The sequence below is a fragment of the Dreissena polymorpha genome, chromosome 10, assembly GCF_020536995.1.
Source record: "Dreissena polymorpha isolate Duluth1 chromosome 10, UMN_Dpol_1.0, whole genome shotgun sequence".
Lineage (NCBI taxonomy): Eukaryota > Metazoa > Mollusca > Bivalvia > Myida > Dreissenidae > Dreissena > Dreissena polymorpha.
This window is the reverse complement of record NC_068364.1, coordinates 49,634,265-49,749,526: the sequence shown is the minus strand read 5'-3', so window position 1 is coordinate 49,749,526 and position 115,262 is coordinate 49,634,265. Positions and strand designations below refer to the sequence as shown.

The following is a 115,262-nucleotide window of genomic DNA, read 5'->3' as shown; positions in this document are numbered from 1 at the left end:
GATAACCCTGGAAAATATTTCCAGATAGCATGGAAAGTGGAACATAGAATTTTTTAAGCATGGAAAAGACTCTAACATTTTCAGCTAACCCTGGAAAAAACTTAGACTTTATAAGAGGAGAAAATAACTTATAAAACTGCAACACATTTTATTCAAAGTAAATCAGAGTTCAACAATTTACACAACATATGAATAAAACATAAAACAATGTGCATAGTTTGGGCAGAAATAGTAGTAGTTATAGTAGTAGTAGTAGTAGTAGTAGTAGTAGAAGTAGTAATGCTGGTGCTGGCAGTAGAATATGTTGTAGGAGTAGAAGTAAAAGTGGTTGTTGTATAAGTTGTACAAGCAGTTAAACTACTGATAATTATACTATTGGTGCAAATTTAAGTGACAGTAGCAGTTACTATTGTGTTGTTGTTTTAGCATTTACAGGAATAGTAGCAGTAATGGTAGCAATAGTAGTATAAATAATAATAACAATACTAGTAGCAGCAGTAGTAGTAGTAGTTAAGGAAGTAGCATTAGCAGCAGCAGCAGTAGTAGTAGTAGAAGTAGCAGCAGCAGCAGTAGTAGCAGTAGCAGCATCAGCAGCATCAGTAGTAGTAGCAGTAGTAGTAGCAGTAGTAGTTGAAGTACTAGTAGTAGTAGTAGTAGTAGTAGTAGTAGTAGTAGTAGTAGTAGTAGTAGTAGTAGTAGTAGTAGTAGAAGTAGAAGTAGCAGCAGTAGTAGTGGTAGAAGTAGTAGTAGTAGTAACAGCAGCAGCAGCAGTAGTAGTAGTAGTCGCTGCAGCAGGAGTTGTAATAGTAGCAGCAGCAGCAGTAGCAGTAGTAGTAGTAGCAGCAGCAGCAGGAGTAGTAGCAGCAGCAGCAGTAGCAGCAGCAGTAGCAGTAGTAGTAGTAGTTGAAGCAGTAGTAGTAGTTGAAGTAGTAGTAGTAGTAGTAGTAGTAGCAGTAGTAGCAGCAGTAGTAGTAGTAGTAGTAGTAGTAGTAGTAGTAGATGTAGTAGTAGTAGTAGTAGTAGAAGTAGAAGTAGTAGTAGTAGTAGTAGTAGTAGTAGCAGTAGTAGTAGTAGAAGTAGTAGTAGTAGTAGGTAGTTGTTGTTGTTGTTGTGGCTGTTGTAATAGTAGTAGTAGTTTTGCAGAAGTAGTAGTAGTAGTAGTAGTACTAGTAGTAGAAGTAAAAGTAGTAACTTTCAAAGCAATGTCTACAAGTTTAAATTCCTTAACCCTGTTCAAGGTGTATACACACTCAATATTTAACTACAGTCCAGGTTTGCAATTAACAAACTATCTGAAAAGCCTGTGTGTGAGTCAGATGTGTCTGCGGCTAATCTATTGGTTATAAAATATCACAGCCTTTTCTGATTGGCTGAGTTCAAATACAGAAAGTTTACCTGTTAGATTGAAATTATGGAGAAGGCGTATTGAAGAAAAAATGCAGGTTAAACTTGTTGTTAAAATGAAGTTAATGTAATTTCACAAACAGTAGAGTTTAACTTAATGAGTTTTTCCATTAACAAGAATTTCTTAAAATAATAATGTATGGATATCATTTGGAAAGTGACATGAAATGTTGTTAAAAAGTGATGCATACAAGTGTTTCAGAAGTCTGTCTAGGAATAGAACAACAACTGAAGGTTTGTGCTTTTCATTATTTCTAAATATTCCTTTAAATTTATTCTTCTTATGTCATCATTGTAGACCTTTTTTATGTGACATTTTAGGTAAAAGTATGGCAAATATAGAAGTTTAAAAGCAGCTGTCACACACATTTTCACTAAGTGCAGTTTGCAGCTTGATAAAGGAAGTCCTATGTGGAGATATTAATAAGCTTGAATGTAGTATCGGAAGTTTATAATGCATGGCTAGGGAACTGAGGCTAAGGGAGTTATGTGCTGTGCATGATGAGAACTCAATGCTCATTAATGCTGTTAATGTTTATAAATAAATTAATTAAACCAATAGCATTGTTTTTTAGGTTTCACTGTACATTTTCATACCAATAGAATTACACATCATTCTAATTATAGCAATAATAAATTTGTACTAATCATACCTACAAATTTTGTTATGCTATGCTTTGTGATGTATTAACTTCATTGTAAGTTATTATTTAAAGACAATTTTACTAAATATTTAAAACAATACTTGAATTATTTTCTATATACATTTTCATTATGTGCTTTAACTGTAGCTGACCAGTTGATGGAAGATACTGCAGAGTTTGGCAGGGAAATAACCCAAGACAGCAAAGCGGCTCTTTTGGCGCATTTACCAAGAGGACTAACATCAGGCCACAAATTCATGGTAAATATTGTTATGCCCCGGGCTCATATAAGTAATTTAGTGTTAACCACCTGAAAGTATTTTGTCTTTTTGGTATCCAATATTTTGGTCTAGTTTCAATTACAGGTTATTTTTATATGAATTAGCAAATTAGCATATCTTTCATATAGCAATATCTGAATATAAAATTCCTATATATGTTTGAGTTTCCAGATACATGCTAGTGTACCCCGTTTTGGGGCATTTAAGAAAACAACAATATAAATTTCAAAATAAAAGAGAGTCATATAAAAATATAAGTTAAATCAACAATTTATTCACTTGAAAGTCTCAGTTTTCCTGTGTGGTTGCCTGTTTGCAAGTAGATTAAAGCCCGCTTGCAAACTTTAAGAGAATAAATTTCACTAAATGGAAAAGAAATAATTGCTAACTACTTAGGATCGTAAATGTTCGCTCAAATACAAAAAAGCCAGATGTACCGAATTGAGCAGTGATATGAAATATCTAAAATAGATTAAAATGTGAATGAGCATTGAAGTATAGATATTCAATCATATGATTGCTGCACATTTACTTTTACAGATGAATGTAAAAAACTTATGACTTTCTTGTAATATTGTTTGCTTTGTTTTTCTTTCAGAGATCATGCAGGAGCCGTACAGTATAACAGCAGTACAAGTTCTATAAAAGATCCACGACCTACTGAAGCCCAGCTAATTAACAAAAAAGTTTTTAAAAACTGTAATTTTATCCCACCTGGGTACTTATAATTTACTAACTGTCACTTGGAAAGTAATACATGTACATGCATTCATGTTCTGAATTTCTTTGAACAATAAAATTATATTAAAGTATTTTAATGAAATTGAGCACCTAAATTGCATTAAAGTGAAAGTAGCTGAGAAAAATAGTATCCTTAATTGTTCTCATGGGCAGCTACATATATTGTGACAAACATGAAGTAGCTAAAATAACTTAAATTTTTCATTTTGTTTCTTGTATATCGTTTGTACAGGGTTCGTGAATTGTTACTGTATATTACTTGACTTGCTTGTATTTTGTTACTTTGAATACATGTTGTTAAGGATGCATTATACTTTTTAACTTTTAAAGTAGCGCCTGTTCTGTTATGTAAGGGCCTGATTTATGATAATGGACCTAGAGGCTTTGTAAGCATGTATTAAACAACACTTGTTTGATCTGAATAATTTGTTAAATAAATGTAACACAATTTGTAATCTGATGTTATATTTTGATGAATTGTGAACAAAATAATACATCGAAGAAACTAAGGCATTATGTTGATTTTTTGTTTTGTTTTAATCTAACCTTAAATTATGATTTATTTAAGCTGTGAGTATTGTATTCATTTAATACATGAATATTGTTTTTAGACCAGAAATTTCTTTTTCTATTCAGTGACCATGGTAAACGCTGGACAATTTTCCATGTTATACCAGGCATCCATGGAATATTAAACAAAGAAAAAACCTGGAACATTTTCCAGGGTTTTCCAGCCAGCATGGAAAAAATACCGTCCGAATACTCCATGTAATCTGGAAAACCCTGGAAAAAAATCCATGGTTTTCCATGGTTTTCCAGATTACATGGAGTATTCGGACGGTATTTATTCCATGCTGGCTGGAAAACCCTGGAAATTGTTCCATGGTAATTATTCCAGGGAGCCTGGAAAACCATGGAAACTATTCCAGGCTATTTCCACATACCATGGACAATTTTCCACCCTTTTTTTTTAAATATTGACGCTGGAAAAGGCTGGAAACTTAGTCCGAATACTCCAGCCTCATATTTTCCATGGATTTCCATGGAAAACCCTGGACAAAGTACACCCGGGCTGATTTTCAAATTAAACTGCGATAGCTTTATTTAATAATTCACTTATAATTTTACTCAGTATAAAACTATTCACATTTACTTAAATGAGCCATGCTCTGTGAAAAGGGGTTTTAATGCATGTGCGTAAAGTGTAACCCTGATAAGCCTTTGCAGTCTGCACAGGCTAATCAGAGATGAAACTTGTCATGTTATGGTATGTTTCGTTTACAGAGAGCATCTTCTTTGCAAAAATCTAGTTTAGGCGGAAAGTTTCGTCCCTGATTAGCCTCTGGGGACTGCACAGGCTAATCTGGAACGACACTTTACGCACATGCATTAAACCCGCTTTTCACATAGCGGAGCTCATTTAAATTAATTAACAACAATCTGAGTAAAATATATCAAGCGGTTAATTCCATTAAAAGCAATACTTGTTTCTGCAAATGCATACCTATCTCACAGCATTGTCCCAGCCACCCGTCCGTAAAAATACTTATCTTTGCCGCGGAACCAGTACACTCTCCTCTGTTCTGACATGTGCTATTGTAACATGGATCTTTAACTGAAAGACTTATATAGAAATAATCCCCTAAAATTTGGTGATCTTCAAACAAAAATGCCAATCAAAGAAACTGTTTATGCCGCTGATCGAATGATCGGGGATATATTGTTTTTGACCTGTCTGTCTGTCTGTCATTGTATGCGTCTGTCTATAATAGTATATGTCTGCCGGTCATTGTATGTGTGTGTCTATCCTAAAACTTTAATCTTGGCCATAACTTTTGCGATTTTGATGATGGCAACTTGATATTAGGCATGCACGTGTATCTCACGGAGCTGCACATTTTGTGTGGTGAAAGGTCAACGTCATCCTTTAAGGTCAAATGTCAAATATATGGCTTCAAAGCCGCGCAATAGGGGCATTGTGTTTCACAAACACAGCTCTTGTTAAGGCTATATCTCATATAGGCTATAAGATTTGAATATGAAACGTTATGGGTGTGTAGATATCAATGAGGAGAATTGCACTTATTACTACCTTTTAATTATTCCCCTACACTTATTTATTATACTGTATATCAAGGTTTTGCACTGATCCATGAACAAAGTTTATCAAATCAACAACTGTGGTTGTTTTGGAAAGATTCCGAGTGAATGTGTCAGTGTTTTTTTTAATTCAAAATCGAGTCCTGTAATCTGACTTATTCAACATGGAAAAACGTATAATCAAAGGTTTCCAAAAAAAAAAGAATATTTTTTAGATTTCAATTAAATCAACATGCAGGTAAATATAATAATGGACACACTTGTATCCTCGATGTTGAAGCATTTTATAGCAAAACAACATCAACACTATTTTCCCAACTTTAGTCTAAATGCCGCTAATTTTCCCAATCCAAAAGAACCTGCCCATTCCCAAAACGGTGAAAAAGCACTGTGCGAATCAATCCCCACAAAATGCTATGCAAAGTAATTTATGTTGACTAAATGTATATTCAAGCCACATGCTTCATGGCTGTGCTGTGTTTCCTTCCCCACCTTCATGCCAAAAAGTACTTGTATATACCTGCATACAAATTTGTGAGCATCATGATGTCAATATATGTGATATCTCGATATAAGAGTGAATTTTCTCTTTTTCTTATTGAACTGGCTTAAACATTATGTTTGGTCCAAATTATAGCAGCATTTTAGTTGCTATAAAAGGTGCAGCATTGTCCTGCATATTGCTATTTTATTCAAAGACATGCATTTAGCAGTTATAAGCATAGTAAATAATTTGCACAGCTCTGGTTCAATCAAATAACAAGAGCTACTGATAAAAGTTTTCACTATTCAGACGGTGACGCCCTACACCATTTGTATAAGCAGCTGAAATGTGGTCAGTTAAGGATAAATATTTGTATATGGCGTTTGTAAACAGGGCATACTTTCAGACTGGTATATGGCATTTGGAAACAGGGCATAGTATCAGGCTGGTATATGGCGTTTGGAAACAGAGCATAGTATCAGGCTGGTATATGGTGTTTGGAAACAGGGCATAGTATCGGGCTGGTATATGGTGTTTGGAAACAGGTCATAGTATCAGGCTGGTATATGGTGTTTGGAAACAGGGCATAGTATCAGGCTGGTATATGGCGTTTGAAAACAGGGCATAGTATCAGGCTGGTATATGGTGTTTGGAAACAGGGCATAGTATCGGGCTGGTATATGGCGTTTGGAAACAGGGCATAGTATCAGGCTGGTATATGGTGTTAGGAAACAGGGCATAGTATCAGGCTGGTATATGGCGTTTGGAAACAGGGCATAGTATCAGGCTGGTATATGGTGTTCAATGGAAACAGGGCATCATAAGTATCAGGCTGGTATATGGCGTTTGGAAACAGGGCATAGTATCAGGCTGGTATATGGCGTTTGGAAACAGGGCATAGTATCAGGCTGGTATATGGCGTTTGGAAACAGGGCATAGTATCAGGCTGGTATATGGTGTTTGGAAACAGGGCATAGAATCGAGCTGGTTTATGGTGTTTGAAAACAGGGCATAGTATCAGGCTGGTATATGGTGTTTGGAAACAGGGCATAGTATCGGGCTGGTATATGGCGTTTGGAAACAGGGCATAGTATCAGGCTGGTATATGGTGTTTGGAAACAGGGCATAGTATCAGGCTGGTATATGGTGTTTGGAAACAGGGCATAGTATCGGGCTACTCTGGCTAAAATATTATGAATGGGCGCGTGGACTGTTGGATAAGTGTTTGTTATATTTTATCAAGCATGAATGTATCTAAAAATATCTGTGTGACTTGCAAATAACAGGTCCCTATGTCCAAGACCAAAGTTCAAGGTCAAAGGTCAAATGCATTTAATCTACACATATCACTTTGTTTGCAGCAACAGTTTATGCAGCCTTAATACATGTATATTCTCAAATTAGTTTGCATGATTTACCAGTGTTGTTAGACAGAGTGACTTGCACATAAACCAATGCCCTTTGAAAGGTTGAAGTCAATGTATTGTCTGGATTATAACCTTGTTATTGAAGCATGGATGCATTTAAAAATGACAGAAATAAGACTTATACAGAGTGGAAAACCAAAGAACAATGTCCATCAATAAAGTCAAGTTTTTTTTAATGAGAGGTCAATAAGTGTTCAAAATTATTAAAAGCAATATGCTTCTCTGCATATGAAGGTCACTAAAGCGTAGTATTGAAATAAATAGCAAAAACATTTAATACATCTCCCTTTACAAATGCAAGGGTTAAGATTTAATATGTTTATGTTTCCTGATAAAAATGAAGTTAAATAAATAAAGAATAAGACTAAACTACATATCTTTTGCAGAATTTTCAGAACACCAACCAACATTGTTATCTTCACAAACCCAGTCACTATCAAACATCATTGTATGGGAATCTGAAGGGCTCCCCCAGAATAAAATAATTAATAGCCAGCCATCTTTGGATGGAGGGGCATAGAGCCCTATTTGGAGAGGTACATTTTGTTGATTTCGCTTGTGAAAAGCTCTGTACATAGCTGTTACAACGGTGGCTTTCATTTTTCTGCACGTGTTACAACCAAGTCGTTTGAACTGTATGAAGATAAGATTGGGTACCACTTCAAACCACTTCTATTATAGCTATAATTATAACTACATATCAAAACAAAAGCATATCAAATTTAACACACGGCAGTGAGTATATAGTAACCTAACATATCAAACACACGGCAGTGTGCATATAGTAACCTAACATATCAAACGTACAGCAGTGTGTATATAGTAACCTAACTTATCAAACGCACGGCAGTGTTTATATAGTAACTTAACATATCAAATGCACGGCAGTGTGTATATAGTAACCTAACATATCAAACAAACTGCAGTGTGTATATAGTAACCTAACATATGAAATGCGCGGCAGTGTGTATATAGTAATCTAACATATCAAACGCACGGCAGTGTGTATATAGTGACCTAACATATGAAACGCACGGCAGTGTGTATATAGTAATCTAACATATCAAACGCACTGCAGTGTGTATATAGTAACCTAACATATGAAACGCGCGGCAGTGTGTATATAGTAATCTAACATATCAAACGCACGGCAGTGTGTATATAGTGACCTAACATATCAAACGCGCGGCAGTGTGTATATAGTAACCTTACATATCAAACGCGCGGCAGTGTGTATATAGTAACCTAATATATCAAACACACGGCAGTGTGTATATAGTAACCTAACATATCAAACGCACGGCAGTGTGTATATAGTAACCTAACATATCAAACGCACGGAAGTGTGTGTATTGTAATCAAACATATCAAACGCATGGAAGTGTGTATATAGTAATCAAACATATCAAACTCGCGGCAGTGTGTATATAGTAACCTAACATATCAAACACACGGCAGTGTGTATACCTAAGTTTTGGTCAAAATCTGGTTTACACCAAAGTGAGATCTTAGGGTTACAACACACCGAAATGTTAATCAACATAGCCGTCTGTATGGCTAATTAATTAATGAGTTCAATATTTCCCTGCTATTTATGCCCCCCTTCGATGAACGGAGGTTATATTGTTTTGCACATGTTGGTCGGTCGGTTGGCCTGTCCGTCCGTCCACCAAATGATTTCCGGATGATAACTCAAGAACGCTTAGGCCTAGGATCATGAAACTTCATAGGTACATTGATCATCACTGGCAGATGACCCCTTTTGATTTTCAGGTGACTAGGTCAAACATCAAACTCACAGTGACTTGAAACAGTAAAATGGTTTCCGGATGATAATTCAAGAATGCTTAGGCCTAGGATCATGAAACTTTATAGGTACATTGATCATGACTCAGGGTTTTTTTTTACTAAGAAAGTGACGCCAATATTCGGCATCTTCCCCTACCAGAATTTTTCCCCTAAAACTACCATTTCCCCTTCAAAAATATAATTTTCACCAAAATATAATATTTTACCCTCAAAGAAATGTTTTTTTTCTTTTGGGAAGTCAACACTTATCCAATTTGTACCATGTACAACGATCTCGCTCTCTCTCTTTCTCTCTCCCGACAAACACTCAAATCTGGGAATCCCAGTGATTCTATATATAGCTCTTAAATTACGTCATGGAAACCGGGCAACTAATCGTATTAATCATGTGACTATTTTACTGGATTCCGGTCTTGCGCGAGAAGGGTGTTTCGTCAATTAATTACCGGAAACCAGTCGAATTTTCATCCGGTTATGTGAAAGCCAAGATATAAACGTTAAAACAGAAAAAAGTCTCACAATTGGCGTTCATACACAAACAAAATAATACGTTCGGACTCGGAAAATATTAATTGCGTTGACGCATTTTTTAAGAATGAATCATCAAAAACCATTTAAACCCAGCAGGATTTGGAGGTACGTGTAATCAACATCGATTAATACTGACGGATTATTTTGAAAGTGAAAGTAGACAATCGGCAGCTGCCGCACCTTTCCCTTCCAATACTGTAGCAGATCTAGATCGTCAACCCATTCATCATGAAATTGAAATCGCAATATTGACATCTTTCCCCGGCCCCAGTTGAAAACATTTCCCATTATTAGATCTACCCCTGCAACTTTATTTAGGACTTTGACTTTAATATCATACTTGTTCATGTGTATAAGAACAAAAAGGTCAGAGACATGCCTCTTTTTAAAAAAAAAACCTGAAGTCTGTAGACGAGTTATAGACATTAAAATGAACAGTTTTTATTTTTTCCCCAAATATGTCTCTTTCGTGCTCGATTTTCCCCTTTTACCCAGCGTCCAGCGTCTTCCCCTTTTTCTAAAAAAAAACCTGTGACTGGCAGATGACCCCTTTTGATTTTCAGGTGACTAGGTCAAAGGTCAAGGTCACTGATCTGAAGCATTTAATTGTTTCTAAAGTATTCACACAATGGCTGCCACTACAACTGACAGCCCATTTGGGGGGCATGCTTGTTTTACAAACAGCCCTTGTTATTTTTTTAGATCTATTAATCAATTATCAAACTGTGTATTTTAGAATGTTAATATGATATTAATATTTAATTGTTTTGTAAATTAAATTTGTATCAGGATATTGTATTCCTTGCCTAATAAGAATTTGATAGACTGACGGCATATTCATGTGTTGATGATTGCATATAATTTAAATTTATTTTTAATGGTTCAAATAAAGCAATTGTCATCATACTTGCTATACTTTCAACAAGTCTAAAAAGAGAGCAGACCTGTTTACTTCTACGGATTCGCCGTAGTTACTACGGATTATTTGGCTAAGCTACGCACTACGGATTTGTACTGAAAAACTACGGACCCATCGATCAAAATGTTCAAATTTCAGTTTTTAATCGTACTTTCGCTTATTTTCGGTCTTAACGGGTAATTTATCAATCATAATTATTTTGGCCCTTGCGTAGTAAAAAACGTTGGAATTCAAGCCTCCCGGGGAACGAGTGCTGAAAGAGCTTGTCGAGTCGTCAACGAACGACAACTGACTTGCGTATTGGTTCGCAAATTTAGCCGAATATATACGACTTTACGTTGCTATCCAGTATACACATCTCTCTCTATTGCGGAGAATACCGACGATAGTCGATGTATTGGGATTGAGCACGCCTTTTTTTACACACGTCCAAGATGGCGGCAAGCAGACGAGAAATTGCGATTAACGGCGAAAATAATAAATACCATTCAAATTAACAACGGATATCATATGGTCATTATGGAATAATGTAATGCTTGTGTCAATTAACGCAACATACTACGTTTGAGATTTAACAAAACATAAACAAATATTTATCGGAAATCTGCACAGTGAATGTGCGTCACGGAAACGAGTGTTGGAAAATTGGAGTTTAGTCTACTCACAAAGTTAAAGCATTTATTATAATAAGATGAGTATCGTTCGAAAATGGAAAGAGACAAACATGATTTGATTTATATGTTAGTGGATCTGTGAATAATCAGATGCATATGCATTTTCTGCTTTATTATGTTTGTTACGCTGTACAGTTTAATGAAATAGCATTGAACTGAGGTCAAGTGCAAGATATTGAAAGGTAAACAAATAAAATATATTATTTTAACTCAATTTGATACATCATTAACACAACAAGAACACTAAAGGACGTTTGTCAATATTTGTTTATGTTTTCCCCTTATGGTATTTAATTTTTTTAAATACTGAATTAAATTAATAGCTACTCTTTAAGAGCTTATGATCAAATGGTGTATTTAAGAATCTATAGATTATTGCAAGTTTAATATGCATGCGGATGGATATAAACTAAATATTGTCTTCATTTAAAGAAGACATTGAAACAGCACTTTATAATATAAAATTCTGTCAAACATGCACTTAAAAACACTATTATTTTGTTACTTATAATCATATGTATAATGATTAATGTTTCCCAATTTATTGGTTTATCGCGCTATTTTTTCCAATTTCATGGTTTATTTTCCCAATCCAAATGGCACAGGCTGTAACAAATCAAAGCAAAAAATATCACTTTACAGATTTTATTACTAGCAAGTAAATTCATCTAATGCTTTATGTACCGATAACTGATATGTGACCCAGTTATGGTGTTTTAATGCTCAAAATGATTGAAAAGTTAAAAACTACTGACAACAGCCCAAAACTACTGAGAGATGCCCTCCATACTACTGAGAAGCAATCGGTAGGGAAAACAGGTCTGAGAGAGATGTTGATGTTATTTGTACTAACTTTTTAAGCACACGGTAGGGTGGCATAAGCAGTTAATTGCCCGTTAGTCAGTATGTCTGTCTGTCAGTCTGTCCGAAAACTTTAACATTGCCGACAACTTTTGCAATATTGAAGATAGCAACTTGATATTTGGTATGTATGTGTATCTCATAGAGCTGCACATTTTGATTGGTGAAAGTCAAGGTCAAGGTCATCTTAAAGGCCAAATTAAATATTTTGCTATAAAGTGGTGCCGTAGGGGGCATTGTGTTTCTGACAAACACATCTTTTGTTATCTCTAAAACATTCATAGACAGTGCTCAGACATCTCGACATTTGCTTGGGATCCCCATTTTTGCAGACAACATCCCTGAAAATCGTTGACCCCAGTCATGGGTACACCAACATTTCATATGAACTCTGCCCTAGGTCAAAAGTCAAGGTCATTGTACTAGACAAAATGAAAACACTTTCTCCACAGCAATTAGATTTTCTTATAATTGGGTAGAATAAACAAGCATGGTTTGAAAGAGTATAAAAAGCAAGAACCAGGCCCCTAGGTCAGAGGTTAACAGGGTTTTTTTTTAGAAAAAGGGGAAGACGCTGGGTAAAAGGGGAAAATCGAGCGCGAAAGAGACATATTTGGGGAAAAAATAAAAACTGTTCATTTCAATGTCTATAACTCACCTACAGACTTCAGGTTGTTTTTTTTAGAAAAAGAGGCATGTCTCTGACCTTTTTGTTCTTAAACACATGAACAAGTATGATATTAAAGTCAAAGTCCTAAATAAAGTTGCAGGTGTAGATCTAATAATGGGAAATGTTTTCCACTGGGGCCGGGGAACGATGTCAATATTATGATTTCAATTTCATGATGAATGGGTTGACGATCTAGATCTGCTACAGTATTGGAAGGGAAAGGTGCGGCAGCTGCCGATTGTCTACTTTCACGTTCACAATAATCCGACAGTATTAATCGATGTTGATTACATGTACCTCCGAATCCTGCTGGGTTTCAACAGTTTTTGTTGATTCATTCTTAAAAAATGTGTCAACGCAATTAATATTTTCCGAGTCCGAACGTTTTATTTTGTTCGCGTATGAACGTCAATTGTGAGACTTTTTTCTGTTTTAACGTTTTTATCTTGGCTTTCACATAACCCGGATGAAAATTCGACTGGTTTCCGGTAATTAATTGACGAAACACCCTTCTCGCGCAAGACTGGAGTCCAGTAAAATAGTCACATGATTAATACGATTAGTTGCCCGGTTTCCATGACGTAATTTAAGAGCTATATATAGAATCACTGGGATTCCTAGACTTAAGTGTTCGTCGGGAGAGAGAGAGCGAGATCGTTGTACATGGTACAAATTGGATAAGTGTCGACTTCCCAAAAGAAAAAAACATTTCTTTGAGTGTTTTATTATTTTTTGGTGAAAAATTATATTTTTGGAGGGGAAATGGTATTTTTAGGGGAAAAATTCTGGTAGGGGAAGACGCCGAATATCGGCGTCACTTTCTTAGTAAAAAAAACCCCTGGGTTAAGGTCACTGTTCAAGTTCATATGTAAAATATATGAAACCAGTCCATAAAACGCTGTTTTTTAAAGAGACCTTCTCAAGGATGTGTGCATGTATTGAAATTTGTCATTAAACGCTTTATATTGATAAATGTAAACATTGGATCTAAAAAGCTCTAGTAAAAAAACTAGAAAAAAATTAAAGAAATAAAAAAGTAACGCTCAACTCCAGGGCTCGAATCACTGACCCCTGGAGTAAAAGTTTATCGCTTAGCCCTCTCTGCCATCCATGCTCATTCTATGGTTGTTATATTTTAAACTTTATATAAGCAATCCTTGTAGTTTCACAAAATATAACGACAGCAGCAGAACTCTGCAAATTATTCAATTGTTTTGCGTTGCAACGCTTGATAATGTTGACATTTTTAAATTGTCAAAAGATGCATATAATGGATATTTTAGAGCACGGTAAATGTTCAGTATTACTGTTTCCTCATACATATCATAACTACAACGAAAATTTGCAAAACTGAAACATTTTTGTTTAATTTTGTCTATTTACCGAAGGTGAAAATGTCCCTTTAAGTAAGTTTGGCTAGCATATGAGGCAGAATTTTACATTCTGTATAAGTAGTGACTATATTGTATTGTTTAACAAGTATTCTTTACAAAGACCCATGTCAAAGTCACAATTCAAGTACAAATGTCATAACATAGCCAATCTGGAACTAGTTTTAAATAAAATGTACCATTCTTATTAACCTGGCAGTAGTTTGTACTTTATGTTTCCAAACTATCTTCATTGTAGACTTCTATGCTTTAAGGCATTTTACATAAGCAGTTTATGCAATGCACTTCTTACAATTTCATTCCAGTAGGTTTAAAGTAAACTGACACTGTACATGTTCTCACGTGACAGTTTACATTGTGACGTAGTGAGGCTGGTCACTAGTCCCACAAAACTGTGCCGCAAAGAGCTTTTCAGATTAAACGTTTAACGATGTTTTACAAGTTCACATCCAATTTTCTAAAAGTTAAAAGTGTTAAATGTTGATCAAATGTAAATAATATATAATATATGTGTATGTATATTATGTTTCTATACTGATGCAGGCTTGTTTGTAATTATAGTGTCAGAAATTGACTTTGTTAAAACCAGTTAATTTATAAAATGGCAACAAGTTCTCAGTCTTCAGTTGAGCTGGGTTCGCATGAAGTGAAGGACTATATTTGTAATGCCTGTGAAGACAAGACTAATGTTGAGAAAAGTGCTGATTTCTATTGTAAACAGTGTGAACGGTTTTATTGTGGAAACTGTATTGATCCACATGGTAATGCCTTGGCTAAGCATACTACATTTGGAAGGGTCGAAATAGATAAATGGCCAGTTTCAAAAAAGGTGGTTGATTTTCTACAAACTTGTGATGTTCATAAGGCCCATACAATTGACAAGTTCTGCAACTTGCACGAACAGCTGTGCTGCCCTAAGTGTGTATCTGATCAACACAGGTATGTAACTCTTCAGTTGTTTAGTTATTAGTACAATATGATTGCAAAATATATTATATAGAAAGTTAGGCTTTTAAATCCATATTCATCATGATGTAAACCCCAAAAAAGAGTCTTTTATGCCAAGTCCATGTTCATTTTCAAATCCACTAACTGGTCTAACATATTTGTATCAATATATTACAATTTAACACATATACAAATCATATAGTCTCGCTTTAAATAAAAAAAATAATGCACTCAAATTAACTGCATGTGTTTTCATTGATTACCTAGTTAAAGTGACTGGCGGGTTTACGTGCTCTATGGATTGTTATTAAAAGTAGGGCAGGTGATTTACCCAACACCCAGTATGCATATATTTCATAGCCTTCAAGAAAATTTCAACAAAACCAGGTCTTTTTCTGACAACCTCATTAATATGCTTTAGGTAAGAAGCACTTTCTGGGTATATAACTTTAAGGCAACCAGAAAAGACACAGTTTTCAATATTTATAAATAACAAAAATTGTCTTCTTATTTTAAGCTCGCCTGAGTTCATGGTTAAATTTTGTGATCTCCTTAGTCTGTCTTCATGCATAGTCTATTTTCATCATTTTCCTAGTTTACAATCTAGAGGCTACATTTATTTTCCAATCTTCATAACCTAGTCAGAACATTAAGTTTTCTCCCAATAATTTCATGTCCAAGTTCGAAACTGGAATATGTGAGGTAAAAAACTAGGTTGATAGGTCGAACAAAAGAAAAAGCATGCTAACACTCAAGAAGTCATATTAACCGTCAAATGTTCATGAAACTTTGTCAGAACATTGTCTCCATTATATCATGGCCAAATCAAAACTGGCTTGTGTGAGGTCAAAAACACAGTAGAAATATCAAATTAAAATTAAAGATTGTTAACACTCTAAAAGTGATATTAACTGTTGAATCTTAATAAAATTTTGTCAGAACATTTGCTTCTTGATTTCTTACTTGATTTGAAAATGGTTCTGCTTGGTTGAAAGACATGTCCGCCAGGGGGTGAGGCTATTTCCCTTATATGGCTATAGTAAAACCTAGCAAACACTTTACGAATCACATGTTTATGCCCCCGAAGGAGGCATAAAGTGATCGGATTGTCTGCTGTCTGTCTGTCTGTCTGTCCGTCACACTTTTGCGTTAAGGTTTCAAAAAATCCTCATAACTACTATGCATGTCGCTTCAGATGTAACCTTCATATTTGGTATGCATGTGTATATGGACTTTTCATACGCACACAATTTGACCTATTTGACCTTGACCTTGAACTTAGGGTCCGCGTTTAGGTTTCAAAATCTGCGTTTAGGTTTCGAAAAATGCTCATAACTACTATCAAGGCGTTCATAGGGGGACATATGTCATCATATGGTTACAGCTCTTGTAATAAATAATTATTATCTGTGAAAGAACATACCGTAAATCAATGAATATAATACGCCCTCGTGCATAATACGCACTCCCGAGTTTGGTCAAAATTTATCGGTAAAAATTGAAAATCCGAGTAAAATACGCACTAAAAAAATCTATTTCCGAAAAAAAATGTCAATATATTTTTGTGTTGTGAAAATAGCAAATCAATTTGGTGTTGTCAACTATCTGTTTCACAGTAATACCCCGGTATATTGATCGGGATGTGTTATAATGCTGTTGTTATGACAGTTGCATAATAAATATCTCTGTCTGTTGTTTATATTACCATTGATTGTTACCGATAACACACGGGGCCCTTGCTGACATCCGGGTCAAGCAGTCATAATTACAAAAGAAAGAAGCAGAGACGCTGTTTTTTGTTTTCACATTTAATTCAGTTTGACAATATTCAGGACGATAATAATTATAATAATAATAAAGTAATAAGAAGACAAAATGGTTACTTCCGTGTTTATAGTTGTCTAGATGAATTACTTTTCCGAAGTGTTACAAACTCGATTTATTAATATAACTTTAAATGCAATTAAACCGCTCTTGTTTTTCATGATCTCTTTAATTAAAATATGCTGCTGTCATTAAGGTTAGTTTGGGAGTAAAAAACAAATTAATTAAATATCACCTTTCAATTTAATTCGGCAATCTGCAGACAGGTGTAATGGACTCTATTAGCATCGTAAAACTAATTATTTAATTACCACTCTTTACTTTTGATATTTTAAATATGCGGTAGAAAGATAAATAGTGGTCAGCTAAGAAATATTTATTTAAGGGTATTGTCAGGTTTTTTTTCATTTGCTAATCTCTTTATACGATTTATCGTCCAGTCGCTATTTTGTAGGCAGGCGATGATTTTAACTGTGTATTCCAAGTATACAGCAGTGGCTACGCATGAATGACCCAATATTATTCGATAGCTCCTCCTGTTCTCACGTTTCATTCGACAACGTCATTTCATGTGTAAGCGAGCTCAATGTTGATTGGCCAGCTACCATGCGCACTTCAACAACAATAAGGTCAAGCGATGTCTCATAATCGGGTACAGACAGGGTTTTGTTTACTGTTCGAATTGCGAACACTTTCATTAAAACAAAGAGACAAATATAGAAAACCAGTCCAATATAAATGGCAGATGTTTTCAATGAAATTTTACTAGATTTTGGCATTTTCACAAATAAGATTTTTATTGAGCCAAATTCTCAATATTTTCACAAATGGCTCAAATGGCGAACGACAGCGCAAGCCATGTTGCACCCCTTTGATGTAATGGTGTAGTTCAAAATGGCTGCCACAAAGCTTTTAACAGCGATTAAGTTGAAAATTTGCACAGGAAAAATTTTGTTCTGCTCTAAACTCATATATTATATGCACCCCCTATTTGAAGAAAAAATCGGCAGGTAAAAAAGTGTGTATTATATTCGTAGATTTACGGTATATTATTTTAGAGGATTTTTTTAGTACACTGTTCATATAACACTTGTTTTGTTAAATGGCATCTTTACGCATTAGTGTTACCTGTCATTTTTCATTTCTACGAAAAAAAGTTTACTTTATATATTTCTAGTTGAATTTGAATATTATATGCAAACTTTTTTACTTTAGACATTGGTCTGTGTGTATTGAAAATGTGCAGTCCACTATGTTCAATATTAAGTACACTTTTAATACTTTAAAAAATGTGTGTTACACATAATCATAAACATGTTTTGTATCTTGGATTTCATTACCATTAGGAAATTAACATTTTCAATGTGAAAATAGCTCATGAACATTGATTGGCTCTTGCTTTGCTGCCATTTAACTCCTTTTTTTTGCAAATAATGCAAATACAATTAAAGTACCGGTATATTTTCAACAAATTTTTAAAAAGTTGAAATTTTTCTTAGGTTGTGTAGTATAAATTAATTGCAAAATTATTAGTCATATATCCCAATTTAAAAAAACATTGCCACTAGGCTTGCTACTGTATGGTATTTCAATATCACATATCAATAAACAATAGACCAATCTCTCAGATCCTCCTTTAAAACAATTTACAATGGCGTCTTTTCTTTTCCACAAATAGATCATGTGACAACAACAAAAGCAAAGTAATCACAATAGGTAAAATAACAACACAACATATTGGGACATAGTAGACCATGAGGTTGCATGTCATAAGCTACTCATCACAGGCTAGATTGTTCATGCTGAGATTTTATTTAGAAATAGAGGACCCTCTTTTAAGGAGCAGGGTTATTTTGCTTTGCATCTGTCCTTTGGTCCATTTGTCAGTTGGTCTGTAGACAAATTGTTTCCACATGATATCTAGGGAATGCTTTGACTTACAACCATGCAACATATTTTATTTTTACATGGAAGAAGATTTAGAGGTAAATCCATGTTAAGGTCAAGAGGTCAAAGGTCACAGATGCTTATAACATGAAATTGCATGTATAAAGGTGTCGCAGTCAGTTTTAGTACCTGTAATACCAATCATAACCATATTTATGTCCCCCTTCAAAGAAGAGGGGGTACATTGCTTTGCACATGTCTGTCGGTCCGTCCACCAGGTGGTTTCCGGATGATAACTCAAGAACACTTAGGCCTAGGATCATGAAACTTCAAAGGTACATAGATCATGACTCCCAGATGACCCCTATTGATTTTGAGGTCACTAGGTCAAAGGTCAAGGTCATGGTGACCCGAAATAGTTAAATGGTTTCCGGATGATAACACAAGAACGCATATGCCTAGGATCATGAAACTTCATAGGTAGATTGATCATGACTTGCAGATGACCCCTATTGATTTTGAGGTCACTAGGTCAAAGGTCTAGGTCATGGTGACCCAAAATAGTAAAATGGTTTCCGGATGATAACTCAATAACACATATGCCTACGATCATGAAACTTAATGGGTAGATTGATCATGACTCACAGATGACCCCTATTGATTTTGAGGTCACTAGGTCAAAGGTCAAGGTCATGGTAACCCAAAATAGTTAAATAGTTTCGGGATGATAACTCAAGAACGCTTTTGCCTAGGATCATGACACTTCATATGTACATTGATCAAGACTCGCTGATGACCCCTATTGATATTCAGGTCACTAGGTCAAAGGTCAAGGTCACAGTGACAAAAACGTATTAACACAATGGCTGCCACTACAACGGACAGCCCATATGGGGGGCATGCATGTTTTACAAACAGCCCTTGTTTAAACAGATTTTCAATTTTGATAAAACACTGTACATGTAGGACATTTGGACATTCTTCATATATATCACAGTACTGCCCTTATTAAATGCTTTCATTAATTTACTTTTAATCCACTTAAGACAGGTGGTTGTGAACAATATAATGACTTTCATTGATGGCTTATTATGCCCCCCTTCGAAGAAGAGGGGGTATATTGCTTTGCTCATGTCGGTAGGTCGGTCGGTCCGTCCACCAGGTGGTTTCCGGATGATAACTCAAGAACGCTTGGGCCTAGGATCATGAAACTTCATAGGTACATTGATCATGACTCGCAGATGACCCCTATTGACTTTGAGGTCACTAGGTCAAAGGTCAAGGTCACAAGTGAAGGTCACAGTTACTGGAAATAGGCAAAAGGCAGGATTCTGCGTCTATTGAAATTACAACAAATCAACAACTGAATTTAAAATGTGACATTTACGTCCTTTCAGAAAAGTTTGCGAAAGTGAAAGTTGGTTTCTGAGATGTAAATTTTACTGAGGACACTTCATTCCGAATCGCAATATAAGCTGTCAGATCATTGATGCATGTAGACCTATATGTATGCATAGTTTGGCAATCTCAAAACATGTTATTTATAAACTACTTATTGCAGTATGTGTTATGACCATTGGTATTACATTATTAAATTTAAGTATTTTCAAATGCCTACAGGGCCCTCAATCCATTTTAGGGGAAGCGGGTCGCTACCCTCATGTGTGGGAATTTTCGCGGCGTTTCCCTTTTTGGGAATTGTTTTACTTACTCTCTCATTATTACATTTGTACATGTTTGCACTATATTCATTTCTTTTTTTTATATTTAAGTATGTTTGACAAGATTAAATTGAAATAGAATTGAGATATAGTAATCTTTTTTTTTAATCGGGGAATTCCCCCCCCCCCCCCCTCCCCAAGGGGAAAAAAGTATACTTTTTAGGTTTTCGGCCGCAGATTTTACAGATTGAGGGCGTATAATTGAATGTGTTATCCAAATTTTCAAAATCATTTCCAGATTAAATTATTCAGAGAAAGATAAGAAAATTTTAGCAACAAAAACATATTTCTCATGTATTTCATTAACAGTTGAAAATCATGCCAAAATTAGACTTCATGTACAACATCACATTATTCTTACTCGGGGAAAGCTTGGACTTTAATATTAAATTGCTGAATAACAACTTTGTACTGCAGAGGTCTCTACTATCTTTTATTATGCCCCCCTTCGAAGAAGAGGGGGTATATTGCTTTGCTCATGTCGGTCTGTCGGTCCGTCCACCAGGTGGTTGTCAGACGATAACTCAAAAACACTTGGGCCTAGGATCATGAAACTTCATAGGTACATTGATCATGACTTGAAGATGACCCCTATTGATTTTGAGGTCACTAGGTCAAAGTCACGGTGACCCGAAATAGTAAAATGGTTTTTGAATGATAACTCAAGAACGCATACGCCTATGATCATGAAACTTCATGGGTAGATTGATCATGACTTGCAAATGACCCCTATTGATTTTGAGGTCACTAGGTCAAAGGTCAAGGTCACGGTGACCCGAAATAGTAAAATGGTTTTCGGATGATAACTCAAGAACGCATATGCCTAGGATCATGAAACTTCATAGGTAGATTGATCATGACTCGCAGATGACCCCTATTGATTTTGAGGTCACAAGGTCAAAGGTCAAGGTCACAGTGACCCGAAATAGTAAAATGATTTTCGGATGATAACTCAAGAACGCTTTTGCCTAGGATCATGACACTTCATAGGTACATTGATCGGGACTCGCAGATGACGCCTATTGATTTTCAGGTCACTAGGTCAAAGGTCAAGGTCACAGTGACAAAAAACGTATTCACGCAATGGCTGCCACTACAACGGACAGCCCATATGGGGGGGGGGCATGCATGTTTTACAAACAGCCCTTGTTTATTTAATGTGGAAGTTTTTTCTCTAACTAAATAACTACTTAATAACGCGTCATCTACAGCGCTACATTTGTTGAGATTTGTCAGTATTAATCTGTGAACAAATGTAAACTTAATGCATAGCTTCACATGGGGTCAGTGTGTATTCGGCCGCCTGTGTGCTGATTGGCTAATGCAGTGCGCTGATTGGCTAATGCGCTTACCAAAAAGAATTTGAATGACCGCTGGAAAAATCAATATTGGCCACTCGCTGAGAAATTAATTTAAAACAGTAGCTCTTAGGCAGAGTAAACGAACTGAATGACCCGATTTACTGTTGACATTTGTAGGTTTTGTGTATTTGAAAATAACATACATGCGGGTTATCGGACGTCCAAGGGACTTCCAGCTTTTGTACAGTAGATGTACGACTACCTTTTCGGGCGTAATTTATGCCCGGATGTCCACTCATGGAAGCACTGACCCTCAGGTGGGGGAAAATAAGTGTTGTTTGTTTAAAAAAGGGGATTTTGTACATCATTTATTGGTTTGTATTATCTTCTTACTGTCAATACAGTTTAAAACATTCAATTCATTACATGGTGGGTAGGGTAATGACATAGAAGAATCCATAATTGTTTGTCTGTCAATTTCAGTACAAGACCGTGTCTCGTTATTTTCATTACATTCCGGAAGCAGAACAACGTCGAGGTATCGACACATTGTTGATTATGCTCCCCTTAGAAGAAGAGGGGGTAAATTGTTATGCACATGTCGGTCCGTATGTCTGTCCACCAGATGGTTTCCGGATGATAACTCAAGAATGCTTTGGCCTAGGATAATGAAACTTCAAAGGTACATTGATCATGACTCGCAGATGACCCCTATTGATTTTGAGGTCACTAGGTCAAGGTCACTGTGACCCGAAATAGTAAAATGGAAATTGGTTTCCGATGATAACTCAAGAAAGCTTATGCCTAAGATCATGAAACTTCATAGGTAGTATATTGATCATGATTTGCAGATGACCCCTATAGATTTTCAGGTCACTAGGTCAAAGGTCAAGGTTACGGTGACCCGAAATAGTAAAATGGTTTCGGTATGATAACTCGAGAACGCTTATGCCTAGGATCATGAAACTTCATAGATACATTGATCATGACTCGCGGAGGACCCCTATTGATTGTCAGGTCACTAGGTCAAAGGTCACTGTTACTCAACTTAGAAAAATGGTTTCTGGATGATAACTCAAGAACGCTTACCCCGAGGATCATGAAATTTCATAGGTACATTGATCATGACTCACAGATGACCCCTATTGACTTTCAGATCACTAGGTCAAAGGTCAAGGTCACGGTGACTCGGACACAGTAAAATGGTTTCCGGATGATGACTCAAGAATGCTTACGCCTAGGATCATGAAACTTCATAGGTTCATTGATCATGACTCGCAGATGACCCCTATTGATTTTCAAGTCACTAGGTCAAAGGTCAAGGTCATGGTGACTCGACACAGTAAAATTGTTTCCGGATGATGTCTCAAGAATAATCATAGGCCTAGGATCATCAAACTTCATAAATACATCGATCATGACTGGCATTTGACCCCTATTTATTTTCAGGTCACTAGGTCAAAGGTCAGGGTGACATAAAACCTATTCACACAATGGCTGCCACTACAACTGACAGCCCATATGGGGGGGGCATGCATGTTTTACAAACAGCCCTTGTTTTAATTTGTTTTGCTAAGTTCTGTCTTGCGTCAATTTAATGACCGGTACTTTTAATCGGACTAAGGGTTTTCTGGTTCAATTAAATTTCAATTTTCTTGCATGATATAGAAATGTTTTTTGTCTTTTTCTCTTGATGTGTTTTTTTATTATGCGTCATGACAAAAAAGACCAAATGCAGTGATAATTTTTCATGTGCGTTTTGCGTTATTTGCGCATTAAAATTACCAAAAGCCCATGTGAAAAAAATATCTGCGTCTAAAAAAGCGCATTGATTTTCAAGAAAGACAAAATTGGAAAGATACTTGTCAATACGTAACACGGCCCGAATTTTTACGCATTTTATCAGAACGCAAAAGATGATTTCTACTGTAACACCGGCTATATGTGCACTACATCATTCGTATTTGCATTTCATACTGGATCTCTGCTTTGTGCGTGAACTATAAGGTTGAATAAGACGACGTAGAATCACCCAAACGTTCGCATCCGCTTTCGCTTTCTGAACTGTCAAAATGCCACCCAAAAAAATTTAAACCCCTGTCAAGATCAATTAACTTTGAAGGCTGCATTTGGAATTGCCGAACGTTATAAACATGTAGCATCATCCGAGAGCCTCAGCGAGGCAAGTCTTTCTACTATTTCGAACAAATTTTGACTAAATGGCTCTATTCAAAGAATTGAACTTGGAACTACGTGTTAATGTAATGTGTTTTAGTTATAACAAACTGGGAACTCGGAGTTAATATTAAGTGATTTTAGTGATAGCAGTTATTTTGATAATTAAAATGCTTATGAATCAATAAAAAATTCGTTCATGTTTCAAGTTTTTTTATTAATAATTAAAAAACCAAAAAAGCTCATTGTTTTTGGAGAAAGCTCATTGTTTCAGCACATGTGCACTTTTAAAATTCATAGGTTAAAAATGAAAAATTATCACTGCAAATGTATCCAAATATAAGCTTTTGTTCCCGAATAATCACTGTCTTTCAGTTATTTTCATTTATGATGTATTTTAAACCAAGTGTTGTTATTGAATCAGAAACCGGTACCAGCTTAAGCAGGTGCGCGGCAAGGTTACACAGCACTAAGATTTTTTTCTTATCCAAGGGGGAATTTTCGTCTGAAATGGGGAAAAAATATATACTAATCAGGGCTTTCCTTTGACTCGAGCTCCCGGGTTTTGACGCTTGAAAATTGCAGAATACCCTAGTTTGACTCTTGAGAAAAAATTACGTCATGCGTCACATGTGACCCGGGGGAATGTACCGACATGCGTCAAAGAGATCAAATGTTGTTAAGAGTAATCGATAATTGGCTTGGGGCGGAGTATCTTTTGGTAGACGCTAACCGTTATCGACCGTTTCCAATCATTGAAGCACAAGTCCGCCCAGTAGGCGGAGATTTGCCCATTGAGAAATCTAATAATGACCAATTAAAACACTGCTGGTTCAATGACGCTTGTATCAACATTCCATTATTTATCTGAGCGCTTGTTATCAGCTGTTTGCAGAAACGACATGTATTAAACCCACTAAAACAGAATGGACTCACCCGCATCAGTTTTAATAATATCCAATATATAATTATAACATCCATATCCACAATATTTTGAGAAATACTTCCACAATACGTCAGAATGTATTTTCAATGCTGAATACAGTGTACTCAACCCTGTTTTATTCCATGTTTGCTCCGTTCAAAGACGCGCGAAAGTTATGCTGGCATATGTACTGTCTACAACGTCAATTTACACGCTTTGCATCAGAGTTGCTAAAAATAACCATAGAAGTGGTATAACTGACCGTGTGGCAAAGTGACAAATTTGGATGCTGCTTGTGCCAACTGATTACATCATAGGTGTAATAATTGACCATTTTAGACGGCATAGAAAATCGGCGTGTTTGTCGCACGTCTTCGGCAAAGATGGCACATGAAATATTTAAATCCGGATTTGAGCCGTCCAGGGTCGATTTTGAGATAGAGGTAAATTCGATTAGTAAGTTTAGAGAGGTATTTTGATGGTAAACGGCTGGCACTGGCATGAGCAGTAACTGTCAAAACATCTTCGCTACTTTCCGAAAACCGTACCATTCTACGAACGTTGCTAATGTCATCCAACTATAAATTATCTATTAGCAAAGTAAAGCACTGCAATATCATACTTAAAACAATGTCAACCGAATTATATATTAATTGCGTAATTGCTAGGTTACTTCTTACTGGCTTTCATTTTCTGCAGACAAACAAAACACATTTTATCTCATTCGCAAAAGACGTATCTCTACCTGTTTTCGGACAGTCGTTTTCGGATAGTCGTTTTCGGATACGGTATGGTTCGTCGATTTTAATTTATTTCCAACGATCTTGATAACATTTTTATAGAATGACGAATACACATGCGGTGTTACGGATGGTCTGATTGATAAAATTTCGCATTGTACTCATAAAAAATTGCACATAGAAAGAAAATAAAGAATAACAACAAGCAAGGGCTGGAGGGGCTCTGTCCTCTATTCCCTTTATCCTACGGTCTCTGAATCTCTGCTTAATTTTCCGTATGTCGAATTTGGGACAATTGACACTTTGATATATATTATGTCACTACAAGTGCGAGTGTTTTTTTCGTATTGATTTCACTATGCTCACAATGTTGGTCACAATGTATGTTTACATTATCTCTTTTATTGACTGGAATAGAAGAAATAAGTGTTAAGACATTTGTTAATTTGTTGCTTTTTATATATTATATCTCAGTAATTTGCGTAAAGTACAAAAGATCATTGACCCTCCTGCGTTAAAATTATGACTCATACAAATTTTATTTTGACTCTTGAAAATTTGGTCCTAAGAGTCATTGACTCTTGAGATTTGAGGTCTAAGGAAAGCCCTGTACTTTTTGACAGGGGGATTGGGGCCGAATATCGGCCCCAAATATTGCATTCAAGACCCCTGCCATGTTCAATATTAACATGTAAGTACACTTAAATGTAAAAATGTGTGTAAAACAATCATGGACGTGTTTTGTGTCTTGGAATTCATTAAAATTGGGAAATTAACCTTTTTAGCTCACCTGTCAGGAAGTGATATGGTGCGCTTATTTGATAGAATGATGTCCGGCGTCCGTCCGTCAACAATTTGTTTGTGTAGACAGTAGAGGTCACAGTTTTCATCCAATCTTTATGAAATTTGGTCAGAATGTTTATCTGGATGAATTTTTTTTTTTTTTTATTTATTTTAAAGCATATATTGTATACATACATGTTTTATTCATTTGCAAACAATGGTTTTAACAAAGTATACATAAACTATGCCTGATAAAGTTTTTAGAAAAAAAAAATCTTGGTGTGAATAATACTAAAAAAAAAAATGAAAAGAAAAATACATGGAAAAGCAAAACTTACATAAGAGTGATTAGTATATAAGTGGACAAGCATTATGAGAATTTAATTCGATTCCATTTTTGTTCAAAGATCTGCAAAGTGTCATTACTGAGGGCTATTTCTTTCTCAATCTGGATTTTGAGTTTAAGACTATGGATAAAACAATTAAAATTTGGTATTTGTTTCCTGTATTTCATGTGAAAGATAAAATATTTCATCAATATAAGAATAAAATTCACAATATTATTACCATGTATTGATTTTAATGAGTTAATTCCCAAACTAACACTTAATAAGGATAGTTTAACGTTTAGCTGTTGTTGTTCAAGAAAGGATGCTAATTGATTCCAAATAGGCTGGATGTGTTTGCACTCCCAAAATAGATGTTCTATAGTTTCGATGTTTTCACCGCAGAAGTCACATAAATTGGAGTTAGATAATTTGCATTTGAAGAGATATTTGTTTGTAGCTATAATTCTATGGACGTATTTATATTGAAAATTTCTCAGTGTGCTCTCAATAGTTGCTTTATATGGCATGATAAATATGTGTTTCCAATTAAGTTCTTGATCTCGAAAAAGGACCTGCCATTTATTTTGGGTTTTGGAGTTTTCTGTAGTTTTTTTTATTTGTAGTGTGTAAAATATTTTATTCGTTTTCTTTTGTCTTGAAAGTATGTTTTCTACGAATGTTATTTGAGTACATGGTGTGTTATTTGTATTGATTTTAGATTTGATATGTTTGGGTATGTTTTTGATTAATGTGTAGTACTTCAGGAAATCACTTGAAGGTATTCCGTATATGTAACATATATTATCAAAAGAGTAGAAGTCCTTAATTCTGTCGTCGTATAATTGGTCGACATATTTAATGTTTCGTTCAAACCAATGTTTATAGAAAAACGTGTTATTGTTTGAAGTTATGTCTTTATTGTTCCATAAAATAATTTTACTGTTGGTTTGGTAGTCTAGGTTATGAGTAACATTACTCCATGCTGATAGAACATTATATAGAAATATGTTTTCGTTGGCAATTTCATGTAAGATATTATTGCTGATGTTACATTCAAACAGTAAGGAATCACCATATTTTTTTAAAATTTTCTGGTAGAATAGTTTCCATTTACTCGTATTGGTACTATCTAGGTATCTTTTAACCCAGCTGCATTTGATTGCATTCAAGAATGAGTCAATGTTCGTTAAGTGGATACCTCCATTTTCTACGGGTTGAATTAACTGAGTTCGTTTAATTTTGTCAGGTTTATCGTCCCATATGAAATTAAATATTGCTGAATTAATATCGTTAATAATATCATTTGGTGGATTTGGGAGAACTGTTAATACATATATTAATTTAGGAAGTGCAAATGTTTTCAATACTGTGTTTTTTCCGATAAGTGTTAGTTTACGGTGGTGCCATGATTTTAAGCAATTTTTAAAATTCTGTAATTTAGGCAGTATGTTTTTTAGAACTGTATCGTTTTCATTATTTGTAAATGTAATTCCTAACGTAGTGGCTTCATCGGATGTCCAATTAAATTTCATTTCTTTTTTATGATGAACATTACTTTGTTTTGATTTACCTACTCGTAGCACAGTACATTTACTTTTGTTAAGTTTAAGACCCGATGTCATTCCGAAAAGGGTTAGCGACTCTATAAGGTTATGGAAAGAGTCATAATTGTCATTTAAGAAATAAGTTGCATCGTCAGCGAATAGAGACTGTTTAATTTCTTCGTCAGGTTCTAGCGATATGCCTTTTATTTGTTTATTTGATTGGATGTGATGTGATAGATACTCGATACATATAATAAATAGCGATGATGAAAGTGGACACCCTTGTCGAACCCCTCGTTCAATGTTAAAGCTGTTTGAGAAGAAGCCATTGTTAGTAACTATACTATTAATGTCGGTATAGAACAGTTTTACCCATTTGATGAGACTTTCACCGAAGTTCATATTTTCTAAGCAAGCGAACATATACGAATGATCAAGCGAATCGAATGCCTTTTCAAAGTCTGCAAAAAAAATTAGACCAGAATTATTTGAGTTGTTGAAATAGTTAATACATTCTTGTATAAGACGAACGTTCTCACCAATGTAACGTCCTTTTATGAAACCGGATTGAGATCTTGAAATGATTGATGGTAATATTTTTTTAATTCTGTTTGCTATACTTTTAGCTGCTATTTTATAATCATTGTTCAGTAAGTTAATCGGGCGCCAGTTTGACAGGGATTCTAAGTTTTTTCCAGGTTTTGGAATGAGTGAAATTATACTTTGTTTTTGAAGCATGGTTAGACCTCCGTTGTTGAATGAATAATTCAGTGAATTAGTTAAATGTGTTTTAATATCGTTCCAAAATATTTTATAAAACTCGGTAGTGATGCCATCAGATCCCGGACTTTTGTTATTTTGCATTTCTTTAAGAGCTAATCCACATTCATATTCAGTTAGTAATCCGTCACATACTTGTTTTTCTTCTTCATTTAAAGCATGATGCGTATTTTTAAAGAGGGTGTTATTTTCGACATTATTTCGTTTATAGAGCGTTTCGAAAAATAGGCGTTGTTCTTCTAGTATTTGACTTCTATTTGTTATGTCTTTGCCATTGACCACAAGTTTGTGTATAGTTTTTTGTTCGCTTCTACGTTTTTCAATATTTGCAAAGTATTTTGTATTTTTTTCATTGTGTTCAACATGCTGTGCCCGTGCTCGAAGTATTATGCCATTGAGGTGTGTGTGATAAATTCCTTCTAATATTTGTTTTTTTGAAGCAATTTCATTTTCAATGGCGGTGGTATCGTTTGTGTTTGTTTCATGCAACTGTTTTTCAAGTGCTTCAATGACTTTTATGGTTTCATTTTCAAGTTTGTGTGTTTCTTTTTTTTTAAAAGACGTGTATCTTATTGTTGTGTTACGTATATTTCCTTTGATTATTTCCCATAAGGTGTTTGGATTTGCATCTTTGTTATATTGAACAGTATTGGTTATTTCCTGTTTTATTTGTGTTTGATATTGTGTATCTAATAATATGCTATTATTAAGTTTAAAGTATCCTGGGCCTCTTTCAGGTTGTAATTCATGCAGTTTAAGTTCAACTGTCGAGTGATCAGTCATAAATCCTGGTTTTATGTTGCATGTGTCGATAATATTGCAAAGTGACTCAGATACTAGAAAATAGTCTAATCTGCAAAATATTGTTGGTTTTGTGTTTGAGTGCCAGGTGAATTTTCTTTCATTCGGATTAACTGTACGCCATATGTCTATTAAATTGTAGTTTTCAATTATGTTATTTAAAATGTTTCTATTGTTTGAGTGGGTATAAAGATTTCCATTTCTTTTATCTAATAATGGGTTAAGAACAACATTCAAATCACCTCCGACTATAATGTTTTTGTCTTGGTTATTTATTATATAGGATTGTAATGTTTCGTAAAATTTCGATTCATCTGTGTTCGGGCCGTAAACGTTTATTAATGTTAATTGTGTTTCGTGTATTGTTATATCTATACTTGCTTGTCTGACAATTATTATTTCTTTCAAGTTATCCACTGTTATTCCTGTATTACTTTTGATCAGTAAAGTGATGCCTTGTTTATTTGTATGTTGTCCGCTAAGATAAATATCTCCGTCCCATGCACTTTTCAATGTTTGTGCTAAGGTATGTGTTAGGTGACTTTCCTGTAAAAGACATATATTATATTTTTTTTCGTCTAACCATTTGAAAATTTTAGTGCGTTTGTCTTTGTTATTTAGCCCTTTTACATTTAGAGTACATATATTAATACTCATACAAAAGGAGAGTTAAATAAATTGCAATCTTTTGTGCGCCTGTCCACTTGGTTACTGTCCTAAGACATCGAATTGGGGTAAACATGCTAGATGAAAGATATTTTCTACTATACACCAAAAAATGAGTTGAAAACAAAAATGAACAAAGATATTTTCTACTATAGACCAAGAAATAAGTTGAAAAGAAAAAAATGAGCAGAAAAACATCCTAGATGAAAGATATTTTCTACTATACACCAAAAAATAAGTTGAACACAAAGATGAACAAAGATATTTTCCGCTTAACATCAACAAATAAGTTGAAAAGAAAAAAAAAGAACAAATAAACATGAGATAATAATACATGTATATTTGACTAGACAGTTAACAGGGGTCTGCCTATTAGAAATACGGTCAATTAATTCTAAACATTATTTAGTGCATTTTGATAGTGATATTAAAACACTCGTTACGCAAGTGTAGAACTCGAACATAAGTACAATGTAGTTCATGTTTTGCAATTATACAAAATTAAAAAGGTGCCATATTACTCTATATGTTTGTTTTGAATGCACTGCAGCATTTATATACACATAGGCTCTTATATTTCTATATACCCATACACAAACACAGCTATATATACATACATGCATTCAGATTTGCATACACATACACACATGTGCATATATACATATCCATAAATCACACAAATAAACTAATTTAAATTAATTAGCAATAAGAACAGCCTGTGCGATACACCTTTATTAGTTTAAAGATGTACCAAGGCCACTGTTCATCGAATTGGAAAGAAACTAAAAAAAGACAACAAGGAGCCTTAAAACGAAAAAAAACGAAAGCAGAAAGGCTTCTTGATGTCTTGGTCTAAAATGAGCATTTTGACAAACGTAACTGTAAGCATGACACAAGACCTTCATTTTACACACTTACTCGTTTATATACACTAAAATATCATTATAATCTGTATGCATGCCTTTTTGCACACATACATACATACACATACGAGCATACACACACATATATACACGCATACAAATGCACTTACACATATGCGTTTATATTTCTATATATACATACACCCACACACCTATATATATAAATATATATATATGAATTCAGATTTGCATAAACATACACACATGTGCATATATACATAACCATAAATCACACAAGGAGAACTAATTGAAATTAATTCACAATAGTAACAGCCCATGCGATACATCTTTATTATACCACTAATGAAGTTTAATTAAAACTGACCTAAATCTGCGAGATCGCGCATTGTTATTACAAACTTAAGTGTCTCAAAATCATTTATTAACAGCAGACTATTAATTTGACACAAGGCACATAACGGTAAAAAAGTTGTTTTTATATCGGGATTAGTAGAGTTCTGAATACATTTTATTGCTGTTATTTTTTAATATTTTTTAACGAAACATTCTCAAAGAATACGTTATTTATATAAATATGGTTTTATTGCGAAATTGTTGAGATTCAGATGAGTAAAACAGTTAAAACTAAAACTATCGAGACAGTCTCTTTCGAGGCGTACAAAAAGAGATATGCATACAATGACAAGTTTTACATCAGTTTTTCTAACACAATATCAGCGACACATAAATTCCAGTTCACTATAAAGCGATATACTCGAGGAGCACGTGCATTATAACTTACTACAACTGTTCGATATCATGGACAGACAAAAATCGTAGTATAGAGACCGAAACAAATCAGGTTACAATAATTTTAAACTGGTTTTATCAATAAAAAAATGAGTTGATGATGTTTGTTGTATTAATATAGTATACACTTGTTATTGATGTTATTGATGAGTGCACGCACGTAATACCCCGGTATTCGTTTACATAGGGGGTTTGAGGATGAAATTTGGGTTTGGATTGTATTTGGGTCATCTGGGGTCAAAAACTAGGTCACTAGATCAAATAAAACTAAAACTTGTGTAGACAATAGAGGTCACAGTTTTCATCCAATCTGTATGAAATTTTGTCAGAATGTTTATCTTGATGAAATCTGGATTGAGATTGTATTTGGGTCATCTGGGGTCAGAAATTAGGTCAAATCATAGACAAACTTGTGTAAACAATAGAGGTCATAGTTTTCATCTGATCTTAATGGGTCAGGTGAGTGTGAAATGTGAAAACAGCTCTTGAACAGCGATTTACTGTTGCCTTGCTACCATTGAACCATTTTCTTTGCAAATAATGAGAAGATATTTTCAACCATTTTTAGATCATCTATTTTTTGAAAACAAAATATGAGCTATTGTCATCACCTTGGCGTCTGCGTCCGGTTAAGTTTTGCGTTTGGGTCCACTTTTCTCAGAAAGTATCAATGCTATGGCATTCAAACTTGGTACACTTACTTACTATCATGGGGGTACTGGGCAGGCAAAGTTAGATAACTCTGGCATGCATTTTGACAGAATTATGTGCCCTTTTTATACTTAGAAAATTGAAAATTTTGGTTAAGTTTTGTGTTTAGGTCCATTTTATTCCTTAAGTATCAAAGCTATTGCTTTCATACTTGCAACACTTACTAACTATCATGAGGGGACTGTGCAGGCAAAGTTATGTAACTCTGACTGGCATTTTGACAGAATTATGTGCCCTTTTTATACTTAGAAAATTGAAAATTTGGTTAAGTTTTGTGTTTAGATCCACTTTATTCCTACAGTATCAAAGCTATTGCTTTCATGCTTGCAACACTTATTAACTATCATAAGGGGACTGTGCAGGCAAACTTAACCAAATTTTATGTAACTCTGACTGGCATTTGGACTGAATAATGGGCCCTTTATACTTAGAAAATTGAAAATTTGGTTAAGTTTTGTGTTTTGGTCCACTTTACCCCTAAAGTATCATATATATTGCTGTCATACTTGGAACACTCGCAAACTATCATAAGGGTACAGTAAAGGGACAAGTTGCATAACTCTGGTTGTCATTTTTACGGAATTATGTTGTCATTTTTACGGAATTATGGCCCTTTTTTGACTTAGTAACTTTGAATATATGGTTAAAATTTGTGTTTCGATCCACTTTACTTCTAAAGTATCAAGGCTATTGCTTTCAAACTTAAAATACTTTCATGCTATCATAAGGGAATTTTTTTTACTTCTTTTTTAGCTCACCTGAGCGATAGCTCGAGGTGAGCTATTGTGATCACTCAGCGTCCGGCGTCCGTCCGTCCGTCCGTCCGTATACAAATTTGTAAACATCTTCTTCTACTAAACCATTGAGCCAATTTCAACTAAATTTCATGTGGAGCATCCCTAGGTCATGGGACAAAAGAATTGTTAAAAAAAATTTGATCACATAACCAAGATGGCCGCCATGACCATATATGGTAAAAACCTTAAAAAATCTTCTTGTCAGAAACCGCTCATCAGATTTTCAAAACATTTCACAGGGATGACCTTTGAGGGCTCCCCTGAAAAAGTTGTTCAAAGAAATTTGATTCGTCAAAAAACATGGCTGCAGGAGCTCGTTGAACTTTGCATGTTTATTCGTTTTTGCCTATTTTGTGAAAACTTTCAAAAATCTTCCACATTTTTTGTCCGATCCTTTCCAAATTTGCACAGTGTCTTTATATCAATGAGGACACAAACCCTACAAAAAATGAGCATTATTGGTCCATGAAGTACAGAATTACCTCCCCTTGAATTGAGAAAATGGTGTTTATGCAATAAAGTCCAAATTTTTCATCCAATTCTTTCCAAACTTGTAAGGATTTAGCATGGTTCAAACAAGGGAAACAACTACGGTTTATGCATGTTCTTTTTATTACAGATTTGCCTCCCTTTAATTCATTCAAAATCTCATTTTACAGCAGAGATTCCAAATCTGACCTGTAAATGAGCACCATATTTACTGCTGGTGCTATGTTACCTTTTCCCATTTGATCATTCTTAAGTATTGGTCTTGTAATGCTGCTACTGCTACTGCTACTGCTACTACTACTACTACTACTACTACTACTACTACTTCTACTACTACTACTACTACTACTACTTCTACTACTACTACCACTACTACTACTACTACTACTACTACTACTACTACTACTACTACTACTACTACTACTAGTACTACTACTACTAGTACTACTACCACCACCACCACCACCACCACCACGTCTACTATAACTACTTCTACTACTACTGCCACTACTACTACTACTTTTACCACTACTACTACTACTACTACTACTACTACTACCACTACTACTTCTACTACTACTACTACTACTACTTCTACTACTACTTCTACTACTACTACTACTACTACTTCTACTACTACTACTACTACTACTACTACTACTACTACAACTACTATTACTACTACTACTACTACTACTACTACTACTACTACTACTACTACTACTACTACACCACCACCACCACCATTCACAGTGACAAAAAAACGTATTCACACAATGGCTGCTACTACAACTTATAGCCCATATAGGGGGGCATGCATGTTTTACAAACAGTTAGCTTATGTGATCGTGTGATGTCCGGCGTCCGTTGTGCGTGCCTGCGTGTGTCCGTGCGTCCGTCCGTCAACAATTTGTTTGTGTAGACAGTAGAGGTCACAGTTTGCATCCAATCTTGATGAAATTTGGTCAAAATGTTTATCTTGATGAAATCCGTTTTGGGTCAAAAACAAGGTCACTAGGTCAAATAATAGAACAACCTTCTGTAGACAATAGAGGTCACAGTTTTCATCCAATCTTTATGAAATTTGTTCAGAATGTTTATCTTGATGAAATCTGGGTTGGGATTTTATTTGGGTCATCTGGGGTCAAAAACTAGGTCACTAGGTCAAATAATAGAAAAACCTTGTGTAGACATTAGAGATCACAGTTTTCATCCAACCTTTATGAAATTTGGTCAGAATTCTTGATGAAATCTGGGTGGGATTGTATTTGGGTCATCGGGGTAAAAATCTAGGTCAAATAAATAGAAAAACCTTGTGTTGACAATAGAGGTCACAGTTTTCATCCAATATTTATGAACTGTGGTCAGAATGTTTATCTTGATGAAATCTGGATTGGGATTGTATTTGGGTCATCTAGAGTCAGGAACTAGGTCACTTGGTCAAATCATAGAAAAACATTGTGTAGACAATAGAGGTCATAGTTTTCATCTGATCTTAATGAGTCAGGTGAGCGATTCAGGGCCATCATGGCCCTCTTGTTTTTGCATTTTTTTTGCATTTTTGGAAGATAATGTAATAAATGTCCACACCCCACACTTTACACCCATCTTCACTCCACCCCTCCCTCCTTTGTGATTGAAATTGAGAGTCCCTTCACCTTTAAAAAGACAATAGATGAGCGGTCTGCACCCGCAAGACGGTGCTCTTGTTTTTTTAAAGTTGTCATTTTTCTTATTTCGTTTTGTATAAAGTTAATTGCAAAATATTATTCATATATTCCCAATTTTTAAAAATCATTGGCTCTAGGCTTGCTAAAGTATGAAATTTCAATATCACATATAAATAAACAATAAGCCAATGTCTTGGATCCTTCTTTAAAACATGAAACAATGGCGTCTTCTTTTCCACAAATAGATCATGTGACAACAACAAAAGCAAAATAATCGCAATAGGTTAAATAACGACAAAACATATTTGGCGATACATGCAGTAGACCAGGTGGCATGTTATAAGCCGCTCATCACAGGCTAGATTGTTCATACTGAGACTATTAAGAAATCAAGGACCTCTTCTAAGATGCGGAGTTATTTTGATTTGCATCTGTCCTTTGGTCTGTTTGTCGGTTGGTCAGTAGACCAATCGTTTCCACAGGATATCTAGAGAATGCTTTGACCTACAGGCATGCAAAATGCTTTATGTTTACATCTAGGAAGATTAAGAGGTCAATCTGTTTTGAGGTTAATAGGTTAAAGGTCACAGAAGCTTATAACATGAAATTATAAATGTTTAGAAGTCAGTTTTAGAACCTGTAATACCCATTATAACAATCTTTGAAGTAGATTATTAATTATAATATAACACTGTAGGACATAGTACAGATTACAGTAATGCCATCAGTAAATGCATTTAATAATTAAATTTTAATACACTTAAAGCATGTGTTTGCAAAAATCAGCTCCAGTCAGTTTATTGAACAATATATTGATTTTCATCGCTGGCTTATTTAAGAATTGAAAAGCATTTTTCTGCATTTCATCTGTGTATGAACTGTCGGGAAAATTACGCCTAATTTGCATAAACTTTGATGGCGTTTATTATTAATAAGCAGGCTTTCTACTGGTCCCTACTTTTCCTACTTTTTCCTACTTTTTGTTCTTAACCCTACTTTTCCCTACTTTTTAAAAAAAATAGCCCTATTATCCCTACTTTTTCATTTTGCAAGTAAAATAAATAAAATGTAAAATGAAGGCTTACATGATTCTTCTTTAGATATTTTGCAGAATTTCGATTCAATATGAATCCGTTCAGATGTGTTTGGGGGATCACCTTGTGATGTCCATCCTTGAAAGCACCATGGCTCCTTGGCTAGTCAGTACAGACATACTGGTTTTTAGGTAAGATAATATCTCTTTACACTGTGAAAATACATGTATGTTCTATTTAATCATAACATATGTGCTTCTTGAAATAGAAGTGATAGATATGCACGCTTCATCTAGACTTTACACTGCCAAGTTTCTTTTTTTCACAATTATGCTACTAGTTGAGGGAACCCACAAATGCCATGCTGTGTTTTAAACCTTATGGGTTAAATTCCAAATTGCAGATGCTGCTTTCCTTTCTTACAAAATACACGTAAGTTTATATGTAAAGCTTGCTTTTCCTAAGTGTCATATTAATCGTAAATAATTTTGTATGACCCCACAAAAAAGGGAGGGGGTGATTTGCCATTGTTTGTCTGTCTGTCTATCTGGCTGTCCATACCCCAAAGTTTGTGTCGCGCAGAACTAAAAAGTATAATTGAAGGGCCATCTTTCTGTAAATAGTTGTCAGCATGTGAAATTGTATACCTGAGTGAGGAAAACATGTAATAAACACTGACACGCGAGTTTTTCACACCTTTATTGACATTACACAACAGATTAACACCAATTAGCTGTCGGTGTTGTTTAACCTCGAGTCGATTATAATCGGTTCAACGGACGGTTGAATAAAGCAATCAACATAACTGTGATTGCCGCCATCTTTGAATTGTCTGAAAATACATGACGTTGCATTATACGGATTTGAATAAGAAATAAAATGGAAGGTTGGAGAAAAAATGGGATCCAAGCACCCTCCGCGTTTTATTGGATTCAGCGTTATAACGGAGCGCTTTGTATTGGAGTTACAGTGTATTTTGATGCAAGTGTATCAGATATCTATGGAGTTAAAGCCCCTAATTTAGCAAACGGTATGAATCTTTGTGACAGAGCCACATTGTAGGGGCTTCTATGTCCTATGGACACACATCTACTTTAAAATTAATAAATTGATTAGAATTTGATTAACACCGTGGCATTTGTAGGTTGATATAAGACACTGCATTTACCAACTGCTTTGACAGCCATGATTTGCTTTGTGTCAATTCTATGTTGCAGTAGTGACATACTAACAACTTAGATCCATACAATGTCCAGTTTAGTACTATAGCTAGTCAGTTTCACTAACATAAAAATTACTCGTAACCACTCTTAATCATTGTTGCCGGTGCTTAGTGTACTTGTCAATATTATTTCAAGTGACTTGAATGTTGATGATTTAGGGAACTGATTATTTTGTGATTTTTAAAGAAGATCAAGGTTGGTTTTCTGATAAATCCAGTATGTTTCCTATTGAGTTAATTAGCGAACAGGTGATCTTGCTATTAATAGCAAAAATATCAACTTGCGAACAAATATTGTTGACATCAGTACACTAGCATCTTGTAGCTTATCTGCTTGTGCATGTTTATTTAGCTAACTGACTTTACAGGTATAAGATGCATTAGTTTTCCTGCATGCTAGTCAATACTAACCAGCCATAATGCCACATGGAAAAACAAAATTTAAGGTTCATGTAAAGTCCTAAAATGACCCCACATAGATGAAATTTTAAAATATAAAAATGATCAGTAATACCCAAAATAAGTTAATGAAATTTACATATGGTTGCAATAATCACATTTTTATTCCATATATGTATAAAATAAAATAAAAACACAAATGTTAGTAATAATGTAATTATTAGCAAAAATATTGCAATGTATGGCAAATTCTCAATTTCATTTTAAAAAACACAAATGCACCAAATAAAAACACAAACAGTATATGCAAGTTATATGTAAGGTACTCCTAGCATTGAATTGCGTCAATACAGCCCCACAAAGACACTATGCGTATTTCAAAATGAACATGTCAATGCCATGAGTCGCTGTTTATAGATTTTGGAAAAATACTAACTTTCCACGCGCATAGCACGCGATCAATAAGAGTTATGATCTTATAAAATAAAATTAATGAAAATATATCATTTTCATAATATCTCCATAACAATGACACTTACTTGAAACACACTATTTGAAAAGAATCTTGATATAATTGACTCTCCTCCCGATTTAATTTCATCGGTCGTCCATCTTGGTCAGAAATGTGTATTGATTCGTATTTGCGAATTTGTTAAATATTGCTTATATTAAATATTTACATTATTACATAACTTGAAATTACCTCATAAACAAATTATACAAATTTTAGAACAAACGGATCGCGAGTAATTTATAAATGATCGATTTTGAAACGAAATATTTTTCGAATGTACTTCTGGCAAATAATGGCTACCTGAACAAGTAAACATGACAAGACAATAACAAATGCATTTATTATCGATGACAAGGTTTTTATAGAAATGTAAGTGTTCATTTGGTTTAATATGTACGTGTGCCCAACATTTGTATAATTCATTTTTCCGATCCCACAAATATTATGCCTAGATCGTTAATTGAAATATTGTTATGTCGACTTCCTTGAAACTGGATGTTTTATGCCCCACATGTTTAACTTACGTGTATGGAGTTCGAGATGTGACATAAACATGTTGTAATTTGTTTTAAGATAGCCAATTAGTCGTCTTTCCGAGTCCTATATATTTCAAATGAACAATCAAAGTGTTTGCCTTTTGGTAATATAGTTTATTTTTTGTAATTGTGTCATTTTGTGACTATAATGATTACTGTATTGCGAGTAAAAAAGTAATTTTGAAAATGAAGGTTCACTGGTAAGTCCACCATACTTAAAGTAGTTCCCAATTATTGTGTTAACTTTTGACATTTTTTTATGTTTTTCTTTTGCATATTTTAGGATTGTGTGTTGTGTGGACTTTTCATTTGTAATACCTAACATTAAGTGTATACACTATTTTGACCAAAGGAATTTGTTCAATTTAAGTCAGTTAGTTATTTTGATAATTTCATGCATGCGCTGTATATTTCTTTAAAAGCAACATTTTGCATCATATTTTTTTTATTAGCATTTTCTTATATGTTCTACAAGTGTTTACGAGGCTATTGATTTATAAATTGAATTTATTGCCATAATATTTATTGAAGTATTCCTATGTGAAGAATACGCCTTTTTACACTTTACATGAACCTAAACGCTTCCTGGCTTGGGAAAACAGACTTTTAATGGACATCAGCTAAATACTTGGTGTGAAAAGGACTCTTCCTCTGACTTTGCTGGTAACTGGTTTCTTTGTAAGAAAACTATACAGTGTGGAAATACTGGTGCAACACAAATACTGAACCATGCCCAGGGCCAGAAACACAAAGATGCAGTATCTCAGGCAAATAATATGGTGCATGTAGATATTGTAGGCCTATCACTAACTGAGTATATTACTTAAATGTTTGGCCAGTGTATTGAAGCGTGCATATCCTATTCCACCTCATTGTGTTGTAGATTGCCTTTTATGTATATTAAATGCTGAGCTTGTGTTATTTTTTGCATCCTTTTTGCATAAATGTAACCTTGCAATCAATTATGTTTTCTAACTGCTTATTGTCATGGATACAACACACAATGGTACATGCCAATACTCATGCTTATGTAGTATCGGTTTAGCTCTTACACTTACTAACATGTATGCTTTGAAACTAATTTTACTTAACCCTTTACTCCATGTATACTTATTTTAACACCTTTGTAAACGGAATAGACATTGGTCTCTGTTTGCTTATACAATTATAATAAAAATATAATTCTTCACTATTGCCTGTGATGAGAAAATTCTTTGTTTAGTACTAGTGCAAGAATACTTATATATTCATAGTGGGTGTATTTTGGTACATATTCATGGGGGAAAGGGTTAATACTAAGGGCTTTTGTACTTTGCTTTATAAGATTTACAGTGTATGTTTTGAATGTCATGTTCATTATTGTATTTCAGTGTGTAAATTGATGGTAAATGTGAAATAAAAATTTCAGGTGCTTGTATTTCAAGGATGGGCAGAACAAGGCATTCTCACAGCATCAGATGGACTAGGATATGTATCAATTTAATGGTAATTCCAGCTGAAAAATGGTAATAATTTTCTTATTTAGCCCTACTTTTTAACAGTACAAATCCCTATTTTGCCCTACTTTTTGCTTAAATCTTGCCCTATTTTTGCCCTACTTTTTGTGGAGAGGCAGTAGAAAGCCTGAATAAGGCGTATTTTCCTGACAGTTCATACCCCGATGAAATGCAGAAAAATGCTATTTAATTCTTATAATTACAACAATTCTATCGTGGCAAGGGCCATACAAGTCCTTTTTAACCTAGCGTATGAATCTATTTTCAGTTTCGGTTTCATCTCCATCAACCGGGAATATCGTTGAAGTTCGTGCAAAAAATATAACGTCATTCGTTATTGACCAATAAAAAGCAACATCATTAAGGCCAGAGTTTTTTTAATAAAATGATTTTCAGATTTTTTTCCAAAAAGTGTCCAGTAGGGGGACGGGAAAAAAAAAAGATGGTGACCAAAAATGCACTATGCTAAAAATGTTATGGTATGAAGTTCTTTGTATATTTCATGACCAAAATAATAAATGTCAATGAAATTTATTATGTTCTAAACATTCTCATACAAATATTTAGCAATAAACACATTTATTAACAGACCTGCATTTCATACGAATATAATTATAGTTGCATAATTTTCTTTTAATCGAAACAGTTTCTGTTACAAATGAAAATGCACAAACACGCAAATATGTCTTTTGCAAGCAATTCCTTTTAAGAAAAAAAGAACATCTATATTAAAAAAAACTCTGGCAAAGTCAATCTTCAAATTAAAAAATCTTAATCTGTCATCCAATCCCCTATGTCACTGCCTAGGCACTTTAATATTCCTCTATTCAAACAACATCTTTTATATGTAATTCAAAAATGAAACACGCCAAGTGTTGCTTGAGTATTAAAAGAAAATACAAACCAAAATCTATTAGTTACAAAATTAACAAGATTAAGCTTGTGATGGTTATTTAAAATTGTAAAACACAAAGCTGTACAAGTTTCCCACTACAATCTTATAGCAAAGAGGAATTATGTAGAGATAGAATAACACATTTTTTTACAATATATGCAGTATGAAACTAAATTAAAATGAATACTATCAACTTATAAAAATACGCAGAAAACATGCACACATCATAGCATGGAATTATTATTATCATTATCTTACAATGTTATTACCAAACAATGGTTAACATAGTCATGATCATGCAGAAGTACAAATCAATTTTAATAGGCCAATGGGGGAAATTTTGCACACATATGCAAAGAAACAATATATTGAAAACGCATTATAGAGTACACAGTATATGTCTCTGTAACGAGCTCTTAATCTGCAGTAAATATCAGGGGTGTGATTTTTCCGCGGATTTTTTTCCGCGGATTTCCGCGGATCGGGTTGTCCCGTATGTCACTTCTGAGATTTGCGTAAATTCGTTTTAAAATTTAAAAAATGTGGGGGAGAGGGGCTACCACTGATTCCGCGAACGTATTTCACAAGCGACCCGAAATATCCGCGGCCCGCGAAATCTCTCCGCATTTTACACTGGTAGATTCTACCTAAGCATTTTTAAAACGAGCCATATAATTGGCTGTCGTTTCCCAATCTTCCAATTAAAATCGTGTTCTTAAAATGCGCTCTGTGATTTGTTTGCAAATGGCGCCATTGTGAAGAGAAAATTAAGATTATTGAAATAACAAATAGCAATCGAATAAACGACTGACATCACCTAGTCTGATACATGTAGGAATAATGAAATGTGTTTGTCAAAAAAAAGACTACGTTTTAGATACAGGCAACACATATTTTGTTAAGAAATGTGCCCACTGAATTTGTGTCACGGAAACCAGTGTTTGCAAATTGGAGTGTAGTCTACTCGCGAAGTAAAACAATTTAGAGAGTATCGTTCGAACATGGAAATAGACAAACATGATTTGATTTTTATATGTCTGTGGGTCTGTGTATAATCAGATTCATATGCATATTCTGCTTTATTATGTTTGTCACGCTGTTCAGTTAACTGAAATAGCTTTGAACTGAGTGAAGATGTGAAATGCAAGATATTGAAAGGTAAACAAATTAAATATATTAATTTAACTCAGTTAATACATCATTAACACCAGAAGAGCACTCAAATGTGATTGTTTATATTTAGTCTATTAACTGTCATTCAATACATTGAAAAACCGCTGCTATTGAACACAATAAATACTTGCTTCACTGTTTACTTTGCATCCTCAGTATGATTAATGTGAAGTTTAACAGGTTTTTATAAAGAAATATTGTTATGAATACAAAAAGTTGTTTATTTTAATGTCTGTTTTTATGTTTGTCATTGCGTTATACGCGCCATTTGCGTAGTCAAAATCAGTAAACAGAATTTTCCTCCCCTCTGACTTTGCCTCAATCACACCCCTGAATATTTACATTATAACTGAACAAGAATATCTGGATTTATTAAATCGGGGAGCGTTCTCATTATCTCCTCCATAGACACCAAGTACTGGTTCTTCCCAAGAAACGGACTCGATAATGTCCATATCTGCCTATAATGATTGAAAGGTTGATTGACAGTATAAATATATAGATCACTGGTGATGGAAAGTGTACGGCAAATCTACACTTCATGGTTATGACATATGAGTTCAATTTAATACATTGCACCTTGAAAAAAGTGGCTACAGTATGTCCTTCAATGTTACATTTTGATGAAGAACATATCTTTTAAAAGTCACTATAAAAGTCAAATATACCACCTTGCCAAGACTATCAAAACAGATTTGTATTTTATCTCTATTATAAAGCAATTAACCCTTTGCATGCTTGGAAATTTGTGGTCTGCTAAAATGGCGTCTGCTGAAATGCTACAATTTAATAGCATTTTCTTCGATTTTTTTCAAAGAATACTATCAGAATAGCAAACAGTTTGGATCCTGATGAGACGCCACGTTCTGTGGCGTCTCATCTGGATCCAAACTGTTTGCAAAGGCCTTCAAAATTCGTTTCTCACACTGAAAGGGTTAATATTAAAAATAAATGAAATCATTATTTTTGGTCAGCCTGCTAATTGCAATGACAGGTTTGCCAAATAATGAATATATTGCATATATTAAATTGTAAAATTTCTTAAATACTTTACATATGGTTTACCTGGCAGATGGAAGGTAGCAGTAATTCCTCCTCATCGCCATTAGGACATCAAATGCATTTTCTTTTATAATACTACGATCCTGTGGGGTTTGGTACTTTAAAATAGCATGTATGCATTTTAAGTCGCTCTCGACCAAAACATTCACTGGCATAGTTGGGTCACACTTAACCTTATCTGTGTCAATCATTGACTTAGACGCTTCAAGTGAAGCGATTTCGTCGTGTTCGTTAACAACATGTTTGCGCACAACATCGCCAATTGTTTGGCCACTAGTGGCTTTGATAAATTGTTTTGTTGTTGTAGCATCCTGATAAATAATAAGTCCAAACCAGTATAAAGGCATCGTGGTCTCGCCACCATTTTGCATGTTTTCAGTAAAAATGATCGATGTTACAAAAGCACTTATGATACATTTAAATGCGATATCGGTAAACGCTTTAAATAAATCACTTCTCTAAAACCCGACACGTGTTTTGTGTCTAAAACCTGGCTTTTGGCACCCGAAAAAAAAATCCGAGATTGAAATTATATAATTTTTTATATTTTTTTTGGTTTCGTCAAAAATAAGAGTCGGCGGGTCCGAAAATCATTTTATTAAAAAACTCTGGCCTAAGTTTCGCGCAAAACATTACGTCAATTCGGCAACTTGTTTATGATCAAAAAGTAGCGCTATGAGATTCATGTTTTTATTTGAATACGATGTGGGTTCATCGGAAAATGAAAAAACGGTCACATGAACAAATTATCCAATCATAATGCAGCATTCATATGAATGTAACATGAGTTGTAATTATTTAAAAATATTGGGAATAGACTTTAATAAGAAGTCATGCCTGTTTTTTGTGGGGTGGGGGAGCATTAATGATCTTTTCTCGCTTGTTCAACGTTAACAATACTAGCTGTAAAAACAATATAAGCAACTAGAAATTTGTTCTTAGTACATGGATACCTCTACAATCCAATTTGTTTCACTACTACCTTATTTTTAACAATTATTAACAAAAATATGGAGTTGTATGAGTTTACCTGATGATAAATTTGTTCCTGAATGTAATCAATCTATCCTATCAAAAATCCTTTTTGAGTTACGCTTCTCACAATTAACAAAATAAAATATTTTGCCTATAGGGCCATTACTCTCCTTATGTTAAACAAAATTTAACAAAAATATCAAGGTGCGGTATTTCACATGGTGTTTAATATTTTTTATAAAATTTCATCTCACTATCAGCTGTACTCTTTGAGGTTCTCACAACACAATTAAAAAATTTGATTTCTTTGCTAAAAAGGGGTAATAACTCTGGGCCTGTTGAAAAGAAACATATCAAAATATGCAGGTGTGCAAAATATATCAACACAATGGTAATAATTTATGGAAAGTTTCAGTCGACACATATTTTAAAATGTAAGTTTTGTATAAATTATGTTGAAAAAAAAAACAGAACCAAAATATAGAGGTGCGCAAACTCACATGCCTGTTTACTGTTCTCGTAAAGTTGTAGGAATATGTGTTATATAAGTTATAAGTTACAGAAAAGTCAAGAAGATGGAAGAACTAAGGGAAAAGGGCAAATCTATATACCTCCAGCCTTAGAAAAAAGCTTTCATTTATTTTCCTTGTTTGTTTTTATTTGACAATGTATACTTGTTTGAAGCATTACATTATATCACTGACTATTCCTTAGTATGTACATGTATTGATTGTTTATTTCAGCCAGTGCAGTAAAGTGACTCCAATTAATGAGCTGACCAACACACAGCCCACAGACCTACAGGGACTGTCAGTGGAGCTGGAAACTGTCTTGGGAGAAATCAAAAACCTTCAGATCAGTCAGGAGGCCAGCGTTAAGTCATTGCAGGGAACATACAAGGAACATGGGGCACTCATGATAGAACAAATGCGTGGCAATTTAAATACATATATAGATAAGTGTGGTAATAGTTCTGTGGGTACATCAGGAAAAAGTGAGCAATATTTAAAAGAAGAAATGTGTAGGAGTGTTGTTTCTATCGTGAATGAATTCGATAATATTACTGCGAAGGAACTTAACGAGATGAAAGATGAAGTTATAAGCATTAAAGGGTCAGTTACAAGTTCTATTCATAAATGCATCAGTCTTCACAATGACTTGTCACAATTCCATGAAATTGTTCAGAAAATTGGAGATCATAAGCAGCTCTGCCTTATAGCCAGCATAAAATGTAAGCATATAATACAGCAGGCACTGACTCTGCTAGGAAAGTCAGGCAAGGCGTTGAATGTCCAGAGTATTACTAAGCACAATGTGAGAATACTATTTGATTCAGATGAATGTTGGATCACAGGCATATGTGTTCTGACTGATGGGCAGGTGCTGATCGCAGACTGGGAGAATGAGAGGTTCAAGCTGCTGAACCAGCAGTACAAGGTGGTGAGTCACTGGGATGTTAATGCTAGGCCAGTTGACATTTGTTTGATCACACCCAGTGAGGTTGCAGCCGCTGTGGATACTTTCAACAAACATGAGGTCCAGTTTATCACTGTCAACCAGGGAAAGCTTGTTCCTGGCAGGAAGTTTCAGTTACAACATAGATGTACAGGTATTTCCCATCACTATGGAGACCTTTTTGTCACCTCTGGTCAAGAACTGTACAAATACACGCTGAATGGCAAACAGCTCTGCAGACTCTACCAAGATAGATCATCTGATTATACAGGTAAGAATCATAGTGAATTCATCCTAATAACATTCCTATTATGTACAGGGATTTTTTTTGCCATTGTGGGAAAAGGAGTCTAGTCAAATTGTGTTATTTTAAATCCATACAATGACAAATTTGGGAATTTTTATCCACTAAATTAACCGAATTGGTATTTATTTTTTTAATCAACAAATATTGACCCATTAGGCCTTTATCTTGTTATTTTGAAAAAAAAATCATATAAATTATAGTTATATACTTTGTGAGATGATAATAAAATAAAATTCAGATGTAATAGCAGAAAACCCACTGATGTTTTATAAACTATTTGTTCTATAATTCATATGTGCCCATTGAATGCGACAGTAGCCAAAAGAAGATTCAGAAATATTGATTTATAAACATGAGTAATGAAGTATTTTGACTGTCACTACATGGCATGTCTATAAATAGAAACTGTGTTCCTGGGAGAGAGACACTTTCTGACCCTGTCTTAATTTTGTGGTTGTTAAATGATTGTACATGTACAATATGTTTACCTGTTGATAGAACTGTGCAATTGTTTCAGTATGTGTAATTCTTTCCATCTGTGTAATTTTGCTCTAATTCATATCTTACTCACCAGTCGCATTTAAACTTGTCAAACGTAAACACAATAGCTCTGCTACTGAAGTTTATTGTCACACTTAACTATTAAATCATTGAAATGTATGCATAAATTTTAGATGTGTAAAGGCCTCTTTATAGCAACATATGCGTAAAACAATATCACTGCATTATGTTTAATAAGATTATTTAACATTAACAGTAATTCAATATCTTGATGTTACTCTGTTTTGCAGTATACAAGTGTGCTGTGAGTCCCACAGGAGACAGGCTGTACATCATCAGCTTACAGCAGGACAAGCTTCTCACCCTGGCCAGGGATGGCACACTCCTGGCTACATACACAGACCCAGCACTAGGTAGCCCACGTGGTCTACATGTGACCCCTGCAGGCCAGGTGCTGGTCTGTGTTTGCTGGTCCCACACTGTACAACAGGTGGGCTGGGAGGGGAAGAGTAAGCTGGCTACGCTGGCTACTAAGGAGCATGGAGTGAGCTGGCCAGTGTCAGTCTGCTACAGCAGCTCCTCATCATCCATCATTGTGGGACAGGCTGAGGACGACAACATCCTGGTGTTCAAAGTGGAATAGTGTGTACATGTATGTATTAGTTGTTGTAATTAGTGATTAGTATTTCAATGACCATGTGTTGTTTAGCATACAAACATAGTAGTGTGTGATGTTACAATACAACATTGTGTGTGTAGTTAAAGATACAAATAATTTATGTGCACATATTGTTATCTTTTTATACAATGTGAGTTTTTTTTTGTTGGAACATAAGATCTAATGCATATTATGTTATTGTTGTCATAACATTTGTGTAATTATGGTCCTAAAATTTAATTCTTGTAAACTTTGCATGAAAAAAACAAAGCATTTCTACTGAAAATTTAATATTTGTACATAGATGCACATGAACATAGCAACTGAGGCTATTTTTAGACTTTCATTTCTATAAACACCATGCCATGTAAGAAAAGAATATGAATGAATACTTTTTTTTATAAAATATGAAATAGATGTCGAAATCTTTGGAGTATTATATATTGATGTTTTGAGTAATATTTACAGAATGTTGACACATGTCAGGTTTATTTATTTACCTTTATTTATTTACCTTTTGTTATGCAGTTGAACATTGTTTTTAATTTTCATTACATTTATTTAAATGTGTGTGAATCCTAAGTATACATACAAGAAATACATTAAGCTATTCTACTGCTCCAGTTGCTGCTGAGTCCGGACAAAGATGCTGAGGATGTGGTGGGACAAGAATGACCTGAATATGCAGAAAGTAAAATAGATTCTTTAATTGTCAGGCCTGTTCTTGGGGGAAAATGCAATTTTGGGATTTGAATTTTTTGCGCAAAAAGTCCATTGATTTGGGAAAAAGAAAAAGGCCTACTTGTGTATTTCCTGTTTATTAAAAATGCAAAAAGAGTGGGAATGAACAGTATGAATTTACATAAAGTAAAATATCCTCTTACATTGTTTGTATATCGTAAAATCATTTATATTTGTCCACATGAAATTTCAGGGTTAAATATGACTTTCATGGACACATTAGTTAATGCGTGGGTTTCTCATATTGTAAAAATAAATGAGGCATTTGTGTCAGTTAATTTCCCATGTAATTGGGAAAATGTGTGGATTGGTCAACCCTTAAAATCAAAGAAAAAAAATGTCCCTCAAATAATAATGATTTTACAGTGTTACTTGTGTATTAAGAATGTTAAAGATGAAGAGGACAAGAATGATATGATTTCACAGAAGGTAAAATGGTGTCTTTTCTGTTGTATATCCTGTTGACAGCACGACTTCTTTTACTTGAGGATCAACAACTCAAAACATTTTTTCATCTGGATGCTTTCCAACTTACAATACAGAAACCTCAGTTACACAACACCTGAGAATTTCTGTCAACCCCATATAGGCCTTGAGTTTTTATCAAGTTGTGAGATATTTAATTAAGCTTATATGATTGGAATCTATTCCATAAAATGCCTTGGTCGTATAGAGCCTGTTTGCGAGGAGTTGTAATGTTTTTGGTGTGTATACAGTGTTGCTGTTGTTTGTCAAATTTGGGGTCTGAAATCTAATGCTAAAACTATGTATTTTTCTTAAACGTCTGCCTTTAATTTCCAATTGAAGAAAAAGAAAAAAAAAATGATCACAATATCCCTATTACTTGGACCAATATTAAAGTATTGAAAACTCTTATTCTTGATTGTATAGTATTTGTGAGCAAAAAACCAACAACACCAATGCCCCAATTTTGGTCAAAACAATGCAATTTTTCCCTCTTGGAAGGAATCCGGCCTCATTCCCAAAACAGTAAAAAAAGCTTTAGTGTTAGTTTTTTTAATGCATTCAATTGCAACACTATAAGGTTGATTATTTTTTTATGCATTCAATTGCAACACTATAAGGTTGAATGTTTTCCTGCCTGGAAAATAAAAGCCATCTAAATTTCTAATTTAGAGATTTAATAATGTCACTTATTGCTACCAATGTTCACTCTGCAACGATTTTTAATCCAATCATTACATGTACAATCATTGGCTTTTGATCTAGAATGAAACAATCACTGTTTTACCAACAACTTAAGTTTTACTCATATTTCCCAAGCCGACGAGTCCCGTCTCTCTGCCTTGTGGTCTTCAGGTGCTTGACCAACCACGAAAGGCCGTCCCGTCTTGTCAGACGTCACAGTCAGTTACGAGAGGCCGTCCCGTCTAGTCAGACGTCACAGTCAGTTACGAGAGGCCGTCCTGTCTAGTCAGACGTCACAGTCAGTTACGGGAGGCTGTCCCGTCTAGTCAGACATCACAGTCAGTTACGAGAGGCAGCCCCGTCTAGTCAGATGTCACAGTCAGTTACGAGAGGCCGCCCCGTCTAGTCAGACGTCACAGTCAGTTGAGATTGACAAGAATGAGGCAGAGGCAAAGAAATCCAGCAACATTTTACTCAAGGTCAGTCTGCACAGGTAAATCAGGGACGGCACTTTCCACTTCTATAGAACTTTTCATATAAAGGAAGTCACTTGTAAACTATAATTCTGTTAAGGCCAAAAGTGTTGTTGCTGGTAAGCCTGTGTGGCTGTACAGGCTAATCTGGGAAGACACGTAGCGCAACATGTATTAAGCCCTGTTTTCTTAGAATGAGGCTCAAAGTAAGTCAGCCTACAGTCTGTCAAAGAGTTTTACAAGGTGATAAATGGTGAGCCTTGTTCTGAGAAAATGGGGTTTAATGCATTTTAAGTGCCATCCACAGATAAGCCTGTGCAGTGCACACACAGACTAATCAGGGATGATACTTTTTGCTTTTGAGGAAGTTTTTATTTTAAGAGAACTTCTTGGCGGGAAGTATCGTCTCAGGTTTGCCTGTGAGGACTGCACAGGCTTATGTGGGACGACACAATATGCGCATGCATGCATTAAGCCCAATTTTCCCAGAACAGGGCTTAATTTAAGGCTGCTTCTTATCTATTTTGTAGAGTGGTATTTACAATTCTGATGAAAACAAATAATATGGTATGACAAACCATATGATTAAAAGTGCTAAATGAGGCAATGATGTACAAATACATGCAAAAAAAAAAATAATTGTTAAGCTATACAAATGTAAGCAATTTATGATATTATTTATAGAGCTAAAATTTTATGTGAAATCTCAATATATTCATAAATTGCCCTGAATGGGTATTCAAGCTAATAAACATATTCTTATTAAATTGTGGTACTAAATTTATTTAAATAAAGAAAGAATGGAAAAAATGCAGTAATACAATAAAAATGTATTAAGAGAACCTATTGATGTACTGGGATTTGTTCACAGATTAGCAGAATTGCAATTTTCTAAAAATAATAATATTTTCAGCAGTATTGATTATGTTTACATTGTATTAAAACTAAAGAATGCACCTGACTTAGACAAAGATTAAAGTCACTATCACGCTCACCATTACATACGGCTACTGTATTATGCTATATAAAAACATTCAACAACAAGTAGTACCATACGATGGTTAATTACAATAGGAAGACCCTAAAAACAAGTAACATTGATGTAAAAACGTTATATTACAAGCATTCGGCAAGTTTTAAGCATCTAATAATCTAAATATCGTTCCACGATGTAATCTACTTTCGCTTTCGAGTCAGGATCGGATTCATTCGGGTTGCGTTCATTTGCATAATTTATACAACCCATTTTCGCATTCGCTAAGTTCCAGTTACCCAGAATTCATTTCGATTTCATAGAATGATTATTCATGAGAGCTACGTCATGCTTCCGACGCTTACCGTATCCAATCTCGTGTTCGCCCGTAAATGTTCGGATATTTCACGGGAGATATAAATGGAATTACTTGTGGCCACAAAAATAAAAACGAGCATTTTGTATCTCGTTAAATCAATTCTACCAGACAACATCTAACATTAAAATTTTGCATTTTGCTAAAAGGAAAATTGATTTTTTTATGGGTTAGCTTTATTTAATGAAATATTCGATATTTTTTAGCGTGATTGTTACTTTAAAATTAATGTTCTTATTAAAATCTTAATTAATTGAACATTATATTAAAATAAAAAATCAATAAATAATTACAAACACTTTTCTAACAAAAATTGGAATATTTACTGTAAAATCGTAATTATTTATGGGACATTAATTACTGTTGAATATGTTGGTTAACTGAATTTTATTCAAACACAACATAAATTTCTCTTTTATACCAGAATCAGAAATGCGCGAATTTACATGTCTATGGAAAAGTTGTGTATTTAAGAAATCCATATTGTATGCCAACAAATATAAATGAAGTTACAGTTTCAGGAGTGTAAAATTCGATTCACCATCTTGAATATGCAACTAAAACTTTGCTCTTGGAAAATATGATCCAATTGCCATTGTGCGATCCAATTGTTTGTATCAGTACGCGCCTTTTTTGAAATAGTTTCCTGTCTGGAAGGGACTTGATTCAGAACTATTTTTTCTTCTTAGAGAATGGCAATTTTTCACAAATTTGAGAATTTTGAGAATCAAATTTTTACAATTTAAAGAAGTTTGTGACTCAATTTTTCACTAATGTGGTCATAAAATGAGGTTGCCAAGGCCGCTACACAAGGACGAGACAAAACAAGCCCTTTGATTTGTGTTTGTGGGCGTTTGGGTTGTATTTTTGCTGAAGCTTTTATTTTCCTTTAACTTAGCAAAACAAAGTTAATGTTTGCAATTTACTTGAAAAAAAATTATGTCTTGGTATTGGTTACTGTGAATTTGTGTAATTTTTGGCATTGTCAAACTAGTTTGGCCAGCTGGTAGTCGTTCAGGGCAAATGCTCTATAACAGAATTTTACTCCCATTACTCCCAGGTTTATGTGAACAGCCATTTTTCCTTCTTTATAAAGTACACGTAAAAGGTACTTCCTTATATGCCATTGGACTTTAAAAAATAGCCCTGAAACTGAGCATTTTAGCAAAAATGCATGTTAAAGAATAATTTGATGATATTGTGCAATTATGTTCCCTGCATTTAAAAAGACCCATAATTTCCAATTCACAGATTTCACGTGAATTTTACCAATATCAGGTATTATCACGGTAACTATTCCCAATTGGTGTGTTACAGGTAATTTTCCCAATTGAGCAAAAAAAATTACTAAAGTACTAGTTCAAAAGACTGACTGGGCCAAAATATTTCATATTGGTTTGCTCCACGTTACAGCAACTGCTCAGCACAGAAGACATCTGTCTGGCGAAAGGTAGGCTGTATCAAAGTCCAGTGATGTTGGGGGATGCGGCCATTCCATGTCTTGCAATTAATGCATCATGACATTTCAGCTGGCACTAACAAGGGGATTGTAGATCTGCACCGCAAGTAAGTTGTTGCCCTTAAATTGCAGTTTACTTTAGTTTGCCTACAATAACAAGGGAAAGAACTGAAGATCTGCACAAGCAGTGAGTTTTTGCCCTAATGTTGCTGTTTAATTTATTATGCCTCCCTTTGAAGAAGAGGGGGTATATTGTTTTGCTGGATGTCGGTCTGTCTGTTGGTAGACCAGTTTGGTTCCAATCAATAACTAGTCAACAAATTGACCGATTGGCTTGATACTTCACATGTGCATTGGTATTGGACAGTAGTTGACCCCAATTGAAATTGGGGTCACTAGGTAAAAGGTCAAGGTCATTGTCACAATAAGTGTTTAAAGCGTTTCCGATCAATGACTCATCAACTAATTGACCGGATGGCTTGATACTTCACCTGTATGTTGGCCTTGGACAGTAGATGACCCCTATTGAAATTGAGGTCACTTCGTCAAAAGTCAAGGACACTGTCACAGAAAGTGTGAAAATCATTTCCGATCATAAATTCGTCAAAAAATTGACCAATTGGCTTTATGTTTCACATATGCATGGGCCTCAGACAGTAGATGCCCCCTATTGAAATAGTTGTCACTATTTCAAAGCCGTGTTTGGGGGGCATATGTCTCCAACAGTAGAATTCTTGTTATTTTGTTGTTATGCTGGAAACAACTGGCTAAAAAGCGAAATGAGCCACACTGTCGGAAAATGGGGCTTAATGCATGTGCTTAAATTGTTGTCGCAGATTAGCCTGTGCAGTCCCCCTAGGATAATCAGGAATAACACACTCCTCTTTAAAGGTATTTTTTGTTGAAAGGAAGTCTCCTCTTTATGAAAATCCAGTCTAGTTGGAAATTGTGTCCCCTGATTAGCTTATGTGGACATGCTTATCTTGGAAAGCACTTTCGAAAAATTGACATGTTAATATAGCATTGACCAACAAATTAAATGTTTAAGTACGAAATTGTTTGAATGAATCAATTGTCATTCTATTTTGGACAAGGAACCAGTGTAATTCCAGATTCAAAATTCATGAGAATGAAGTTTTTCCATTGAAAGCCTTCACATCCTTTCAAAATACATAGTTTGTTATAGATTGTAATTGATTGTTATATAAACCTTTGTTTACTAGTTCATATTACCCATGTTTTCAGGAGAGCACCAGCATTGATATAGAGTTGGAACGGCAATGGCACCAGTCAGTCCCCAGTCCAGCACGACCCCTCCCCTGACACCTAGCTCCTCCACTTTTGACCTCCGGCCTCAAAGGGTCAGCATCATTGAAAAATTCCGTCCAGCAAAAAATTATGAGCACATAGAGTTTTCACACATTAATCTCAGCAACTGCAATGTCAGTGTTGAGTGATCCACACTTGAGCCTGTTTGGTTTGTTAGACTCGAGAGCTGCAGGTGAAACAAGCATTACAGACATTAGGAGTTATTACTGCAGTTATGGTAACACTAACAGTCAGTTATTGCTGTTGAACATCACAACGAATAATACAAAGTTGGATAACTTGTTTCATTCTTTTTGGGACAAACAGAACAACAGCAAGGAACAGGAGAAAATCAAGGAATATTTGAAGAGTTTAAGTCAGAAGCGTACGCTTTCCGGCGGGGATACTGGACAATCTCGGTTTGTCCTCTCAGGTGTCCAAACTGTCCAAAGAGAAGGAACTTTTGACGCAGTTGCTAACAAAGAAAGGCAGCACCAACTTTGTTGTGAACACTCAGAGCAACCATGGCCATGCCTCAGGCGGGAAGTCCGACCAACAGCTGAAACAAGGTGCTAAAGTTGAACCGATCAGGGTTTGTAACTTCCCACTCCAATCCTAAACAGCCTGGCATTGAATCGGAGATTAAGAAGGTGTTGAAGAAAGATAGCAGTTTTGATGCGTCATCCAGTATGACCTTTGAACGCGACGTTCGTTTGTTCGTTAGAACTCAAACTCGGCCCTTAGCAATTTCAGCGAGGCTAGCATGTGGTATCAGCTTCTTGAGCTTCAGGTCAGACCTTACAGTGTTATTTATTTGGTCAAAGTTTGGGCCACAATTCAGCAGGATTCCTAATCTCAAAAAGTCTATTCCATATTATTTCAATAATTACTGGCTTAATTCCCAATTAAATGTTTGCCAAAACAAATACTGTTTTTAATAGGTTGTGACATTGAGTTCATTTCCTTATTCAGCTTTATAAGTTGAACATAAGTACAATTTATATTTATAGCACTGATTCTAAATTTTTAAGTATTTGTTAGCAAAATGTTGTATTGCGTCATATTTAAAGTGGTAAAGTGTCACGTCTAAAAGTGCTTAAGTTATTCCTGTTTTTTAATGTACAGATAAATATGGCAACTTGCTACATAATGTACTTTACCATGTATTCCTTGCTGTTTAAAACCCCAAAATTTCGATTTAACAAGTTGGTGCGCGTTATTCATTATTACAATGCTATTGCGAGGGCTAACTGGCGAAAAATAAATCATTATGCAATCCTATATATAAAATATAGACTCAATGTGTTGCATTAAAAAGCAGGTGTGTTAAGTAAGGTGTTTCAGCATACATTGTCAAGGCATATTCGTTTGTCACTAAAAACACTATTTTTAGTTTACTTTCCATTTCCTTTGCAGAAAACATTATAAGCAAACAAGACAAACATCATGAATGTTTAGGCAATCCCAATCCACTTATACTACAACTCGCTCAGGAAATTCAGCACGCCACCTTTTAACATCTTCTCACAAGGCGCTAAATCAACACTTCCAACAGCTGAGCCTTGGTGAGTTCAACTTTCATCCCGACGAGTCACTCGAGGTGAAACAATCTGATCTACAGATGGAGCAGGCGCTGAGTGACTCGTCTGTTAACGTGACTGACCTCCATATGTTGCTCTCTAATAATGTGAACCTGACGCCTGAGGAGCAGTGTTGTCCTACATTCCCTGTTCTGGGTGGTGACTTAGGCATCAAGACTTACACAGTCTCTGTCTATGGCCCTGTCAAAGCAGCAGCAGCAACAAAAACAGGAAGTATTTCAGCTGCACTCTGGAAAAACAGGGCTTAATGCATGTGCCTAAAGTGTTTTACCCACAAAAGTGTGTTAAGTCTGCCCGCTCTTATCAGTGACCACACTTTCTGAATATGCCTTTAAATAAAAAATTCCACTAAAGCGGAAAGTGTTGTGGCTGATGAGTTTGTGCAGAATGCACAGGCTTATCTGGAACGACTTTTTAAGCTTATGCATTTAGCCCATTTAAAGACTTTAGAGTTGCACATTTAGTTCACGTAACATCAGTTCTTTTTCTGATCTATTAAGAGAAAATTACCAATCAGGAATTTTGTTTTTTTGACAGGCGACAGGTCAAATTTAGTAAATAAATACAAATAAAAGTTGATTTAATATCAGCTTTAATCATTAAGGGTCAGGGCATATTTCCATACATTTTTATGCCCCCCTTCGAAGAAGAGGGGGTATATTGCTTTGCTCATGTCGGTCGGTCGGTCGGTCCGTCCACCAGGTGGTTTCCGGATGATAACTCAAGAACGCTTGGGGCTAGGATCATGAAACTTCATAGGTACATTGATTATGACTTGCAGATGACCCTTATTGATTTTGAGGTCAGTAGGTCAAAGGTCAAGGTCACAGGTGAGGGTCAGTTACTGGAAATAGGCATTTTAAGGATTTAGCATGGTTCAAACAAGGGAAACAACTACCGTTTATGCATGTCCTTTTTATTACAGCATTTGCCTCCCTTTAATTCATTTAAAATCTCATTTTACAGCAGAGATTCCAAATCTGACCTGTAAATGAGCCCCATATTTACTGCCAGAGCTAGGTTACCTTTTCCCATTTGATCATTCTTAAGTATTGGTATTGTAATGCTGCTGCTACTGCTACTCCTCCTCCTCCTCCTCCTCCTCCTCCTCCTCCTCCTCCTCCTCCTCCTCCTCCTCCTCCTCCTCAACCTCCACCAACACCACCCACCCTCCCCCCAACCACCCACCCACCCACCCCCCCCCAAACACCCACCCACCGACCCCCACCACCACCACCACCACCACCACCGTTCACAGTGACAAAAAACGTATTCACACAATGGCTGCTACTACAACTTATAGCCCATATAGGGGGGCATGCATGTTTTACAAACAGCCCTTGTTTTGTACAGAAATTCAGCCTCTTAACCAAAAGTTTTTGTTGTTTTCATATGTGTATTTAAAATATTCCCCATTCGTAAATTAAACAAAATACTTATTAAATGCTGTTTAGTTTAAATTAAACAATTATTGAAATGCAGTCAACATTCTATGAAATAATTATCTGCATTTATTTTCAATAAGAATATCTATTTAAATTAACTAATTTTTTTTTTTTTACATAAATTGAAATTACCAACCTTTCTAGGTTTTCAATATACAAATATGTCCCTGGAGTGAGAATATGCCCTGAAGATATTTATTAATTATACCCTGTGTTAATTAGGGTATAAAGGAATCAACTTCGACGGATGTCTGTCTGTCTTTCCAACTGTCTGTGGGCATTCACTTCTAAATTCCACGCTCAGCATTCAAACTTTCAGGTATTGTTCCTTCTCATATGAGGTTGTGCATGTACATTTTTTATCATACTTTACTGAAAATAACAAAACTTAGACATTCTTTAACATCATGCTACATATTATGAGTTGTGACATTGGAGGATATTCTACGTCACAAGTATTACAAAACTTGTTTGACTAGACAGCAATGACACTTTTTTAGCTGATAGTATTTTTATATGGATTAGAAGATGTTATTTTCCATTCTCCATTCTCTTAATGATTCTTGTATGGCAGTTGTCAGTTGCTGGCATTATTATATGCACTTAGTAAATCCAGGAAAAGGTTAACTTAATGACCACACTTCCATGACTAAAATGCATTTTTATTTGTGTAGAGGTCTATAAAAATTGATAAAATTCCTGGATTTTCTCGTTTTTGCGATTCCTACAGGACCCCATGCAATCACACATCTGTACACAGCGGACAACAAGAGGCTCTCTGGTCACCTGGGCCTGGACGCCCGGTGACAATTCCTGGGTGTAGGTGGTGAGCTCTTGGGCCAGGAATTTGGGGCAAAGCTCAAGGAGGCTCCAACTTCCCTTCCCAGGAGCCGAGATTACCTCATCTACAAGATTGTTATGCAAAGAGTTTCACAGTCGTTCAAATAATTTTTGGTAAGGTACGGATTTTGTCTTTTTTTTTTCCTACTAGAGGCCTCAAAGATCGGAGGCATTTGGATACCATGATATCTGTTGTCCATCCTTTTGTGAGGTGTTTGTGTTTGTCTGTCAACTTTTTGTCAACGGACATTCCCTCCTGAAGTACTGGACAGAATTAAATGAAATCTCACAGGAATGTTCCTTGGGTGTTCAATTTTTTCTTCTTTGAAACTGCATTGCCAAGAGGTTTAATGTTTGGTTTGCTACAGTGTAAAGTATGTCCTCTGAAAGTGTTACCAAATTATGTCCCTGGGGTCAATACTGGCTTTGCCCTGCGATTTCCTAGTTTTACATATCCATATATAGGGACAGCAAAAATCTTTGTTTGAAGCTTTCATATTTGGTATGGAGCACCATCTAGAGGTCCTCTACATAGTTTGTTTGATTAATGCATCTGGCCCTAGTGGTTATTGACTGATCCAGGTAAAACCTTTAAAACAAATGGGCTAAAGAACAACGTTCATTGGGTTCATATTTGGTCCATGTAACGGATGCCATTTCTGATTGCATTGAATACATTTCTGGGATTTTTTAAGATCTATCTGTTCTAAGAGGCCTTATCCTCACAAGTTCAGACCCAGAGAACCATGATTCCCAACTGCAACACAGGCAGTCAGGGCTCAACATTAATGGTTGTCCTATTGCCCCTGGCAAGTAAAAGTTGGGTCCGGGCAAGTTATTTTATAATCTAGTTGTCCGCCCTGAAAAGTGCAAAATAGAACAAAGAGCATTTAATTTAGACTTTAATTGCTGTAATCATTTTGTTAAATGTTCAAAAATAAAAAAGGTTTTGTGGTGTATCATTTTGGTTTATTAAAAAATATGAGGTTTACCCAACATTAACTAGTAGGCTGGGTTTATCTGCCAGTGATATGCTGCTAACATTAGAGTGTTTATAAATAGAAACACGTGTTTGAGCAGACAGCATTTGGTATACTGTTAAATCTGTAGTTACATGTAAACTGGATTTGAGTCATTCGCATTCATAACCTTTCAAGTGGGCGGTACTTAGCATTTACAGGGTAATTTGAATTTCAAGCAGACAACAAAAAACTTATTCTGTAAGTCAAAAATCTATATAACTTTTAACCACCAAATTACACATACATATTGCTTGTATACAAAAGTATATGTATGCCAAATTTCATTGGAAAATATTAAATACCAACTTAAATATTATGAGAATAATCATTTTTGTTTTCTGCTGTTTACACACCAGTGTACAACTGAAAAGTAGACATTTTGTGAGTTTGTGGCCCTTTTATACTTCTTCTCTGGTGTTTACTGAATGTCAAATAAGATTAGCCTTTGCACACTGATAAGCTGTATCAATGATTTGAAAAACAAACACACACACCTTTGTTTTATGACACACTCTTTATACATTTGAATGGGTTGTGATCATTTCAAACTTGCGTTACAAAAAGCTATAACATAATTTTGAAAACTGAGTTGCGTCTAAGATAAAACAACAGGGAACAAATTCAGTGCCTTCAGTGCTTTGATTTTGGAAATGGGTAAGGGCTATTTGGATTGGGAAAAATTGGGTTGTTTTGAGTAAAATGAATAAAATTGAAGTTGCGGTTGTTTTTGCTAATACGTACTTTAATATTGAGAATAAAAGTTTGTTCAGTATTATATTTACTCTGGTGGAACTTGTAAAGCTGAATAGGAAAAAGAACGAAATATTGCAATATTTTTTCTCTTTGTTTTGAAAACCTTTATTTATTAATTTCATGCAGTCATTTTGGAAAAATGTATACTTTGTTACATTTGGAATGGGGCAGCACATCCCCAACTAAATATATATATAAAAACTGAGGTAGTCCCTTGTCATTGGAAGGGATTACTGTTGCACAGCTGTGACCGCGATCCTTTCATAGTAAGTCTCGTTCTGGGAAAGCTGGTCTTAATGCATGTGCTGCCTAAAGTCTCGCCCAAGATTAGCCTGTGCAGTATACGTAGGCTAATAATGGACGACACTTTTCACTTTTAGGGAATTTTGTTTAAGGTTGTCTCTTCTACATGAAAATCCTGTCTTGGCCAAAGGTTTTGTCCCTGATAAGCGAACTGCACATGCATTAAGCACAATGTTCCCACAAAGCCTTTAGACTTTGATGCAATCAAGCTTTAACAAATTGTTAATACCCAATTGCAAACTAAGTTTTCAGCACTGTCCTTAATTGACCAGTATATCTTATTTTAATTTGACAGTTCAGCGCAAAACTATTGCATCTCATATAGAAATGTGAAGAACATACAACAGTTTCAGGGTTGACCCTCAAATTAAGGTTTAAAGTGAACATCTAGAGCTTTATATATAAAATGCTAATAACATACAAATTATATGTAGATACCAACAAAACTGCCTTTTATATGTAGATACCAACAAAATGGCCGTTTTAACTCTTGACAAAATCATGTTCCATATCAAATGCAATGATTGTAATGGAACTTCCATTTCTTTACAAAAGGGTCAATATTGTTTGTGCCTTTGCATTATATGGCTTTCATATTTGTGGAGATCCGGATAGCAACTTTATTAAAAAATAATGTCTGTAATTATATGCAAATGATAGTAGTAGTAGTATAAAAAGATTTGTATTGACTACATCAGAAATGTCCCTTATTGACATAGCCCCCAGAAGAATCTGTAGCAATATGTGATGTATATTTGAAGATCTTTTTAAAGCTAACTTAAGCATAAAGTGATCTGGTAAGCAATTGTGATAACTATATGACATGCATTGTGCTGTGTGTGTGGTCAACTTTTAGCTCATTACCACTCTAGATGTTTACTTTGTTTATCCAATCTTGATGAAACTTGATCAGAATGATTATCTGGACAAAATCTAGGCTGATTTCGTATCTAGGTCACTTGCATCCCAAAACTAGGTAACCATGTCACCAGGTCAAATCTTTAAAAACCCTTGATGCCACTATATGCAAGAATGGTAATCTTTTCATTTCTGATTACACAGCCAATGTTCACTTTGTGTTGTACTTAAAAGTGCTAAATATTAGTTTTAAAAAAGACGTATTATAGGTGAAAATGTGCCGGCTGCAAGTCAGCTGTCGAGCGTTTTGCATCCACGATTACGTCTGCTCTGTATATCAAAACGTAGGATCATTATGAAAGTTGTTGATAATGTTTTGATCATAATATCACAACCAACTTTAGTAACCAGCCAGATTGCCTGTAGCACTTCCAAAATATGTCTTTGTTTAATGAAGAAAAATTTACCCTTAGACTTGTCTGCAATTGCACTCACAGTCAATGTAACCTAGTCTTCTAAACAGTTGTATTTTGTTGGCATTCTTGTTCTTCATTTTTGTATGAACTGTCCAAAAAAAGACAGTTCATAAGTGTACTGCTCACATTGCAAAATTGTGTAATGCTTTGTAGATGTCCTGTGTCTAATGGCATGTCAAATGGTGACTCGAGTTTCACATTGTTGATTTTTTTATTTCACAGAACAGCATGTCACTTAACAAGCACCCTACCCTGAAAACCTCCCTGAGCTAATGAACAGTTCAACTGCACCAAACGTGACCCTTAAGAGAAATGAGTTTCCAAGAAATGTCAAACCCGTACCAATCTAGGTACCAACAGCCTCAGTCGTGGGGAACTGGTTCATGATGTACCCATGGTCTTAATGATCTCTGAACATCTCAACAACACAACAACAGTAGAGCAACATGAACTGCAAGGTGGGGATGTGAATTAATGATAATTAAACCCCACAAACCAAGTTTTGTAGAGGGTATGTTGGAGTCAATATTCTGTAAGTTGGTCAGTCTGAGGGGCTTCATATGATGTAAAAAGATTTGTAACAAATAACACATACACTTCTCAAGGGATTACATTCAAACTTCAATTTGGTGAACCCCATGCAGTGTTGGTTGTGGGTTAGTGGTCATTTTGTGACAAAGCCCTAACTTATCATTGGCTGAGTCACTCTCTCGCACACTATTTACATGGGAATTCAGAGGCTGTGTAACTTATATTTGATTCACAATGATAAAGTGACCACAGTTGCCCTGAGGTTTGTGAATAGATGTTTTTATTATTCAAGAAAACATAAAATCACTTGAAACACTTGTGATCTATGTTTTTATGCTTCCCCAAAATTTATTTTTGGGGGAGCATATAATCGCCGCTTCGTCTGTCTGTGTGTGTGTCTGTCTGTCTGTCCGTGCAAATTTTTTGTCCGGGCTATTTATCAGCAACTAATGACCGGAATTCAATGAAACTTTATGGGAAGCGTCACTACCAAGAGAGATGTGCATATTATCAGCGGGTTCTGGTCCCGTCTCCGACGATTTCTTGTTAAATGTAGGAACTATATTGCAAAATATAAATTATGTTTCATTCAACCAAATTTTTCAATATATATTTGTTTTTCAGCTGTGAATGGTCAGTGTCCAGCTGTATCCTAGCAACCAAGCCACACCAGCACATCAGAAAAAACAACAACAGCAGCAGCAGTTTGGTAAGCTGTCTTGCATGTTTTAGCTACCTTGGTGTAGCAGTTTGTAACAATGTCAGCATAATATGAATTATTTTAATAAAACCTAATGGAGTTAATGAAGATATTTGTTGATTTTTGAGTTAAGATCGTAATGGTATATGACAACACTGGTGCATATGCATTAAACTATTATAAGTATTAATGCAAAAATGTCAATTTACATTTAATTTGTTCTCAACCATTTTAATATTAACTAGTTATATGTGTTTCAAAATAAATATATAGGATCTGGCACAAGTTGTCATATCATACCATATTTTATTAAACGAAGTGAGGAATTTGTTAGAAAGCGAGCCTTTGGCGAGCTTACTAACAAATTTCTTGGATGAGTTTAATAAAATATGGTATGATATGACAACGAGTGTCAGATCTTTTTTATCACGTGCTTTTAAATTAGCAAATTAAATAAATATTTATGCAAATGTAATGATAAATCCCGAATGTTGTTTACTTTGCGTGACATCATTTGACGTTGAAAAGTCATTTCAGCAAAATAACAAAATGAGATTAGTCAATAAATGAAAACTAAGCCAATCAAAACGCTTAAAAATGTTGTATTACACATGTATATAAAAAATATGAGATGGTTGTATTACATGGGAATCAGGGTATGGCATGTGATAAATTGAACCATGTTGAAATATTAACTTTGCTTCATTTAAGTATGCGCTTTTAGCTCGACTATTATATATGAAATATATATAGTGGGGCTATCCTACTCACCCAGGCGTCGGCGTAAGCGTGAGCGTTGGAATGTTAAAGTTTGCGTACCACCTCAAATATTTCCTATGTCCCTTGACATATTGCTTTAATATTTTGCATACTTCTTTACCAACATGACCCCAACCTTTAAACAAGAGCAGACAAGTATATCAAGCATTTTGTAAGTATTATGACCCTTTTTCACAAATTGCATATTATTGATAAATCTATGTTTAAGTTTGTACAAAAAATTAAATCCTTTTTTCCCAATTAGAAGGGTTCTGCCATTTTTCCTAAAACAGTGAAAAAAGAGCTTAAGGTTGAATGATTTCCTACCTAGAAAATTAAGGTAATTATCTTAATAATTAAGAGATTTATCAATGTCACAATTTTCACTCTGCATCAATTTTTAATCCAATTATTACCAAAATTTGCTTTTTTATGCCCCCCTTCGAAGAAGAGGGGGTATATTGTTTTGCACATGTCGGTCGGTCCATCGGTCGGTCCGTAAAACCGGATGATAACTCAAGAACGCTTACGCCTAGAATAATGGAACTTCATAGGCACATTGATCATGACTCGCAGATGACCCCTATTGATTTTCAGGTCACTAGATCAAAGGTCAAGGTCACAGTGACAAACAACGTATTCATGCAATGGCTGCCAACACAACTGACAGCCCATATCGGGGGAATGCATGTTTTACAAACAGCCCTAGTTTGAGTTAGTGTGATAAATCACCAGAGCGCCTGTTGTTCAGCTAGGTATAGATCTTTGATTGCATGTGTTCCTGTAGGAGCTGGCTCTTAAAACAAAATCCAATTTAAATAAATATTTAAAATAAATGGAAATAATAATTTTATATATGGTATTTAAATAACTGTTTTACTAAAATTAATAAGAATTCATCAATTCTATTAAAGGGGATCTCTTTTATGCAAGGAGAAACTTTTGATTCAGTGGTTGAATTTCTGCTGAAAAAAAAAGACAAAAATATGCCTTGTATGATTAAAACTCATCTGATCAACTGTTATAAGCTATTTATTTACCTAATTGGACCAATTTAAAAACACAGAGTTCCCATTTGATGCTAGGAACTTTTCCTCAATCAGGCAGGAAAAGGACTCATGTTAAGTAGACTATATTAGCCTCATTCTGGGAAAATAGGACTTAATGCATTACATAAAGTGTCATGCCAGATTAGCCTGTGCAATATATCAAGGGCAAAACTTTACCGATTATGCTGCGTTTGTCGTTTAGAAGAGACTGTCTTCAAATAAAAAATTCCAAAAAGTAGTGTCCTTCCTGATTAGCCTGTGCATTCTGCACCGGCTAATCTGGGATGACACTTTAAGCACATTCATTTAGCCCCGTGGCCCAGAGCACTGCTCAAATACTTGTTGTTGTTGTCGTTGCTGCTGCTGCTTCAACCATGCCATAGACAGAGATGGAGCCAGTCCCGATGCTGAAGTCGCCCTTGTTTTGGGGGTCATATATCTCTGACCTGGGAACTCTGGTTCTAAGAAAAGTCTTCCTTTAAACGAAAAATTCAATAAAAGCAGAAAGTCTTATCTGATAAGCCTGGTTTTCTCAGCAAGGTTCAAGTATTGTAGGAAAACCTGTGGCAGCTGCATGTGGGTTGTTGGGCAGTGGATGGCCCTTATTACTCCAGCTCTCTGTTTGAAGCCAATATAAAACGGATCATCATGAAAGTCGTCACCAATTTTTGTGTGCATAATATCTTGTACCAGTATAGTAACCAGCTAGATCACCTGTAGCACTTCCAAAATATGTTCTTGTTTAATGGAGGAAATTGACCTTTAACATGTCTGATATTGCACTGACTGTCAATGTAACCCAGTCTTCTATAAGGGTGTATTTTGTTGGCATTCTTGATCTTCGTTACTTTGGTGTATTAACTGTCTGAAATATTTGTTCTCGTCTAAGCATACATGCCATCAGAATTTATGCAATTGACATAAATTTCTCGACAGTTCATACACTTTTGAGTGTACTGCTCACATTGCAAAACTGTATAATGATTTGTATAGTCTATGTACTGTGTCTAATTTTATTTGAATTGGTGTCTTTCCTTCAATAAAGGACCCTGTAGTGATGAATATAATGATTGCCTGCTTGTGCAACTGGAACTTTACTTTGTTGATATTTTATTTAACAGTTTTTTTTTTATATTTTATTTAACAGGACAACATATCAATGAACGTGGCTCCATTCCCAGAAAAACACGCCAAGCTAATGAGCAGTGTCATTGCGCCAAACATGATTCTTCAAGTATACTTGGAGCCCAATGTCGCTTCAACAGCGGTCGCCAAGCCTTGTGAGCTCAGGGGGAGTGGTCATGATGCACATGGGCTTGCAACTTTCCCCAGGCTTCTCTCAGTAGCAGTGGAACAACATGGCAGCCCAGGTCAGCTGTTTGTTTGTTTCATCTAATACTTGGCTAGTATTTGGCCCTTAACCCAATGTTGAAAAGTATTTAATCATGTTTTTCTTAATTGACTGCCTAAAATTCCCAATATAAAGTTTCCAAATAGGTCTCAAATATATATTTTTTTTAACTAAAAGGGAACATTTTGTTATTTGTCCTATCGAGCTCTAGAGTTTGAACCAAAGTTATTATAATATTCAAAAAACTTGTTCAAAATTTTTAATTATTTGTTTATTTTTTTTTTAAAGCAAATAATACATCTTTATAACTTTGCAACCAAAGTCTGACAGGGTCACAATTCATTCTCAGTCACTGTCTGTTGGTTTGTCCGTTGGTCTGATTAAAATTGTATATATTTGTGGAACAATTTATATTACTCAAGCAGTTAAATTGAAACTGCAACTTTGTCATCACCATGAAAAAATATCATGGTGAAATTTCCAACTTAGCAACGCAAAAAAAAATCTTATACCCGTGTTCATTATAGAAATTCTATGATAGAATAATATAGCAAGACTATGTGTTGGACTGTGTGATATGAAAAATGGATATTTCATTTGTCACAATTTCAACAAAAAAGTATTTATTACAATGAATAAAACAGATGAAAAAAGTATGAAGCTGTGTCACTGTTGGAAATAATAATTACTCAAGTTATTCTCCTAAAAAAGATGTAAAAAATGCTGTGTCACTCATGAAAATATGAATACTTAACCAACAAACAATTGTGGTATGAATAACTACATTTAGCTGACTGCTAGTGTTTAATTTTTGTGTGCTGGAAATCTGTTTTTTAGGGCATCCAAAATGAATGTTGGTAATTAATCTTATATTAATTAGATAATTTGTGGAGAGGGGTGACTTTACCAAGCAAAAAGAAAAGCATATCAAGCCAGAAAGAACACAGAACTAAAAATAGAAGCTTTGTTATGGATATTGCAGCTTGTTATTCCTTGAAAGAGCTGTATTGTTGGTTAATGTACAGAAGCAAGTGCCAGAAAGAGTTATCGTTCGTGACATTGTTATCAGCATGAAAAATGAAATGAAATTATCGTTTATGACATTGTGCAATCTTTTATTGATATCCTCTCTCTATTTTCTTTCACAGCAAGGGGCCTTCCAATACAACAAATGTCACAGATCATTGTCTGGTGGCACTCAGCTTAAGACGTCGCCAAATCAGTGCTTCATGTTCAACAACCCACCATATACTAGCAACCAGACCACAATCGCACGGCAACAACAACAGCACCAGCAGCAACACTGGGTTCAGCTGTCTTCAATGTTTTGATAACAACCTTCAGGCAGCAGTTCATTACAACGCCTGCTCTGTATGGATGATTATAATATGAGCCTCGTTCTGGTAAATGGGGCTTAATGCCTTTGTGTTAAGTGTCCCAGATTTTCCCTAAGAAGAGACTTCCTTTAATGAAAAATACCATTTGACAAGAAAGTGTACATTTCTGTAGCCTGTGCTGACTGCATTAAGCCCTGTTTTCTCAAAACCAGGCTCCTATTTATACTTCAAGTTCACAATTTACACTTGCAGTAATTGTTGCTTGTGATATCAACTTGTACATATTAAATATTAATTATCCAATATTTTAATGTTACAGCTAGGAACTGTTCGTTTACCAATATATTTCCATATATTTAGTTTTAACATATTCATTTAAGCTTATTTCAATGAAAACCTCATGCTTATCGAGATACTCCGATGTACATTTTCTATGAGTGTGAGGATAAAATCCAGAGATCACTACCTGAAAGGGTATTGAACCCAGGACCTCATTATCACTATGCAGACTTTATATCCGCTCTGCAAATGCGACCTTATAAGACTTCTCTTCTCTTGCTCAGGTCGTGGGTAAACCTGCTTTTTCCAGAACCCATTTGGTTCCCAGGGCCTTGGCTGTGACCCTCTTCACATCATGCCAAGCGCCATGTTTCTCCCTGGTCAACAGCACCGTATTTATGGCGACAAAATTGGCTACAGAATCCTTGACGTCAACCCAGTTTACCCTTTGGGGTAAAGGTAAGGTTCAGGGTCACGTGGGTCTGAAAGTTCATGGCGATATGGACATATTTGATTAAGTGGGGCCTGTGGGCTTTGTTCCTTTAAAATTGATTGTTATTGCAAGATTTGTTTGAAATAGGAAAAATTTAAAAATAAAAATTAAAAAAATATATAAGTTTGACATCGATCAACTAAGTTCTCATGTTAAAGAATTGCAGTGAAGGAAAACAATTGAGAATCGTTAGACTGATGATATCTAATGGCTTGTCCTTGGCAATATGAAGTTTCAAAGTGTGTACTTGTCTAAATATGTATGTACCCCTATTGTACAGTGAAATGTTGAATAACCCATTGGTAATTATCATCAACCTATACTGTGAAACCATTTATTTTCGTCGGCACAAAATTTCGCCCTTTTCATAAAAATGACTATTTCGTCCGCTCTTAAATTCGTCCATTTCTGGTTTTGAAAAAAAACAACAGAAAACGTCCGATTTGTTTGTAATACATGTAATACGCGGTTGCGAAAAAATCGTACGGGTTTTTATGTATATGTACAAAAATAGTAGATGCAGTTAAAACCAAACAACCAAACACAAATCAAAATGTTCTTTATTAATTTGTAACAAAGCGCAGAATATATTTCAGTCAGTTGTTGATCACACATCGTCATATTTTAATTGCGTTTAATAGTATTGTCTTTAATCCAGATTCGCCGCGTGTAGGCTGTATAATCTGCAACACCAATAAAAAACACAATACACACAATGGGTAATAAAGTTGTTAACAATTAGCGCTAATCAACACTATTATACCTAAACGAAGTCGACGCATTCCATACAGCCTTATTGCATTCGCGTTTAACAGGAAATGTCAGTTGTCAGTACACTGTATAATGAACACCCCTTTGTGTCAAAACCGGATTTAACTTGAGTGTGAATAGTCGACTGTTTCATGTTCTTTGTATCAATACCATCTGTGTATCTGTATAATAAGTATACCAGTCAACAAACAAGGTGCGCGCTTCCGCATATGGGTATTTGGACGTTCAAAAAATTGACCTATGGTTTAGCATTCATGCCGTCGAACGCATTAAGCAATATAACTCGTTTTTTTCACTATTTCATTATTTGCAAAAAAATACTAGTGGCTTATCACTTACCTTGCAATCTTTTTTTCTCGCATTTTGCGAGTGTGCGAGTGTTAATTTCGAGCCCTGTGTATATGCGTGGATTACGCTGGATTTAAATGCCTCATGCCTACGGTAATTCATTCTTATTTGTTTCAAATATGGGACATGATTGTTCGTTAGGATCTTGAATTCGTCCATCGGTCGAAGGACGAAAAAGGCGAAAATTAATGTCGGACGAATAATAATGGTTTCACAGTATTACATAAAAAATACGACATACGGGTAACTAGCACAATATCTATTTTTTATTTATTAAACAATAAAATAAACATGTTTTATTATACCCCGCCATAGTCCGAGGGATATTGTTTTGGCGTTGTCCGTCCCTCTTTCCGTCCGCCTTTCCGTCCGGCTGTCCTGCACTTTTGTGTCCGGAGCCATATCTTGGAAGTGCTTTGGCGGATTTCATTGAAACTTGGTATGAGCATATATATGGATAAGAGGATGATGCACGCCAAATGGCATTGTACACCATCTGTAAATAACGGAGTTATGGCCGTTTGCATCTTTAAAAAATGCTTTTTTAGCTGAGTGTCAAATAAAACTCTTTTGTTTCCAGAAGCATATTGGCGGGGGATATCAATTCAACGAATTTGCTTGTTAAATTATTGCTGTATGAAATTTTTAGTTCTACCTTTAAATGTGAATATTTAGGGGTCTTCACAGTTTTAGTTTAACAAATGTCGGGTTGTGTGTTGTTGTTTTTATTCAAAAAAATGGAAAGAATAAATCTACCCCTGTCATGGAAATGTTTTACTTCTCAATGAATTCTGAAATAAAATGCAGTATAACTATAAAATCAACAACTATCTTTCCTCACAAGGACAACCATTAAATTTTCTTTATTAGGTCATTTACTTTTCCTGCAAGCAACAACTGGTGTGGAAATAAACATGATGATGTCATGCAGTGTAGCTAATTATTTTACCGGTTATGCTGTGGAAATAATGATACTTAGTTACATCAATTTGTTTCATGGCTTCTTACTGATCCAAAACGATGTGGTTATACAATACAGGGTTAGTGAATTCATATTTGGTTTCAGCAACACTCTCTGACCGTACTTGTTAAGTAAAAACTTATGTTACTGCACATTATTTTCTTCCACAGCAATGTGCCCCTAGATACAAACATCGTCACAGATCTCTCTCCAATGGCTTGAAGCTGTACACATCACCAAACACCGCTTCATATTAAGCTACCAGCAGTATCCATGCAACAAACCCATTATTGCCCAGCAACAGCTACACCAGCAGCAGTGGTCAATTAAGCCGTCAACCATGTTTTGGCAGCCAAGGCGCAGTAGTTTGTTGAAACGTAAGCTCAGTATTGATAGTTTTTTTATATATTTTGTTATGGAGTTAAGAATGAAAATTGTGAATTTAAATGTTGTTTCTGCTTAGTAATTGTTATATTTGAGAAAGATATTTTTCATTTTGGGTGAAAGGTGATATTGGAGGTATTTCAACTAAATATACTCATATTAAACCAATTCATAATCACTCTCTTTATTCATTTAAGAAACAACAATATATTGATACAGGTACAAAGAAAGCAATATATAAAGGCAATAATAATAAAGCATAATAACTAATGAAATAAGTAATGCAACAATAAAAATAAGAATTTGTAAAAATATTAACTTATTCTGAACAAAAGTGCATTTGGAAACAAAACTTACTAGTCTTATATATGTATTTAAACTTGCTTTTCTTTACACTTAGACAAATAAGTTATGTTGAACAATATATTCACACATACATATTTCACCTTGCCTCTCTTCTACCAAGGTTGACCCACACTTCTCAGAGCAAATCAGTGGGCTTTGATGTCGCAGCACATCAACTCAAAGAGATCCATGCGAGGTCAGCCCTCACAACAGTGCCATACCATGACATCCTCCAACTCACCCCAGTACTCACCTTGGTGTCAGGGAAAGGTTCAAGGTCACATGGGCCTTGGTGGCCTTTGCAAGATTGGCATGTTAGACTGGAGTGATGGGACATCTTCCATTTCAATTAAGATTTTGTTGCAATTATTTTCTCTTTCATAAGTCATAAATGAAAATGATTGCAATTACAAAATAAATACTGATGCTGCTATTGATAAACTAAAACATCTCCAAACATATTAACCTGAGACTGATGTTGGACTCTTGGCTATGTTGTGTTTATTTAGTGTTGACATTAATGGAGTTTTTAGACAAAAGTAGAATATGTGCGCATCTGTGAAATGGTTGCCAGCACTTATTCTTAGAGGACATATAAGTTTTCTCAGAACATATCGCCTTACACAGATATTTTGATAATGTGTGATATTTTTCTACTATAAAAAATTATCATTTTCTGATATCCCATCCTATAATGCCTAATTGATGGTTTTGGATGATATTTGGAAATGAAGAGGTGAAAAAAAAAACACTTGTATACTTCAGTTTTTATTCACCTAAAGTTTTTTGTAATTTAAACAACAGCCCCAGGATCATCATGACTGTGCGTGTTCTTTGCTCTGAGACTCATTGTTAAAAAACAAACAAAATGACAAACTGATGTTAACAACAATGCAACTTCCTTTTTTCAGACACTAATCAACACAATCAAACGGGCCAAGACAGCCTGTTGCATCAGTTAGTCATACCTTGGAAGATCAGTTATAAATAAAATTTCAACACTTGCTACTTTCTTAGTGCCTGCATTGGTTGTGTTATAGCCTCGCCTTCTGTTGTGAACAATTACAATAATGGAAGATCAGAATTGTGGGATGGGTTGGAAACAAGAGGCATAGTTCAAAATGAAATTGCAGAATGAAAGTCATGTGGCCAACCATAAAGTAGTGTGGCATGCCACATTGTGGCATGTGACCAGCGAATACATTTCATGGTTTATGGGCATTATAATGCTGTCAATAATATGATGTTAATGATTTTTGTTAAATGAAATAAACATAGGTAGTAGAAATGAAGTGAATATTACTTGTTTAAAGCACTTATATAAAGAATTATTATTTTAAGCCAAAAAGAAGAAAGTCTTTGTATTGATCACTTCTTTATATTTATTAATACTTAAGATTCTGAAATTATCACTCTTCATTTTGATCCAGATTTTGGAAAAACTTAAATAAAGAGTTCGCATATGCTGACTTTCAACTTAAGCAAAGCTGTTTAAATAATACTAGTAACTTATACAAAATGTCATATTCATTGTCTTCTTTTTATTAAATAAAACATATTTCAGTATTGTTTTACCAGTAATATAGCTAGACATGCTATTTTGTTAAAGAAAGATAAAAAAATTGACACTTCTATTTTGATCTTTCTGTATTTCAGTCTGTATACAATACTTATTAGTTTGCTTAGAGGACTCAGTATTTTACCAAGAATCGTGTGTAGTCTCATACAATTTAAAATGCAAAATATTAATTAATTTACGACAAACTTGTTTTATCTTCTGTAAATTGTAAATTTTGTATTGACAACTGGTATTATTATTAAATATTTACACAATTTCATCATATTTTAAAAGCTGTATACATGTTCAAAACACTGATAATAGACACAAAACCTATGTTGTCAACATTTGAAAGAGGATTGTTTGAAATGAATAAAATTTGAAAGGTTATCTTAATTTAAATTGCTATGTTTTTTGTAATGATATGGAAAGACTATAATTCTGTGGAATGTTTTCAATTAATTCATTTATTATGATGAGATTATTCGTGAATACTAACCAACGTTATAATTATAAATAGCTAATGGTGGATAACACACTTATAACTAACACTTATCTCTAGTGTTGACGTTTGTATTCGGAGAGAATAGTTCATGATGCTTTGTAAACACTGCAGGCTCGTATAAAAACCAGATTTTAATGTGCGTAAATGAGTGATATAACTAATGACCAAGATTTTTTTTGAAATCGCTATAGTATACAGGTATATATATATTTACATTATGCTATTGTTGATATAATATAGCAAAATACATCCATAGCCGGTGTAAATTATTTATGATTTGTGTTTTGTTTCAATTTTATGAACACACTGATGTTTTACGTGCATATTTTAGTTGAAAGACAATAAAAATAACCTTGTTTGTGTGAATGATCATATGTAACTTGTAAGATTTTATAGCTATATCAAAATAAAATACCTTGAAAACAAAAATATATTAAGTAATAGAAACACATTTTTTTATACGATCATACGTTTAACATATCCAATAACAATCTCAGCACATATTGACAATATTTTTAATTATGTAGGAAATCATGTAAAAAAATATTAATATGTGGAAATTTGGAAAACAATTTCTTATCAAGTGAGAGCAATGGGATGTGCTTGAAATTGTCAATAAATGCAATTTTAAGTAATATGTATTTATTAGTTTAGGTTAAATTGAATTCTCCATGCTCAACAAACACTTGTGTATTTGTTATAACAAAATTCATAATTAATGAAATTTGTAAAAAATCAATTTGATAGAATGACAATAGAGTGTTGTAATTCTGACTAATATTAAAGCATGCACTGCACAATATAATATGGCACTTCAATATATTCATACACTTTTATGATATTATTATACTTGCTAATTATTTTATATTTGACATATAACTGACCCTTAAAAAGTTTTACACATATCTTAAGCCAGACTTCCCCATAAAATCTGATTGTTTATATTCAAACTTTAATTCAAATCAAATGTGTTTTGTGTTGTTCAACAAGTAAATAACCTTTGTTTATGTACATTTTATGTCATAGTTCAATAACGTATTATATTGATATTTACAGTGAGAATAAAATACACATTTTATTATGCCCCCCTTCGAAGAAGAGGGGGTATATTGCTTTGCACATGTCGGTCGGTCGGTTGGTCTGTCCGTCCACCAGGTGGTTTCCGGATGATAACTCAAGAACGCTTAGGCCTAGGATCATAAAACTTCATAGATACATTGATCATGACTCGCAGATGACCCCTATTGATTTTGAGGTCACTAGGTCAAAGGTCAAGGTCACCGTGACCCGAAATAGTATAATGGTTTCCGGATGATAACTCAAGAACACTTATGCCTAGGATCATGAAACTTCATAGGGAGATTGATCATGACTTGCAGATGACCCCTATTGATTTATAGGTCACTAGGTCAAAGGTCAAGGTCACGGTGACCCAAAATAGTAAAATAGTTTCTGGATGATAACTCAAGAACGCTTAGGCCTAGGATCATGAAACTTCATAGGTAGATTGATAATGACTGGCAGATGACCCCTATTGATTTTCAGGTCACTAGGTCAAAGGTCAAGGTCATGGTGATCCGAAATAGTAAAATGGTTTCCGGATGATAACTCAAGAATGCTTATGCCTAGGATCATGAAACTTCATAGGTACATTGATCATGACTCGCAGATGACCCCTATTGATTTTCAGGTCACTAGGTCAAAGGTCAAGGTCACGGTGACCCGAAATAGTAAAATGGTTTCCGGATGATAACTCAAGAACGCTTATGGCTACGATCATGAAACTTCATAGGTATATTGATCATGACTCGCAGATGACCCCTATTGATTTTCAGGTCACTAGGTCAAAGGTCTAGGTCACGGTGACCCGAAGTAGTAAAATGGTTTCCGGATGATAACTCAAGAACGCTTATGGCTACGATCATGAAACTTCATAGGTATATTGATCATGACTTGCAGATGACCCCTATTGATTTTCAGGTCACTAGGTCAAAGGTCTAGGTCACGGTGACCCGAAATAGTAAAATGGTTTTCGGATGATAACTCAAGAACACTTATGGCTAGGATCATGAAACTTCATAGGTACATAATGATCATGACTCACAGATGACCCCTATTGATTATCTGGTCACTAGGTCAAAGGTTATGGTCACCGTGACAAAAAACATATTCACACAATGGCTGTCAATACAACGGAGAGCCCTAATAGGGAGTGTATGCATGTTTTACAAACAGCCCTTGTTTTAATTTGTATCATTGTTAAGCTAAATAAAATGGTAACCATGCAAGTGTACAAATTATGATTATTGGGCTATATTGGTATGATTAATTTTTATCTTTCGCCCAACACCAACGTGACATTTTGCTATGGTAAGGCTCTGTTGTATTAAGTGAATTGTATGGAAATAGCTCCAAGGCCTTTATGAAGAGCCTGTGTAACACATCATGATCTTTGACTCATCAATTGATTGCATCATTTTGTCTCACGTGCGTCAATATCTTCATATCGTAGATAACTTCGTCTCTGCTTGTAAGTGAATTTTAATTATTCATGTTTAGATATTTCTCTAAACTGTAAACATACGTGTTAAATAACCGTATCATTATTTTACTGTCTGTGTAATTAAATTAAATATTTTCTATAGTATTCTGTCATAACTGTCAATAACTGTAGTTTTTTAAGACAACGCAAATTATACTAATCGTAGTGTAGAGTCAACCGCTACTATAATCAGTGGTTTGTTTGAAAAGGTATGTAATAATAATGTGTATGTATATATGTATATTTGTTGAACAAAGTTTGTTGTTCCACTTTTGTTAATGTACATAGCTATCCCTTGAGTGGAAATAATGTTGTACGTTTACTATTTATTGATATCAAAATAAAAACAAGAGCACCGCCTTGCGGGTGCAGACCGCTCATCTATTTTCTTTTTAAAGGTGAAGGGACTCTCATTTTCAATCACAAAGGAGGGAGGAGTGGAGTGAAGAGGGGTGTATAGTGTGGGGTTGTGGACATTTATTACATTATCTTCCAAAATGCAAAAAAAATAAAAAAATAAAAAAAAATCGGGGGGGGGGGGGGGGGGGGGTTTGGGTGCGATGGTTGGACGGTATTTCAAACATAACAGTTTTAAAAAAAAAATGGGAGGGGGGGGGTATAGTGTGAGGGGGGGGGGTAATTTGTGAGATGATCTTAAAAAAAATAAAAAAAAAAAAAAAAAAAATTGGGGGGTGGGGTGGGGGGGGGGGTGGGGGGGGTATAGTGTGAGGGTGTGGTGGTCATTTGTGAGATGATCTTAAAAAAAAAAAAAAAAAAAAAAAAAAATTAGGGGGGGGGGGAGGGGGGGAGGGCACGGGGATGGTTTGGGTGGAGTCTATTGTGGTATGTCAGGTAAGAGTAGTTTCATCAAAGTATCAATCAAATCTAATCATAAATAAAGAAGTTATGGCAATTTTAGCAAAATTTAATAATTTGACCTTGAGAGTCAAGGTCATTCAAAGGTCAAAGTAAAATTCAAGTTGCCAGGTACAGTAACCTCATGATAGCATGTAAGTATTTGAAGTTTGAAAGCAATAGCCTTGATACTTAAGAAGTAAAGTGGATCGAAACACAAAATTTAACCATATATTAAAAGTTACTAACTCAAAAAAGGGCCATAATTCCGTAACAATGACAACCAGAGTTATGCAACTTGTCCTTTTAATGTACCCTTATGATAGTTTGTGAGTGTTCCAAGTATGAAAGCAATATCTATGATACTTTAGGGGTAAATTGGACCAAAACATAAATCTTAACCAAATTTTAAATTTTCTAAGTATAAAGGGCCCATAATTCCGTCCAAATGCCAGTCAGAGTTACATAACTTTGCCTGCACGGTCCCCTTATGATAGTTCATAAATCTTGCAAGTATGAAAGCAATAGCTTTGATACTGTAGGAATAAAGTGGACCTAAACACAAAACTTAATCAAATTTTCAATTTTCTAAGTATAAAAAGGGCACATAATTCTGTCAAAATGCCAGTCAGAGTTACATTACTTTGCCTGCACAGTTCCCTTATGATAGTTAGTAAGTGTTGCAAGTATGAAAGCAATAGCTTTGATGCTTAAAGGAATAAAATGGACCTAAACACAAAACTTAACCAAAATTGTCAATTTTCTAAGTATAAAAAGGGCACATAATTCTGTCAAAATGCATGCCAGAGTTATCTAACTTTGCCTGCCCAGTCCCCTCATGATAGTAAGTAAGTGTACCAAGTTTGAATGCAATAGCATTGATACTTACTGAGAAAAGTGGAACTAAACGCAAAACTTAACCAAAATTTTCAATTTTTTAAGTATAAAAAGGGCACATAATTCTGTCAAAATGCACGCCAGAGTTATCTAACTTTGCCTGCCCAGTCCCCTCATGATAGTAAGTAAGTGTACCAAGTTTGAATGCAATAGCATTGATACTTTCTGAGAAAAGTGGACCTAAACGCAAAACTTAACCGGACGCCGACGCCGACGCCAAGGTGATGACAATAGCTCATAATTTTTTTTCAAAAAATAGATGAGCTAAAAAGATATTTGTTTTCTTACTTCTATATAACTTTTCATTATTTGAATAAAGCCCCCCTCAACTGGGAGACACATGAAGTTTGTTCGTATATCAGATAGTTGGCCGACACACTTAAATTATGTTTAAAATTATGAGAATCATTCATTACAGAGCTTTCATAGTTATATATGTACGAGTACAAGACCATTGCTGATTATGTGCTCAGTATGTCAATGTCACAAGGGTCACATTTTTTAGACGTAAATGAAACTTGTATACGAACTATTCGATTATATAACCGATATAATTGATATAACTTCATACGATTGCTCAGCAACATCAGACACTGTCTTGAGTGAAATATTCCAAGGCTCAGTCAATCAGAAAGTCGTATTATGATTTCTTTTAGAAGAGTATTAATCTGTATGAATGTTGTCATGCCTACACATTCAGGGGGGGCGAATTGACATGTAGATGTGCTCTTGTATATTATTCTGGCCAACCGTCAGTTTTGTGTCGCACGTAACATGAAAGGTACATTTCCTTTAGTGATGTATTTGTACATACATATTTATCAGCATGTTAGCTGTGTAATAGTTTGTGACCATATGCTGAGTTAAGGCCCTCTGTCAATTAGACATAACAGTTTGTTTGGTTCCTTTTTTTCAAATAAGCGGGGTTATGGACCTAATTAAGCAAGTTAAATGACTTTTTAACTTTGTATGCATAAGTAAAAAAAAACAATGCTGCTCAAGTGAAGAAACTCTACAAACATATTGACCAGCATGTGAACTGAGAGCACTTAAATAAACTATTTTTACTGAGGTCACGCGTAGTTTGAAAGTGTTCGAGTTATGAAACATTGAAATCATTACGTGGATTTGCGTTCCAATGTAGTTCAATGCATTTTGTTCGGCATTGTTGGATTAAAAAAAAAAATTAAAAAAAATAGCAATTTAAACTTGACTTGAGTCGCATATGTGAATATCGGATTTTAATTTGTAAATTGTTTTTACCGGTATTTGATATTTCCAGTAATTGTCAAAGGAGCCGGATGGGCGAACTTTTAAAGTTAGACGTATTTCAATATATGTAAGCAAATTAGTTTATTGGCAAATTAACTACCATTTGGAGTTCTGATGCATTTTAATGCAATCCTGTGGACGTTAGCCCTATTTTCTATGTCAGCGACTGTATGCCCGATTTCTGCACCAATAAATACGTGGTAAAACAATTATTGTTTGAAATCGTTTTTTTTGTTTGCCCGACACCATGAGGCAAGAGAAGTCCAACTACTTATGAATAACCAATGATTATTTGAAAATATGCTGAATATTATTATTATTATCAAGAAATGTTTAAAATTGTAAAGGTACCCGAATGTGTCGTTGTAATGCAAAATATCGAGTTTTGTCATTCATCAAATAACGTGCAATAAAATTATTATTGGCATCATTTATTGAGACAGTGGATGCGTTTATGAAGGTTCCAAATACGTTCGAAAAAAACACGTCTAAGTAATACCTACCTGTTTTACCGGAACAAGTGAAAGTATAATATGCAATATATGTAATGTCGTTATATGATTTTTTTAGCATAAAGCCCAAGTCTCACTATTGTCGGTAGAGCCCCGGTCCGTTGCGGCTAGCTAACGCCGGCGAGAACCAGAATGATTCGTATAATTTGTTTAACGCGGTCACACTGTTTCCCGGTGCCGCCCCGGTTGTAGCCGGTCAACAATCCGGCAGAATCCCGGTCTACTCCGTACCAGCTACGGTTTATCCCGGTGAAGCCCGGTTTGTCGCCGGTAATGCCCAGATGAAAGCCGGCAGCGTCCTGACAGAGCCCAGGTATACCGTAACTCCACCTGCACTCACCGGTGCTATACCGGCATCAGACCCCGGCAGAGCTACGGCAACGCCCCGGTTTAAATCCGGGCGTCGCCGGTAATGCCCAGGCGGAGCCCCGGTAAATGCCAGTGGCATCCCGTCGGAGCACCGGTTTACCGATGTACCGTAGCTATACCGGAACTCTGCCGGCATTCACCGGGGCAACACCGGCGACCAGGTCGTTGCCTTAGCTCTGCAGAGGTCTGTATGGGCCCTGGTGGAGCTGCGGTTTCGTCCCGGTTGTCACGGTGCCGTCCTGGTTGTTGCCGGGGCCGCGCCGGTCGTTGCCGGTCCTTCCCTTTAATACTTTCCCGGTGGAGCCCCGGTTGTTCCCGTTTGTCCCTGGTTCATTCCGGTCGTCCCCGGTGGAGCCCTGGTTCATCCCGGTAGAGCCCCGGTTCATCCCGGTAGATCCTGGATCACGCACTGGGGCTCCACCGGCATCATAGTGAGACTTGGCCTTTATAAAGAAAGTCAAATGTGTAAGACATAAACCTACGCTATGATGCAATCATTCATACTGTATAGAATGATATCGTAACTATGCTATTTATTGAATATAAACAGCAGTTTAATTTCATTTATATGCAAATATAAGTTTAGAAACATGGTTAAAGTTTCAATTGTATACATTTGGTCAGGGACCTATACAAACAAATTTGTATAGGTCCCTGATTTGGTGAAGAATTATTAAGCAGTGAAATTTAAAAATAAGAAGCTACGGGCGTTTTCATTTACTAATATTAGCAAGCTTAAATGTTCAAGCATATTTTTGAAATTGGGCCCTGCGATCTATACCACTGAACAGATTTTCCTCAGGAATCAGCATTCGCTCCTTTTAAGTCTCCCAAGAGTTGATTCAGTATTAACACAGGTGTTATTGGTAATGCCATTCATGCGTTTTCAAACGTAACACTCGTGTCAAAGATTAAGCTGTGAAGTGGTTCGGGACAAGCGCGCTTCCATATTGTTATCAACAGTTCGTAACCATTAAACGTTAGCAAGTGCATAAGTCGTTTATATTATTCCATACAACTATATTGTGTGTATATTTTTTTGTAAAGTACTGATGTTAGTTGTATCTAGCGCGTGGTAGTATTGCATTGGTCAGTGGTGTTTTGAAATAGATGTTTGTAAATATATATTAAAATAATTCATTTCTCGCGTGTTCCGCTGGAATCTCAAACCACTTACCATCTGAAATTGTAAACGATCCAATTGCATAAACGGAAAATCTACAATTTTTTTTTAATTTTTTTATTTTATTTCATAAATACTTTAATTCATCGTCACACGAGCGGATGTTATTAAATGCATTATATAAAACATGTACGACCTTGTTATTTTCATTTTACATTACCGTGTATTAATCGCTGTTACATTTTTAATCATGTTATCGCCATTGATCCTGTATGCTTATGAAGTTTGGGGCATCTATGTCATCTCTGATCATGATAAATTGCATTACAAATTTTGCAAAAATGCTCTTTGTGTAAAGCAATCTACTTCTAACTATGCTGTACTTAGTGAACTGGGTAGATTTCCTTTAGCTGTTATAGCCAAACTAAGGGCTTTGCGCTATTGGATGAAACTTGTAAGAAATCAGAATTCAGTATTATCGGTATATCAAGTGTTTACGGAGCAGATGCATATTGTAACCAATTGTACGAAAAATAATCTACGGTGCAAGGCTTTAAAATTAAGTTTAGACAACCTTGGCTTTGGCTATATGCTAAATACACCTGAATTAACAGACGATATTGAATGCAATGTAACTCAAAGACTGAAAGATCAATTGGTACAAGAATGTTGTGATACCTCATATTTACAGCCGAAAATGGAATTCTATTAAAAAATTTAAAAAAAGCTTCGAATATGAAAAACACCTTGATTGTATATCCAACGAAAACTCCAGAACCGTTTCAAGTTAACATTGTCTTGAAATAGAAGTTTACGATATAATAAGATATCCCGAGAAGAGCTGACGTGTAAACTTTGTACTAATCAAAATGTATGCGAATCTGAATATCACTTTTTACTTTGTTGCCCATTTTATAACGAATTGTGTATACAATATAATATCAGAACATCCTGGCCTACCATTAGTAAATACATATCACTGATGTCTTGCACAAATGTTCTAAAACTCAAAAACTATTCTTGACAGAAGCTTTTAAACTTAGATCTGAGAAAGTAAACCGTTTAGCTGATGTAATATTGCATGTTTTCACACATTAATGTATGGCATAGTCTTACATGTTATTTGTTATTATGCACACGTTTTTTTACCTATTTGTTTAGACTTAAATAGGTTATATGTTAAAATATATGATTCCCTACGGAATACCGTTAGGGCCACCGTGGTTACACATTAAAATCCAGAGGGCGAGAATGCGAGAGTACGATGACGAGAATGCGACAATACAATGACGACAGTGCGATAATACGATGGCGAGAATGCGATAACGCGATGGCGAGAATTCGAGAACGCGATAGCGAGAATTCGAGAACGCGATAGTGCGATGGCGAAAATGCGATAGGCATATCGTACTGTCGCCATCGTATCATCGCATTCTCGCCATCGCGTTCTCGCCATCGTATTGTCGCACTGTTGTCATCGTATTGTCGCATTCTCTTCATCGTACTCTCGTGTTCTCGCATTGTCACCATCGTACTCTCGCACTGTCGCCATCGTATTGTCCCACAGTCATCATCGCAATGTCGCATTGTCGTTTTACCCGTAGTGTATCTTGAGAACTCGATATTGCGATGACGACAATGCGACTGTGCTACAATACGATGGCGACAGTGCAATAGTACGATGGCGAAAATGCGATAGTCATATCGTACTGTCGCCATCGTATCATCGCATTCTCGCCACCGCGTTCTCGCATTCGCGCCATCGTATTGTCGCACTGTCGTCATCGTATTGTCGCATTCTCGTCATCGTACTCTCGCGTTCTCGCATTTTCGCATTGTCGCCATCGTACTCTCCCACTGTCGCCATCGTTTTGTCGCACAGTCGTCATCTCACTGTCGCATTGTCGTTTTACCCGTAGTGCATCTTGTTATGTTTTTTCTTTCATCTCATATGACGCATGCGACTCTTTCGATGGTACATTTTAGGTAAAGAATAATTAGTAATTGAAGCGGAATATGATTGATATTTGGTTGAACGTGATATACTACTGTAGTGCTTTCTGACATAAATAAGGAACTTTTTTGCAACTTATGTGTGCCATCCATTTACGAGTTATTTGATCGTTTCTTGTAAAGGTATACCGCAAATAATAGACTTATTTTTTTATTATAAATCAAACATGATTTTGCGATTATTGATGTACTAGTAATCGTTAATTTTATTGAATGTTTACAGGTTGACCGCTATTACGAAAAGGTAGACTATTGAGTGACGCCGCTTTTTATGAAATTTTGCGTTAACACAAAGTGGATTCTAAAAGACGATCCTGCGAAGGCGGAAAGTGTTGTCCCTGACTAGAATATGCGGACTGCACAGTCTTATCTGGGACGATAATTTATCCAAATGCATGAAGCCCAGGTTTTCCAGAACGAGGCTCTATTCTGTACTGGGCTTGGAACAGATCACCAAAGGATCAATAACATGCACGTGGGCAATTATAAATGGCATACACACATACAATCAATTAATAAAATCGCATCTATAATGATCAACGGTAAATCGTCATCAATGTCCCTTAATAAGACTTGTTTCGGTCTCCGAAAAAACACCAAATATTGATAACACAGTTTCCAAAGAACACAAGACAATAAGGGAAAATGTTACGCCACTTCAATGTACGTTTTATGAGCAGTCTTTAAACGACGTCTTATTATTGCGTAAGTCATATTAGTTCAGAAACATGAGTTGTGTGACCAAATTAAGCAATAAGGTAAACGATCTTCCAAAGCAATACCTTAATTATGAATATTTAAAAATACACATTAATGTAATTAGTGTTCCTGATAAAAATAGATACTTGATAAACATTATTCAAAAAAATATTTTATATTAAATAAAATAATCTTAGATGCCGGTACATAAAAAAGTTAAATAATTTGAATAACATACACGTATACAAGTGAGAAGCGTTCTGAGAAAACTGGGCTTAATGCGTAAAGTGTTATTCTAGATACGCCTGTGAAGTCCGCACATGATTATCAGTATGAACAAGCGGATTATAATAACTCTCACCAAATACAACAATTGATATAATTATGTCCATTATGGTCTTTTAGCAATAAATATACACTTTATATAAAATATTAATCAAGTAGGTGTTTATACGTAAAGCTGTAATGCTTTGGTCAGGTTTGTATCTATTTCAAGAAGGCAATGCGTTCGGCTATGATCCAACAATAATAAAAATTATCAATTTTTGTACAGTCCATTGGTTTAAACGTCCTTTTTATGCATATGCATATGCAGCGAGTAAAAAATATCCTGTAAACGGGTATTTCAAGCAGTTTATGCCTACGTCCAATCAGCGCAATTATATGTTGCTGTTGTTTTTTTTTAAATTTATTTTTAAAGTTTTTTACAAAAAAAAAATTGACAAAAAATTTAACTGAATGTTTGAACATGTTCTTTAATACATGTATATAAAACAATATCAGATGCCGGGCCATATGAAAACAGATTATACTGAGTACAATGATATACATGTACTGTAAACGTATAGAAATTCGTCGGTATGAAAATTCGTGGTTTAATAAAAAAACAACTAATTCGTTGACATGTAATTTCGTGGATTTCAAATAAAAAACAACTAATTCGTTGATACGTAATTTCGTGGGTTTCAAATTTTCGAGGAAGACTGACCGCCATTAAACTTTTATTGAAACAACCAGAGTAATAACGAAGCATTACTGCTGATCTGTGTTGACAGCAAGACTTGAGGTTCATGTGCACTGAAGCATGAAAGTGTTGCCGATAATTGTTAATATGAGCGATAAAATGGCGCGCTTGTGGGTCTCTGCTCGCTTATTGCCATCAATGTTGTTTTGACAATATTTGCAATTCTCAGCGCAATCGGTCCCCTAGAAGTAAAAATGGAGTAATAAGGGCCATAAAATCACGTGTGAAAACCGTTATGTCTCTTTTAACTTTAATTGGCACTAATTGAAAAAAAACTGCAAACTGTTAATTTGACGACGTCACGTAAATGAGAACAATCGTTGATGTTATATTTATTAACCACGATATATAAAACGTACATTAACGATGATGAATAAAAAAAGAAAAACTCACACGACTTAAGATTTTTATTAATGCACTGGATGGCGAACAAATTGATATTTTATATAAACACACTTTCATTCATACTATTAGTATTCATTAACATCGTTGTTCTTATCATACTAATTAAGTAATCATAAACATGTTAGTAAATATCAAACAAATATAATTTATGTCAAATGGGTGGAAAATAAGAACATTTTCGATTCGGAAATATTTAATTAGTCAGGATATAGTGTAATGCGACCTGCTGAAGTGAAGTAACTTAAAAAATTATTATAAATATATTTCACATCAATTTGGTGACTGAGAGAGCTTGGGCTGTTTACCCGGAGTATGTTCGAGCACTAATAATGAATTTACTGACTAGAAACACCAAGTTGGAATTAACTTTTAACTACAGTTGCAATTTCCAGCTACTCAGTATTAAAGTGTTTGCTAAAATACATTCAATGGTGACCACCAAACGAAATTGGCCTTGAGCGGGGATCGAGCCCGGGTCGCCAACGTGAGAAGCTCGTGTACGAACCAGGGTTAAACGGACATCTTGCTTGGTGGAGAACCAATAGCGCCCCATGTCGCGGGAAATACTTCTAAGTAAAACCTGAAGTCCATCTTACTGGTGGCGTCTTTGCAACAGCAACTCAGTAGACGCAACGATACATCGATGAGACGCAGACGCTGGGATTCCGCGGAACAACGCAGAAATGGTTCCTGGATCGCTTGTGACTTTACGACAATCTTACTGCATTCCGTCCATTGGGGTCCAGTAATAAACTGTCCCGCCTATACTTTTATAACATACACCATTCATTCTTTGCTTAAGTTAATTGTTACTTTTTACTTAGATTTCCAGTTCATGGTTTTTGTGGTTTAGCCAATCTGTTCTCGTTGAAAATTTTTAGTATGATTACATAAATCTATAAATTTAGATGAAACGTGTAAATGCATCATTTATGTATCATTTATGTTCAGACAATGATTTGCCGAGTTGATGAAATTCTTTTTGAATTGGCCTTTTTATCGAACAAAATTTCCCAAGCTTGGTTTTCCCAAACAGTTTCAAAGAAAATTAACTTATACTCACATCCGTAGTACGGGGGAGGTAACCGTGCTGTTTTCTGGCCTTCCTGTTTATTATTAATAACAATTGATGAAAGTATTACAAGTATAAATTACTACGCCTACAAACTTTCATACCGTAAGTAATATATACTGCTACAACAGTAGGTGTTTAAAAACAGATCAGTGTAACATTTTTTTTGCGGCATGTATAACGGCTCGCAGGTTTAGTTGGACGCATTGTACACATTATTTCAGAATTTAATATGCATTTAACTTTTGTATTTTTCTTCGCTTACAATTAATAGTACTTGATTAACACTCTGTTTATATGTTTCACGTTCTATTAATATAGTTTGCGTGTGTACAGACTGCTCGCTTTGCGTTGTGGTTTGCGTTTCCGTCTTATCAGTGGAACATTATACAAAAATTACGAAATCTCTTAATTGCATATGATACAAATGTAGGCTTTCGTAGACCTACATCTATACGTATATTGACAGAACATATACTTAGCTATGTGAAAAATATATTTTCACTGAGTATCGATTCTGGCTAGATATAGCTGTGTACGATGACATAAGGCTCTTATTTTACTCAACGAAAAAGGACATCATACGTTTTTTTTTTATGAAAGCGTTTGGCCCTTTTCACTGTGTGTGGCCCTTTCAGTATCTATCTATCGTTGGACCTGAACATAATTCGCGAATCATGAATATTTCATTACAATGGGGGAATTTTTCAGTGCGAACGTATTTAAAAGAGATATGTATAACAATATTGTTTATACGTTTGTAAAGGTTAAAATTAAAGTACATATTGCCATTTCCGTTCAATTAAAACCCTTTCCGCGGATTTCCGTTCAATTAAAACCCTTTCCGTGGATATGGGCCCTCTGCGGTCCTCAATCATATCCCTCGCGACGAAGGGAGCAAAAGTGCCTCTTGTTGTGAAATTCATGTGATTATGCAGCAACTGATATTATTTGTCACAATTCTATTCAATGAAATTTTATACTTTTGCCGTATCATGATTCGGCATAGCAACGACGCTATCACCGAGTTGGGATAAGGAATTTATTTACGTTTATGGTACGAAATTCGGAGGAACAAATTGACCTAAAAGAAGCTATTTTCACGACCACATAAAATATTGACGCAGTAAACAACGCGGGAATATTTCGTGTATTTCCAATAAACGACCAAAAAGCTCCATTCTGCAACAACAGCGATGAAAATATGGTAGGCCTTTCTCATAATACATTCATAGTGTTTGTTTACCATATATTTAATTATAAATAATGAAAATAAACCACATCAAAACACTGATATAATTCGCCCCACGACAAGTTCGATCCCGTTTGCATGGCCGTTAATAGGTTTAAAGTTAACTGATAACGTGCTCTGAATTGCCAATACAACATGTAATGCAGGTCTAGTTTGATTACTCTATCTAAAGCAGTGATTGTTTTTGCTCAAACTAGAGGCTTCGTACAGCCTGTCAATGGCTAAAAGTAAAACATTTTCTGGAGGCAGGAAGTCTGACCAAATTTCCCTTGCCCCCAAATTCCAAACTTTTGGACCAATAAACTCAATAAGAAGGTTATGCAAGGATAATTTTGTAGCATGTCATACTGAGCATGTCAAGTTGTTTCTGAACATTAACAGGCTAATTATTGGTTGGCTAATGTTGCAGGGCATATAAGATTGTAAGTTGCTATGCTCAACTGTTGTGTATGCCATTATATCTCACCTCCTACAAAAATGACCTAATCCTATTGGCTTTGAGGGGTCACGTGCCGATGGTGTATTTTCCATATGCCCCTAGTAATTTCCATAGACCCCGAGTAATCGAGTAGTCGGTAGAGATATAATCGTTACACAGTAAGTGACTGATGGTGTATGGGATATATCAAACACAAATACAAAACAAAAACAAAAACAAATTGAACAAAACAACATGCAAATTAAACAACTCAAACTACATGTAAACTAAAATGTAGGTCCACGGGTAAAACAAAGCTTAGACATTACTATTTTAAGCCAGAAAAGTGATAGTCAGAGCTCCAGATAAGGGCCGTACAGCCGTAAATACGGCTTTTTCATGAAGAATTACGCATTTATGTTTTATAAACTGGACGTACAATTACGACTTTAATATCCCGTTTACGCATTTACGGAAAAAAATTGGCCGTACTGATACGTCCGCGTCCGCGCGGCTTGATTTGTTGGTCTCTTACCTAACGGCGCTTTTCGTTAATTTAAATTTCCGAAAAGTTGTAGACTGGGTTCCGGAATTTTTGTCCATTCTGCCGCGTGATTTCTTTTAACTCCTAAACCCGTCGGAAACAATATGTCTGCGGGCAATGGTAGGCCGGCTAATTAACCGAAGGCTGTTAAAAGCTACACTTTGTTGTCATATAAAGGCTACATACGGTGTCGTCTAACCATCCTGACATTCAATCTGTAATACCAGATAAAAACATTGTCGCCCCAATATTAAACGATTTGATTGCATCAGTGGCTAAAAACGTTAGAAAACACGATGGAAAACTGATGAGACAGCGACAAAAATGGTTATTACCAAACTAACTAGTTGGCTTGTGTTTTATTGTCAATAAAAATTAAGAAATAGTATTAGTCAAGAGATTTAATGTTAAGTTGTATTTGCATCATAATGCAAAATGGAAAACTTAATAAAGTAACTGTTTCAGAAGCTAAATGCATTTCTTATAATTGCTGCAAATAATTCTGTGAAGTCAGTTATACACCCTTCAATATCCAAGAACACAGGTAGTACAGTACTACCTGTATTTTGGGATATGGTAGTACAGGTACTAATTGATTTTCAGCTTTACTCCTTTTCTTTCAGTCAGTGGAAGTACCATTGCTAATTTCACAAATCCTTATCTGGAGCTCTGGATAGTGGTGTTCAAATGATTTAATCCGGATAATATGATTGAAGTCATGTCCAGTATTCGGTTAAAGCAAGACTGCCACTGATTTTTTCACAATATGTTGTTTAAGGGATAAATGATCAGGCTTACAAAAAAGAGAGAATGGCATGAATGGGATACATGCATGTCATGGTGTATTTTTAAATCTTGTCCTCCATCTGTATTTTAAATATATGAAGATCATTGTAAGGTAATACGGAAATGTAACACTTATTCTTCCCAACTGGATCCATTCTATACATGGATGGTGACATCACTACGTTATTGTCACCTCTATACTAAGACACATCACACACCTCCATTTGGAGGCATTTATGACTACGACACAAAAAAGTCCGCGGATGAATGAAGAATTTGTTTCAGAAGTAAACATTAATTTATTGTTATGATTTAAAATTTAAGTGTTATTTTGTTCAGTCTTATGGTCTTATGTTAGTATCAATTAAAATGTTTGTTAGTTTTCAACGATTTTGCTCTTTATTCATTTTTTTCAAACTGTACTTTCACTTTCGGTTGTAACAACATGGATCCTTCATTGACGAAAGTTTGCAATGAAATAGCGTTTTCAAAACCGCTTAAAGAGTTTCAGAAGGAGTGTCTGATGCATGTTTTGAAAAGACACAATGTCATGGCTATATTGCAGACTGGGAAAAGTTTGATATTTCAAGTGGCTCCAGTTGCATTGAAAGAGAAGTTCAAGTTGACTTGTTCAGTTTGTTTAATTTTGACACCCTTAAACAGTATCATGATGGACCAAATCAATGCATTGAGCAAACAAGGAATAAGTGCATGTTGGCTTGACTATACCTGTCAAAGTGGTCAGACCACAGCAAGTGTTAATGGCAGTTCTGAGCAAATTAACATATATATTATGCAAGTGGGAAAATATGGATACATGAGTAAAAGCAGAAAGCTTTGAAGTTCTTTGATGGTTGTTTTTAGGGAAGTCTCTAACAAATTTTACCAATTAAATAGATCTAATTATAATTGTTTTTATAAGTGCCTGATAGAAATGTTTCTTTAAATAATTGAGATCATTGGACAATTTAGTAAAAGCACAGCATTGATGTTCTTTGATGGTCATTTTTAGTGGAATAGTATGTTACAATAAAACAATTATAACTATTGTATTAATGAATTTAGATTAGGTGACATCTTTAAAGGGGGTAGTCATTCATTATATGAGATTAGCACATTCTATAGTTGAAAAATATATAACACTTTAATGACTTACCATAGTAAAATAAAGTTGCATAGAATTATTGCAGGTCATAAAATGTAAAACTGAAGTTAAAGTAGCTATACAAATATTTTACACTGTCAACACTGATAATTAAAAAAAATAAAAATATAATTCCATTTCTATCTGCCTACCCTAGTTTTATGGGGTTAATTAAAATATTATTAATAGTATTAATAATGAAATACTTTGCAAGGAAAGTGCAATTCTAGCTGTTTTAATTAGTCCAAATTAGCTACTAGTAAAAATGAAAATATCAGTGACATCCAATAATTAGATTATATACATATGAATGCATATTTTTTTGACAGTTACATAGTTTATTTATTTATCATATTTAACTGTTACAATGAGAACATTTTTGAAAGTAATATAAATGTGATTTTACCATTTTTCAATTCAATTGACCCTATTTAATTGGATTAAAAACAACAAATAACTACAGTTCTACAACCCAGCCCAAGTTTACTCAAACTGAAATAATTCATCAATTGATCCTATTTAATTGGATTAAAAACAACAACATGTATAAGATACTCAGTAAAATTTTGAGAATATTCCATGTATTCCTCTAGTACACCAACATGCACTTACTAATGATTTACATGCACTCCTTAAACAGTTTAACAAAAATAATGAATTATTAATCCAAAGAAAACAACAAACAAGCTGCTTCATAGATAAAGTTAATGAAAGATTACATAAGCAAAATAATTATTTTGATAATGAATCAAGATTGTACTTCAACCAAACCATTATAAATTTATTGGGGGGGGGGGGGGGGGAGGGCGTAAGCACTAAAACTAAAATGGGGGAGGGAAACGTCTGTGGAGGAATCGTCGCTGGGGGGGAATGTCTGGGGAGGAAACATCTTGGGGCGAGGGGGGCGTCCGGAATTCCTGCTAAGGGCGACAGTGTTGTTAATGTGCCTTTAGAAGAAATAGTTGAAGGAGAGTACTCATTGGTGTATGCCCATCCAGAAGCATTTCTGAGCACATCAATTGGAACAGCAATACTGCGTGCATTTGAAAGAGATATAACTGTTTCATGCATTGCTTTTGATGAAGCCCACATGATCCTTGAATGGCAGCTTTCCCAATTTTATACTTATTTTTTACTCTATAATATAGCTCTTTTGTCATAAAATGAGAGGTTTTATTATCAAACAGGTTTCCTGTTTGAACCTCACAAATTACTTATACCGAAGTCCCATCATATAATCATCATCACAATTAGCAGCAGCATTATCATATTCATCATCATCATCATTAGCAGCAGCATCATTGTGTTGTATGATCAGAATTCAATACAAATACAAATAAAAACACAACCATTACAACTACTACTACTGCTACATGTACTACTACTAATTAATTAACTACTACTACAACAAGAACAACAACTACTACTACTACTACTGTTATTACTTCTACTACTACTACTACAACTACTGCAACAACTACTACTACTACTACTACTACTACTACTATTACTACTACGACTACTACTACTACTACTACTTGGCACACCAGTACTTGGTGTCCATGGAGACAATAATGAGAACACTCCCAGAGTATGGATCGAACCCATGCCCATTTGCTAGGCGGACAACATTCTCTACACCACAGCGACCATAATTATTATTTGACGCCATGTGCAACATAATTCACCTTATTACAAAAAAAAACCACATGGAATTTGCAAAAATGACTGAAAATGCTTCAAATAAATGCACATTTGAAATTTTGAAACAAAACAACCTAAGCAATACATAACTAGAAATGGCGCAGCAGAGGCCGACACGTATCACCACGCCCCAGGGTTGGTTATGGGTCCATGCATAGTTGAGAGTGACCGTATTGTCATAAGAGATGTTCAGTATCAATTTAAAGTAAATCTGTATAGAAATGAAGAAGTTAATGTAACATAACATAAAAAAAAAGAGTGAAAATCTCTGATTCGGCCCCACCCCAACCCCCATAACTTTTGACCCAGGGGTCAGATGAAAATTCCAAATAGTGTAGGGTCGCACATATGCTCATAGCTACCATGTGTGTAAGTTTCAAGGTTCTAGTGCTAATAGTGTAGGAGAAGATAGTGGCCAGGACGGACGGACAGACAGACAAACGGACGGCGGAGATAACCACAATATCCCCACGCTTTTCAAAAAGCGTGGGGATAATTAGGAAACACTACATTATTGAAACACTGACACCATGAACATTTTAGGGTGTAACACCTTATGTACCAGGCCTTTTATGTACCACTTTGAAACTTTACATACCAACTACAGTTGGAAAATGAAGGTCATTCTCTCTTTTCTTCAAAGTATCACATTTCAATTATACAACTGGAAATACAAACATATTAGACTTAATAATCCTTTGTCAGGATAAGATAAGAGACAAATGGATTTTAATAATTTACTTCAATTTCAGGTAAGAATAATAAATCATTTATTAAGTACTACTTGGGCTAATAAATTACACTAAGACACTCAGTGACACTTGGACGATCTGGCAAAAAATATAATCTATGGCCAATATGTTAGTCTAAATTCATAAATACTATCACACAAAATACATTTCATCTATAACACACATTCATATTAAACCATATATTATTTATCTCTATATATTATATATAAATATATGGTACATAAAGTGTCAGATAGTGGTACATAAAGTGCAGGTACATAAACGGACTGGTACGTAAGGTGTGACATTCAACATTTTAAAAATCAGTAAACAATTTATGGACTTGATTGTTTTACATACTGTAAAACCATTAAATTTCGTGTCGTACAAATTTTCGTGGATTTCATTGGTCCACTGAACCACGAATTCAAGTACCAACAATTATTTATACATTCTTTAAGCCGAAATTGGTCATTTCCGAATGTCATTTCTGACATTTTTTTTTGTTTTTGGTTATCTGAGATATTTGTTTTTTTGTAATAATTACTTCACTTCAGTAGGTCACATTACACAATTTCTTGATTAATTAAAATATTTCCGAATTGAAAATGTTTTCTTCCACTGAATCGTTAACGACCTGTGTCAATAATGCTTCAGTCATAGACTGAGCCTTTGCAAGGTCGGGCATTCCTGCTATAGTAGGGGAACGTGTCTGAACTGTTTCTGTTTTCAACCATTTTGAAAGAGACATTGTTTGATTGAGATATGCTAGTTAATACAATATGTTGTTTTCTTGATAAGTGTCTGGGTAATAATTATAGGTTATTAGACGTTTCACTGTACAATACGGAGATATATTTGGACGAGCACACAGTTTGAAGTCATATTGGACGAGCCGTTAGGCGAGTCCAATATGACTTCAAACTGTGTGCGAGTCCAAATATATCACGTATTGTACAGTTTAAACGTCTAATAAACTTTTTATTCTATATCCTCATTACCAAACCAGCTTTCCGTATTTTTATTTTCATTCATTGATTACGCACTTTATGACGTATCTCGTGTGACGTCATTTCTCTGACGAAACATACTAGTATAAGCAAGACTCTGCATTTAAGAGACAACAATATGGAAGTGGTAGTGTTTAATAAATCTAGTAGCAAATTATACCATTTTGATAGCATTGAACGAATCCAAAAGGCAAAACGTATTTCGGATTGTGTGTTTGTCACGCATAATTGTTAACTTCGATATGAATAAAACAACTCGCTCCGACAGGATTACGAATTCGTAAATTGTGTTTTGGACTTTGGGTCAGAATGGTGAGCATGTGTATTGTGTACAAACGCTATCAACAGATACTGTGGTTTAAAATACATTTCGATAAATGGATGGAAGAACAGAAAATGGAAAATGGAAATGCATATCATTGTAACTTAGTTGTTATTAGGCTAGCATTGGATTAAAGTTGTCATTGAGGTTAATAAAATTGATTTTTTGTTTTGCTGTTGCATATTTGTTTTCAATTTCTAGCAATAACAATATCACTTGCTTTTGCATTTTTTTTTTATTTCTAACAATAAAAATTAATTTAATATCACATTCTCGATTCGTTTTTTTATTTCCTCTCATATTTTCAATAGGAAAGTATTAAAAAGAGACATACAAGCAAAATATCGCCTGTGTGAATCGATTATAGTACATTCGGATACTTTTTCTCGGTAACGGCTTTTATCGTTATAAAACAATTGCTTAGTGCACTTGTACTCAACTGTCCAATATGGAAAAAATACAGACTTTTTGGATCCAATACCGGAATATATTGGACGGTCACGTGGTACATATGAAGAATGCCGATTGGATGAATTTATTGGATATAGAATAATTATAGGTTATTAGACGTTTCACTGTACAATACGGAGATATATTTGGACGAGCACACAGTTTGAAGTCATATTGGACGAGCCGTAAGGCGAATCCAATATGACTTCAAACTGTGTGCGAGTCCAAATATATCACGTATTGTACAGTTTAAAAGTCTAATAAACTTTTTATTCTATATCCTCATTACCAAACCAGCTTTCCGTATTTTTATTTTCATTCATTGATTACGCATTTTATGACGTATCTCGTGTGACGTCATTTCTCTGACGAAACATACTAGTATAAGCAAGACTCTGCATTTAAGAGACAACAATATGGAAGTGGTAGTGTTTAATAAATCTAGTAGCAAATTATACCATTTTGATAGCATTGAACGAATCCAAAAGGCAAAACGTATTTCGGATTGTGTGTTTGTCACGCATAATTGTTAACTTCGATATGAATAAAACAACTCGCTCCGACAGGATTACGAATTCGTAAATTGTGTTTTGGACTTTGGGTCAGAATGGTGAGCATGTGTATTGTGTACAAACGCTATCAACAGATACTGTGGTTTAAAATACATTTCGATAAATGGATGGAAGAACAGAAAATGGAAAATGGAAATGCATATCATTGTAACTTAGTTGTTATTAGGCTAGCATTGGATTAAAGTTGTCATTGAGGTTAATAAAATTGATTTTTTGTTTTGCTGTTGCATATTTGTTTTCAATTTCTAGCAATAACAATATCACTTGCTTTTGCATTTTTTTTTATTTCTAACAATAAAAATTAATTTAATATCACATTCTCGATTCTTTTTTTTATTTCCTCTCATATTTTCAATAGGAAAGTATTAAAAAGAGACATACAAGCAAAATATCGCCTGTGTGAATCGATTAAAGTACATTCGGATACTTTTTCTCGGTAACGGCTTTTATCGTTATAAAACAATTGCTTAGTGCACTTGTACTCAACTGTCCAATATGGAAAAAATACAGACTTTTTGGATCCAATACCGGAATATATTGGACGGTCACGTGGTACATATGAAGAATGCCGATTGGATGAATTTATTGGATATAGAATAATACTTTTTTACGTGGCGTCGTCAAATTAACAGTTTGCAGATTTATCACATATGTTAATTAGTGCCAATTAACGTTAAAAGAGATATAACGGTTTTCACACGTGTATTTTGGGGACCTTATTACTTAATTGTTACTACTAAGAGAACGATTGTGCTGAGAATTGCATACATTGTCAAAACAACATTGATGGCAATTAGCGAGCAGGGATCCACATGTGCGCCGCTTTATGGATCTCTTCGACAATTATTGGCAACACTTTCATGCTTCAGTGCACATTAACCCCAAGTCTTGCTGTCAACACAGATTAGCAGATTATGCTTCGTTATTACTCTGGTTGTTTTAATAAAAGTTTAATTATTATTACGATCAGTATTCCCCAAAAATTTGAAATCCACCAAACTACGTGTCAACGAATTTGTTGATTTTTATTAAACCACGAAATTTCATACCAACGAATTTCTATACCTTTACAGTATATGCAAGCAAAGCATATTTATTAAATAGTAAAACACACTGTTCATGTATCTTTTTATTTATACATGCATCAACTATTCTCTATATGAATACATTTTTATCCCCCGCCATAGGCGGAGGGATATTGTTTTGGTGTTGTCCATCCGTCCGTCCTTCCGTCCGTCCGGCACTTTTGTGTTTGGAGCCATATCTTAAAAGTGCTTTGGCCAATTTCATTGAAACTTGGTATGAGTATATATATGGATAAGAGGATGATGCACACCAAATGGCATTCTACACCATCTGTTAATAACGGAGTCATGGCCCTTTGTATCTTAAACAAATGCTTTTTTAGTGTTAAATTTAACACTTTTGTGTCCAGAAGCATATTGGCGGGGGATATCAATTAAATGAATTTGCTTGTTAAAATTATATATAAACAAGAGCACCGCATAATGGGTGCCAACGCTCGGCTGCGGGTGCAGTTTTGAATAAATGAAAGTTTTTAAGTTTTTTTTTTAGAGGTCACAGTGACCTTGACCTTTGACCTAGTGACCCCAAAATGGGTGTGGCGTGTTGAACTCATCAAGGTGCATCTACATATGAAGTTTCAAAGTTGTAGGTGGAAGCACTTTGATTTTAGAGCCAATGTAAAGGTTTAAGCACCACGCGGACGTCGAGCTGGTTATGACAATACCTCGGGTTTTCTCCGAGAACAGCCGAGCTAAAAATGAGCTAATAAATTAAATGGAAAATATACAATATTATGGCAAGAAAAATAAAGCTGTAAAAACCTCACCTGTTTTACTTTGATGTTGCGATTAGCACATTCAGCATTTTCAGTATCTACTAAATAAATTTATGAAAGTGCCAAATGTCCAAGATACCATGACGTCCTCCACCAAATGTTAAATCCTTTGTACTCTATTTTATTTTATCCCTGAATAATCCTCTCACACATTAGGCCTACATGTAAGATTCCTTGCAATGTTCACAGCGTTTATTTTAATTTGTTTACGTCCTCAAATTTCAGCAGGTATTAAATTATAAATATTTATGATTTCGATTTTTTTAATATTTCGAAGATAACAGTCTTGGAACGTGTTTAATTAGTTACGTGTTTACTGTTAAGTGAGTTTTGGAACAATAGACTGGCCTGTAAAGAGGCTCCTTTTGAAGCACAACCTGCATCCAAGAATATATTATAGCTGTCCCGGTTTGATGGGGCCTGTTTTTTGATAATAATTAATTACCATTTTTCACTTCCGTGTTTTAATGTTTATCAGCGCCATGCTGGAAATAGTCCGTTTCCCACAATTCTTAGCACGCATTTACAAAGGTCAGCTAAAGACCGGTGTGTACACAATGAACTGGATCCCCTTCCTATCCTTTACATTCCCACCCATTTTTACCAAAATATTCACATCTCTCATCTAGTCTAGCACTCCAACTCTCGAAAACTCATGAAACATTGTTTTCCTGTCATGCTTGCAGATGAATTTCTGCGACTTTGACACTCCAGTATATGTGCTTTTACAATTTAAATTACACGTATTCCAATCCGATAGGTTCCCATTATAATACTGCCAACTTTCAAACATAATATCTGGCTTTTCCTTTTCCAAGCCTGGCATAATTTTAATGTCATCTTCCAATAATTTCAATAATATTTCAGACACCAGTACAAACATCGTTTTGGCAGCTATATTTCAATAAAGCATTTTTCGTCAAAAGCCCCATACAACAGAAAACACACACTTAAAATTAATATTTTAAGTTAGAATGCAATTGATGTCATGAAAATACTCAACAAGCATATACCAGTAGGATATTAGAAATAGCCACATAATACAAGTCTCAGATTGTTAAATGGCTTTTATGTATGAAGAGAAAAATAACTCTTTAGAAATTACGCACTACGGAGGGATACTTGACCTATACATAACACCAGCAGACATAATTGAATAGATTCAAATATTTTAGTGGCTGACTTGAGAGAAATCCTTTGAACTTTTGCCACATCACTGTGTCTGTGCACAGCGTAAAGCATGTAACACTGTTCAGTGTAAGGAATTCCTGACTACTCTCTCAATGTTCAAATGACACATAGACATGAATTGTGGCTCAGTTAAAATTACGCGTTAAAATCCATCTCGCAGAATTTCAGTGTCTGAACGCGGTCACTAAATCGTCAGGGAAAGAGTTAATTGACTATCGATAAACACAGTTTTGCTTTCAATATGAGAAAACAAACACTACTGAAATAGTAGTGTCTCAATGAGATGGAAATCGTTTAATTATCTAACCACAGTTTGCTGTACTTGGTCAGCTTCTCTGGAAATCGTTCCTGAACGCCTGAATAGGCTACCCTTATTTGCCAGATTGCTATATTTGCTAGTTTGAATTCAATTTTATATTGAAAAACATTGTGCTAAAATGTGCCATTTATAATACGCAATGAGATTTTTAAAGACAGTCATGCAAAATGGGTCTTATGCCATACGCGCACATCATAGCTAAAGCCCACCCAGCCTACGCATCTTGCAGTCTGGTCAGGAGATACATAATGAGACCATAACAACTTTGAGTGATTTTATAGGGGGATAGCTTCGCCTCTGACCAGATTTGGCAAATGCGCAGGCTGGGCTTGAGCTAGGCTGGGCTAAAGCTAGGCTGGCAAAAAGCCCATACAATCCAATTTGCATAAAGCGGTTATGAAAGTGTGATTTGAATGTATCGAAACAAAACTGTGTGTTAATCAAATATTAACATACAATATATTTTGATGGTGAAGAAATCAACTCCTAGCAAGCCATGTGAGGAATATGATGTGAACTCCCATAGTATTATTTGTATCTACTAACACTAATGTATGGTTTTGTCTATAAAAATACACACTTCATGCGTAGAATATGCAAATTTGTGAAAAACACACACAATAGTTAAATTTGTGTTTCAAATTTAATTATTGAGACACATACTTTCAAACTTTATTTCAAAGTCAGCATTTATGCCGAATATCTATTGTTAAGATATTGCTTGGTATATTTAGTAGTTTTTTAGCTCATCTATTTTTTGAAAAAAAATTATGAGCTATTGTCATCACCTTGGCGTCGGCGTCGGCGTCTGCGTCAGCGTCGGCGTCGGCGTCCGGTTAAGTTTTGCGTTTAGGTCCACTTTTCTCAGAAAGTATCAATGCTATTGCATTCAAACTTGGTACCCTTACTTACTATCATGAGGGGACTGGGCAGGCAAAGTAAGATAACTCTGGCGTGCATTTTGACTGAATTATGTGCCCTTTTTATACTTAGAAAATTGAAAATTTTGGTTAAGTTTTGCGTTTAGGTCCACTTTTTTCAGAAAGTATCAATGCTATTGCATTCAAACTTGGTACACTTACTTACTATCATGAGGGGACTGGGCTAGCAAAGTAAGATAACTCTGGCGTGCATTTTGACAGAATTATGTGCCCTTTTTATACTTAGAAAATTGAAAATTTTGGTTAAGTTTTGTGTTAAGGTCCATTTTATTCCTTAAGTATCAAAGCTATTGCTTTCATACTTGCAACACTTACTAACTACCGTAAGGGGACTGTGCAGGCAAAGTAATGTAACTCTGACTGGCATTTGGACGGAATTATGGGCCCTTTATACTTAGAAAATTGAAAGTTTGGTTAAGTTTTATGTTTTGGTCCACTTTACCCCTAAAGTATCAAAGATATTGCTATCATACTTGGAACACTCGCAAACTATCATAAGGGTACAGTAAAAGGACAAGTTGCATAACTCTGGATGTCATTTTTACGGAATTATGGCCCTTTTTTTACTTAGTAACTTTGAATATATGGTTAAATTTTGTGTTTCGATCCACTTTACTTCTTAAGTATCAAGGCTATTGCTTTCAAACTTCAAATACTTTCATGCTATCATGAGGTTACTGTACCTGGCAAGTTGAATTTTACCTTGACCTTTGAATGACCTTGACTCTCAAGGTCAAATTATTAAATTTCTCTAAAATTGCCATAACTTCTTTATTTATGATTAGATTTGATTGATACTTTGACAAAACTACTCTTACCTGACATACCACAATAGACTCCACCCAAACCATCGCCCGTGCCCCCCCCCACAACCCCCCCCCCTATTTTTTTTTTTTTTTTTTTTTTTTTTTTTTTTTTTTTAAGATCTTCTCACAAATGACCACCACACCCTCACACTATACCCCCCCCACCCCACCCCCTCCCCAATTTTTTTTTAAACGGTTAAAAAACAAAACTATTTATTTGGATTATTTTATGTTTGAAATACCGTCCAACCATCGCACCCAAGAATCCCCCCACCCCACCCCCCCTCCCCCCCACCCGAATCCCCCCCCCCCTATTTTTTTTTTTTTTTTTTTTTTTTAAGATCATCTCACAAATTACCACCACACCCTCACACTATACCCCCCACCTCACCCCCCCCCCATTTTTTTTATGAAACGGTTTAAAAAACAAATATTTATTTTTATTATTTTATGTTTGAAATACCGTCCAACCATCGCACCCAAGAATCCCCCCCCCCCCCCCCCCCCCCCGCGATTTTTTTTTTTCTTTTTTTCGCATTTTTGGAAGAAAATGTGATAAATGTCCACACCCCCACACAATGCACCGCTCTTCACTCCACCCCTCCCTCCTTTGTGATTGAAAATGAGAGTCCCTTCACCTTTAAAAAGAAAATAGATGAGCGGTCTGCACCCGCAAGGCGGTGCTCTTGTTATATTTTGTTTTAGCGATTATAAAGCATTTTTGTCCTTGTCTATAGTATACCTATAGTTATTTGTGAACTCATGTTCAACGTTTTATAAATTGAGAACTGTGAATCTAAACAAATCTTAGCTTATACTATTGCATTGTTAACACCAGTGATACAATGAGGAAAGTCAATAATGAGAAGAAGGTATACTGTTAAGTTTATATACAAGTGAAATTTGTAGGTTTAGTCGTCCTAATGCTTATTTCAATAGAGAACTCTCCTTTTTGGTGTGTCATAACGATATACTACATCACCCAAGCAAGTAGTGACATAACAATATTCTACATCACCCAAGCAAGTAGTAACATAACGATATACTACGTCACCCAAGCAAGTAGTAACATAACAATATACTATGTCATCCAAGCAAGTAGTGACAGAACTATATTCTATGTCACCCAAGCAAGTAGTAACATAACAATATACTTTGTCACCCAAGCAAGTAGTCACATGACGTTATACTATGTCACCCAAGCAAGTAGTGAATGATGTTGTTTATATTAAGAACGAGAACGCCTTGACAACATCACATTGATTTAATTGGTGTATTTTGTTTCACTATCAATAGAGTCATGAAAACACCTCATTAGCTGATAAATGCAATATTCATATTGCTCTTGAATAGCCAAGGAACACACAAAACACAAGTACTTTCCTTAATCTTCATTTTTTTTGCATTCTAAAAAAAACACAATTTTACACTAGTCTACTTCTACATCCTGTATCCCTGATTTGTTTTGTAGAGCAGACATAGCAACATATTTGAGTGAGAGAATTGTTATATGATTTCAGTTTTATAATAAGATATAATTAATCTTTAATAAAACATTGAGATATGTCGGGGGTTTATGATGAAAACACTCCCTGCACCCTCCCGAAAACAATCAGGTTGCAATGTTGGTACGTTGATGTCAATTAGATGTTGTTCACACTTAATTTGAGATTCTGTAGGGTGTGTGGTGGCTGAACATGTATAAAGGCATTTATAATATGTATTCACAGAGGTTTGTTTACCTTTTTGGGAATTAATTAATGAGCTAATTATTGTTCTGTTTTGAATACACAGTTGATGTACAAAGGACACTTTGGCAAGCAAGGGGCTTAAGCATTTTACGCAAGAGAAATAGAACTCGAGTCCAACTTGGACATTCACGGACCTCCTTCCTGTCTAGGTGGAAGTGACAGTTGTTGGAACAGTTATATTGTGAGCAGCAGAAATTTTACTTAAGATAGACACTTGACACTTTACAGGCCCCCTCCTGTTTAGGTGGAAGTGACAGTGGTTGGGATAGTTATCTAGTGAGCAGCAGAAATGGAATTCAAGCCAAACGTTTGACACTATACTGGCCCCCTCCTGTTGAGTTGGAAGTGGCAGTGGTTGTCAAGTGAGCAGCAAAAATAGAACTCAAGCCAGACACTGGACATGTACTGACCTCCCTCCTGTTGAGTTGGAAGTGAATGTGCCTCGGATAGTTGTCAAGTCAAGAATCACAAGCCAAGTCGTGTCAGGTAAGATTACATTGATATCAATAACAGCCGCAGCCTCTGTGGCATGCAGCCCAATCAACTGAGGTTCAACTGCTATTTTGGTCAGTCATTGTCTGGTGTCAAATGTGTTGCCTGTCATTTCAAGTAAAATTGTTTGACATCTTCATTGAAGCGCCAGGAAAGAAGTTTAAAAAACTGGAAAAGTGTCGGTCCTAACCCAATAAAGAAAAAAATCCAGATTTGATATTGTGTGTATGTGTAAGTTGTTATCAATTTGTGTTTAAAATTGTAATTTTAGACAATTTTTCATTGCAGTCAATCTTAAGTTGTTCTAAGCAATTATCAAGTCATTATCAAGCCTGTTATTTATAACTTGTATCCATTAAGTACAATTATTTTAAATCAGGTCTTTTCATAAATTTCATTTATTAACTTCTAACATTTAAGCATCTCTATGGCATCATTCATGTCTTGAGTTCATGTCTAAAAGTATATGCAGTATGTACTTCAGTTTTATAAAGACATGAAAAACTTTAAAAATTCAATGAAGTGAATTTACTTATAATTCCTCGACAAACAGAGAAATTTGGAACAATTTTTATTTTGAGTTATCTCCCTTGGACTTGCGTTACTGGTATATCTCACTTCCATTTCCAATGGTAAATGTTTGGTACAATTTTAAATTTTGAGTTGTCTCCCTTGGACTGTCATTACTCGTATATCTCACTTCCATTTCCAATGGTAAAATAGTGTAGCCAATTCCTGAATAATGAGAATTAGCCATAATGTTTGCATGTTTTTTTTACCTTATATAACAGACGCCGTCTATCGGCGTCTTCCCCCACCAAACTAGGCTGTTCTTTTCGCCTTTACGGTCCAAAAAATTCCCCCTTAATTTTTTTTTTTTAATAGAAAAATGTGTCTTGTGATTATAATATCTCAATTCTATTTTAATATAATTATGAAAAAAGCAATGAATATAGTGCAACCATGTACAAATGTTATAATGAGAGTTTAAGTATTTTCCCCCCAAAGTAGAAAATTGTGCGTAAAATTTCCCCCACATAAGGGCTAAAGGCCCCATACCCCACAACCCCCCAAAACACCTGCCTGAAATCAGAGTAGATGAGTTATAGACATTGATTAAAACAGTTTTTATTTTTCCCCCAAATATGTCTCTTTTGCACTCTATTTTCCCCTTTCACCCAGCGTCCAGCGTCTTCCCCTTTCCCTAAAAAAAAACCTTGGTTTGATTAATCTATATCCCGATCAGACTAGAATATTTTCATGTACCGGTAATACTGTATAGACTGTATTCTCATGGTTTTCCATTGTGGTTCTTTCATGCTTACATTCCTGGTGTGTGTGTGAGATTAAAGATAGACACAAATAGTTAATATTACTCTTAAGAAGGATTGGCAGGAATGTTAAATACTGAGAACTAACTGATGATAATGCTTTGTTCAAACGTGATCTACTGTAAACGTATAGAAATTCGTCGGTATGAAATTTCGTGGTTTAATAAAAAACAACTTATTCGTTGACACATAATTTCGTGGATTTCAAATAAAAAACAACTAATTCGTTGACACGTAATTTCGTGGATTTCAAATAAAAAACAACTACTGTAATAATTATTAAGGTTTTAATAAAACAACCAGAGTAATAACGAAGCATAATCTGCTTATCTGTGTTGACAGCACGACTCGAGGTTAATGTGCACTGAAGCGTGAAAGTGTTTCCGATAATTGTCGATAAGAGCAATAAAGCGGCGCACTTGTGGGTCCCCACTCGCTAATTGCCATCAATGTTGTTTTAACAATATTTGTAAATCACAGCGCAATAGGTCCCCTAGTCGTAACAATTGAGTAATAAGGTCCCCAAAATACAGGTGTGAAAACTGTAATGTCTCTTTTAAGTTTAATTGGCATTAATTGACATATGTGATAAATCTTCAAAATGTTAATTTGACGATGTCCCGTAAAAGAGGATAGTCGTTGATGTACAGTTTATATACCGTGCTTGATTATAAAAGCATTATCAACCAAACACTTATCAATAAAACAACATATCGCATTAATTAGCGTTAAAAAAATGTCTCTTTCACAATGGTTGAAAACGGGAACAGTACCGACACGTTCTCCTACTATGGCAGGATTGCCCGACCCTGCAAAGGCTCTGTCTACGACTGAAGCTTTATTAACACAGGCCGATGCAGTAGATGAAATGGTCATTGGACGTTAACGGAAGCGTGGGGAGTACGCTTCTTACTGTGACGAAACCAGGGCAAAAATTGCGCGTTACGTTTATTAACCATGATGAATAAAACGTATATTTGCAATGATGAATAAAAAAGAAAAACTCGCACGACTTTAGTGTTTTATTAATGCACTGGATGGCGAACAAATTGATATTTTATATAAACACACTACTTGTTATTCATACTGATTAATCATTAACATCGTAGTTCTTATCATACTAAGTAATCATAAACATCTTAGTTCAAACATATTTAATTTACAACAAATTCGTGGAAAATAACAACAACATTTACAATTTTGAAATATTTTAATTAGTCGAGGTAAAAGTGTAATGTGACCTACTGAAGTGAAGTTACTATTACAAAAAACAAATATCTCGGACAATCGACAACAAAAGAAAATGGCGGAAATGCCATTCAAAAAAGACTGATTTCGGATTAAAATGTATCAAAAATCGTTGGTACTTGAATTCGTGGTTCGGCGGAACCACGAAATCCACGAAAATTAGTACCACACGAACTTTAATGATTTTACAGTATGTAAGTTGAAGTGGGGTTGTTATAAAAAATGAATGATCATAATCATGCATAATGTGTGTGTATTTTGAACTTTATGAGGTCCTTCCAGGTTGCATTTTGTGAGTGTCCCAGCACTCCTACATAATTTGATTACTAGACTCACGAAAGTTGAAACTAATTTTAGATTAAAGCTTCAGTTTCCAGCTACATGTGTATTTAGGTTTTACTGAAAGTAATTCAGTTTTGGTGTGGTCTTATGCTGTGGGTGCAAACCGGAGTGTCCTGAGGAAATCCACATGTCTGGTATGGAGATCACCTACTAAACTCACATGTCCTGGGAACGGGGATGAACTCAGGTTGCAGAAGTGACAATTGCATGTACCAACCACTGCACTAACCGGACAGCCTTGAAGATAATGAATTAACATAAACCTATTCAAATTGAGATTTTGAAAATCGGCTCAGTTCATTTGCTGCATAATACAACTCAATCAGGTCAATGTGTTACATGTAGCTGCATAAATTAATACACCAATCAGGCAAATGTGTTTGAGCATAATACAACTGATTTACTAAATTATTAGTTCAAATTGCAGTGATTTTTTTACCCAATTGGGAACAGGCCTGGTATTAACTTGCCATTGGGAATTTTTCACGTCATGAAACCACCAAATTGTGAAAAAAAACAAGTCTTGAAATCTTCCAATTGGGAAAAATCAAGCTTTGAATGGTACCTTTTGAAGAATGGTATTTTAATGACTTTGTTTAACTTTTTATGTCCCCCACCACTATAGTGGGGGACATATTGTTTTTGCCCTGTCTGTTGGTTGGTCTGTTGGTTTGCGCCAACTTTAACATTTTGCAATAACTTTTGCTATATTGAAGATAGCAATTTCATATTTGGCATGCATGTGTATCTCATGGAGCTGCACATTTTGAGTGGTAAAAGGCCAAGGTCAAGGTCATCCTTTAAGGTCAAAGGTCAAAAAAACTAAATCAAAGCGGCGCAAAAGGGGACATAGTGTTTCTTGTTTTATCTTTATATGACACAGGAAAGCAACATAAACTTTTATTCACAGTCTTGCAAAAACAACAACATGCTAACGGAACACAGATTGTTAAAGAGTTCTCTGTTTTTATCTGCTTTAAATATATCAACGAGAGCGCCGATGGCGCTGAAAGCATAGTTGCAAGATAGAGGGAAGTTGCTGCTGAAGTAAATGTTACGGTCAAAATATACTAAATAGTTTCCTCATATGTTTCGATGTAAAAGCGACAACTTTGAGCGAAAATAAATACAACATTTTGCACATAGAGACCCCCATAACCATACCTTTTCTTGACGGGCATTCTTAGCTGAATCGATTTAAGCAATAAAAAAGATTTGTCATGTTCAAACCAAAAACTATTCCGACTCAAATCAAAATCGACTGTTTTTGCGCCTTTTTTTCGGCCGTTTTCTAGTGGATTGTAACCTTTTGCAGTGCCATTTTTTACTTTAATCTCCAACTTTATCCTATTTCAGGGATTAAGTAGTGAACACCTATGCTTACCCTATCAATATATCCAAACGATAAAACCAGAACAAAGTGTATAACATGCCTTCGAGGAAAATATGATGATTTGTTTAGAAAGTACAGCCCTTCATGACTCGATTATTTAGTATATTGTAGCCTTAACGATTGCTGACATCACGAGTCGCCCCCCTTGTTAACAAAATGCTCTATTTTTAGAAACGGGAATTCCAAATAGTGACGAATGTGAATGGTTACAAAATGACATAACTATGAAAATAAATACGTAGAATTACATTATTTCACGCATACCATTATGCAACCATCCGTTTTCTTTTCCGACTTGATACATTTACAGCTTTCAATTTAATATTTTACAGACACAGCACTCGTCCAGAATTCGCGCGAATCCATTAAATCCGATGCCACATTTAAACCGTTAACTCTACTCGTAACGTTAATTTCTGGCTCAAAGTAAATCATTTTAACTTCAATTAACACATCTCTATTACTTTTAAACTCTACTTCATCAAATCCATAGAAAGGCACGTCAGAATCCATGTCATAAATCAGAAAACATTCATCGTACTCCGCCATTTTTTACACATTTTCAAAGAATAAAAGTGCTTTATGCCCCACTTCCTGCTGAGAATATGTTTTAATTTCTATTTATAATTAACCGATGAAATGTTACATATACTTAAACCAGGGCCGTATGAGTTCAGTTATGTAAACATTTGACCTCTGACAGAACAGTAAACGAAGGAAATAGAAATTGGGATCCCATAGAAATTAGGTGTGAGGTCACTATCAACAAGAACAGAATTGTTTTACGAACGAAATTTGTTTTAGGTTATAAGAAGATTTTTTGACATAAAACGGTCTTAGAAAAATTCACTAAAAACGGTGTCAGCAATATTCTTCGAAGAAAACGTTAGAAAAACGTTTCCCCCCCAAAATTGTAAGAATTACCATATACTAAATTAAATAGATATTTCGTCTGATTTTTGATCAGGTAAGGCTTCATAAAGGGTAACCGACCGATGTGGATTTTCAAAATGTGGTATATACCATAAGCATAGGTGCAAGCACCTATGCTAAAAATGGTGTCTTACTGGGCTGATGAGAGTCCTGAGACACCCCCAGTCCTACTTGGTTACTCCTTTCCCCATAGATTCAACAAGATCATGGCTAATCTATCTAACTGTTTAGGGGTCATTGTCAAAGTGGTGTGAAGAGCTGATCACTGTTGGTAGTGATAACTTGAGGGGATTTATTGGCCATATCTCATTACAAGATACTGGTGTAGAATGCTGAGAATTCAGAGGGTTTTAAACATTGCTCACACACTAAATGAATAATTTGATTGTAGAAAATTGCAGGGGCATGCATTTTAATAGGTATCAAGAGTTAATTAATATTAAAAAACTAAAGCACATTTTAATAAAGGCATCGTGCTTGTATTTTAATGATGGATTAAAATATAAAAAAACAGATCAAAACTTGTACATAGTTTATTATTGAATTTACAACATGTTAATTAAACAATGTTATGTAAAGTATATGAATATGCAAAAAGTATTTAATGATCTCAGAGCATAATTATAATTATATTATATAAAATTATAATGCAGATAATTTTTATTACACATAATTATAAAATTATTCAGAGGTAAGCAATTGAATATTCCTTATATGTTCAATGTACATCCATTAATGTTCATATAAACAAGTTGAAATACAATTAATAGTATGCCACATAAACTCTATGAATTATTGTCAATTTATAATAATAGAATGATAAAGCTGCTGTATACATTTATATTTAGTACTGTCATGATTGTAACCCAAACTTTTCTTGCAAGGACATTTCATGGAAAAAAACATTAATTTAGCATTAACAGTATTCCACATAAACTCTATAGAATTATTGTCAATTTATAATAATAGAATTACAAGCTGCTGTATACATTTATATTTAGTACCGTCATGATTGTAACCCAAACTTTTCTTACAAGGACATTTCATGGAAAAAACCATTAATTTATACCAAATACCAACTTCACCATTGTAATTCACATAACAAATGTTCACATAATATACATAACAGGTACCGTAAAAACGCAGTCATAAGTCGAGATTTTTTACCTCCAAAATTTGATTAAAAAACCGGTATCGACTTATGAGGTGGTCCATGAAAAAAATAATGAAATTCCATGAAAAAAATAATGAAATTCGATGAAGTATTGATCCCCGCGGCAATAGTTGTTGTTTTTGTATTAAAAAAAAACGTTGATTTACGACTAACAAAACGTCGTATTTTTACTGATACTTACCAATTAATATAATCACAGTTAGCAATTGCTCTTGTTTTTATTTTGATAATTTAATCCAAAGTCTTCATGTAAGCAGGTGTTGTTTTTTTACTGTTCATGTAAACAAAGAATCAAGGACATCATTTAAAGTATCGCGAAAATTCGCAATATGTGTGAATCGACAGTTTGACGTCATCAAAGGAAAGCCGTTTCCTGTCAAGAAGCCATAAAGAACACCTTTCTCGCCGACAAAATTGGATTCCTTTGTTTAGAGAAGCGATATGCTTAACCAATCGCGTGTTTACAACTCGCTTGCAATCGTCCCATTATGCTTGAGCACGTGTATAGCTCCGCCTTTGAAACTGTTTCAGAGAAAAAGGTGGAGTTAGCGGTCTCTTGGGTATGTCAATCATTGTTATAAAAACACGTTTTACCGAGACACTAATCAATTGTTTTGACAGTCAGATTAAAAGTACAAAGATTGGATTACAGTGATAATATTGTTTCATCGGATTAAAAGCGGAAAATAGTTAGTGGATAATTACTAGAGTGGATTATTAAGTGCAACAATTTATTAATTAGATAAACAAAAACACAACTGGACTTACGATAAATCTTTGAAAATGCCTGGCAAACGCAAACGCCAGGCTTATGACAGTGCATTTAAAATACGCGTGATAGAATTTGCGGAGAATTTAAAGAACAACAGTGCTGCTGAACGTGAGTTTGGTATAAGATCGTATTGTTTAAAGTTTTCTTTGTGGTTGATTATGCTTTGCTTGTCTATATTGAAAAATATTATTTTCCATTTCCACAATAAATCGTATTGAATATATTAAACGAAATTTAGAATACATGTGTTGGCTTTGCCTACGTTCAACAGTTCCACAGTGACGTCATGTGCAATGTATAGAATACTACCGCAACTTCATGTATATTTAAAATGGCGTCCGTTTATGAAATTCGTAAACAGAAAATTTCTGACTCGACTTATGAAGCTAACATACTCAAAATCTCCAATTTTGGTACCAAAGTATACCCCCCGACTTATGAGCCGGGTAGACTTATGACTGCGTTTTTACGGTAACCTTGTTACTAATCAGTAAGTTAAAAAACAAATTTGTTAATAAACAACTTTACAGGACTATCAACATGAGTATCCAGCATGATATTTGCTAGTGGAATGTTGAACTAAAATTATATAATTAAATGAATTAATTAGATGTAGTATCCTGTGGCTGATAAATATTAAATACCAAAATGTCCCAACTTAAAGTCTTATCAACATGAATTTTGTATTGATCTACTTCAAACATATTATCCATCTGTGCACTACTTCATCAAACATCATGTTACTTTCTTGTTTGAAATTCTTCTCTGTAAAATAACAGCATGCTTGTATTTGTGTACACTTATTTTTTAATATGTAACCACTTACACACATGTATTCAGATTCAAGACATAAATTCCAACACTATGTAGGCTAGCTACATAAAGTCAGTCGAAAGATTGCTCCGTTATACGGTACCTGATCAATTAGATTTTAATAATGATTAATACTAACGATAACTAACATTATGTATAAACTTATCAATATCATGTGTTCGAACCCTTACAACTTCCTACACAATCAAAATAAAACATTATGTATATCAGAATTAAAGTAAAATGTAATTATGCAGCATAAGGCTACAAAATTTGAAAGCAACATTTTGCTATTGTAGTCATATATGCCAGTATCTCCTTCTCTCATAAAATGCATTTCAAAGAAACATATTTTCCTCCAGCTTTCTTCAGTAAACTCATTTTTGTAAAATGAATTTAATGTTGTAATGCCACTTTCCTCAATTTTAAGTTCTGACAAAAAAAACTTTAGATAGAAAATCAGCATTAACTATATGTTTGTATATCTCTTTTGTAAATGTTATGGGGGTTTCCTCTGACTGTTTAACTAATATCCCCTTAATTCCTTCGTAACCTATAACTTCATGTGTGTCGCGATATGACATGCAGTATTGCACTATATGCTCTCCAGTTTAATTAAAGATTTTCCTTCAACACATTTTATACTGTGATCTTTTCCTTTCAACCAACTGAAAATGTTGCAACTTTTAATTGCTGGTTCAACTCCACACTTATTGTTTTTAGCTCATCTATTTTTTGAAAAAAAATATGAGCTATTGTCATCACCTTGGCGTCGGCGTCGGCGTTGGCATTGGCGTTGGCGTCCGGTTAAGTTTTTCGTTTAGGTCCACTTTTCTCAGAAAGTATTAATGCTATTGCATTCAAACTTGGTACACTTACTTACTATCATGAGGGGATTGGGCAGGCAAAGTTAGATAACTCTGGCATGCATTTTGACAGAATTATGTGCCCTTTTTATACTTAGAAAATTGAAAATTTTGGTTAAGTTTTGCGGTTAGGTCCACTTTTCTCAGTGAGTATCAATGCTATTGCATTCAAACTTGTTACACTTACTAACTATCATGAGGGGACTGGGCAGGCAAAGTTAGATAACTCTGGCATGCATTTTGACAGAATTATGTGCCCTTTTTATACTTAGAAAATTGAAAATTTTGGTTAAGTTTTGTGTTTAGGTCCATTTTATTCCTTAAGCATCAAAGCTATTGCTTTCATACTTGCAACACTTACTAACTTTCATAAGGGGACTGTGCAGGCAAAGTAATGTAACTCTGACTGGCATTTTGACAGAATTATGTGCCCTTTTTATACTTAGAAAATTGAAAATTTGATTAAGTTTTTTGTTTAGGTCCACTTTATTCCTACAGTATCAAAGCTATTGCTTTCATACTTGCAACACTTATTAACTATCATAAGGGGACCGTGCAGGCAAAGTTATGTAACTCTGACTGGCATTTGGACGGAATTATGGGCCCTTTATACTTAGAAAATTGAAAATTTGGTTAAGATTTATGTTTTGGTCCACTTTACCCCTAAAGTATCATAGATATTGCTTTCATACTTGGAACACCTAAAAAACTATCATAAGGGTACAGTAAACGGACAAGTTGCATAACTCTGGTTGTCATTGTTACGGAATTATGGCCCTTTTTTGACTAAGTAACTTTTAATATATGGTTAAATTTTGTGTTTCGATCCACTTTACTTCTGAAGTATCAAGGCTATTGCTTTCAAACTTCAAATACTTTCATGCTATCATGAGGTTACTGTACCTGGCAAGTTGAATTTTACCTTGACCTTTGAATGACCTTGACTCTCAAGGTCAAATTATTAAATTTTTCTAAAATTGCCATAACTTCTTTATTTATGATTAGATTTGATTGATACTTTGACGAAACTACTCTTACCTGACATACCACAATAGACTCCACCCAAACCGTCCCCCGTGCCCTCCCCCCCTCCCCTCCTCCCACCCACCTCCCCCCTCCCTCCTCCCCCCCCCCTATTTTTTTTTTAAGATCATCTCACAAATGACCACCACACCCTCACACTATATCCCCACCCCACCCCATCCCCCCCAATTTTTTTTTTTTTTTTTTTTTTTTTAAGATCATCTCACAAATTACCACCACACCCTCACACTATACCCCACCCCACCCCCCAATTTGTTTTTTAAAACGGTTATGTTTGAAATACCATCCAACCGTCGCACCCAAAAAATCCCCCCCCATCGCCCTTCCCCCCACCCCCCACCCAACCCCCCCCCCCCCCCCCCCCCCCCCCCCCCGATTTTTTTTTTTCGCTTTTTTGGAAGATAATGTAATAACTGTCCACAACCCCATACTAACACCCCTCTTCACTCCACCCCTCCCTCCTTTGTGATTGAAAATGAGAGTCCCTTCACCTTTAAAAAGAAAATAGATGAGCGGTCTGCACCCGCAAGGCGGTGCTCTTGTTTAGAAATGCTTTGAACTCATCAATGATAATATATTCTGAATCACTTTCGTCAAAAACTATTCTAAGTTACCTCAGTCATGGAATATGAAAAGTCATTTTGGTTCTCAATCTGATAGAGTAAAGAAAACTATGTTTTAAAATCAAAATAACTTCTATTAGTTTTAATTTCAATCATTTCATATTACATGTTCGGTGCTTGTTACATGTCAAATTTAAGATGTAACAAAGGTGAACATGAAATTATTTTACTAACAAATTTCAAGCTTACTTGTTTTATAAATATAAAATATCAAAATAATTGTTGTATTGGCTATGAATATTTGGCACAACTGATAATTACACTGGTCGATAACTCTCTGAAACATGTTGCAGCATATTCAGATTTGGCCAGATATAACACCTAGGTACATTTATTATCGCCAAGCAGGCTGTTGTCAGCCTGACAGGGGAGTGTGCTTTATAACCACAGAACAGTTAACACTAATTAGTTCTGCTGATAAGCCGATGGCTAAAATCTAGCCGTCCTGGGAGTAACTGAGTAGGACTGCCCCCAGACTGCATAGCCTTATCAGAGCACTAAGTGTGCCTTGTCCAAGTCTGTTTTGTTTGTGCAGATTGATGAACTTTTTACAAAGCTAACATCCCATAAAGATTTGCTTTTGACTTCAGTATGTTTTAATTTCTTTCTGTAATACTTACTATTGTGACTCATGGTGAATATTGCCAGAAGCGTAAGAAAATTCAGACTGGTTTATATTTTGCAATAACATATACGTACAGTGCAGCCAACGCGGAACAAACATAATCATCGGTCACGCCACGGCCAGAATGTTAGTACTCGGCGGCTGCATCATGTGTTCACGCGGCGTATCTCCGATGCACGCGGCATCAAACCACGCAATGACGCCGAGTCTGTATTAACCTCACGTACTTTCGCGGAATAAATCCACCGCATACGTTCGCGGCGGATCGAGTGCAAAGATATACACCTACATGTACATTTGTGTAGTGTCGAAATCTAGATTTACGCTACTTTCATAGTTATTATTTTCACGTTTCAATTCTCAAATGAGCATTATTCAATTTGTAATCCAAAACACGCTTCTGAATTTTAATGCTAACGCGACATTAACAATTAAATTTTAGCATCAATAAACAGTGCTTTATCGTTTGTCTCCTTTGTGTCAATAAAAAGCGCGCAAAAATTATTCAGACATGTAGAACGTCACATGCAAAGTGTGGGTGTATTTTGTGTTGTATAAAAACAAGAACATCACGTTAGGCGATTTACGCGTTTTCAGTGGAAAAAACCCCGCCCAATTGAACGTTATTTCATCACATATTTAAATAGAAACAAATGCCACTATTTATTTGACACTTAAGAAAAATGGCAAATGTTTGTATTTCTTGAAAGTTATTAGAACTTTTATTGTAAATATTTCCAGAATTTGCTTTAAAACTGGAATATGCGGGATTATCGGGTTATGAGTAGAGATGGGAAAAATAGTAAGTATGCAGTAATAGATACATTAAATTTATAATGATTTAAAATATAAGTATAATTGTTCTTTAAATTTTTTTTGACTAACTAATCATTTTAAAAAGATTTTTATTTCATGATGCGCATCAACTCGGCGTTATATCGCGGATCGCTGCTAGCCTCGGCACGTCTCGGCGGACAGATGCGAAGAGTCGTGGCAAAATGCGACTTGCCGCCGCATACTGCCGCAGCTTCAAGGCCTGACGTTGCATTGACTCATTTTGCCTTGGCGCTGGGATCGCGAAATATGTTTGTTCGGCGTTGGCTGTACTGAATTTAATGTACGAATGTAACGTTAAATGTTTATTCCAATTAATGATTGAGAAGTCAAATCTTCCGCAAGTTAAAACGGTCTCAAAATACCTCAAGTTGGCGTTTTCGGGGATTGTTTACTCAATTTTGATTGGGATTTATTTGTATTTTTCGGAAATTGGGACGGGTCCGGTTCATTTTGCGGACGGGTCCGTAGGTCATTGGGAACGGGTCTGTTTGCCGGACTGGGTGTCCAAAGAAGGAAAATAATCACTGAATTGTGTTTGCTACATAATACAACAATTAGATCAATGGGTTTGCTGCATAAAGCAACAATCAAATAAACATGTTTGCTGCATAATACAATCAGGTCAATGTGTTCACTGCATAATACAACACTTAGGTCAATGTGTTATTTGCATAATGCAACAACGAGATCGATGTGCTCGCTGCATAATACAACAATCAGATGAATGTGTTTGCTTCATTACACAGCAATCAGATAAATGTGTTTGCTGCATCATACAATCAGGTCAATGTGTTTGCTGCATAATACAACACTCAGGTCAATGTGTTCTTTGCATAACACAGCAATCAGGTCAATGTGTTTGCTGCATCAAACAGCAATTAGATGAATGTGTTTGCTGCATCATACAATCATGTACATGCGTTTGATGCATAATACAACAATCAGGTCAATGTGTTCGCTGCATTATGCAACTAAATCATGGCAAGAAATAAGTTTTGATATAAGTGATGTATTTATTTGGTTTTACATTCATTTTCTGTTCGTATCTGAGTTTTTCAAATGGCAGCGTTTTACCTTCCCTTTGATATTGCTTAATTGCTAAAAAGTAA

At 35.1% G+C, this 115,262-nt stretch overlaps 1 protein-coding gene and 1 long non-coding RNA gene across 2 annotated transcripts; both read left to right on the top strand.

Annotated features, from left to right (window-relative positions):
- Positions 1-14,332: 14,332 nt before the first annotated feature.
- On the top strand, positions 14,333-48,459 carry LOC127849101 (uncharacterized). Its single transcript, XM_052381823.1, has 4 exons — positions 14,333-14,875; positions 45,750-46,732; positions 47,671-47,827; positions 48,456-48,459. The coding sequence occupies exons 1-4, from the start codon at positions 14,538-14,540 to the stop codon at positions 48,457-48,459; spliced, it is 1,482 nt and encodes a 493-aa protein (XP_052237783.1). The 5' UTR covers positions 14,333-14,537.
- An 89-nt stretch (positions 48,460-48,548) lies between these two features.
- LOC127848106 (uncharacterized) lies at positions 48,549-71,348 on the top strand. The gene is made up of 15 exons (XR_008034357.1): positions 48,549-48,618; positions 49,989-50,092; positions 50,174-50,296; positions 53,053-53,205; positions 54,344-55,196; positions 55,823-55,971; positions 57,675-57,771; positions 58,183-58,406; positions 61,927-62,162; positions 62,860-62,944; positions 65,891-66,113; positions 67,243-67,497; positions 67,995-68,169; positions 70,454-70,660; positions 71,134-71,348. It is a non-coding gene; the product is annotated as an uncharacterized LOC127848106 (long non-coding RNA).
- Positions 71,349-115,262: the final 43,914 nt, after the last annotated feature.

What these genes read in the sequence shown, in the direction of transcription:
- LOC127849101 (XM_052381823.1), top strand. Translation starts at nt 14,538, where the DNA reads ATGGCAACAAGTTCTCAGTCTTCAGTTGAGCTGGGTTCGCATGAAGTG. An exon ending in TGTGTATCTGATCAACACAG is followed by an intron (nt 14,876 to 45,749) that starts GTATGTAACTCT and finishes TGTTTATTTCAG; the next exon opens with CCAGTGCAGTAAAGTGACTC. An exon ending in TAGATCATCTGATTATACAG is followed by an intron (nt 46,733 to 47,670) that starts GTAAGAATCATA and finishes CTACATACACAG; the next exon opens with ACCCAGCACTAGGTAGCCCA.